Genomic DNA, 144,179 nt, shown 5'->3' on the forward strand with positions numbered 1-144,179 from the left:
CTCTTCTTATGAGGGCTCCCTCTTAGGATCTACTGACCTCCCTGGAGCTCCATCTTTAAATATAACACACTGGAGATTAGAGTTTCAACATGAATTTGGGGGTGGGTGGTGGATAACAAATATTCAGCCCATAATTGAAGTATTTTTTAGCAAAAAAAAAAATGTATATCCAAAATTATTTTTCTATTTCAAATGTTGGGTGTTAATTTATGTTTTTATACTTTTCTTCCCATAATTTCTTATATCAAAAATCTTGGTGACTTGATGTTAGCATAATTGCTTATTTGATTTATCCTATAACCTACACAGGCAGTAATTTCAAAATAACAATGGCAATATCATTAACAATAAAGCTATTGATTGCAGCTTGAAATTTGCTTATGGTGGTTTTTATCCTGAAGATGTATCTCCCTAGCGATGGACAGTAAACATACTGCATTTTAAAGTTATTTGAAGTAATTCTCTGTGTGTTTATGTCAACAATTTGTTACAGAATTAGATTCTTTTTTTTCATTTTTAGAAAGTGCTTAGCTTTGTATTTCTGAAATAATTATACATATGGCTTATGTGACAAATAGATTCAAAGGATTAGACCTGATAGAGTGCCTGGAGCACTATGCATGGAGGTTGGTGACATTGTACAGGAGGCAGTGATCAAGACCATCCCCAAGAAAAAGAAATGCAAAAAGGCTAAATGGTTGTCTGAGTAGGCCTTGCAAATAGCTAAGAAAAGAAGAAAAGTGAAAGGCAAAGGAGAAAAGGAAAGATATATCCACCTGAATGCAGATTTCCAAAGAATAGCAAGGAGAGATAAGAAAGCCTTTCTCAGTGATCAGTGCAAAATAGAGGAAAACAATAGAATGGGAAAGACTAGAAGTCTCTTCAAGAAAATTAGAGATACCAAAGGGAAGATTTCGTGCAAAGATGGGCACAATAAAGGAAAAAATGATATGGATATAACAGAAGCAGAAGATATTAAGAAGAGGTGGCAAGAATACACAGAACTATACAAAAAAGATCTTCATGACCCAGATAACCATGATGGCATGATCACTCACCTAGAACCAGACATCCTGGAATGCGAAGTCAAGTGGGCCTTAAGAAGCATTACTAGGAACAAAGCTAGTGGAGAAGATGGAATTCCAGCTGAGCTATTTCAAATCCTAAAAGATGATGCTGTGAAAGTGCTACACTCAATATGCCAGCAAATTTGGAAAACTCAGCAGTGGCCCCAGGACTGGAAAAGGTCAGTTTTCATTCCAATCCCAAAGAAAGGCAATGCAAAAGAATGTTCAACCTTCTGCACAACTGCACTCGTTTCTCATGCCAGCAATGTCATGCTCAAAATCCTCCAAGCTAGGCTTCAATAGTACGTGAACCAAGAATTTCCAGATGTACAAGCTGGATTTAGAAAAGGCAGAGGAACCAGAGATTAAATTGCCAACATCCACTGGATCATAGAAAAAGCAAGAGAATTCCTGAAAAACATCTACTTCTGCTTCACTGACTATGCTAAATCTTTTGACTGTGTGGATCACAACAAGCTGTGGAAAATTCTTAAAGAGATGGGAATACCAGACCACCTGACCTGCGTCCTGAGAAACCTGTATGCAGGTCAAGAAGCAACAGCTGGAACTGAACATGAAATAGCAGCCTGGTTCAAAATTGGGAAAGGAGTGTATCAATTCTGTATATTGTTGCCTTATTTATTTATTTTATATGCAGAGAACATCATGCAAAATGCCAGGCTGAATGAATCACAAGTAGGAATCAAGATTGCCAGGAGAAATATCAATAAACTCAGATATGCAGATGACACTACTCTTATGGAAGAAAGCAATGAGAAACTAAAGAGCCTCTTGATGAAGGTGAAAGAGGAGAGTGAAAAAGCTGGCTTAAAACTCAACATTTAAAAAACTAAGATCAAGGCATCAAGTCCCATCACTTCACAGCATATAGATGATAAAACAATGGAAACAGTGACAGAATATAGTTTATTTTCTTGGGCTCCAAAATTGCTGCAGATGATGACTGTAGTCATGAAATTAAAAGACACTTGCTCCTTGGAAGAAAAGCTATGACAAACCTACACAATATATGAAAAAGCAGAGACATTACTCTGTCAACCAAGGTCCATCTAATCAAAGCTATGGTTTTCCAGTAGTCATTCATGTATGGATGTGAGCTGGACCATAAAGAAGGCTGAGCTTTGAAGAACTGATGTTTTTGAACTGTCGTGCTGTAGAAGACTCTTGAGAGTCCCTTGGACTGCAAGGAGATGAAACCAGTCAATCCTAAAGGAAATCAACTCTGAATATTCATTGGAAGGACTGATGCTGAAACTGAAGCTTCCATACTTTGGCCATTTGAAGCGAAGAGCTGACTAATTGGAAAAGACCCTGATGCTGGGAAAGATTGAAGGCAGGAGGAGAAGGGGACTACACAGGAGGAGGCATTGGATGGCATCACCGACTCAATGAACTCAATGAGTTTGAGCAAGTTCCAGAAGATGGTGAAGGACAGGGAGCCTGGTGTGCTGCAGTCCATGGGGCCACAGTCAAACAACAACAAAGGCTTTTGCAGGGTTCTCAAGTTTGTACATATACAGACATTCAGTTGCTATTTCAGGTTCTTGCCCCACAGTAACCATTTTTAAATAGCTTTTGGTTTGTCTTTATATTGCTTCACGAGAGTAAATTTATATCTTTATTCCTGATTTGAAAGCATTTTTTTTAAAATTTGAAAAGTAGAAGGACTTTCACACAGAGTCATGTAGTTGTATGTCCTGGTTCTGTAGTGAGACAGCTGTACCATACAGGAGATTGCTTCCTTTTGTGCTAATAGAGACTCAGAGCATAGGACTTCTAGTTAGAAAAATCAATTATTACAAATCTTCAAGGAGACATACTGGAATATTATAATAAAAATAGAATATGATCTCATTCATATAGTGCTTTTCAGAATATATAGCAATTTCACTATGAATTAATTAATTGATTTTCACAATAATCTTTTGACTTTATCTCCATTTTACAAGTCAGAAATTGAAGCCTAGGGACAGAAATGCTTTGTTCAAGGACTTGCATTTACTTGTCAGCTAATTACTGATGGAGATTAGGGAAGAATTCAAGCTATCTGCCTCTAGCTCCACGTTGTAATGATGCTGCTTCTCAAATTACTTGCAAATACACATGAAACCCTTGTGTCTTAAGCCATGTCTTCTGGAGTTGTTTACATCACTCCAAGTAAATTTTTGAAGTAGGAAACCTTCTACTTCCTTTTTGAAGATTCACAGAACAAAATAACATTAAATCAAGTCTTTGAAAATTTCTGCACTTTTTGAAATCTGTGTAATGTTGTATTTTAAATGTTTCCAATTTTATAGACCATAGAATACCCCCCAAGTCCCCTGAATCTGGACTAAGCCTGAAAGGTGTCAAAACTGTAAGGCTTGTTCAAGTGTGGGTGAGTGGATTTCATGGCAGCTTCAATAAGCAACTATTTTTTTGACATAGACCATGCTTGAGAATTACATTTGGTTTAGATGGACGTCTATGATGTGTCATGTCAGAAGCCGAATTTTGAACATCAACTGTGTTGCAATTTGATCCAGTCAATTCTTTAGCAACTTAATCAGGCCCCATTTTTTTTTTTTTAAAGACATTTACTGGTAATGTTTTCCTCATAGAAAACTTCACCCATATTTAGTTAACAGACTAACAGGAGAATCTACAGCAGCTGAGAGGTGCTTCTGTGTGTTCCTAGCAACGGGGAAACCATGACACAGCAGGGCCTCAGCAGGAACTGTCTGCATTTTGTCATCTGTGATGAGGTAAGTTGATCCTGGAGATAAATGAATCTGAGATATAAAGAAGGATTTACCCCTGGAAAATATGCTCTGCACTAAAACAGTGGTAAGTGTGGATGTGAGCAGAACAGAACACATGGTAATAGAAAGTCTTGGGTTTTCAGAAAATTTATGTACAGAGTAATAAAGAATGAATACTACAGTTCTTTTAATCCAATTTTCTGTTGATGGGCAGGACTGTGTTCCCTCCTGGTTGTTTGACCTGAGGCCAAACTATGGTGGAGGTACTGAAGATAATGGGGACCTCCTTCAAAAGGTCCCATGCATACACTGCTGTGCTGAGTGCCCCCGACCCTGCAGCAGGCCACCGCTGACCCGCGCCTCTGCTGGGGACTCCTGGACACTCACAGGCAAGTCTGGGTCAGTCTCTTTTGGGGTCACTGCTCCTTTCTCCTGGGTCGTAGTGTGTAAAAGGAAATTTGTGCACATCAAGAGAAAATTGGATTAAAGATTTACTGAGCAAGGCCCAGCCCATCAGAACAAGACCCAGTTTCCCTCTCAGTCAGTCTCTCCATCAGGAAGCTTCCATAAGCTTTTTATCCTTATCCTTGGCATGACATTGACATTGAAGTCACTCAGTCGTGTCCGACCCTTTGAGACCCCATGGACTGTAGCCTACTAGGCTCCTCCGTCCATGGAATTTTCCAGGCAAGAGTACTGGAGTGGGTTGCCATTTCCTCCTCCAGGATATCTTCCCGACCCAGGGATTAAACCCGGGTCTCCCGCATTGTAGGCAGACGCTTTACCATCTGAGCCACCAGGGAAGTCCTTATCCTTAAGAGGGCCAACAGAACAAAAACCATAATCACAGAAAACTAATCAAACTGATCACATGGACCACAGCCTTGTCTAGCTCAATGAGAAAATGACCATGCTGTGTAGGGCCACCCAAGACAGACGGGTCCTGGTGGAGAGTTCTGACAAAACGTGGTCCACTGGAGAAGGGAATGGCAAACCACTTCAATATTCTTACCTTGAGAACTCCATCAACATTATGAAAAGGCAAAAAGATACTACACTGAAAAATGAACCCCCCAGGTTGGTAGGTGCCCAATATGCTCCTAGATATCAGTGGAAAAATAACTCCAGAAAGAATGAAGAGATGGAGGCAAAGCAAAAACAACACGCAGTTGTGGATGTGACTGGTGATGGAAGTAAAGTCTGATGCTGTAAAGAACAATAATGAATAGGAACCTGGAATGTTAGGTCCATGAATCAAGGCAAATTGGAAGTGGTCAAACAGGAGATAGCAACAGTGAACATCGACATTTTAGCAATCAGTGAGCTAAAATGGACTGGAATGGGTGAATTTAACTCAGATGACCATTATATCTACTACTGTGGGCAAGATTCCCTTTGAAGAAATGGAGTAGCCATCATAGTCAACAAAAGAGTCTGAAATGCAGTACTTGGATGCAATCTCAAAAACAACAGAATGATCTCTCTTCGTTTCCAACGCAAACCATTCAGTATCACAGTAATCCAAGTCTATATCCCAACCAGTAATGCTGAAGAAGCTGAAGTTGAATGGTTCTATGAAGACCTCTGTCCATGGCAAGAATACTGGAGTAGGTTGCCATTTCCTTCTCCAGGGTATCTTCCCAACCCAGGGATGGAGCCTGAGTCTCCTGCATTGGCAGGTGGATTCTTTAGCACGGAGCCACCTGGGAAGCCCAGAGAAACACTGGCACCCTTGTAAACTGAAGTCACAGTTCACCTTACTGTGTAAACCCAAAAACCAGAGAGATTTGATCGGGAGGTGGATACAGACTTCGTCTCTTTAAAACATTCAGAACCCTGATATCCTTTAAATTAGGATGCAGAGAAATACAAAACAAAATGGATTTTGTAAGCAAACCAGAAAACCACAGTTGTGAGGAAAATTTTCACAGAATGGGATTTCAGGAGCTAAGAGGCGGATCAAGTGTTCTGTTGATTGCAAATCATGGGGTAAGCCGACATCGCCTGGCCAAGCTGTGGAGTGTCCCCAAAACTAGAACTGTAGCGAAGGCATCCAGTGTGTTTTGAGATAGGATGGTAGTGGTTTAGTCACTAGGTCATGTCTGACTCTTGTGATCCCATAGATGGTAGCCTACCAGGCTCCTCTGTCAACGAGGCAAGAATACCAGAGTGGGTTGCCATCCGCCTACTTCGGGGGATCTTCCTGAGCCAGGGATCGAACCTGCATCTTCTGCATTGGCAGGCAGATTCTTTATTTCTGACCCACCAGGGGAGCCCTTTTTATCAGATATCACACACCAAAGTGGAGAATAGACATGGAAAGTTAGGAAGGGCAAAGTCTAAGGATTTAGGAAAATGATTTTAATCGACACAATATTTATAAAATTATTAAAGAATTTAATTTTTGAATGAAGATACTGGGAAATCAGGTTGAATAATTAAAACTGATTATTTTCAACTCACTTTCCATATTTATTGGAAATTTACAATGAAACTTATATGCATATATTTTAAAAATCATTCTAGAAACCAAGTCTCCATTTCAATGTTAGATTTTGGAAAAGGAACAGCAAATTAAATCCAAAGATATAAAGGGAGGAAAAGAATATGATACCAAAGAGATTAAACAGAGCAAACACACAGTCAAAAAAAGAGTATTAGTAAAGTGAAACTTGCTAAATTAAAAAGATGAATAAAATTGCTGAACCCTTAGCACATGTGTGTAATGCTGAAAGATAGACAATCTCCTTTCACGCAGAAACAAGGCTAGCATGGCGTCACTACCTTGTCTCCTGATAGTGGAGGCCCCGAGGAACACATTAAGAAAAAGAAAACACTTTAATGCTAGCACAGTAAGAAACTGGCATTCTGTGCATAAGATATAATCATGAAGTGAAAGTGAAAGTGTTAGTATCTCAATCATTTCTGACTCTTTGGGACACCTCGGACTATATAGCCCACCAGGCTCCCCTGTCCATGGAATTCTCCAGGCAAGAATACTGGAGTGGGTTACCATTCCCTTCTCCAGGGGATCTTCCCAACCTAGGGATAAAACCTGAGTCTCCTGCATTGCTGGAGGATTCTTTAGCATCTGAGCCACCAGAGAAGTCCAAGATATAATCATTTATACAGAAAATTCAAGGTTTTACACATAAACAGTATCAACAAAAGAGAGAATGTAGCAAGTTTGCTGACTTTAGCCAGTGTGCAGAAATTGTTGTATTTGCATACACCAGTAACACAGTTAGAAATTAAACTTTAAGAACAAGGTACTATTTAAGAAAACATAAAAATTCCTAATTCCTAATTCTAGGTGCAAGAACTCTATGTAGACCATTTTAAAACATGTTCTACAAGAATTCTATGTAAAACATTGTAAAACATTTTCAAAACAATTCGATATATTGAATTCATGGATCTTAAGACAATTCATCCTTGTAAAGGTGGCAATTTTAAGAAAATTTATTGATACCCTTCAGTCAAAATCCCAGTAAATATTTGTTGTTTGGGGGGTTTGTTTTGTTAATGTGTGTGTGTGTGAAAAAGCGGTTTTTGTTTCAAAGTTGGTAGCCAGTTTTCTTACAAGTCTCATGTATTACCCAATTTTTAAATCCCGAGCACTGCATCAACTGCACTTGGTGGGTCAGAGGGCCCATTCATCGCAGAAGGTGCTGGCACCCGACTCCAGTACTCTTGCCTGGAAAATCCCATGGACGGAGGAGCCTGGTGGGCTGCAGTCCATGGGGTCGCTAAGAGTCGGACACGACTGAGCGACTTCACTTTCACTTTTCACTTTCATGCATTGGAGAAGGAAATGGCAACCCACTCCAGTGTTCTTGCCTGGAGAATCCCAGGGACGGGGGAGCCTGGTGGGCTGCCATCTCTGGGGTCCCACAGAGTCGGACATGACTGAAGCGACTTGGCAGCAGGGCCCATTCACGTGTTCCCAGGCCCCTGTGTGCCAGGCACTACATGTGGTCACTGTGGTACCAAGGTGCGCTTCTGCCTTGTTCTAACGATTCATGGATGGTTTCATTCTTTTCCAAATTAAAACAAATCCATGCATGTGTTGTTACATAGTTTTGCTTTAAAATTTATATAGGTCTGTGGTGGAAAATGTGCTTATCAATTTTATGAAACTAATAAGCTAAAACAAATGCATCATATTTTAGCTAAAATTTGTTCCCTTACATACGAAGAGTCATTGTTCTACTCTTTTCATTGGTGGCTGCCACAGGAAAAACTGAAAAAATGTGACTTCTACCCATGTTCAAAAAGCAGACAGACCAAGAATCTCGTGCCTTGTCTGGTAGGTACTGATTTTCTACTGTATCTGTCTGCCCTCTAGTGGTTGTAGAGCAAAGTCCAAGGAAAAGTTCTGTAGGTCAGAATCAGGTGATTAATTTTTGAGAAACATTATTATTTTAATTTAGCCTGACTTTCTGTGTAATGTATTATACATTTAGAAATCTGGGACACATCAATAGTTTAGACATGGGCACAAACTTGTTCAGTGCTCTTAAACATAGTGTTATCAGGTACACAAGATTTTTGTTATTGTTTAGTTGCTAACTCCGGAGAAGGCAATGGCACCCCACTCCGGTACTCTTGCCTGGAGAATCCCAGGGACGGGGGAGCCTGGTGGGCTGCCGTCTATGGGGTCGCACAGAGTCGGACACGACTGAAGCGACTTAGCAGCAGTAGCAGCAGAAGTTGCTAACTCATGTCTGACTCTTTTGTGACCCCGACTCTTTTGCGACCCGGTGAATTGTAGCCCACCAGGCTCCTCTGTCTATGGGATTTCCCAGGCAAGAATACTGGGAAGAAGAATACTGGGAGAAGAATCCATTTCTTTCTCCAGGGAATCTTCCCAACCAAGGGATCAAACCCATGTATTGATCCATTGGCAAGTGGATTCTTTACCACTGAGCTACTTTTTAGCTAAATCCTAAAAGACTCATGTCAAAATAAAAATTACATTACAATGGAACCAAATCAAAATGATAATTATAGATAAATTGTTCGAGCTCTTACACATTGTGCTAAGCCCTTTGCATATATTTTCTGATTTTATCTGCACAGCAGTCAGGTAGCAGGTCACCATTGTACAGAGGGAAACTTGGGCTTAATGTGACTAAGATCAAGTATGTGATATCACTCATATGTGGAATCTAAAAAATAAAACCAGCTGGTGAATATGACAAAAAGGAAGCAGACTCACAGGAGGGGGAAGGAAATGGGGCAAGATAGGGATAGGTGGTTAAGAGGCACAAACTGCTGTGTATAAAACAAATAACAAGGATGTACTGTATAATACAGGGAATATAGGCAGTATTTTAGAACTACAAATGGAATATACCCTTTAAAATTGTGATACACTATGCTGTACACCCGGAGAAGGCAATGGCACCCCACTCCAGTACTCTTGCCTAGAAAATCCATGGACGGAGGAGCCTGGTGGGCTGCAGTCCATGGGGTCGCTAAGAGTCGGACACGACTGAGCGACTTCACTTTCACTTTTCACTTTCATGCATTGGAGAAGGAAATGGCAACCCACTCCAGTGTTCTTGCCTGGAGAATCCCAGGGATGGGGAAGCCTGGTGGGCTGCCATCTATGGGGTCGCATAGAGTTGGACACAACTGAAGCGACTTAGCAGCAGCAGCATGCTGTACACCTGTAATTTATAATATTGTACATGAACTATATCTCAATTTTAAAAGTTAAAAGAGGTCAAATATAAATAATAATAATAATAATAGCTAACAAGACTCTTGAGAGTCCCTTGGACTGCAAGGAGATCCCACCAGTCCATCCTTAAGCAAATCAGTCCTGAATGTTTATTGGAAGGACTGATGTTGAAGCTGAAACTTCAATACTTTGGCCACCTGATGTGAAGAACTAGCTCATTGGAAAAGACACTGATGCTGAGAAAGATTGAAGGCGGGAGGAGAAGGGGACAACAGAGGACGAGATGGTTGGATGGCATCACCAACTCAAAGGACATGAGTTTGAGTAAACTCCAGGAGTTGGTGATGGATAGGGAAGCCTGGTATGCTGCAGTTCATGGGGCTGCAAAGAGTCAGACATGACTGAGCAACTGAACTGAAATGAACTGAATAGCTAACATCTTTCAAATAATGTTTAAGTGCCCCAAACCCTGTTAAGCGCTTAGTAGGTCTGTATTCAGCAGAAGAGACTCAGCACTCACCTAGGAGGGCTCCCACCTCCGAGGTTCACCCTGATGCCAGACCACTAGCCTCAGATCAGATCAGATGAGGTCAGTCGCTCAGTCGTGTCCGACTCTTTGCAACCCCATGAATCGCAGCACACCAGGCCTCCCTGCCCATCAACAACTCCCGGAGCTCACTCAGACTCACGTCCATCGAGTCAGTGATGCCATACAGCCATCTCATCCTCTGTCGTCCCCTTCTCCTCCTGCCCCCAATCCCTCCCAGCATCAGAGTCTTTTCCAATGAGTCAGCTCTTCGCATGAGGTGGCCAAAGTACTGGAGTTTCAGCTTTAGCATCATTCCTTCCAAAGAAATCCCAGAGCTGATCTCCTTCAGAATGGACTGGTTGGATCTCCTTGCAGTCCAAGGGACTCTCAAGAGTCTTTTCCAACACCACACTTCAAAAGCATCAATTCTTCGGCGCTCAGCTTTCTTCACAGTCCAACTTTCACATCCATACATGACCATAGGAAAAACCATAGCCTTGACTAGACGAACCTTTGTTGGCAAAGTAATGTCTCTGCTTTTGAATGTGCTATCTAGGTTGGTCATAACTTTCCTTCCAAGGTGTAAGCATCTTTTAATTTCATGGCTGCAGTCACCATCTGCAGTGATTTTGGAGCCCAGAAAAATAAAGTCTGGCACTGTTTCCACTGTTTCCCCATCTATTTCCCATGAAGTGGTGGGACCGGGATGCCATGATCTTCGTTTTCTAAATGTTGAGCTTTAAGCCAACTTTTTCACTCTCCACTTTCACTTTCATCAAGAGGCTTTTGAGTTCCTCTTCACTTTCTGCCATAAGGGTGGTATCATCTGCATATCTGAGGTGATTGAGATTTCTCCCAGCAATCTTGATTCCAGCTTGTGTTTCTTCCAGTCCAGCGTTTCTCATGATGTACTCTGCATATAAGTTAAATAAACACGGTGACAATATACAGCCTTGACGAACTCCTTTTCCTATGTGGAACCAGTCTGTTGTTCCATGTCCAGTTCTAAGTGTTGCTTCCTGACCTGCATACAAATTTCTCAAGAGGCAGTTCTAACTGTTGCTTCCTGACCTGCATACAGATTTCTCAAGAGGCAGATCAGGTGTTCTGGTATTCCCATCTCTTTCAGAATTTTCCAGTTTATTGTGATCCACACAGTCAAAGGCTTTTGCATAGTTTTTCTGGATGTTTTTCTGGAACTCTCTTGCTTTTTCCATGATCCAGTGGATGTTGGCAATTTGATCTCTGGTTCCTCTGCCTTTTCTAAAACCAGCTTGAACATCAGGAAGTTTACGGTTCACATATTGCTGAAGCCTGGCTTGGAGAATTTTGAGCATTACTTTACTAGCGTGTGAGATGAGTGCAATTGTGCGGTAGTTTGAGCATTCTGTGGCATTGCCTTTCTTTGGGATTGGAATGAAAACTGACCTTTTCCAGTCCTGTGGCCACTGCTGAGTTTTCCAAATTTGCTGGCATATTGAGTGCAACACTTTCACAGCATCATCTTTCAGGATTTGGAATAGCTCAACTGGAAATCCATCACCTCCACTAGCTTTGTTCGTAGTGATGCTTTCTAAGGCCCACTTGACTTCATAAAGTCCGGACAGCAGACTCAGTCTGCTGCAGGAGACCTCCAGCTCCGACACCTCGCCTCTCAGCAGAGGTGGCTGAGCTGCAGGAACAGGGTGTCTTGCTCCTGGTCCAGTTTCTGGCTCTGGTGGACAGAAGAGGACTCATGCCAGAGGCCTAGGTGCCAGGGGAGCGATTGGGGGAGAGGGGAGGTCAGCTTTCCGGCCTCAGTGGACCAGCAAGGAGCAGAGGGAACAGGTGGGGTGGATGCGGGGAACCGACCACATCACCCACGATGTCCTGTCTGTCCAGGCCCCGCAGAGCTCTGATATTTGTGCTTCTGTATTTTGTAGATGAAGGGGAGAGGCTCCGCAGCTGAAATGATAGCCTGGAGGGTCAGGAGAGTAAACGGTCCCTCCTTTTTTTCAAAGCACGGGCCTGTCCCGCGCTTCCTGATTTGACCGCGTGAGTTAGCGTGCGTTCTAGGTTAGAATAATGTGGGAATGGTGACCTGCAGTGGACACGTTTTTCTTCATCCTTTTCTCAGGAAAAAACCCACAGATTCAAAGAGAAGTGCATTGAAGATGCTGCTCTCCTGTTCCCTCCTTGGGTGAGTTGGCTGCCAGGCTTGGGATAAATAGAGAAAAACACATGCAGCTCTTCTGCTTGGGGTCTTGCAGGAAAAACAAGTATGTTCACTTGCAAGCTTGCCAGGCAGATGGAGCTCCCAGTGTTGCTGGCTCAGCTGGCATTTTTGTAGGAATCAAGGGGTTTCATCTAGAGGGAATCAGAGGTGGTGGGGTGGTGGTGAGGGAAGTGGCAGAGTGGCAGATACCGTTCCCCTCAGTCCAGCCGGGCTCACCTGTGCTCCATGTGCTCAGCGGACGTGGTTCTCAGCTTCACAGGGTGGTGTGGATCCACAGCAGGCCAGTGTGACCTCTCACCTCTGGAATAAGGACCCTGACAGAGGGCCCATCAGGACTGAAAACAGAACTGCAGTATTTTGTGGCAACCTTTGCACAGTCATTTCTTGACTGTGCCTTAAGAAAATGCCCTTGACTCCTGTGGATATTCCTGGGCAGCAAGCGAGAGGTGGGGATCCTGATTGTTGTATCTTTTGAGGCACAGTTGTTTGTGTGTGTGTGTGTGTGTGTGTGTGTGTGTGTTTGTATATATATGTCTGTATGTGTATATATATATATGTTTGTATATACACATATTTTTGCAAGGCTAGTTGAAAGCATTGGCCTTTGTCCTCATCCAAGAGTACATTGGAAGCATTTGGGAGCTTCTAAAAACTTCATAAGCTAATGCTACATCCGTGGTGGCTGTAATTTAATGAATCATAATAGAAAGAAAGAAAAGAAAATGGAGTTGCTCAGCCATGTCCAACTCTTTGCAACCCTATGGACTGTAGCCCACCAGGCTCCTCTGTCCACGGGGGTTCTCCTGGCAAGAATACTGGAGTGGACTCCCATTTCCTTCTCCAGGATATCTTCCCAACCCACAGACCAAACCCAAGTCTCCTACATTGCAGGCGGACTCTCTACCCTCTGAATCACCAGGGAAACCGGAATGGGGCTCAAAAATGCACATTTTGAAAATTCTCTGGCATGAGGGTGAGCTCACCCTCACTGTGAATCATTAGCTTAAAATGGGTAGTACTGTGATATCTTCACAAGGAACTGAAGTCAGATTCGGAGTTGTAACGACAACTTAAATAAGATTCAGTCACAAGTTAGTGAAGTCAGTTTCCTGAATTAGAAATAGGTCGTTTGGATTTTGGACCTGGAGATTTAAAAGTGTCAGAATCAAGGATGTAATATTTGTAGGGAAATTATTTCTTGCCTTTGATAGATACCTGCCATTTTTTAAAAGGGCATGCCTATTAAAGAGCTAAAGTGCCCTCTAGTGGCTCAACTCTAAATTACATTTTAGTGAAAAGATTTATGTGAAAAGGGCGAGGGGAAAGAATTCTTTGGAGTCCAGGGTTTTTAATTCACAATATTAGAAGCTGTGATTTGAAAATGAGATGGGGATGCCATGAGATGCATCTTATATCTGAAATTTCCTGCCAAAATTGGTGTTAAATTATTTCCACTCTCAAACGTCAGGTGCATTAGGGGTGTGTCTCACCTCTGGAGGTCCGTGTTTCACTTATTGTAATCTGGGCTGGCCTCCTTAGACTCACTTCCCACTGAAAGGCACCAGGATTATATCTTCTGAGTTGACACAGAAGAACAGTCACATATTTTTGGAAGTCTTTGTTTGTTGATCATGAGGATCATGCATTAATTTAGCCAACAAATACTAATCCAGGAGCTCTTTCGTGCCAGCGCTGCCCTGGGCCTTGGGATTCCAGAGGTCCACTAGACAGAGGGGCCTCTGTTCTCAGGGATGTGTGTGAGGTGTGTGTGGAGAGAAGACCAACAAGACCCAAGTCACACCCCGCCCAGCTCACAATCACCCCTCGATAGTAAACGCCATCCATGTAGACCATCTGGTGTGCTTTGAGGGGCATAAATGTGGGGGTGCTTTAAGATCTGGTGGACGGGCCGGCAGCAGGATCATCAGGGAGAGACTGAGGTGCCATTGGAGAGGAGCTATGAAGGAAGTCAGCTGAGTGGAAAATAGGAAAAGAACAACCCACAGGGAAAGAGCAGAAGGGGAAGCGTTGAGTGTGTTTCCAAGGAGAGGACAGAAAGCAGAAAAGCCTACGGGCAGTGAGGAATGGGGTGAATGGAACAAGAGGAGACTGCTGCCAGCCGGCCTTGTCTGCGGTGCTTGTTCCAAGCTAATGAGCCCACCATTGAAGGTTTTAATGAGCGAGATGTGGAGTGAGTCAGCCGGATTTGCATATGTCAGTCCTGTGCTATGGGGAGTATTGATTGAATGAGGCAAGAGGAGAAACCCATCAACTAGGAAGCAATAGCAACAGCCCAGGCAAGAGACTGAACTCAGGTGGTAGACTTGCAGATGCAGAAAAGTGGACAGGTTTAAGTGCACAGGTGTTCGGGGGGGAAATAGGCAGGTCTTGTTAATGACTTAGATGTGAGGGCTGAGGGAAGGAGGACAGAGGATGACTCTGCAGTGCCAAGGTCCAGCCCCAGCTGATCCAGGGAGTTCGAAGGGGAGACGGAGTTGGCGAATACATTGGCTTTAATTAGATATTAATTAGAGATATAAAGGGGAGAAGGCAATGGCACCCCACTCCAGTAGTCTTGAGTCAGACACGACTGAGCGACTTCACTTTCACTTTTCACTTTCATGCATTGGAGGAGGAAATGGCAACCCACTCCAGTGTTCTTGCCTGGAGAATCCCAGGGATGGCAGGGCCTGGTGGGCTGCCGTCTATGGGGTCGCATAGAGTTGGACACGACTGAAGCGACTTAGCAGCAGCAGCAGCAGAGATATAAAAAGTAATAGAATGAGGATAGCTCAGTAGGAAAATTCAGTGGAGAAAAGAGGCTGAATAGCTTGGTTTACGTGGAAAGCTAATAATTCCAAGGCAAGGAATTTACGTCACCTACATAGGTCGCAGGCGTCCTCCCGTTCTCCCGAAGGAGAGGAGACACTAAGGCCTCCCTGGTCAGATCTTAGAAGCCCAGGCATAATTAGTAGGCTTGACGAGCCTCCACATTCCAGATAATTCAGCCAGAAGGTGAGAGAACGAGCGACATGGGGAGACCAGTCTTTCGAGGAACTGATCCCATTCTTTATTTTCCAGGGTCTGTTTTTATACACTGAGATGTTATACAAAAGTCACGCGGGGACAGCAGTCCTGACTTTTATTAAAGTCAGGTGCTTCATACAAATGTATACAGAGGTCTTAGGGGTGTTACATCATCTTCTGGCCAGGGGGGCCTGCTGACAATTTATGACCCTCTCCTTGTGACAACGGTCAGTCAACAAGAACACTTATTTCTCCGGGGGTGATTATTTTTTAAACAGACACCACCTTCCGAAGGTACCAGATAAAGTTACATTCCTGTGGGATGAGGGTGTAGTGGGTTTTAATTAAGGAAAGAATTTGCTTAGCCTAAGGTCTAACGTGATTAATATCAAAGGTTAATACTTATTTCTTCTATATATTCATTAATGTGTATACGGGCAGGGGATGTGGAGACTTAGCAGTAAACATTGGCTCAACAAATGAAAAACCCTTCACCAATACAATTTCTAATCAGCCCACTATACTTATGCTAATAGTTTTCTAACTTCTCTAAAGAACCTGTTTTTAGAAGGTTTAAAGCATCTTGTGCCTCTCATGGTTGGGAGGCTGTGAGCAATCACATGTGGCCGGACAAGCCTGTCAGGCAGGCTAGAGAACCTTCAGAGGAGTTTGTAGGTTGAAACAATCCTATCACGCCCAGGAATTATTATTAACTAGAGCTCTAAGTTAACTCCTTCTCCTAAGGAGGTGGTGGGGGACAGCCCCCCGGAAAGTCAGAGGTGTAGGTGAGAGCACAAAGTAGTAAAGTAGGCAAGGGGACTCCTGAGGCTCGATCCCGCCTTTGCGTATGTCGAGCCTCCTTCCTCATGACCTTTGCCGCGGGTGGAGGTCTTCACGCTGGCTCCCGGCACTGTAGTATTTGTCTAGAGTCACTGGGTGGAAGGAAGCATAGATTATTGCAATACCTAACCCAGAAGCAGAAGTTGGGATGAAGTGGGAAAGCTCCTTTTGGGCTTGTGACCTTAGAGATGCACATGGCATATTTGCTAGCATGTCAAGAAGAAGCTGGCTCTAAGAATTCAGAGCTCTGGACAGAATTAGGAACCAGGGCTGTACATCTGGCACTCATAATCTAGTCATTCAGTTCAGTTCAGTTCAGTCACTCAGTTGTATCCAAGTCTTTGTGACTCCATGGACTGCAGCACCCCAGGCCTCCCTGTCCATCACCAACTCCCGGGGTCCACCTAAACCCATGTTCATCGAGTTGGTGATGCCATCCAACCATCTCATCCTCTGTCATTCCCTTCTCCTCCTGCCCTCAATCTTTCCCAGCATCAGGGTTTCTTTTTTCTTTTTTCAAATGAGTCAGTTTTTCACACCAGGTGGCCAAAGTATTGAAGTTTCAGCTTCAACATCAGTCCTTCCAATGAACACCCAGGACTGGTGGGATCTCCTTGCAGTCCAAGGGATTCTCAAGAGTCTTCTCCAACACAACAGTTCAAAAGCATCAATTCTTCGGCCCTCAGCTTTCTCTATAGTCCAACTCTCACATCCATACATGACCACTGGAAAAACCATAGCCTTGACTAGACGGACCTTTGTTGGCAAAGTAATGTCTCTGCTTTTCAATATGCAGTCTAGGTTGGTCACAACTTTCCTTCCAAGGAGTAGGAGTAAGCGTCTTTTAATTTCATGGCTGCAGTCACCATCTGCAGTGATTTTGGAGCCCAAAAAATAGCCCAAATCTAGTCATAGGCATTATTTAAAGCCATGGAAATGAATGAAATTATCAAGTAAGACGTTAGAAAAACAGAAGGTGAACTGAAAGTGGGGAAATCTAAACATTCTAAGGTCAGGTGGCTGCAGTGAAGTCATCTGAGCCGGCTGAGGTGAGACACGGAGAAAAGCAAAAGAGCAGGGAATAAAGGGGAGTGTTTCAAGGTGTGAGTGGCAAAGTAGGTGAAATACTGTTGAGTGTAAAGTAAGAAAAGAACTATAAAAACGTCTACAGAATTTTGCAACATGGAAATTTTTGAGAGCTTGACAACAACAATTCAGCAAGAACAATGTGAGAGGAAGCCAGATTTAAACAGGTTGAAAAATGATTGTGCAACATCATCAAGAAGAGATGTCAAATAAAAACTTCCAAGAATTGTGCTGTAACAGGGGAGCAAAGAAATGGGTGGCAACTCAACATTCTTCAACTAATTTCTTTCCCCAAATGGGATTACAAAAGGATGTTTTCATAATGGATCAATTGATAAAGACAGCAATAGAAAATTGATGACGTATTAATGAAGTCTTTGAGAAAATAGCACGGGATGGCAACTAGGTGTGTATGGACGGGCCAGTCCTTAAATAGGAAGGGGGCACCTTTCCATGGGCAGTAGAGACAGCCCATGGGGGCAGGCAAGACTGTGTTCATCTTGAGCTAAGGCCACTTCACCATCTTAAGATCTTGTGCTTTTGAACTACAAGATCACATTTTTTGCCAAAATTTATTTATGCTTTACACATTTGCATAACATAGGGCTAAAAAAAGCTTTCTTTACTCCGTGACTTTTCAGATTCTTTGATTTGCTCATTTGTATTGTAAATTTCTTAGAAGAGAATTTATAGAATGCAATGTTCTCTAAACCCATTTAACCACAAAAATATTTCCTCCTGAACTACCTTTTGTATCTTGGAGGAAGGTTTTCAAGGAACATACCTTGGGAGATTCTGAATAATCAAAAGAACTAGAGTTTTTTATTAAAATTGATTTTTAAAAGGCATTTTTCTTTATTTTGCTTCTCATAAATCCCATTTTTCTAACAGTCACATAAAATGAAGAAAAATTGTATTATATGGTAACTATGTGAGCAATATGGTAAATATGGTAAAAATGCTATTTTTAGCCAGTTCCTGACTTCTCAGTAAACTGAACACTAATAATGTAAGTACTGCCATGTATCAAATATTGACATAGTTGGATTAATCTCTACCACATTTGTTATTCTTTTTTATTTGCTGTCTTTGTTCTTTGTTCCTGTTTTTGTCTTCCACTATTTTATTGCCTTTTTTGGTTTTAATTGAGCATTCTGAGATCCCACTTTTCTCTCCTTTCTTAGCATATCAGTTATACTTCTTTTTGAACTTTTTTAGTGGTTGCCCTAGAATTCTGCGTATGCATTTATAATTCACTCAAGCCCATGTTGGAAAGGCACCACACCACTTCATAGACAGTGTGAGCACCTTATAGTAACAAAATAACCCTATTTCCTCCCTTCAGTCCTTTGTAGCATTCCTTACTTTCATTTCATTTGTATATAAGCACCCTTAAGCACACATGTATATAAAATATAGACATTAGTGTATGTAATCAAATACATTGTTGCCATTATTTTAAACATACTGTTAGTTGTTAGATCAATTAAGAATATGAGGAATAAAATTTTTTATCTTCTCTGACTCTTCACTGATGTTTTTCCTTTCTTTTGTAGATCCCAGTTTCTGACCTATATTATTTTCCTGCCCTCTAAAGACTTTTTTTTTGTTGACATTTCTTGTAAGACGGGTCTATTTGGCAATAGATTCCCTCAATTTTGGTCTGTCTGTGAAAGTTTTTCTTTCTCTTGCCCTTTTGAAGGATAATTTCAAAGGGTACATAAATCTCAGCTGGAGGTTTTTTTTCCTCTAAGAACTTTGAATATTTCACTCCACTTTCTTGTTTGCAAAGTTTCTGAGATGTTGGATGTAATCCTTATTTTTGTTCCTCTGTAGGGAACGTGTTATTTTTCTCTGGCTTCTTTCAAGATTTCTTCTTTATCTTTGATTTTCTGATAGTTTGAAGATGATATGCCCACCTGTAGATTGTGTTGGCATTTACCCTGATGTTTTCTGAGCTTCCTGGATCTGTGTTTTGGTGTCTGACTTTAATTTGGGGAAATTCTCAGTCACTGTTTTTTTCCATTATTTTCATGTTCCCTTCTCTCTTCCATCTCCTTCTGATGTTCCCGATACACGTATGTTATGTATTTTGTGATTGTCTTACAGTCCTTGGATATTCTGTCCTCTTTTCTTCAGTCTTTGTTCTCTTTACTTTTCTCTTTTGGAGGTTTCTAGTGACATGTCCTCAAGCTTACAGAGTCTTTCCTCATCTGTGCATGGCCTACTAACAAGTCTCTCTAAGACATTCTTTATTTCCGTTACAGTGTCTGCTTATCTCTAGCATTTCTTTTCAGTTCTTTCTTAAAGTTTCCATCTCTCTGCTGACATTGCCAATCTGTTCTTGCCTGCTGTCTACTTTGCCCATTTAGAGCCCTTAGCATATTAGTCACTGCTGCTGCTAAGTCACTTCAGTCCTGTCCGACTCTGTGTGACCCCAAAGACGGCAGCCACCAGGCTCCCCCATCCCTGGGATTCTCCAGGCCAGAACACTGGAGTGGGTTGCCATTTCCTTCTCCAATGCAGGAAAGTGAAAAGTGAAAGTGAAGTCGCTCAGTTGTGTCCGACTCTTAGCGACCCCATGAACTGCAGCCTACCAGGCTCCTCTGTCCATGGGATTTTCCAGGCAAGAGTACTGGAGTGGGGTGCCATTGCCTTCTCCGATATTAGTCACAGTTGTCTTAAATTCCCAGTCTCGTAGTTCCAACATCCTTGCCATATCTGGATCTGATGTGTTCTCCTTCTCTTCAGATTGTAGGTTTCTTTGTTTTTTTGACTTTTGGTTTGCATTGTTTTTATTTTGATGGCGAGACATAATGTGCCAGGTAAAAAGACCTGCAATAAATCAGCCTTAGTAACGTGGTGGTGGGGTGGGAGGGGAAGCGTCCTGTAGCCCTGTGATTAGATCTCAGAATTCAATGAGCTAATGCCTCTGGGCTATGTGAGCCTCACAAGTGATCCTGAGTTTTCTCTCCCCTCTTAGGTGGGACAGGATGGCTAGAGTGGGCTGGAGTTGGGTATTTGTCTTCTCAGCTCAGTTTCGTTCTGACGATCCCCCAGCAGGACAGACTCAGGTTAACTAGTTTCCCCTGAGGGCAGCCCTGTTTAGAACAGAGTACTCTGGTGTACTCCAGATGGTTATTTTCCCCCCCTCTCACTGCTGAAGCCCAAGCAGATTTTTCTCTGATATTTACTGTGGAAGCCTTGTCGAGGTCCTGGAGGTAATGTCACGAAACTGTAGGGAATGCCTGTGACTCTGTTTACCTGGAATGTTTAACTTTCAGCATTGTCCCCACAGTCTCCAGCAATTCATTAGGGACACTGTGGAGTTCCCACCCCAGCGTGGGTCCCATGGCTGTTACGCTCATGCTTTCTGCTTCAGTAAACTATGTCTCCCTGTATGTGACAGACTGCCTTTCTGGTCTTGGGGCAGCGTTTTTGCCTGTGTCTTCATCTCTCTCCAAGAAGAGCTGTTGATTTTTCAGTCTATTCAGTTTTTCACTTGTTCTTGGGAGGGAGTGGCAACTTCCAAACTCCTCGCATATGGAACCAGAAACCAGAAATCTCCCCTTTCCTCTAATATTAAACTGTGAATAAAGCTGCATTCATTTAGAAAGAGAAATTTAAAATATAGCACAGTCAAATATCACCTATACTTTGAGTGCCATATTTAGGATCTTCCAAACTGCCTAATATAATATAGAATCTTCCAAATAGAAGGCATTTTATAAGTACTTATTGAATGAAGAGATAAATGAATGAACTTCCATTTACCATGACCATTTATTATTTATTCTGAAATGAGGAATTAAGTATCTTTTAAAAACTGTTTTAATTGAAATACAGTTGACGTACAATATTACATTAATTTTCAGTGTACTGCATAGTGATTTGATATTTGCATATATGATGAAATTATCACCACAGTAAGTCTAGTAACCATCTGTCTCCATACAAACTCATTACAATGTTCATTTATTATTAAATTTAAAAGAAATTCAGCTCACTTGTACTATTTAAAAGAGTTTGAATTATCTACTGGTTCTGTCTACTATTATATTTGGGGTGGTAGAAATAGTTTTACTGTTAGAATAGATTCTGAAATGCAGTGGTGAGTAGGAAATAGCATTTGCTCTTCCCTAGACCAATGAAGAAACTATTTAAAATTAAGAATTTAATTAAAGAGTGAATATTCAACTACATGAGGTCTTGTTTATATATATTGAAATATAGTTGATTTACAATGTTGCATTTAGTTTCTGTGCAAGCAAAATGGTTCATTCATACATATCCACCTATATTCTTTTTCATATTCTTTTCTATTATGGTTTCGTACAGGGATTGGGTATAGTTCCCTGTGCTCTCTAGTAGGACCTAGTTGTATCTGCTAGAACTCCTAGTTTATCCCCTCCCCACTCCCTTTACCCTTTGATAACCAAACAGTGAGTCTGTTTCTGTTTTGTAAGTTCATTTGTATCGTATTTTAGATTCCACATATAAGTGATATTATATGATATTTGTCTCTCTTTCTGACTTATTTAATTTAATATGAAAATCTCTAGGTCCGTCCATGTTGCTGCAAATGACATTATTTCATTCTTTTTATAGCTGAGTAATATTCCATTATATGTATGTACCACACCTTCTTTATCCATTCATTCTTCTGTTGATGGACATTTAGGCTGCTTTCCTGTCTTGGCTATTGTGAATACTGCTGCTATGAACATTGGGCGTGTGTGTATCTTTCAAATAAAATGAGATCTTTTTTTTTTCCAGTTTTATTTATCTATACAGTATTGTATTGGTTTTACCATACACTGACATGAGATCTTATTTTTACATCCATGATAGACCCAGCAAAGTGATCTGCACATAGTAAGAACTCAACAAATATGTGTTGACTTTTTTTTTTATAGCATCTCTTTATCTTATTTATTTATTTTGGCCGAGCTGTGTGGCATGCAGGATCTTATTTCCAATCAAGGACTGAGCTGGTGCCGCTGCATTGGGAGCATAGAGTCTTAACCTCTGGTCCACCAGAGAAGCCCCATATTTAATTAGACTTTTGAAAAGACCTTTCTTAATTAAATTTAGCACAGAAAACCCCACATGTTTGCATCATGTCAGGAAATCCAAGAAGGCCCAATAAATCATTTTCAGAAAGAAACCAATAGTATGTGAAATGCCACTTTAGAAAAGCCAAAGTTTTGTCTTTCTCTTTCTGACTTACTTCATTTAATATAAAAACCTCTAGATCCATCCATGTTGTTGCAAGTGGCATTATTTCATTCTTTTTATAGCTGAGTAATGTTCCATTACATATATGTACCACAGCTTCTTTATCCATTCATTCTTTAGAAAGACAAAGAACTTCTTTACTCTTCAAGCCTGGCTGGGACACCTAGTAGGCACCAGCCACGCTGCTGGGTGCTGGGAGCTCCAGTCCAGTCTTGTGCAGAGTCAGGCATGCAGACAGCATCACCTGTTTTATTGTCTTTACTTTTTGACGAATGATCTTCATCTGCCTTCTGTGTGGTGTATTCCTCTCTGCATCTGCCTCCTTTCCTATGTGTCTTTCTATTAATCTTAATATTGTTCCTCTTGGAAAGGTGAGCAGAAGAAGAGAACCGTGAAGAGTTGGACCAGATATCAGAAAAAAGGGTGGGCTTGCAGGTTTTGGAATTCAGCCAGCCTTGTCCAAAGTTCCCTCTCTCCCTCCTGTGTTCTGGGGTCACAGGAATGTCCATCAGGGCTCTGTGAAGTCTGGAACATTTCTGACTTGGTGGGGGTGGTGGGTGTGCATACTTAGGTGTGCACGTGCACAAGCTTGTAGGTGGGTGTGCATACATATGTGTGCACATGTGCGAGCCTGTATTGGTCCACACATGCACACACAGGCCCGTCCACATGTGCACACATAGGCGTACTGAGATCTTTTTTCCTTCTCCAGTGGGAATGGTCAGCAGTTGCAGGCTACCTGCTCCCATATTTTATTCTCTGTGCTGTCACTCCCATGGCAGACAGCTTTTAAATATATTTCCTCTTTCAGTTCCACTTTCCTGGCCACTTCTTTGCAACACAGAGGCATCTCAGAGGCTGCCTCTGCCACACCATGTGAACACCTTGCTATTCTAACTGGACCACTGTTTACCTCTTAACTTGGGATGTGGCTCAGCACACTCAGTGCGCTGTACACACTGCCTGGGGTCTGCTGAGACATTGTGTGAACTTCTGGTGCCCTTATATGATTATTATTATATGAGGAATAAGAGGAATTAGATATAAGAGAAATTATAAGAGAAACTCTTCTCTCTGTGTGTGTTTTCATCCAAAGTTATGGACTTTCAAGAGTTTTTATTGAAGAGGAGGTGGTCTTTTCTGTTTTTCTCCTAATTATGTTTTGGTTTGTTTTTAAGGAAGAGAGGAACAGAAGATCTTTCGCTCTGCCTTCTTTTCCTAGAATTCTCTCATAAGGCTTAAAAGATAGTTGCAGTGGGAGTGAAGAAGATAAAGATGTAAGGCTAAAAGCTGCTGGTGATAGAAAATCAGAGTTTAAGACTTAAGGGGTGAAGTGTTCGATAATGATGCGTTCAAATATGCTCTAAGTATCCATGGTTGAATGGAGATGAAAAATAATGAAGATGAGGTAAGAAGCTGTCAGGCTGGGCTCTCAGTTCCATCAACCATGTGAAAACTGATGGATAATTGCAGTAATTGGGGTTAAAGAGGAGGCTGTGGATACCATAGTAAAGTTCTCAGAGAACATGCATCAACTGAAAGCTATGGGTGAGACAGTGAAAATGCAGACTTTTTATGTTGCTTCTTAAATGAAAGAAGCTGCACCCCATGACAGTTTAATAAGAGAGAAATAAAAAAGCACAGGAAGCAAGGGCAGACCTGGAGGGACGTGTCTGCGGGCATCGGCCAGAGCTAGAAGTGCAGGATTTGGGAGTGTTGGCTTGCTGGAGGTGGAGCTCTGTGTTAGGAGAGACGCTTCTGGACCTTCACCCGTGTCAGCACTCATCCCTTTCTGGGCATTTTCCACGAAACACAGGAACTCTGCTAAAATCTGCAGGATTTTCTGATTTCATTAAATTTTCACAGTTGCGTTTTCCCTCCTTCTTGATTAATACAGAGCAGAAAGAGAAATACTATTAGCAGTGTATGGTAGCTGCTGACTCCTAATGGAATTGCTTAAATTACCTCTGCAGTAATTTCACTGATGAAAGTACTAGAATGGACCCTGATGGCATTTTTGCTTGAGAATTGGGATGCTGTGGGTCTGAGTGAGTGGGAGGAAGACAGGCGTGAACTGTTGGACAAGATAAAAGCGAAAAGAATTTTGAGTCACATGGAGTCAGCCAGAGGAGATCATCTAAGTGAAGAGCCAGATGAGGAGGAAAGAGAGCCTTACAGACATGGTGGAAGGCAGGGGACTTGCGGGTGAATATGGACAGTGAAGAATATTTCTGCAGCAGAGGAGTGACCACATATCTAGAAACAGGGATGTCCCACACTGAATCTGCAGTAATTCCTTTCCATTTTTACTTTTATACGGTTACCATCAAATTTTCATCCCAAGTTTTGTGGCTCAAAATAGCCTTGTGTTATTATCATTTGGGGGAAAAAAAAAAGTGTTTCTGTCAGGACTGGGCATGGCTCTGTGTGGCAGAAAATCTAAATATAATGAAAAGTTTGTTTATTTCTCGTGTAAAGAATTGTAGGAGTGGGCCTTCCAGGGCAGGAGTTCTGGCCCCACGGTCATCAGAACCATGGCCTTTCCTGTGCTCTGTTCAGCCACCCCAAGGGAGTGACTCTCAACCAGCAGTTCCCTGTGGTCACTGCAGCAGGTCTCAGACCTGTGCCCGAGGGGGTAGAACAGGGAAAGAGAGGGAGAAGAGCATATTTCCTCTTCTTTGATGAAGCTTCCTGGAAATTCCCCAGAACCCCTCCATCCTGCACGTCAACAGACCTTGGTATGCATCTCGCTCACCAGTACTTAGAGACAAGGGAGGCAGTGAGACCAAGACTTCTGGTTGCCTGCAAGCCATCTAGCTGAAAATCAGGATTCCTTATTTTGAGAGACAAGGTGAGAGTGTGTTCTCACAAGGAGACCAATACCGGTGTTTCTGCCATGGAAACATGAAATCCTGCAGGAAGGGCAGGCAGACCTACTGGGGACCGCAGCTGGGTGAGTCCAGCTGCAGGAAATATTGTTATGTTGAGCTTTGCAGTCTTCCAAATACTCATGAACTTTATTATACAAGACGTTTCATTCACATTGCTACCAAATTTACCAGAAAAGTGTGGAAGTATCGGAAAGTTGTCAAGCTAGTGGAAGCTTTTACTTTAAGCTTAAATTGTGTTATTGGCTATAAATATTGTCAGTTGTTATCCTTAAGTGACAGGCTCACTTTGTTCATTTTTGAGAAAATCTCTGACAGATATTCTTGTCTGAATAATATTTGCCTGCCAGTCGTTCTTTGCAGTAAACATGCTGTTTCATGAAAAGAGTAGAAGGTTCAGCTCACAACTAAACAATTGCACAAATGTTTTTCCTCATGACAACGATCATACTTTTACATACAGAAGTGCCTTGTGTGTGCTTCCCAACTCGCCACCCAGAATGTTAAAAAGGGTCCAGATTTAGTCGTGTTTCTGCTTCATCAAGGACATCCTTCAGTAGAAGTGGATGTGTTGGCATGAAGACAGTAACCAGTTTGGTTACTGTCCAGTTTGGTGCCACCACATCCATTCATTCTAAAGTGACAGTTGTTTAACCCATCTCTGTTCTGCACATTCAGTGCAAAGGTCAACACAGTGAAAATGACAATCTTAGTCTTTTATTAAGATGGCTCTGACCTTGCTCACCACGAGAGGGTTTGGGTGGCCCTCTGCAGACCACATTTTGAGAACTGCTAAATTATTCAGTGATATATTTCAATATAACTCAGCATAAATCCACTAGATTTTAGTGTTCAGTGTTATTTCTGAACACCACAAAGATTAATCATTTTTGTATTCTTAAATTTCAATTAAGTAAGTAGTTTACTGGACAAAATTATATTTGACAATTTAAAAATGCCCAATAGCGATTAAAATGATTGAATACTTTTCCCTTCCCTGCTAATCCATTTCCTTAGAGAATATAATTGGTGAAGCAGCAGGCAGAAGGTGACATCTTAGTGAAGGTTGATGGAATCAAAAAAACCTGTTAATTTAGCATGCTGTTTTAGATTATGGCTTCATATTTATCACATTTTCTTCAATGATTACTGACCTCTTTATTCTTTTTAAAAACGTCTTTCAATCATTCATTGAAATTGTTAACCTCATTATCTAGTGAGACGTATTGTTTCCATACAATGAGTGTATCTTACAGATGGTAGGGATTTTATTTTTGTCTCCAGAGTCACTTGTGTTTCTCTGGCACTAGCCACAAGGTACGATTTTACTGGGGAGCCCACGGGGATCTCTTTCAGCTACTGTTGTTCACCTTCTCTCCTGGAAACTCCATGTGCCATTCATTCTCCTTCAAAGTTGCCAGCTTCTTTCTGACCGTGAGTTTTCTCTCCCCTCAAGTATGTTTGCAGAGCACACTCCAAACATTTGTGTGGTTTTTTTTTTTTTTTTTTTTTACCAATAGAAAATATGCATGCAGACCCCTATTTGTTTTTAGATATTGACTAAAAATCAGTATGGGAGGTATTAAAAATTAAAAATCAATTCAATCATCCAATCTTCCATCTGTTTTATTTCAGCTGAGCGGCTCCTGCTGTAATATGCTGTCACTCCATCAGGCCTCCGTGTTCTCCCTTACAATAAACCCTCTGGTCTTCATTTCCCATTCATTGTAAGCTTTCATGGTCCAGCTTTTGAATATTTTTAAAATCATATGTTTAATTATATTTCTTCTTTATCTACTGTGTACTGAATTGTGTCACCTCCGAATGCCTGTGTTGGTGCCGTAACACCCAGTGTGGTGGTATTTGGAGATGGGGCATCTGGGAATTAATGAGGCCTAGATGAGGTCGCTCTGCAAGGCCACATGGAGGCTTAGTGTCCTTGCTGGGTGAGGAAGGGTGACCCAGTGCTCTCTCTCTTTCTGCCCTGTGAGGATGCGGTGAGAAGGTGGCTATCTGCAGTCCAAAAAGAGAGCCTTCGCTGAGCAGTTGAACTGGCTAGCCCCCTGGATCTTGGATTTCCCAGCCTCCCAGAACTCTGAGAAATATTTGTGGTGGTGGTGGTTCAGTTGTTCCATCATGTCCAACTCTTTGCAGCCCCATGAACTGCGGCATGCCAGGATTCCCTGTCCTTCACCATCTCCTGGAGCATGTTCAAACTCATGTCCATTGAGTCGGTGATGCCATCTAACCATCTCATCCTCTGTTGTCCCCTTCTCCTCTTACCGTCAATCTTTCCCAGCATCAGGGTCTTTTCCAATGAGTCAGCTCTTCGCATCAGGTGGCCAAAAGTATTGGAGCTTCTGTGTCAGCATCAGTCCTTCCAGTGAATATTCAGGGTTGATTTCCTTTAGGATTAACTTGTTTGATCTTGCAGTCCAAGGGACTCTCAAGAGTCTTCTTGAACACCACAGTTCAAAAGCATCAATGCTTCAGTGCTCAGCTTTCTTTATAGTCCAATTCTCACATCCATACATGACTACTGGAAAAACCATAGCTTTGACTAGATGGACCTTTGTCAGCAAAGTAATGTCTCTGCTTTTTAATAAATTGTCTAGGTTTGTCATAGCTTTTCTTCCAAGGAGCAACCGTCTTTTAATTTCACGGCTGCAGTCACCATCTGCAGTGATTTTGAAGCCCAAGAAAATAAAGTTTGTCACTGTTTCCATTGTTTCCCCATCTATTTGCCATGAAGTGATGGGATTGGATGTCATGATCTTTGTTTTTGAATGCTGACTTTTAAGCCAGCTTTTTAATTCTGTTATTCAAGCCACTTGGTCTACAAAATTTTATTATGGCAGCCTGAGCTAAGAAACCATCTATCTGGAAGAATTTCTATCCTAGGTCAATTCTACCGCCTACTTTTTTCATATCCACACTTGATTGAGCTATTGAGCAAATCTTGAGATTTCCAAATGATTGGTGACACAGTCTGTTTCCATTTGCTGCCCTACCTGGGAGCCCTTACAGTTAGAATGGGAAAAAATAGTGAGAATTTTGATCCCTTTCTACTCTCTTCCAAGTTCTGTCTCAATTACCCTCTCACTCTCACAGCAGAGAATTGTGTCTTCTACTTTGTTGGAGGAAACTGGAAATAAACATGTAGTTTAGCGAATCTGAATTCATATCTTTGACACATTTTGATTGTGTGATCTTGGACAAACTATCTTCTTTGAGTTTTTTTTTTTTTGTCTACACATTGGTAATATATTATTGCAGGAAGCTCTGAGTATTAGATGAATTCCAATACTGTGATTGAGATATAAAATGTAATCAATAAATATTGATTATAATATTTGTTCACATAGATATTGGAACCTCTGCATGTGAATTCTTTCAACTTGTTGCCACTGCACCTTTAAATTTGTTTGTATTCTTCTTTATTCTTTCCTCACATTAAAATGTAATGGTCCTTCTTCAAACCCATTCCTCAGCTGCTCTATACCCCCATTAGACCTTCACGAGGTTCTTCTTCCATCAGTTATAAACACTGTCTCTTCTAACTTCATCTTTCTCCACAGTGGATCCTCCCTAATCTTTAGACCAAGACTGGATTCTCTGATATTTTGAAGTAAAGCATTGCTTCTCTCATTATTGCCCTATCTTGCTCCTTTTTTTTTTTCAAACCATCACCTTCCTGCACCTGGTTAAAGGCTTACCACTCAAGATCCAGCTTGGATGTCACTTCATCTATAAAACTGTTCATAACGCCTACAATTTTGTCTAGATGCATTTTTGATTTTGTTTTTAATTTTTAATTAATTTTTATTGGAGCATAGTTGCTTTATAATGTTTTGTTAGTTTCTGCTGAATGGCAAAATGACTCAGCTATATATATATACATATTTCCCCTCCTTTTTTGAATTTCCTTCTGATTTAGGTCACCATGGAGCACTGAGTTTCCTGGGCTTACAGAAGGTTGTTATTAGCCATCTAGTTTATACATAGTATGAATAGTATACATATGTCAATCCCAATCTCCCAATTCCTCTCAGTCCCCTTTCCCCCTTGGTATTAGGTGCCTTTTAAAAATGCCATCCTTTAAGAAACTGCCCCTCCCTATCAAAGCACATATCATACTGGAAATGCCCATTGCTTTTTGGTGCCTCTCTAAATATCGTGAGCTTTTGGGACACAAAACCTTTATTTATATTATTTACTATTATATCTTTCATACTGTGCAAAGTGCTTGGGATTTAGTAGGAATTCAATAACAATTTATTACTTTAATAAAGGGAAACAGATAAAGCTTAAGGTAGAGTAACAAGAGAAGTTGAAAATGTTAGAGATATTTTAAAATCGTTGTCCTGACTACTCACTGACTTATATATTCTCCTGCAGCTCTGTTACAAGTTGTAAGATATATTTAAACAGTTAACAAAGTAGGGACTGTATGCTGTGGAGGCCTAATGTTAATCCTTATGTAGAATATAATTTAAGAGTAATTAAATGGTCAGTGCGCTTTTGAACTTGCTAAATTGCTTTCCCATTCTCTGTCTGCAGTCAAACTTAATTTCTCCCAGGCGTAATAATGGTGAAAGGTCAGAAATTTGTGGAAAGGCTTTCCTTTTCTTTCTCTTTTTAATTCACAAATAGTATTCTTGAACCTCCTCTCCCACACACACATACCCCAAGCAAGCCTTACTTAAAAGGGGCCTAGGGATGTTCTGAGCACAAGACACAATATATTGAAGGTGTTACAAATTTTAAACCACTGAAGGAGGCAATAGATTCTTAGATAAGATGTCAAATTCTCTCCTTCCTTTTGTTTTATTATGGAAATGAGAAGGGCTAGCATCAGGGAGCATCCAGGGAAGAGATGATACTATTTTGGCTCATGAGATTTTATGAAATCTGGGCTCTCTGAGTTAAATTGTATTGCCTGACTCCTAGGGCACAGAGATGCCCTATGGTCAATAAAATATTTTAACATCCTTTCAGTCATGGTCTCTGCTTCCTTTTGGAAATTATGCCAGTCACAAAGGGCTGTGATGACTACAATAAAAAAAGTGGTGGGGTTGATCAGTATATGTAGCCACAAAAAAAGAGCTCTCCTTGCTTTTATTCCTGGGACTGGACCTTAATTATGAAGACTTTTCCATCATATAAATCTTTAGCAACCTCAAGGTCAAGGAAAGCCCCTCTTCCCAGGAAGTAGTATTGAAGCACACATTAGAAAAGACAGAAATGCTACATAGCTAGATCAATACCCATAAAATGCCTTCTTACTCAAGTGAAAGAAAGAAAGTGAAGTCGCTCAGTCGTGTCTGACTCTTTGCTACCCCATGGACTGCAGCCCGCCAGGCTCCTCCATCCATGGAATTCTCCGGGCAAGAGTGCTGGAGTGGGTTGCCATTTCAGTGATCCACATGCCAATGTCATCCCAACCTCCACACCCACCACATACCCTGATAACACCAGGATCCATCTCCAGGACTACAGGTCCTTTGTCTCTCTCCTCTTAAGAATAACTGAAGGAAGAGAGAGATGTGATTCCCTTCACTGTGCTGTGTGTGAAGGCTGCAGAGGCAAAACATGCAAAACAACCAAACTAAAGAAAAACAGTGGGCAGGCTGGGCTTTATGTCTAGACCCATTGTCTTAAGGCACTTCCTCTGGCCTGACTTGAAGATAAAAACAGAGGAAGATTAATGTATCTTATTCTGTTTATTACAATAGCGAAAACGATGATATTTTGTACTGATGCTGAAGCTCAAACTCCAGTACTTTGGCCACCTGATGTGAAGAATTGACTCATTGGAAAAGACCCTGATGCTGGGAAAGATTGAAGGTGGAAGGAGAAGGGGACGACAGAGGATGAGATGGCTGGATGGCATCACTGACTCAATGGACATGAGTTTGAGTAGACTCTGGGAGTTGGTGATGGACAGGGAAGTCTGGCGTGTTGCAGTTAATGGGGTCGAAAAGAATCGGACGCAACTGACTGAGTGAACTGAACTGTGAAAGTGAAGTCACTTAGTCATGTCCGACTCTTTGTGACCCTATGGACTGTAGCCTACCAGGCTCCTCAGTCCATGGGATTTTCCAGACAAAAGTGCTGGAATGGGTTACCATTTCCTTCTCCAGGGATCTTCCCAACCCAGGGATTGAACCCAGTCTCCCTCACTGCAGGCAGACGCTTTACCATCTGAGCCACCAGAGAACTGAATTGTAATACTTCCCTAATATTTTTCTAAACCGAATGCTTTTGCTGACCAATATAAAGGATAGCCAAGGTTCTTAATTGGTGACGTGGAGGTGAATGTGTACCCTGCTGGTAACATTGTTTTTTTGTGTCTGTATACAGTTGCATTTTCCTTGGGTGATCCCAAGGAATTCAAGACCTGAAAAGAATTCAGTTTTGTTTATCTATGTAAAATAGTTGCAGCTACAGATAAAGATGTGGATATAGACCCCTCAAATAGGTATTACATACAGTATATACAGCTATATATATGCATGTATACATGTGTGAATGCATAAAAATACACATAAACATGCATGCTAAGTTGCTTCAGTCGTGTCTGACTCTGTGTGACCCTATGGACTGTAGCCTGCCAGGCTCCTCTGTCCATGGGATTTTCCAGGCAATAATACTGGGGTGGGTTGCCGTGCTCTTCTCCAGATCTTCCCAACCCAGGAATCGAACTCACGTCTCCTGCGTTGGCAGGCAGGTTCTTTACCACTAGCGCTGCCTGGGAAGCCCATACATAAACATGCATGTGCTTGTATTATTTACACATGCATACGTGTAATGCCTCCCAACACATAGACTTGTTGACATTTTCAAATGACCAAAGGTTTTACAAAAAGAAAAACGCTTGAATGCTTTGAACATTTTTTCTCATAAGGAGACATAGATCATAATATATTTATGCAGAGGTCACTAGGATGATAAATTACTTGGGGAAAGAAAGAGATACAGAGGTGGTTTGCAGGAAGGTCAAAGCACCTGAAAGATAGAATGAGATCGACTGTCTGTATAATTTCATCTTTCTTATTCTTTTTATTTTCTTGATTTCTCTTCTTGATTTGCTTTTACCAAGATGAATATCAGCAAATGGCCATGCCAATATTAACAATGAATGAACTAAGCCTAAATTATTAATTTCATTAATGTCTTCCTATCTCTCACCAAAAGCATGTGTATCACTTCAGAACTGAGTCAGGGCTAAAACAAGTTAGCTGTAATGTCATTTCTAGATTTAATGCTTATACTGGAGTGGATAGCCATTCCCTTCTCCAGGGCATCTTCCCAACCCAGGGATCAAACCTGGGTGTCCTGCATGGTAGGCAGGTTTTTTTTACCATCTGAGCCACCAGGGAAGCCTGATACATAAAACAGTGAGAGTATACTCTTTGTTCAAAGGGCCAGAGAAAACTCCAGCATTTTTATCATGAAACCTTTACTGGTAACTTTCACAATTGGAGTGCCTAAAATGTGTCGCTGGAATTCTCCAAGTCTTTCAGATACTATCTCTGACCCTTTATCATTTCTGTGGCTGGCAGCACAGATGTGTCTCAGGCATTCCCTCGTTTTGCTCCGTGCATGGTTGGGCAAAGGTAGTGTTGAACAAGGCAGAGACGATGTTCTTTGAAAGGGTCTCTAACCACCGTTTTGTTCATAGTCAGTCATGCACTTTAACCAGCAAGTGTTTAATTTCTAACTTAATAAAAGTACCAAAATGTGGATCTTAAAATAGGTGTCTAAGAAATGTCTCTTTGGGGAGGGATTACCACCAGCCACACAGAAAGCAGGATTGGAGACTGCGATAGTACGTACTGTAAAAAAGCATCTGCTCCTGGGCCTATTAATCCTCTTGCTTATAAAAACGTTCCAGCCCTAAGCACAAACAGCAAAGGAAGTGGGTAGAGAGGGCGGCAGAGTGCCTGGCTGGCGGTCTCTGGTGGGGAGGGCCCGGCCCATGAGCCCATCCCTGAAAACCACTTCCAGGCACTAATGTCCAGCATCTGCTGGCCCCTGCTGTTTTATCACTCTGCTCGGCCACGTCCAGTTTATTCAATCTAATGTAGGTAATGAACATGAACTCTTTAGGGTCGCTAAGGACATTTCCTAATGAATATCAGAAACTCGAGAAGGGAAATGATGGCAATGGATGCAGCAGTGTTCTCTGAATCACTAGACCAAATAAATTGGACGAGACATAATAGCTTCTTGTTTTTGCCAGAGACAGACTCTGGTTCCTTAGAGAGGAATTCAATCATTTTTGTTTCGGTCAACTCTTTATCAGCTGTTTGAATTCTTTGATGAATAGCTCCAGTGAATATCCTGGGGCCTGGGATTTTTATGAATCACTTAGGGTGCTTGTCTGTATAATAGAAGAATTCAGAATATTTCAGTCGAGCATGTTTTTCTTGCCAAATCTTGTATCTGAAGTTAAGTGTAATGAAGAGATGTGCCCACTTGGCATTTTTGAGAGTTGCTTTCATTTTCACCTTTATATTCCAGTGGAGTGATACCAGTGAGAGCACTCTGAGGGTCACAGAGGCCACCAGCTCCTCTGAGATTAATCATCCTTTTAAACGTAGATGATGCTGTTTTAAAATTGAAATACACTCTTCTAGTGTTCAAATTATTTTCTCATTTAGTAATAATAATAACATTTAACAGTACCTTCTCATACAGTGCTTATTATTAGCAGAAATTCTAGATCCTCTACCTGTTGTTTTGTTTTTCAGTAGCTATGTTGTGTCCAGTTCTTTGTAACCCCATGGACTGCTGCTGCGACATGGATAGCAGTATGTCAGGCTTCTCTGTCCTTTACTGTCTCCCAGAGTTTGTTCAAACTCATGTCTATTGAGTCCATGATGTCATCCAACCATCTCATCTTCCATTGCCCCCTTCTCCTTTTGCCTTCAATCTTCCCAGCATCAGGGTCTTTTCCAGTGAGTCGGCTCTTCACATCAGGTGGCCAAAGTATTGGAACTTCACCTGTATAATCCATTTTTAGTTTTCACAAAGCCTACATGAGGTGAATACAATTAATATCTGTTTTACAGAGAAGGAGACCAAAGCCCAGAGGAGTTTAGAGACATGCCCAAGGTCACAGAGTTGTTAGGTAGCAGAGTTGAGATTGAACCAATGCCACAGAGACTGTGTTCTTCCCCATGGTGCTATACTACCTTTTAAATATTTATAACACAAGTTAGAGTTATTTAGTGCTCCTGGTCAACTATTTGGTATTAATAACATAGAGGAAAATGTGAACTCTACTCATGTCATTGCAAAAAAGAGCAATTAGCCCTGAAATCCATAGATTTTTTTTTTTTTTTTTTTTACCTTATTGATCATGCTCAATTAAAGGTGTTTAAGGCACATAGCCTTATGGATTTTTGAGGCTGCAGGGAACAGAGATGTGTTTGGTTACGGGAGATAATAGGGCTTTTGATTAAGGAAGAGCAGGAAATAGCCTGAAAGGGTACACTTCCAGGCCCCACGTTGAGAATAAAACTGTAATTCAGTATGAGTCATGCCTCAGGGAGACACGGAGCTTTGCTTGGCATTCACTCCGCATTGCTCTAGCCCTAACCTGGTTCCCTGTGCCGCCTCCAGAGACGTGGGCCCATCTTCTTTACTGCAGAGTTTGGCTGTTTTATACCCCAGCCCATCTCTGTCTCATCTGCTTTTGCTGCTATTAACTGACTCTGTCTTCACAAGTTTCCCCAAGAGAGAGAAGTTATTTTGTCTGAGTTGTCATCACCCAGCATAAGGGCATTTCTTGTGGGCAGGATGGCTGCCTTGGGCACGACAGCCACGCCTGCTCCAAGCAGCTGTGCCCAAGACCGACATCCTGTGCCCATTAAAGTCTCTTCTCTTCCCTCAGAAGAGAGCCGAGGACATTCAGCACTCCGTGTCCAAATCGCACCTCCATGTGCGTCCCGTAAACTACCTAAATGCCAGTCGCCTAAAAACTTCCCTGAGCTAAGCTAGATAGCAGTTATTGTCCATGAATTTCTTATTTAAAGTGAAGAAAGCAGTATTTTCTAAATACATAATTAAGGGAAAAGTATTATCTGTCTAAATATTGGAATGCATGTTAGACAATATGTTTAAATATACATGTGTGTGTATGTGCGTGCTCAATTGCATCCAACTCTTTGCGACCCTGTGAACTGTAGCCCACCAGACTCTTCTGTCCGTGGGAAGTGGGTAGCCACTTCCTTCTCCAGGGGATCTTCCCCACCCAGGAATCCAACCAGAGTCTCTTGCGTCTCCTGCATTGGCAGGAGAAATTTTTTTTTCTCCCACTAGCGCCACCTAGGAAGAGTCCATCTTCCAAATCCTTGCATGTCTTTTCTTACAAAGATTTAAGAACTGAAAGTAGATGTGTCTTTAAACGAAGAACTCCAAGTTTAATATCGAAGTACATTCTTTTAAATTAAGACTTCAATTATTCAGTTCTATTGCTATTGGTTTCTTTCTATTTGGCTTTTAATAAAAAAAGCAATTACTCTGTAATTTCTAGGGCATGGTGTGCCTTTCAAACTTTAAAGATGGTTGGCACAAGTAATAAGATATATTAACCTGAAAGGCTTCAGTCCCTGCGGATGGATATGTGTCCTCCTGAGTGTATTATTACCCTGAGTGAGTGGCGGCACCTCCTGATGGATTGTCCACATGAGCTTGCTCACTGTGGGGAATCTTTTATCCCCTGTGTTCTTGTGACAGTTTAATATGGAGACCTCTGTGCTCATCCTCATATAGTAAGGAAAATGATCTCATGGAAAAAAAAAAGTGGGAATAAAAATTAGTTTTGGTGAGCAGAGCTTTCTCAGAAAACTGAGACACCTATGCCAGAATATTTTTAAAGTGTTCTTCCTTTTGTTACAGTTTGATCTGTTTTGAAATAACAGATTTTCCTTATTGATTTATTTCTTCTTTAATCTTTCCTTGATCACTGTGGAATTCAAGCTCAAATGATACTTTTTTTTTTTTTGTTCCAAAGAATTTTACTTTGTATTTGTCATTGAGCAAAAAATAGAAGACTGTCTCCAGTACATTTTACCTTATGTGAATGCAAATCTGTCTTGTGTCTTTTTCCTCTCTGCTGATCTCTGGAAATGTGTTGGGATTGGTCTATAATACTAAATTCTGGCTCAACCTTGTTTCCAAGTTAGCTTAGAGACAGCTCTGTGCTACTCATTAGTGGAAATGTTTTTAAGCCCATGGTGGCAGGTAAAGGAGAGGCCCATAAAATATTTATAAAAAATAGAATAAACTGGATTAGGAGTGAGGAGTCTGGTGCTAAATTGCACCACAATTCGAGTTGAGTCACTTAACCCCTTGACCCTCAGTTTCTTCATGCAGAGCTTACTTGGTGTTAGTACTCAGAAGTGGTTGTGAGTTTGAAATATTAACACCAGCTGTTTGGTACATGGTCCCTTTTCTAGGTCACTTGAAAATGCTATTTTTTATTGGCTAAATATGATTACCTAGGAAACAGACATTCTGTTAGTTAAATGACACATTGCTGGGAGAGACGTGGTGTGATAATAGAGCTAATGTACGGATAGTTTGTCTTTAACTTAGCCATGGTACCATGAACTCTCTGACTCTTACAGACAGAACAGGATGATGTGGCACAGTATATTCAGGGTTTGATCTTGGGTGCTTTAGAGGTGCATGTCATTCCCTGGGGGACCCTAGAGTTGTAATGAGGGAAAGCAGCGACTTAGTGGAATCTGACATTCCCTTCCTCAACTTCCATAAAAGAAGTTCAACTTTCTTTTGCACATATTTTTTGGTGTGTCTCCAAATAGTTTCAAAGTATTCTGCCAAGCATTTTTGAATATTACTGATCATACTCAACATCTTCACTTACACTTAAAAATCTACTTCAAAGTCACACACTAGTTGCAAAAAGAGCTACAGCGTTAGTCCAAAAAAGTGTTAAGACCTTGGAGCCATTTTCCAACCTCGGCTCTACACTGGAGCCACCTCGAGAGATCTACAAATTGTGATATTCAGGAACTCCCCAGACCAATTTTATGGAGTCTCCATTGGTGGGTCTGATGAGTAGCCAAGTCGGAAACCACTGGCTTGGTGGGAGGGAGAGGTGATTGTGACTTAAGCTGGTGGGGAGTGGGGTTATGGAGAGAATGGACTGAGCAGAATTTCACAGATGGGCTGAATTCTGATGGAAAATAAATGGAGGCATTTTAGGACATGTATTAACATTCATTTCAGAGACTAGAGAAGGAGGAATAAAGATAGAGAAAAACAGAAAGAGAGAAACAGAGTAGGGGGAGTGAGGGAGGAAGAAGAGAGGTGGAGGAGAAAATTAGAAGTATAGCATGGCATTAAGACTTAGAAATAACTTCATATATCAAATTCTGACTCTATCATTTACTACAAGTGAAAAAATGTGGCCAAGTTATTCAATCTATAAATCTCCATTTCTTTATCTGCAAAATGGGGAATGAAAGGGCCTACTGATGAGGTTTGTTGTTGCTCAGTTGGTAAGTTGTGTTGACTCTTTGCGATCCCAGGGACTGCAGCACACCAGGCTACCCTGTCCTTTACTATCTCCCAGGGTTTGCCAAATTCATGTCCAATGAGTCAGTGATGCTACTGAACCATTTTATCCTCTGCTGCCCTCTTCTTTTGCCTTCAATCTTTCCCAGCATCAGGGTCTTCTCCAGTGAAAGCTCTTCATATCAGGTGGCCAAAATATTGGAGTTTCAGTTTCAGCATCAGTCCTTCCAGTGAATATTCAGGGTTGATTTCCTTTAGGATTAACTTTTTTGATCTTCTTGGAGCCCAAAGGACTCTCAAGAGTCTTCTCCAGCACCACAATTCAAAAGCATCAGTACTTTGGCACTCAGCCTTCTTTATGATCCAACTCTCACATCCATACATGACTGCTAGAAAAACCATAGTTTTGACTATACAGACTCTGTTGGTGGTGCTATTGGTAAAGAACTTGCCCACCAATGCAGAAGACATAAGAGATGATATCTGCATCAGGAAGATCCCCCGGAGAAGGAAATGGATCCCCTGGAGAAGGAAATGGCAACCCAGATCACTATTCTTGGTTGGAGAATCTCATGGAGAGAGGAGCCTGGAGGGCTGCAGTTCATAGGGTCAAAAAGTGTTGGATGTGACTGAAATGACTTAGCACACACATGCTGTGTGTGATTAGTTGCTGAATCATGTCTGACTATTTGTGACCCCATGGACCATAGCCCACCAGGCTCCTCTGTCCATGGCGTTTCTCCAGGCAAGAGTACTAGAGTGGGTTGCCATGCCTACCTCCAGGGGATGTTCTGAATCAGGGATCGAACCCAGGTCTCCCACATTGCATGTGGATTCTTTACCATCTGAGCCTCTAGTGAAGCCCAAGAATATTGGAGTGGGTAGCCTATCCCTTCTCCAAGGGAACTTCCCGACCCAGGAATTAAACCGGAGTCTCCTGAATTGCAGGCAGATTCTTTACTAGCTGAGCTACCCAGGAAACCCCAGCATGCACGTATGTACACCTTAGTCAGCAAAGTGATGTCTCTGCTTTTTAATGTGCTGTCTAGGTTTGTCATAGCTTTCCTTCAGAGGGGTAAGCGTCTTTTAATTTCATGCCTGCAGTCACCATCTGCAGTGACTTTGGAGCCCAAGAAAATAAATTCCATCACTGTTACCCCATCTATTTGTCTTGAAGTGATTGGATCGGATGCCATGATCTTAGTTTTTTGAATGTTGAGTTTTAAGCCAGCTTTTTAAATAACAAAATAAAAAAGTGATTATCTGTGGGATGTCATATTGAAAACAGACCACAAGGTGGCATCAGAGTATTTGAAGTAAGTGCATTTAGCTCTGCTTACTGCAAAAAGATTGGATGGAATGCTTCTAAAAATATTTTTTTATGTAAATGACTTATATGTAAACGACTTAATAAAAATATGATTGAAATTTTGAATTTCAAGTATTTTTCTTGGTACTGTTTTGCTCTCAAATATGAGTGCGCACTGAGTAAGCATTTTTTAAAAATAAAACTGTGGATCTAGTCAGAAATGGAGGGTCAAAGATGGGAAGTGTAGAAAAGAGCATTCCACAGGCTGGCCAAAATGACTCCTTTTCTCAAAAGAATGCAGAATACACATATGTATCTATTTACATATGTTTATGTATACACATTCACTTATTACATATTCATGTATTATATATAAATACCTATTTTGCATATATGTTATATAATTATATAACATATAACAGAACATCTCTATCCGTTTCTCTGTATCTATTCCTTTTTATCTGTCTATTAAATCTGAACATATTCTTCAAAGGAAGCAGGCTGGACTGTTTTGTGCCTTCGAGCTTCTGAAGCGGCCCTGTCTCACATTCCTTTCCAGACTCCACTCAGAAACCCTTTTCTTTGTGAAGCCCTTCCTGATATCTCTCCCAGGTAAAAACCTTACTGTTTGCTTCGTTGTTCGTGGCCCCTTATTTCCTTATATAAGTTTTCCTCTGTCTTGAGACCTATTCAGTGCGCTTACTTACTTTCCTACCTGCCCTCTTTTGCTTAACTCTGAGTTCTTTGAGAAAAGAATTGTATCTTGCTTGGGTTTGACTCCCAGAGCTGGCACATAATAGGAGCCTATGAAATGCTTTGTGAATGAATGTCAGGCCTTCCATGCTGAGAGAACACTATGGGGAAAAAAATGGCAAAAAATAGAGAATGTACTTAAATTGTGGTCCACAATCTCAGCATTTTCTGACCAATGTTGATGTCAGTCATATTTAATTGATAATAATGTTCATGAATTTATGAATTCATTATGATATTTGACTAATATTATAAATTTGAAAATTGTCATTAAATGGTTACTATGTTCTTGCCTGGAGAATCCCAGGCAAGTGGTGGGCTGCCGTCTATGGGGTTGCACAGAGTTGGACACGACTGAAGCGACTTAGCAGCAGCAGCAGCATCCTTCTCATTTCTTAGAGCATGGGGTGGAAGAAACTAATTTTAATAGATATGAAGAATAAATAGAGAACTGTTGCCATTGCCATTTTGCACATTAACTTGTACTGTGTAACTATCCCACCTCCCCATTCACTACATCTACGAAGCAAAGCAGGTCAATTAAAAGTAGACTCAGCATTGATCCTTCCATATGCTGATTGCTACTCCTTCATCAGCTAAGAGTTTAGATCTCTAGTTTTTTTAAACCCCATGTTTATAAACCTTCTGCTTATTTTCAAATAATGCACCAATGCTAAAACTCTGAGCCAATAACACTCAATTTTCAAGAACCAAATGTTCAGCTAGAGAGGCAGTCTCTTGGAGATGTGGACTAATGAATACCTTTGTGAGTGGTTTAGTTTCTTTAAAGAAAATAATTAAGTTTGCATTATGTAAAATTGGAACAGTATTTTCAGTGGCAATATTGTAAAACAAACCCAGTAATGTCTTAAATTTTTTAAAAAATTTTTCAAAGGTTGCACTCCATTTACAGTTATTATAAAATACTGGTTGTACTTCCCATGTTTTAAAATACATTCTTGTGGCCTAACTTATACCCAATACAATCATAGGATGTTAATTTTCCTTTTTAAGGGTGGAAAATGGAGTTGACCAAGATCTCATTTCTGCTACAGACCGTTACACTGAAGAAACCACACACTCACACACACTCATAGGATACACATACCCTCTGTTCTGTCTCCACTAAAGGTCTTTAGTGACTTGAGATTGTAGGCAGGTGATGATCATGCATTCCAACCAAACCCAGACATCTCTCCTGATGTTGGCCGGGCAAGCTGAGAGCGAATGTAGAATCTGTCTTAGTGCACCAACCCTGTATTTCCTTAGATTTTTCTTAGGTTCCTCAGAGTAAAAAGAATAAATATCTATGTGACGCAGGAAGTCTAGAAGAAACGGAGACATTTTCTGTCCCTTACACAGCCATCCTTGCTTCTCCTGGCAGTATGGATTAAACTCCTTTTTATTCCTCAGAACACTTTATGTGGAATTTGTAAATGAAATTTGGAAAATATACAGCAGAATCTTAAGACTATGTATGTAAATAATTCCCCTAATTGTGAATAACTCTGAATGCCACATATTTCATGTCAATCTCAATTTATTCTTCCCAGAAATGATCCTATGCAAGCTCCCCATCCCAGTACCTCCCTGCCTCCACTTTCCACCGGGAACATATGTGCCTATTTTAGTCATTTCTTCCATGCTTTATGTAATCTTTCAGAACCTGTTTCTCTGTGTGTGAGTTATGTACCACTTTGATGAACCATTTTCTCAACCTTCAATCCTACTCTTTTCCCGTTTATTAGCAAGATGTTTTAGAAATCTTACTCCTAGAATAGAACACATGTGGTTGATTTATAAAGGCACCCTCTCCTTCATTTTCTCTCCTGATCAATATCATGTTAGCACCCAGTGACCACTTACTGAATGCATGATTAATGAGTGAATGCGCTGTTTGCAAGGCTACTGAGTTAAAGAATTTGAGAAGAAAGTGATTGCCACATATGAATATCTTGATTCCTTATTTTGCTTATGTAAGTATCAAAGATGAGTTATTTCATATATTTATTTCCTATTTTCCCAGTACCTAGCATAGTTTCTTGGAGAAGGCAATTGCACCCCACACCAGTACTCTTGCCTGGAAAATCCCATGGATGGAGGAGCCTGATAGGCTGCAATCCATGGGGTCGCTAAGAGTCGGACACGGCTGAGCGACTTTACTTTCACTTTTCACTTTCATGCATTGGATAAGGAAATGGGAACCCACTCCAGTGTTCTTGCCTGGAGAATCCCAGGGACAACGGAGCCTGGTGGGCTGCCGTCTATGGGGTCGCACAGAGTCGGACACAACAAGCAACTAACAGCAGCAGCAGCAGCAGCATAGTTTCTTGCCCACACTGTGTATCATAACATTCTTTACCATTTCTGGGTCTGTAACTCTGTTTGTATCTTGGTTCTACCATTTTTTAGCTGTGTTAACCATTCTTAAAGCTCAGTTCCCATTGTAAAATGCAGAGAATAATATCCAGTTAATATATTCCTTTTGAAGATTAAATGAGTTAGATGATGAAAACATGATTGATACCATCATCCGTCGCTGCTTAATAATTCACACCCAAATCTTAGTGGTACAAAATGGAAACTATTGTGTTACGCTCAGAAACTCAGATAGGGGTCCTTGGAATCTGGGCCTCAGCTTGGAAGATTCAGATAGCTGTTGTTGCTGTTTTTATTGTCCAGTCACTCAGTTGTGTCTGACTCTTTGCGACCCCATGGACTGAAGCACACCAGGCTTCCCTGTCCTTCACCATCTCCTGGAGTTTGCTCAAACTCATGTCCATTGAGTCAGTGATGCCATCCAATCATCTCATCCTCTGTCACTCCCTTCTCCTCTTGCCTTCAATCTTTCCTATCATCAGGGTCTTTAGCAATGATTCACTTCTGCACATCAGGTAGCCAAAGTACTGGAGCTTCAGCATCCGTCCTTCCAATGGATATTCAGGGTTGATTCCCTTTAGGATTGACTGGTTTGATCTTCTTGCAGTCCCAGGGACTCTCAAGAGGCTTCTCCAGCATTACAGTGAGGGTGTATCAAATGCTGGGGCAGAATCTTAAGAAAGGCTCTTAATGCCTGATGGGTGATGACTTAAGTGTGGCTAGGCACTGCAGCCTCTCTGTCTTGTTTGTGCTTCTGAGAGTGTGGTGACTGGCTTCCAGGAGCACCAGTCCTAAGAGCAGTGTCTGGAAAGCACATGTTTCAAGAGAACCAGGTGGAAATGCTGCAGCGTTTCTGACCTAGCCTCAGCTGTCACATAGAGTCACTTCCTATATGTTCTCTTGGTTACACATTGGTCACTAAGTCCAACCTGGAACGTAAGAAAAGGGGGACTAGACTCTGCCTAGGAATGGGCAAGATCACATTGCAGGGAAGCCCACAAATGGAGAATATTGTCGCTGTCATCTTTGTTTAATGCGCTCCATCTACACAGAACTTGGCAATACTGACCAAAAAGAAAAACATTTTCCTGTTATTGTAAATGGTGATGTATCATTAAAATGTATATATATGTATATATATATTCGGTAGGCTCTGAACTTATTGTGCCCACCGGGGACAGTGGCTCACTCAGTTGGCTCTGCTCACTATTAGCTGAATGAATGTAAATGATTTGGTGACTGAGCTAGTTCTGTCTCCTGATCACACTTTGGAATCTTGATCTCCGATACTACCTGATATCTTTTCCTGGAGGGAGCTACAAGTTGACCCTGTAGATTCATGGTTCTGTGTGACCGTGAATGGTACACAGTTCTAGGCTGTGTCTCCCCTTCACATGGCAACATTGTGTGTAATGCTTCGGCCTCTTGGATCTGGGAAGAACAGAATGTCCAGGTTTACACAAGTTTTTAATATACATGTGTGATGAAATTGTCCTGGTCTCCTTTGCTGGTCCCTGGTCTTCTTAACTTCTAACTGGAATGCTCCAGGACTCAGTCCTTGCACCTATTTTGTTTTCTACCCAAACTCCATGACTTTGTGATGCCATCCAGTTCCATGGCCTTAAAAACCTATCTACTATTTATCACTGACACAATGGACGTGAGTTTGAGTAAACGCCGGGAGTTGGTGATGGACAGGGAGGCCTGGCGTGCTGCAGTCCATGGGGTCGCAAAGAGTCGGACACGACTGAGCGACTGAACTGAACTGAAATTTATCTATCCATCCATCTGTGTATCTATCCATTCATCTCCATCAAAAACTTTCACATACACATAATTTCTGGCTCAGATCACCTACTGTTCACCTCCACATGGCTGACTGATAATAATTTCAAACTTAACATGTTGAATCATATCACCTTCTGACCTGCAAGCCTGCACCCAGAAAGCTCCTTCTCCTTCTGTCTTCCCCATTTTTTCGGTTTCTTGGGTTAAAAATAATTGGATCACTTTTGTCTCCTCTTTTCCTCCCATCATCTAATCCGATGCGGAAGGTAATTCTCTTGGCTCTGCCCTCATATTGTCACCGCTTCTTACCTCCGTGGCTATGGCCCTGGTTCCATCCTTGCCTCTCTCCTGCGTGAGAGTCTCAGAGCCGCCTCCCTGGTCTTGATGCTTATGCATTTGCCGCCTTCTAGTCGATTTTCAACAAAACTATCAGAATAAGTTTTTAAAAATATAAACTAGTTCTTTTTACTTATTTGTTCACAACCTTGTTATCTTAGTCTATTTCCTGTCTTACTTGGATGAAAGTAAAGTTCTTATAGTGGCGTAAGAGGCCCTATAAACACACACACACACACACACACACATTTCCACCTTGCCTCCTCTCCAGTTTCTCCCCAGTTGCTGCTGCTGCTGCTAAGTCGCTTCAGTCGTGTCCGACTCTGTGCGACCCCATAGACAGCAGCCCACCAGGCTCCCCCGTCCCTGAGATTCTCCAGGCAAGAACACTGGAGTGGGTTGCCATTTCCTTCTCCAGTGCATGAAAGTGGAAAGTGAAAGTGAAGTCGCTCAGTCGTGTCTGACTCTTAGCGACCCCATGGACTGCAGCTCACCAAGCTCCTCCGTCCATGGGATTTTCCAGGCAAGAGTGCTGGAGTGGGGTGCCGTTGCCTTCTCCGTCTCCCCAGTTACTTGTCACCATATCTATACTGTTCTCCTACCAAGCATACTGACATCAGGGCCTTTGCAATTGTTGTTCTTTTGTACTGGATTTCTCGTTCTCTAGAAAGCTACGAGACCGGCTCACCCATCTCCAGGCTGTTGGGCTCATGTCACTTTTCCCTGAGGTCTTCCATCCTGTTTCCATCATAAGCGCTCCATATGTCCCCAGCATCCTGCTCTGCTTTATTCCTCCCCCTAGCACTTTCCCCACCTGACGTATGATTTATCCCCTTATTTTGTTTATTGTTTATTGCTTCACTGGAAAGCCAGTGCTATGAAGGCAAGACTTTTTGTCTGATATTTAGCTTATTTTCTCACGACTCCAGTCACCATGTCTCTCCTGGACACTCAGGAAATATTTGTTGAATCAGTCAATAAATTAATGTATAAAATATTATAATATGTTCGTATTCAAATTAAATAAAATAATTTACCATCTATCATATGTTTATCAAAAATAATACCCATCTCAAAACACTGAATGTATGTATGTATTTTATTTATTGGTTGGTCTTTCTGAGTATCCTAAGTTTATTTCAGGTTATTTTGTTTCTCTAAGAGCCTCAGTGGGCAGCAAGTTCTGTATTAACTGCTCTGTGCACACTGGTGAAGTTGCTCTAGTGAAGTAGCTTATACATTAGGAGTCATTTTAGATGCTAGGAGAACCTGACTCAATTTGTATCTTCAACTTTAAATATATCATTAAAAATAAAAATTCCCTGTGTCATTTTGGGAGATATTACCATGAATTTTTAAAACACTATTTTGTAAATTATTTTTAACAAGTAGGGGTACCTGTAGAGATTTCAATTGTAAGCTAAATGCAGAATAAGTCAGGTCAAAGCTTTAGTCAATATTATCAAATTATACATGTTCTGGTCTTACAAATATGTGTAGTGTATGACTACATAGCCAAGTGTAAATTGATTCTTCTTATATACATATAAGATCAAGGATATAATTTAGCAATCTTCAAGACCTAGGATGGTAGCAGTGAATTATGGACATCATAAAATTTAGATGTGTAATCTGGCCATGTGCTCCGTTTTTTCAAAGCTTATATGAAGAACTGTGTAAACACTACTGTTGTTTACTGAGCTCTCCTACAGATGACTTATTTTATCTCTGTAGATTCCTCTTCAAAGCCAGAGAAAATATGAGAAAAAAAAAGAAAATGGAAAACCAAAGCCATATGTTTTATTTTAAAGGTGAACTCTTTTACTATATTTAAAAGACATTTCATACTATCTCTTTTCTTTAAACTTCAGTTCAGTTGTTAATTTGGTGATATGTTATTTGAAAAATATAAATTTAAATTTGAGTTGTTAGACATGATTGGTTAAAAATTTAGGAATATTGAGAACTGAGTAAATGTTTATGAACTGATTTATTTATCATTACAAAGCTTGCATTATAGAATATGTTTGCATGTATATTTATATAGTATAAGTAATGTTCTGTGATGTTAGGAAGGTTTCTTAGCGAGATATATTTAATAGAGTGAATGCAGGTGACCAAACCCTAATTCAGAAGGGATTGTGCTTGTGGGAGTGGTGTCCTCTGGCAGATGAGGGGCTCGTAATGGAATCCTTGATGTTATCGGACTCACACAGTCTAAAAAACTGGATTTGGATTGTGCAAACATACTGGGAAGAGGGATGAGGCTGGATGGTTCCCTAGAGATCTCCCTGAGCAGGGTTGGGAAGGCCCCTGGGACCTGGCCCGTAACAAGCAGACGTAAAGCTAGACATGGTGTGCTGCCCTCAGCCACAGAGCCTTGACGACCGTAGGCAAGTGGCGGTCCTGACTTCAGTGTGGGGTTGGCACATGCCTCCATTCAGGGTCAAGGGCTCATGCCTGGGGCTGAAAGAAGGGTAAGCAAAGACTGAACCATTTGCGCTAAAGCATTTTCAAGTGTGGATGGACAGGCATCGTTCCTTAGCATTCCCTACTCAAAAGAAACTGAGAGCTGTTGAGCCCTCCCCAGACAGAACCGCACATTTCTGCGTGGCATCATCTGGAGAGCCCCGGTGAGATAGTGCTGTCCCGTGACAACGTGCAGAGCAGCATCTCAGAGCTGCTCCCAGAGCAACATCCTTGGGACTCTCGGAAGTTGTCTGAATAGGTGGCCTTTGCCAGCGTTTGGGATCCTCTGAGGGAAACGTAGCAAGAGCCGTGAGAGTTTGGGTTGATGTCATTCACATGGCCCTGCATGTCCTCGTAGGTTGGTCAGTCCTATGGAGACTCGCATGACATTAAAATCACAATGACACTTCCGCCTCATGGGATTACACACGAGGATTAGATGGCTGGCCACGTCTGGCATATGAGTTGCTCAACAAAAGTTCACTAAATGGATGAATATTTAAGTATAATAGGAATGCTCCAGACAGACTCCACTTCTTTAGAATGTGGGTTTCTGTCCTAGGGTCTCAGTCTGAACTGAGCTCTGAGACTGGTTTTATGGTCTTGGAGGAATCACCTCTCCACTCCATGCTGAATTTTCCTCAGGGAATTCTTAAGTGGAGGTTTTGTGATGACCCTGCTGGATGATCATTTTACATGATGCAGAACAGCAGGAAACGCTGGCACCATGCCCCCTTCCTGATTTTTCTTTAGCCCCTTCGTGCTCATTCTCTCAAATACACATGCTTGGTGACTCTATTCCCTTTCCTTCAAGTACATTATCAATCATTTTATATTAATATGTTCATACTATTCATATTTAGCAGTAATATGCACCCCATTCTTTCTTATCCTTTAAAAATAATTTTATTGAGATATAATTTACATACTATGAAATTCACATTGTAAATGTGTGATCCAATATTTTAGTAAATTTATAGAATTTCTCAACCTTGATCAAAGTCGAGTTTTAAAGTGTTTCCATTTCTCCCAGAAGTCCCCTTCTGCCTGTTTGCAGTTAATTCCTGTTTTCACTCTGCAATGTACACTCAAGCACATATATCCTTCACAGATAATTGCATTTATTTTCAGTCTTAATAAAGTTTCAGCTATTAAAGAAGAAATATTGGGAGAATAAGTTGTTATTAACCAAAGAAGCTGAAATCAGGTAGCACAGTGACTACTCACACTTTTTAAGTGTTCCCATAGCACTACAGCCATAAGTATCTGAATCTGTTTTATTCTGATGAAATCTGGCAGGTGCCTTTAGCTCTCTGCCTCTCTGCCTAAGATCGTATTCTAAGGCACATGTGGTGCTGGGGAGGAAGCAACCTACCTAGTAAGAATACCACAGCAGGGTGCTGAGACAGCATCATGGCTCTGGGTCTATCCCTGTCTTTGCCATTTAGTGACTTCGTGATAGTGGATAAACTGTTTGATGTCACTGGACTTGTTTTCTCTTTTGTAAAGTGGGGAATAATACTTATTTTTCTTTGATTGCTGCATATACAAGAGACATGGGTTCAATCCCTGGGTCGGGAAGATCCCCTGGAGTAGGATATGGCAACCCACTCCAGTATTCTTGCCTGAGAAATTCCATGGAGACAGAAGCCTGGTAGGCTACAGTTCATGGGGTCACAAAAAAGTCAGATACGACTTCGCCACTAAACCACAACAGCAACACATAGGTTAGTTTTCTCCTTGTCATCATTAACAAGGTTAAGACCAACTCTGTCTTCAGAGAACTCCTTTTTACCAAAGGTCTAAAGCTGTTAATAAATAAATAAGGTAAAGTATTTTTCATCTGCTTAAACTCTAAGGCTCATTAGATACATGGGTCGAAAATAATTAGTATCCATTTGAGTTACATTTTTGCATCAGTTGAATGACTAAAATCTTAATATTAGTAGTGCGTGTAGAGAATTTATCGAAATTTTAACATCATTCTACTTTTAAGTCCCAGAGATCTAATGTTTGACTCTCCCTGATAAAATGTGCCGAGAACTTTCATCTTTCCACTTGAGAAAGAATGTTAGGTTGCTCGTGGCACTCAGCAGGCAGCCTCCTACACAATGATACTGCAGTTTTCCTCTCTGTCAAGGTTAAAAGCTTAATGCTAGCTTGTCTTATAGGGTAGAAGCAAGCAATTTGAATTGTCTTTAAGTGGAAAGAAGTAGAAAGAGGAATTTATGAAATTCTTCAAATCCCACTTCTCAAACATTTTTGCTGTCAGCTTCCTCTGCTTTTGAAAGGAACCATTGTTGGTAAAGCTATCTGAGCCCTGTATCCCTGAGCGCTCTTCGTCTTGGGCGTGACAGCGAAAAGACTGCTTCTTTGCAGCAATACATTGCACAGCTTGAGAGAATTGAACAGTAAAGATTTCAGGTTCTATGTAAGCATTATTTCCTGTTAGGGTGCCATATTTAGTGGGTCAGCTGTCTTGGTATTGTTTGCAAAGAATATGTCCATTCGAAAGAGCTGAAATTTAAAAGTATGTGGAGACATCAATAAGCATTTCTCAAATACGGGTTTATCACAACCACAGGCTCCATTGTTTCTATTAAAACCAAATCAGAGATGATAACTGATGATAAATAACTTAATTCTACCTCTTGTTTGTCCATTGCATTGGTCAGAGAAACTTGCATCTTTTCCCTTTCCAGGGTTTCATCTGTTATCAAGTGTATCTATTCATCTATTCTCTTATTCTCTATTCTCTTACTATTTTCTATTATTTGCATATTTTATATTGACATTGAATTGGTTTTTATTGATCTAAAAACTTTTCATTTTTAAGTACAATATAAATGTACTTGTATTGTATTGTATTGTGTTGATGGAGATATATATTATATCTCCATCACACTGAAAAATCAAACCTCCGTATCCTGGCTTACACAGCCTTGTGTGATCTAACACTGACCTAATTTTCTGACCTCAAGTTGAGCCATTCTTTTGAACAGTTACACTCTAACCTCAGTCACTTTTTTTTTTGGCCTGCCCTTCCTACTTGAAAAGCCTTAGCACTCGCAGTCTCCTCTTTCTGGAATGTTTATCACTCTAATCATTCTATCACTACTGCTGCAGGTTCCGTTTCCCAGGAAACAGACTCTGCAGTAGAAAGTAGGATATGAGAACTTCATTAGGGAATGCTCTTGGGGTCAACATTGTGCAAAGGGGGGAAGCAAGTGTGCAGGCAGAGAAAGGGGGCTGCGTCACAGCCTTATTAAACCCATAGCTGACCCCGAGAGGACTTGAGGCTGGGTTGGCCCCTCACAGTTGTCCGGGGTTGAGTCGAGGGGCCAGGCCTTCACTCTTCATCATTACTGGGAGTTATGGAAGGAAACCCCTTCATGGATCACAGCCTTGTCATGGTGAAGGGGCTTGCGTACCTCAATGAAGCGATGAGCCATGCTGTGCAGGGCCACCCAGGACGGATGGGTCATAGTGGAGAGTTCTGACAAAATGTCATTAGAGGAGAGAATGGAAAACCACTTCAGCATTCTTGCCTGGAGAACTCCATGGACAGTATGAAAAGGCAAAAATCAATGGACATGAATTTGAGCAAACTCCGAGAGATAGTGGAGGACAGAGGAGCCTGGCGTGCTGCAGTCCATGAGGGTGCAGAGGGTCAGACATGACTTAGCTACTGAACAACAACAAATTGAAGGAAAACTAATAAATTGAACTTGGCAGTGCCGTACCTGAAGAGGTTAGCCGTGTCCCACCAAAGGGAACTGGGGAGAAACCTTTGTAGATGAAAGGCCAAAGCAAAGTGAGAAAATTATTGATTGGCTACAGCTCAGTCCTAGTTGTCTATCTGTGGTTGGTTGTCCTTAGGTTTCAGTTTTGGAACCTTGAGGCATTTACAGGATGAGATTTTGATTTGCTTTCTTAGACCGCCACCACATTAGAGACGCCTCTGTCTGATGGTAAACTCATTTAATTTCATGCAACTGGACACTCCCAGGTGCCAACACTTTCAGCAGCTGGGGAATACCCACCAGTGCTTGAGGAATACCTGCCAGGGCTCCCGAAATACCTGTCAGTGCTGGGAGAATACCGTGTCAGTGCTGGAGGGATACTCATCAGTGCTCAGGGAATACCTGGCAGTGCTTGGGAACTCTGGGTAGTCCATCACTGGGTAGAGACCAGCTGTCTCCTTCTGATTATTCAGATCTCAGCCTGAATGTCCACCCATCTAGAGGGGCTTTCTTGGTCACTGTGGCAGAAACACCCCAGGGCAACCCCAGTGAGTCACTCTTGATTCATCCCCTCCTGGAATGTGGGTGTCACCTGGGACTTGCGTTTGATGATGGAACATAGCTCAGAGGATGGGATGTCACACCCACAGTTAACGTTATGTTGTACATGGTTCTATCCTGGCAGATGGAACCGAGAGAGATTCTCACTGCCTTGCTGTGAGCTGTCTGTGAAGACGGTCTCCACACGTAGATGGTGGACCTGGGGCTGCTTCCAGCTGATAACCAGTAAGAAGCAGGTCTCCCAGTGGGATAACCCTGAGAAAAGTTTTGCCAGCTCACCTAGTAAGCCTGGAGCCGGGCCAGACCTCCAGAAAGAAGACATCCTGGCCACCACGTTGACTGCAGCCTTGTAAGACCTGCGAGAGGACCCCAAAATCTGACTCATGGAGCCTGAGATAATAAGTAGATGTTGTTTAAAGTCGCTAAATTAGAGGCAGTAGAAACCCCAAACAATCATGCTGTCTAAAGTCTACACTGAGTTATTCCCATCATATCTCTCCGTTGTACTTCGCACTGTGCGATATTTCATGATCTACATGTTACCTATTTTCCATCACTAGAACGGAAGTGACCTGGAGAGAATTTCTTGTTTGTCTCCTAGTTTTCTTTCCAGTATGTAGAGCAGGGTTGAGGGACATGTCTTTCCACAAGTGGAAAGACACATGGAAGTTGTCCTTCCTTATTCTCTCTGCCCTCACTCCTTTCCCCGGAGTTCATTTCTGTTACCACCTTCAGTTCCAGTTGTATTCAATCATGCATATACATATTCACATATGTAACATTAAAGCACTCTAATGTGGTTTTACTTTATGTTTCATTCTTTGGCTTGCTGTTTCCAGTTAGCATTTCAGAAATAGCTCCATTATCACTTCCCATTCCTTTAATTCTCTTTTCATTACTGCATAGGATCACATAGTATGCTTCCCTGGTGGCTCAGTTGGTAAAGAATCAGCCTGCAATACAGAGGAGACGTGGGTTTGATCCCTGGGTCGGGAAGATCCCCTGGTGAAGGAAATGGAAATTCACTCCAGTATTGTTGCCTGGAAAATCCCATGGCCAGAGGAGCCTGGTGGGCAAAGTCCATGGGGTTGGGAGAGTCAAGCACAAATTAGTGACTAAACCACCACCCATCACATAGTATAGATGCGTTGCTGTTTAGTTAACGTTTCCTTGGTAACATTTAGGTTTTTCCATTTTTAAACAATATCACTGTTATTTAAGTCATACAATTTCTTCTTTACGTACACTTTCACGTAGATTTGTTCATGTAAATATATTGGTGTATAATAGATCCTAAAAATGGAATTGCTAGAATATAAGTGGTGCATGTTAGATTTCTACCAGTTTTTCTTACCTGAGCTGTTTCAATAATTTATTAGGAGATCACGTTACCTCCTGGTCTTCCTCACTCCTGCGTCCCGCAAACTTTTAGTGTGTCACTAACATGTCTCTACAGTCCATGGGGTCGCTAAGAGTCAGACATGGTTAAGCAACTTCACTTTCACTTTTCACTTTCATGCATTGGAGAAGGAAATGGCAACCCACTCCAGTGTTCTTGCCTGGAGAATCCCAGGGACGGAGGAGCCTGTTGGGCTGCCATCTATGGGGTCGCACAGAGTCGGACACGACTGATGCGACTTAGCAGCAGCAGCAGTATATCTCTGATAATGCAACAAAGAACCTTAAACCTTTCAGTGTTTCCTTATAGTCTAAGAAATAAAGTCTCACCTTCTTAATTGGGCATTCACAGCTGCTTTTGTATTTTCTGAAACTTCTAGCCTCACGCAGAACTGTCTGCATCCCATGCTTTATTAATGAGTTTACAGGGAGATCCGTTCTCCAAGCATTTCTGGCAGTCTGTCTTCTGCCTGTCTCTTACTTCTTCCCTCCCCAAAAAGGCTAACCTCTGCCTGCCCCTGACCTTGCATGTAGCTCCAATGCTGTCTTTTCTAATTAAATATTTCTTTAGTTTCCTAGTCATTGACAATGCTTTTATATTGTAGAGTTTTTTAATGGTTCACAGATACTTTACGTAGTTTTACATTCTTTAATTCTTAAAAAAATTCTTTAATTTTTATATTCTTTAATTCTGGTAATAGTATAAGTTTTGCAGATGAGCAGACTGAAGTTAGAGAATTTAAATGATTGACTAAAGCCTGCTGCTTTTTAAGGGGCAGAACTGTGGTGTAGAAACTTCTAATTCTAAGTCCAGTGCACAGACTTCTATGCCTTGGCTGTCTTTCTTCCAAGTCTCTGCTGTGCTGCTTCTGGGCTAGTCTAGTCTTTGCTGCTTATCCAAAAATGTAAAATGATGTACATTTTGCATTTTCCTTTGTTATCATGTATTCCCTTCTAGAGCATAAGTTCCTTAAAGTCAGGAGCTTCACTTAACTTAATTTTTGAAAAAATTCCCACCACTTCTTATTATGTCAGCAATGTTTAGTCAGTGAGCAAAGATGAAGGAATCAATTACATATCCATCACATTCAATAGGGGAAAGCAAGCTGTATTTGGACAGAGAAAAGCCTGGTTGAGGCTGGCCAAGACAACCTCCTCTTTGTGGTCTGTGCTTGGGTTTGCATCTTACCAGTGTCTAAGATGAGCTGCCCTCCCTGTGCAGGGTCTGTGCACACGTGGTTGGTCCCCAGGCACCCAAGCACATGACTCAGCCAGTATTTTCACAAACCAGCTTATAAAAGGTGTATATAGCACACTTTCTAATACCACCTGACTGTTAGTCATCAGTCTAAGGAACTGGGCAGAGATTTTAGCCACTTTGAGTCACTTAGACTTTGAGTCACTTAGACTGAGTCACCTCCAGCAGACTGAAGGTCAAATTCGCTCTCCCTCCCAGGACCAGAGGCTTTCCTGGGGCCAGGTCAGGGCAAGGCTGCTCCTACTGCATCACATGAGAACAAGCAACTCTAGTTTACAGAGAAATCTGTAAAGCCATCACGCATGCTCAGAGACTAACCCTCAGACCCAAGTGGAAATTGAAGATGCTCGCACAAATATGGGTTGGCCAAAAAGTTTGGGTTTTTCCGCATCATCTTATGGAAAAACCCAAATGAACTTTCTGGCCAACCCAATATTTTAAACATTGATTTTCTTCGTTCTTTTAAGAATTCTTGACATATCATGAGTGATTCTTGACATATATCATTAATTCCCGCTAAGAACCATATTATCAAAGATTATTCACCTTGATAAGAAAACTGATTCTCAGTGAAATCAAGATGAAGTCATGAATTCATTACTGCTTATAATTAGACCAGCGTCTTTTCCATTTTTCCAGCCCCCAGTGGTCTGCCTGACAACTGGATAAAAGAAGTTGCTGGAGGTTATAAGCAGGTCTTAAAGGCTGGGGTGTATTAAAAATTTGTGAACAGGGCTCTCATTTTTCCTCAGTAGAAGTATACAATTCTAAGCCTTCCTCATATTTTAGTTTGTTGTTAAATTACATAAGGGCTTCCCTGGGTGGCTTAGGTGGTAAAGAATTTGCCTGCAGTGTGGAAGACCCGGGTTCCACCCCTGGGTTGGGAAGATCCCCTAGAGACACAAATGGTAACCCACCCCAGTATTCTTACCTGGAGAATTCCATGGACAGAGGAGCCTGGAGGGCCGCAGTCCGTGGGGTTGCAAAGAGTAGAACACAACTGAGTGACTAACACACAAATTACACAAGTAGTGTTTGTGAAAAATAGATATATTTCCAACAGCACTGAAGCATATAAACAGTGGAAGCCTCCATTGTCCCCCTGCTTTTATTTCCATGAGTAGGAACTGTTAGCATTTTGGGTTATATATTTCCAGGTGTGGGAGGGCAAGAGTGTATAAGATATATTCTCATTAGTGCACTATTCAGCAAGCTCTTATTTTCTTTCCAGAATATATCACACATCCCTTCCATGTTAATACATAACTTCCATCTTCCAGTTCCCTCTGCCTAGAGGCTGACTTTTACACAACTTCCTCTATAAGATGGGCCTTGTTTATATTCATGTATTTGCTTGTCCAACCATCTGGGAAAGATTGTAGTCAGAAGTGAGGCAGTGTGGATGGCAGGGTCTGCATTACTCTGTGACTCTAGGCAAGGTGGGGGGAGGTGGGAGGTGATGAGGGCTTCTTGGCCTTTGACCCCACCTTGTTTGAGTTCAAAATGATCTTTCCTCTCAACAGAAGGATCACTCTTAATATTTGAGAGGAAGCTGTAAAACAAAGTAGAACATTTTTCTTTTTAATTATTGATTACTGAGTCATACCATCCTCTGGATACTTCTCTGGAGATTTGGAAGAAAAAGTCTTTAGCTTGTCAATTGCATTTTCATTTCATAGCATTGACTCGGGGTTTCTAATGGCCTGTGTATTTTTAAACAGGCTATTTTTAGAACAGTTTTAGATTCATGACAAAAATAAGAAAGTGCAGAGATTTTCCCTATGCACCCTGTGTTCTCATACGCATACCCTTGTCTGTTATCTATGTCTGGCATCAGAGTGGTGTATTTGTTAAATCTCTCAACTTAAATTGATACTTTATTCTCACCCAAAGTCCATTGTTAACATGAGAGTTCACTCCTGGTGATGTGCAGGCTATGGATTTGGAAATATTTAATGATACACATGGACTTCCCAGGTGGCACAAGTGGTAAAGAACTCGCCTGCCAACACAAAGATTTAAAAGATGCAAGTTCAATCCCTGGGTTGGGAAGATCCCCTGGAGGAGGGCATGGCAACCCAGTCTAGTATTCTTGCATGGTGAATCCCATGGACAGAGGAGCCTAACAGGCTACAGTCCATAGGGTTGCCAAGAGTTGACACGACTGAGCAGCTGAGCATGCACTTGCATGCACACACACACACACATATCATTCTAGTATTATTTAGAGTAGTTTCACTGCCCTAAAAATCTTTTGTACTCCATCTATTCATCTCTCTCTCCCTCCAGTCTCTGGCAACTACCAATCATTTTAAGGTTTTCATAGCTGAATAATATTACTTTTGCCAGATGTAGCATGATTTATCCATTTCCCTCCTGAAGGACCACTTGTTTGCTTCCAAGTTTTAGTAGTTATGAGTCAAGATGCTATAAACATGCATGTGCAGGTTTTTTGTGTGGACATAAGCTTTGAACTTCTTTGGGTAAAGACCAAGGAATGCTATTGCTGGATCATAGAGTCCCTTGGACTGCAAGGAGATCCAACCAGTCCATTCTAAAGGAGATCAGTCCTGGGATTTCTTTGGAAGGAATGATGCTAAAGCTGAAACTCCAGTACTTTGGCCACCTCATGCGAAGAGTTGACTCATTGGAAAAGACTCTGATGCTGGTAGGGATTGGGGGCAGGAGGAGAAGGGGACGACGGAGGATGAGATGGCTGGATGGCATCAGTGACTTGATGGACATGAGTCTGAGTGAACTCCAGGAGTTGGTGATGGACAGGGAGGCCTGGTGTGCTTCGATTCATGGGGTTGCAAAGAGTTGAACATGACTGAGCGACTGAACTGAACTGAACTGATGATAAGAATAGTTTTATAAGAAACTAAGGAACTGCCTTCCCAAGTGTCTGTACCATTCCGCACCCTCACCAGAGATGACTGAGCTTTCCTGCTTCTCCACATGCTCATCAGCACTTGCTGTGGTCAGTGTTCTGAATCTGGGCTATTGTAATGGGCATGTCGCAGGATCTTGTTTTAATATGTTTCCTTGATGATGTATAATGTGGAGTATCTTTCCGTATGTTTATTTGCCATTTACTTATCCTCTTTTGTGACGTGTCTGTTAAAGTATTTGGGCCATTTTGTAAGAGGGTTGTTTGTTTTCTTATTGTGGAGTTTAAATAGGTTTTTGGGTGTATTTTGGACAATAATTCTTTATAAATTACATCTTTTACAAGTATTTACTCCTAGTCTATGACTTGTCTTTTCATTCTTTTGACAAAATTTTGGGCAGAAGAGAAAATTTTAATTTTAACCAAGTCCAGCTTATCAATTTCATGATTTGTGCATTTTGTGTTGTATCTAAAATGCTATACACAATATCTATCTAGATTTCCTCCTCTGTTATCTTCTAGGACTTTATAATTTTGCATTTTACACTTAAGTTTGTGATCCATTTTGAGTTCAGTTTTGTGAAGGATGTAAGGTCTGTGTCTAGAGTTTTTATTTATTTATTTGGGTGTGGATGTCTAGTTGTTCCAGCACCATTTGTTGGAAAGACTATCTTCGCTGCATTGTATTGCCTTTGCCCCTTGTCGAATATCAGTTGAATGTATTTATGGGCCCATTACTGGGCTTTGCATTCCGTGCTTTTGATCTGTCTGTTATTTTGCCAGTACCACACTGTCTTGATTACTGTAGCTTTACTGCTAAGTCGCTTCAGTCGTGTCCGACTCTGTGCGACCCCATAGATGGCGGCCCACCAGGCTCCCCCGTCCCTGGGATTCTCCAGGCAAGAACACTGGAGTGGGTTGCCATTTCCTTCTCCAATGCATGAAAGGGAAAAGTGAAAGTGAAGTCGCTCAGTTGTGTCCGACTCTTCGCGACCCCATGGTCTGCAGCCTACCAGGCTCCTCCGTCTATGGGATTTTCCAAGCAAGAGTACTGGAGTGGGGTGCCATTGCCTTTTCCAACTGTAGCTTTACAGTAACTCTTAAACTTGGGTAGTTCTCCTCTATATCAGTCCCTGAAAACTTTGCAATTTGTAATGCGATTACATCTATTTTTTCCAACATAGCAATATTTTTTTCTGCTACTTATTTTGTTGTTATTGTTGGAAATACGGCTCAAATAAAAGTCAAAAAACAGAAATTGTGTTGAAGATCACTTTCCCTAGGAGTTGTGAGTTACTGCGTCAGCACTGATGAACTATCTCGCCTCATTCCCTTTATTTCCTTGATTCATGAAATATTCATGAATTTTGTCTTTAAGGACAACAAAATTTTTATAGTAGATTCTTCATTAAAGGACAATTTGGGGGTGATCATTTTGAATTTAAAAAGTATTTTATTGATGTGTACTTGATTTACTATACATATATATATTTTTTTCATATTCTTTTCCATTATGTTTTATTATACGATACTGAATTTAGTTCCTTGTGCTATATAGTAGGGCCTTGTTATTTATCCATCCTATATGTAATAGTTTACATCTGCTAATCCCAAGCTCCCAATCCATCCTTCTCACATACCCCTGCCCCCTTGGCAATGACAAATCTGTTCTCTAAGTTTGTGAGTCTGTTTAGCAGATAGATTCATTTGTGCCATATTTTAGATTCCACATGTAAGTGATATCATATGGTATTTGTCTTTGTCTCTCTGACTTACTTTACTTAGTATGATAATCTCTAGATCCACCCTGCAAATGGCATTATTTGATTCTTTTTTATGGCAGAGTATTATTACATTGTTTGTGTATTACTTTTAACTTTTTATGTCAAATAGTAGTAATAGGAATGATATTTGGAGAAATCCTATGCACATTTACCAACTGATTTTTTTATTCATATCAAAAGCATAGGGTTAAAATGTTATGATACACTGCTATAGTAAATACTCAAGAAAGTGTTTCCCTTCATTTTTAGGGGAGGGTTGAGGAATAGATATATAATATTTGCATGACTTTGCATTCCAGCACTTACAATTGAAGACTGATACTGTAGATGTATTTGCAGTTTGCCCAATATTCAAACAATACAAGACACACCATTTTAAGTGTGTGCAATTAGGAGATTATGTTCTTTCCTTCTTCATCCTTATCTATACATGGTGGAATTTCCCCTTTCTCAAAATTTGAACTATTGGATGTTTTTCTGTTCTGTGTAATCTTTCTCAAATTAAACACTTACAGCTTTAAAATGGTTATATGCATTGGACATTCAATTTTGAATATTTGTCTCCAATTTTTTTAACCTACCAAATGACAGTTTAATATTAACTAAATGGCTTACATGTCAAATCTGTCACCATCTTACATTTTTTTTGTTTTACCAGTTGTGATTAGCAGAAAATTTGTGGGTGTTGTGACCATTCATTACTGCAAACAAATAATGTTATGACATGTATTGTACTTCTACTCGTATTTTAAAGTAACTTCTCAGTATTCAAAATGCATTGAGTTTCTTCTCTGGGCAATACAGCACCTTCTCCTTCTTCCACAAAACACCCGGAATAGGATGCAAGTCTTGGGCTTCATGTGGATTTTCGAGATGTGAAAGAAACCGTCTCAAAAGATAAAGCGTGGATTGGTAGAACCATATATTCATTTCCTCATTAAGCATTTATTGGGCCATTATTCAGTGTTCAGAATTTCTGTTTAAAGCACCTAAAGATAACAATTCAGTTTGATAGGACTTCATAAATATACTTCATAATTTAGATTTAGGTTTCCACGGTTTTTATCAATTTAGTCACATACAAGTGGGGCTGTTTGATCATATTCTATTTCCTGGCTTCAACATTTCAAGCCTCTCCAGGGCAGAAATGAAAGATTATGAGTATGCTACATTTCTATAGCTCTTTCATTTTTTTCCCCAACCCTAGCTTACTTTCATGTCTGCAATAAAAATTTTGATCCAGGTCGGATTTATGTGAACATTATTTTTTTTTTCAGATTGACCTACCCTGTGACTGAATTTTGCAATGAATCCTTATCAGGTTGTTATACACCATTGCAACTGGGCACCTTAAAATTAGATGGAAAGAACAGAGGATGTTGCCAGAGGATGTGCTGACTGGATAAAAAGTAGGTTCTACCTTGTTTCATTTTTTTTTTCTGAGCATAGAAGCCACTTTAAAAGTTTGCAAGTCTTTAAAACATTAGCTCCAGATGTTTTGAATGTGCTAAGGTGAGCAAGTGCAGTGAAAACCATAAAACACTGTGTGAAGGCGATTCTGATGTGCTATTACATTAAAGAAAGTAGATGGAAGTTCAGGAACATACTGGCAAGAAACCCAAAAAGCCAAGTTTTCTACCGACTGGTTCTGAAAGGCTGGATAAGTCATGATCTTCCTTGCGTCTAAAGATGCCTACAGACTTCGGATCAAAATTTGTTATCAATTAGTGTTACCACTCTGAATTGACATAATTTTGACCGGTGTCAAAAGAACAGTGTTTTATTTAGTTCATCCAAAATAGATAAATGGGCAATGTCTATAAGACATATGGGGATTGAAAATAGTTCATAGCCTTCCCATGACTACCTTGGAAGGTGGCATGTATAGTGATTAAAATATCTAGGTTGCTTGGGTTCAAATCAATCAGTGATTTACTAATGGAATGACCCTGTAAAAGCTTCCTCATATCTCTCTGCATTTATCTCCTCCTCATTTTAGAATGAAGAATCCCAAAGCTCATAGTTTTATTGTAAAGGATTAAAAATTTTGTGCATGTAACATATATGGAATTTCTGAAGACAGTAAGCACATAATAAATGTTTGTTATTATTTTATCCATATTATTATTAGCATCATTATTGTTATTTTAGAGTCCATTTGGCATGAATCCTGGAGTCCAGGATTCTGGATTGAAAACCACTGGTCTAACCTCATAAACTCATTGAGTTGAATTTTAATTTAGAGAGATAAAAATTAATCAAGCAAGCATTTATAAAAATTATTCTGATTGTTTATTTACAAACTATTAAGTATTATGTTGTGTGGTCTCAATAGTTAATTAGGAATAGTTTACCCCTTTGTATTTTGACTATCTATGTTGAGTTGACAGAGATTAGTTAGTATATGACTCTTGCTGCTACTACTGCTGCTCAGTTACTTCAGTCGTATCTGACTCTGTGACCCCACAGATGGCAGCCCACCAGGCTCCACCGTCCCTGGGATTCTCCAGGCAAGAACACTGCAGTGGGTTGCCATTTCCTTCTCCAATGCATTAAAGTGAAAAGTGAAAGTGAAGTCGCTTAGACTCTTGTTGACAAATACACAGGAGAGTTTTCCATCCAAGGGCGTCCACAAGCTGAAAAACAGGTCATTCTTTTGGGGTTGACCTTATTTTAATATGGAAATCACTTTTGTTTTTAAATTCAAGCAGGCTTTTATTCCCTTTCTCCCCTCCTTTCTTCCTCTTATACTGAAACAATAAGGTAAGTTTTCTGTGCTACAGCCTGGGTATGCCACATTCAGACCATATATCCAAATGTATAAAAGAGTAGAAAGTTTTATTAATGATTTGTAGTCATACATACTGTATTCAAGACTCGGGGTAAAAATTTATATATAAAAAAGCTCATAGTCGAATATATACCATATTATGATGAATGAAGACATACCAAATTTCTTTTCCATCTCTTCTAAAATATAGACTGCATTGTGTGATGATATACTCCCACAAAATACCATTCTAGTAACACACACTTTTGGTTTATTATTTCACCTGGGCAGCTTGATTTTGCCTGGGCAGTTCTCTGTTAAAAGTAGAACAGTTTGTATCTAGTGAGGCATCTTATTGAATGTTGCTTGAAAAACTCTTCTTTCTATAGTAATGTGCACAAAAAAAACATAAATTTAAACAGATCCTGGTCTGGTTTTATTACATTTAGTTCCGGGCTATGTAGACACATTATCTGAATCCTTTTGGCACCACATAATAATATATCATTGATATAAGAAATAGTTTGTATGTGAACAGCATTACTGTACTTTTATTTAAATGTATAGATTTACCCTAGAGCCATGCTGTCACTTCTGTTTGTTATAATATTTTCCCCTAAAGAACACTGGCATAATATGTCTCCTTAAGATCCTGTAGAAATGTTGGATTTTAATATTTTATATTATAATTATATTCTGATATTTCCTTCCAATAATAAAATAACCCTAGTTTCTCATAAGGAATAACACTTTTGCAGAACCTCATACGAATTCTAATTTTTAAACTGGGAAATTTGTGGTACTAGGAAATATTATCAGAACTATTTTCATTCCTATTTGTTTTAAAAGAAATGGTCTAAATGAGGTTTTAAACTTTCTTTTTTAAAGTCTGTCTTATTTTCCCTTTCTACAGTTATAAAAAATTTTTAGCTCTTTTATATCATTAACAAGAAAAGATACCAAATGTAAGCATGAAAAATAGACTATTTAAGTTACTAGTTGAAATATACTTAATTTTAATAGGACATAATTAAATTCTCAAGTATGTGTGATACAGTTTGGTGTATAATGGTAGATTCATTTGGAAAACCTAGAATGTTACATTTTTTCTTTTGTAACAGTAATTTTTATTCATTTGCAATTAGTTTCAATTAAAGTTAAAAATATAATTCATATCATAAGGCAAATGGCTAATTTCTATAGATTAGAGGTTTTGTATTAAATTTGTTTAATATAGATCTGAGACTCATTTATTGGGTTTTGATTATTGAATATGATACTTTGTTCATGAAATGGTCATCTTATGTCATGTTTAGCCATATTTGTATATATGTAACTTTTTAAATAATCAAATAATGTTGGATAAACTTATATAGAAGCATCTTTATAAGAATTCAATAAATCTAATTCTCACAATTTTATTGTTATAATTGAATTTTGCACTCAATCTTTTTATCCATGTCCGAGGCAAAATCACAGAGGTCACTAATCGTCCATGTTTGTTTTTAAACAATACTTGAAATGACATAGGAATTTATCAACTTACTTATAATATTAACAAAATTTATACTAATAACTATTTGCCTCTAGCCAAAATAGTTAAGTACTCATCCTGTTAGGAAGATAAGGTAGTCAAAATGTGACTCTAATGTATTTTAAAGATGATGTCGTGATACTGCCACAGTAAACTTCTGAAATAAAACTACTAGTTTATATTTTAATATAGTGAGTTCCTTATGTACAAACCAACTTTCAAGGATGCAAATGTGCCCCTACATGCCAGCTATTGTGCTACTGTACTTTTCAAGGTACTGTACCATAAATTAAAACTATTTTCTTCATTTTTTGTGTTTGTTAGTTTTTTATGTATCATTTGTGTGAAAAGTATTATAAAGCAGTTACGGTACAGGACTATATAGCCAGTTGTGTTAGTTTTATATTTGGGCTAGCTTTGTTGGACTTAAAAACAAGCTGGACTTACATTCTTGGGACAGAACTTACTCATATGTAGGGAACTTAACTGTATTGGATTATGTGTTTTTACTATTGCTGCCATCCTTACTCTTCTCACCATTTAAGCATCAGCAAGTCTTTTATACACACTGAATTAAGTATACAATAGTCAGAAATATCCCTCCTTTTATTGGTAAAGAGCAGTACTTTAAAGAAAAAATCATTTAGTAAATTTTATAATCTTATTTTTTAATATCAACAGCTCAACTTTTGATGACTCAGAACAGGGCTTAAACCCAGTGAGAGAGAACTGGAGATGAGTAGAGACAGCACAAAGGGCTGGATTGTCAAAGCAGACTGATTCACATGAGAAATCTTTCCCAATAACAAGCTTAGCCAATGACTTCAAGAAGACATACAATCACGAGGCACAGGTGAAACAGGGAGAGAATCGGCCCTTCAGTGCAGTTACTCAGATTACTTCTTGCCAGGCAGGATGTGCTCTGGCTCAGGTTATGCAGAGAGCCTCTGTGTGATATTTGTGCCTGCATAAATGACACAAAAGAGGGCCATTTTGCTGTGACACATTATCATTTCATTTCCAGGTGGTTGTATAGCTTATGTGACATTTTCCAGGAAGCCATGCACTATAAATTTGTAGATTCCAGATTTGTTTAGTACAAACAGTTGTAGACAAATGAAGTATATTCTGCTAAAATATTTTCATAGATGAGGACCCTCTTGAGAGGGAGGTGATTAGTGTGTATACCAGGAGACCTGTTGTCTGCTTGACTGCAAGGAGATTTGGTAAATTATGTTCTTTGTTTCCAAGGGTGTCTCCCCATCTCCCTCCTGCTACAAGAGAGATTGTGGACTGTAGACATTCTGCTTAATGATTTTCTTCCCAGGAGCCATTCTTGAAGAAGACAGGGTGAGCAGGGAGTTCATCCACAGGGCAGGAAAGAGATCGGGAGAAAATGTATGTAGTTTACTGGTTGCTGGGTCTTTGGAAAGAATCTCAATCTTTGCTATAATCTTCTCAGCTGAGTCCAGGGAGAAGGCATGACTCTGGAGATACTCTGTAAGTTTGGAGATATTTCAGAGCTGAATATACTCTCTGAGATATCTCCATGACTTAACGTGTCTCAGGGCACAGCTTAACAAGATGGCTAATGTCTTGGAATATAGGAGTTGTGATTGTCAGTGGTTGACTGTAGTACCTTGTGGACCAACCTGAGTCATAGCCATGTTATGGAGTTTTGCACATCCAGGCCAGGTGTGTTGAGGGAAGATTTATAAATTTACTGTTGTTTACAAGAAAGGCATGGAGATAAATGTGACTGCTTCACCACCAGAAGAAGGGATATATAGAGTGTGGACCCATCACTGAATGTCATGGAGGATCACAGAAATGAACAGCAGATGTGATAGAGAAGATGATACCTAGACAAGGCAGGATCAGCTGGGCTCAGGGGAGGCCAGAGATAGTACACGCCATTACATGGACAAGCTGCCCTAGATTCAGTTCCGGGAAAACATGTAAGGCCGCTGGAAATCACATAACTTTGGGGAGGGAAGGGAAAAGAAGGGGTGGTAGAGAGCAATAGAAATAGGACTTGATTTGATTTAATTTTACATTGGAAAGGACTGTATTACCATAAATTGGCAAGATAAATTCTTCTGATGGGAAAACATGTTGTAAGCCAAATTCCACTCAGACATAGAACAATAAATATTATATATATTTTTTAAAATATTGAATTCATGACAGTGGAATTTCCAACATGCTCTATTACTTTTGTGTGTGTGCTTAGTCACTCAGTTATGTCCAACTCTTTGTGACCCGTGCACCGTAGCCCACCAGGCTCCTCTGTCCATGGGGATTCTCCAGGCAAGGATACTGGAGTGGGTTCCCATGCCCTACTCCAGGGGATCTTCCCAACCCAGGGATCAAACCCATGTCTCCCACATTGCAGGTGGATTCTTTACCATCATAGCCACAAGGAAGTTCAAGAATATTGCAGTGAGTAGCCTATCCCTTCTCCAGAGAATCCTTCCATCCCGGAAATCAAGTCGCAGTCTCTTGCATTGCAGGTGAATTCTTTACCAGCTGAGCTACCAGGAAAGCTCCTATTACCTCTGCTGAAGAACAAATAATAGAGGAATTAAAAAAAAAAAAGAAAACACCTCTGTCTTTACCTGTTGTGTTACCTCGATCATGTTATTAGTCTCCTGAACTCTCAGTTTCTTTTCAAAGTAGGTATAGCTATGCCTATTCACACAGTTGCTGTGAAGAGTAAATAAGATGTAAATGAACGCATTTAGCATGTGGTCTGGTATACCTACTGGTAGGTTTCCAATAAGTGTTTGAAAAAGCCTGATCTGAAGCAATGTAATTGATGTGATACTATTCCTTATCATTTTGCAAATTATTTAGTTTCTGTTTCCATATTAAGACAATTCTTCCCTGACCCTTTGAGATTTGAACTTACCTCTTTTGTTCTTCTGTTTCTAGGACCAAACATTTCTGTGACCCAAAGATTGTTTGTGGGCCACCAAGTGTTCTACTGTTACTGGAAGAAGGAGTTATCGCTGCGAATGGATGAAGAAATGTAGCAGGTACCACAAAGTCCCTTGGTGGTAGTGTGGCCATCGGGTCATAGGTCATTGAAGGTCATAGGTTGATCAAAGAATCCTTACAAATGTGGATCTGAATTATGCCTTACACATTTCTAGATGTAGTCCTCTTATTACCGAACCAAATTTGGGTCTACCTGCCCATGTTCAACTCAATCTACTGACAGTAGGTGGTGGTGAAGAAAAGAGCAGCATTTATTGCAGGGTGTAAGCAAGAAGTCCAGTAGTTTTAGTGCTCAAAATATCTGAACTCCCTAAAGACCTTAAGGGAAAGGTTTTTAAAGACAGGGTGAGGGAGAGGGGTTGTGGGGTTCATGATTCACTCATGGACACTTTTTCTCCTGGGTTGGTGGTGAGGTAACCAGGAGTCAACATCATCAACCTCTGGTTCTAAGGAACTGGGGTCCACATGCTTGTGGGCAGCGTATAGTTAACTTTTTCCACCTGGTGGGGGTTTTAGTATCTACAAAACAGTTCAAGGGACATGGCTCAGAATGTTATCTATATCCCTTGAAAGTGAAAAGAAAGTGAAGTCGCTCAGTCCTGTCCAACTCTTTGCGACCCCTTGGACTGTAGCCCACCAGGCTCCTCCGTCCATGGGATTCTCCAGGCAAGAATTCTAGAGTGGGCTGCCATTTCCTTCTCCAGGGGATCTTCCTGACCCAGGCATCGAACCCAGGTCTCCTACATTGCAGGCAGACGCTTTAACCTCTGAGCCACCAGGGAAGCTCCTGAGGAGGAACTAAATGTCCTTGACCGTGTTTAATGGCTAAACTGTTACTATTTTGTCTTGCTTGACTGTTTTCCTTTTTTCCTGCATTTTCTGACTTCTCTGATTAAATATACTCTTTGAAACTCTGGGAAAGACTAGGAGGCTAAAGTTTTTCTATGGACAAGGGGCAGAGAGTGGACACTGGACTGAGGGGTTGGGGGTTCTGTTCTGGGGAGGGCCAATAGGTTCCTGCTCAGTTACACTCTAGAAGCCATTTTTTTTTGTTTGTTTGTTTTGGTAACACTGATGTTTAATTATTTGAATTCACTGTGGGGTTTTTTGTCATCCCATCATAATTTTTGTGTGTGTGTGGGAATTTTTTTTTAATTTAATTTTTAAACTTTCCATAATTGTATTAGTTTTGCCAAATATCAAAATGAATCTGCCACGGGTATACATGTGTTCCCCATCCTGAACCCTCCTCCCTCCTCCCTCCCCATACCATCCCTCTGGGTCGTCCCAGTGCTCTAGCCCCAAGCATCCAGTATCGTGCATCGAACCTGGACTGGCATCTCGTTTCATACATGATATTTTACATGTTTCAGTGCCATTCTCCCAAATCTTCCCACCCTCTCCCTCTCCCATAATTTATATGAGAGGGCAAGGCAAACACAATTTCTGATATTTCATTTATTTATTCATTTTCATTTTATAGCTATCAGTGGAAGTACTGATATTATGGGCCTGTGTACATTTTCAAGAGTTTCTGTTCTCTTTAAAAGTAATAAATAATACCTGTAAGCTATTGGGAACACTCGTTCTCTTATGAGGTCAGGAATGTACAGGTGTAAAAGATGCAATATTTCCTCAGGATGTTTTTTAAAGCACCAATCAAAACTCAACCAGTATCTTCATTTTCAAAAGAAATCCACTGAGCTTCTTTTGTGCTCAGATGCTGTAACAACAGGCATGAAACTAATTAGAGACCAAAGCCTACAATGCCATGTTGTCCCTTTGAATGCAGCCCTGGAGATGGAAGTAAGCTGGAGGGGAACATGGCTGAGTGTATCACCCTTTAACAACAAGTTAGCCCAAAACAAAGCACATTTCTGCCTGCAGATTCTTGAATTTTACAATTGTTTCCAGGGAAACAAACGTATAATTTAAGCTTTTACAATTTCCAAATTTTCTACTATATATCCCAAGATACATAAACTTAGGGTTACTTCTCCAGATCATTACTTTATCAACTACGTTTTCCTTCTTTACAACTACCAGTTCCAAATAGTTTGTGTGTTAATGTGGGATTTTGAAACCTGTATTAGCTATTTTGAAAAAATAATCCAACTAATGTATTTATTACCTTACTAAAAGTTACTGCAATGATCTTTTTAAAAATTCTGTTTAGAATATTTTAAAACTTCTTCTTGTTCCTCCAGTCTATTTTATTCATTAAAAAAAATATTTGGAATTTGTAGTTTAAATTATTTATTTGTTTCCCTGGAAATTCACTGAAAGAAGGTTGAAAATATCAGAATGAAAGTAAGGAGACTTGGTTTTTGTTCTCAGTTCTGTCACTGACTAGCTTTTTGACCCTGGGCTCTTGATTTTTTCCCTGAATCTTTGTTTTCTTTCAGGTAAAATTAAGACATGGTGTTAAAAGATTCTTAATTTCTTTTGTTGTTCTAACATCTTTTGAAATTGCTTTATGCTTTTTTTGATGACTTCTGACTTTCTCAGCACTAATCACAAATGTATGATGGTTTTCCTTTCATAACGCTGCTGTTGAGACTAACTCTTGTGGCAATGTGGATGGTCATGAGATCCATTGGGATAATATACCAAAATGGACATTATTTAAATAGCAAATAAAACATATTTACATCACGTGGAACCTGGAAGTCCCAGGTTCAGCGAGAAGCATGATATTTCCTATATGCCTTTAGAGATATGTTAGGAATCCAGGGATAAAATGTATTTTTTATTACATGCTCATCACTTTCCTTGAAGTCAGCAGTAACTCAATACACCCAATGTGCTTAGACATGGCCTTTGTAACAGGTGTCATTGCTTGCTGTCTGTAGCTTGCGTTCTTATTCTGTATAACTCCCAAAGAATGTTTGTCAAGTTCAATTTCAAGTCTGAGAAGCCAGTGTAATGATTTGCTTCCACATCGTGGGCTGAAGTTAGAAATGGAGCAACTGACATGCAGGATGAATTTACTGGCCTGGAGCCACTAATTACAGAGGCTGTGTTGGCAGAACCTGAAATGTTTAGATGAAAAACCCGAAGCTCTGAAGAAGATTGGAAGGAACATTTTCATCTAAAAAAGGTGGAATTTTAAATTAAACACGATTGGAAGATGATTGTGTACTAGTTTAAAGTCATCCCAGGCGTTGCATTATTATAGACTTTAAATCAGTCATTTTGTGCAAAAATAATACTTAAGCCTGGTTTTATTACCCTCTTCTTCAGAAATCTTGAGATGAAAGAAGAAATCTTCATTATAATAACTGAGATAAAACTGGAATTATAGACGCGAATAAAGTTAAGAAAGAAAGAATAGGCCTGTATCTACAATTACCTGGAATATAGCTGTATTTGCTGTGTATATCAGATAGAGTCTCCAAAATTATTTTTTGAATTGGATTGATGTGACCAGTTCATATGAAGTTTTTAAGCCAGTCTAACAATCAAAACAGACAAAGTGACATATCTGGATAGTATATGTTTGATAAATTTGAAGGAATCCAAAGAGACAATTGGGATTTTTATAAGACAAAATTTATATATAAAAAGATTTAATGGCATATTTCTAACTTGTTTCTCAATTTAGTTCCATGTAAGGAAGTATGTTGAATTAGTCTCACCTCCACAGTGTTTAAACTACAGACATTTACAAACAGGAGAAAAATAAAAAGACTCTGAATACTTAACAAAATGACAAATAAGAAAAAAAATAGATTATGTGATATTTTTTTCATGCTTCCAGTGGTAAATCATGCTAATTCAAGTTATACTATTACAGAAGGACCCACTTTATATAATCCACTTGAATTTCTAAACAGTATCATTGAGGTTCCACAAAGAACTAGGGTTTACTATATTACATCAGTGTAACATAGTTATTTTTCCAAGAAAACGACTTAAGGCTAGAAAATAAAGGGCAAGAGCATGGTTATTTCTGTGCTAGAGACGTGCCAACATTTGCATCAGTAGAAGGTTATCAGATTAGTTTTGTATTTATTAAAAAGTAAAACTACAGAGTATTTTAATCAGTTAAATGTGTAATAGTTATTGACATTGGTAGCAGAAAAGCATCTTAAGTTTCAGAGATGGTATCCTAAGGTATTAATTTATGGTAATGCAGTAACCAACCAAAGCTAGTGTAATTAACAACAAAAATTTACACTGAACTTTTTTTTTTTTTCCAAAATCTAAAGCTGCATGATAGAAGTGGGTATAAACTTTTTGTCTTAGAAGTCTAAAAAATAGACTAAATAGGAATTAAATCTAAATATATAATATCATTAATGACATGAATGAAGCAGTTTTTTCTACAAAAATCTTGAAGTGCTAGAATAAATGTACAATTTTCAAAATCTTAGCAATGAATAAAAGTAGAAAAATTTACTTGATATAATGAATAATAGAATTTAAGAAATCTAAAGGTTAATGAGAGAAATGTTAATAAAGAACAATCTTTAATGAAAAAGATTAAAGATTTCTTCTTTTATCAAAAAGCCACATATAACATTATATGTGTTCACAATAAGCTAAGTAATTCCAATATCAAAGTATTGTTAGAATTTGTTCACCCCATTAATGCATTTTAATATTATATATAATTGATCAAATGTTGTAGTATTTATTTATTATAGAGGCATATAACTATGTAGAAAAATGTATTTTAGTTTTTAGAAAACTTCAAATATTTTTTGCAGGATTTATTTACATATGCACATCTGACTTTATGAATCATTCTTAGCTAACATTAATAGGTTTCCCACATAGTACACTGGTAAAGAATCTGCCTGCCAGTGCAGGAGATGTGGGAGACTCAGGTTGGATCCCTGAGTTAGGAAGATCCTCTGGAGTAGGAAATGGCAACCCACTCCAGTATTCTTGTCTGAAAAACCACATGGACAGAGGAACTTGGTGGACTACAGCCCATAGTGTCACAAAGAGATGGACATGACTGAAAGTGACTCAACACGCCTAGAAAAAACCAGGAATTACTCTAGATCCATAACATTGCAACTGAGAATATAATTAAAATTAAATAATAATTCTAAAAATACATTATAATTATCACATAGTTACATATTTTAATAAAATTTAAGGAAAAGTTTAAATCAATGAGCATTTACTCATTGTAGGTGTTGTGGAATGTATGCAGAAAGAATTAGTTTCTACCTCAAGAAGTAATAAACAAAATATCAAGAAATAACAGAAAATTTTGTTAGAAAAATTTAAAAATACCACAGTGATGCATGAGTATTGTGATATGCATGCTATAAACAATGAGACAGGAATATTATTTCATGTTTACTTTATAACTCAAACACATCACAGTTTTGGTATGTGAAGAACAGCTATTAATTTCTAGGTATGGTATTCACATGTGAATTAGTATTGCTATTAATATCACATGAAATGCATTAAATATAAAATATAAAACAGCTGTAAAAAAATTTGACTCCATCAATTGGTTAAATTTCTTTTATTCACGTTTCATTAATGTTTTCTTCACATTTCATTAATGTTTTCTTCTTCCCAGATTAAGGATGAATTTCAGTTCATTCTCTATCTAGGTTTCCATAAATTTTGAATTAAGAGAGCCTATGTTGAAAAGGTTTTATAAGTCTTTCAGGAATCTGAATAAATATGCACATTTTTTCTTTCTCCACATATCTGCAATTAAAATTTGTATCTTTCTGAGAAACCTGCAGACTTATAAAGAAAGAATAGCCAAGCTAGTAAAATTAAAATTAGTATCTCTCTAAGGAAACTACACACTCTTGAAGAATGGCCTGGCTCATTACCATGAGGAGTACTTAAGATCCAAGGAGTGATTTACTGTTGTACAGTTGCTCTGTTTTTCCCTCTGGTTTTATGAAATGAACTATTGAGCAACAACTTTGTTTATGTCATTAAGATTAAATCTCTGTCAAAATTGTCCTGGAGGAATTCTAAAAGGTCTGGGAAAATGGTTTTAGTATTAACAAGGATGCTGGTTTTTCACATTAAAAAATATTGTGTTTTCTGACATCCTAATTTGTGTATTTGCATGTGTGTGTTTGGAGGGTAGCATGAAAAATAACTTAAGAGTGGTAGATAGATATTTCATTAATTACATCTTGTTTCTTTTTTGTATATGCAGGTATGAAAAATTTTGGTGTGTCTGAGGGGGAATCGGTATGACTTGTTAGAGTTGAATACATTTATAGATGACTCATTTTTCCATCATATGCTACTCAAAGTCTGAAGGCTAAGAGACAGTAATATTCTAAACTGTTTAAAATAAAATAGGTATTAGAATGAAAGATATGATGACTTGGGAAGTTATATGCTACTTTAATTTCCAAAATTAGTTTTAAATGACTGCTTATTAAGTGTTGAATTCTGAATGTGATCATGCTTGAAAGACAAGTACCTTTTTTGATATATCTTTTTATTTTTTAATTGAATAAAAGATAATTTAAATTCTGTAGTGCTTTACAATTTTCAAAAGCATCACACACATGATTCACATAATCTCATAACAACCTCTCTTTCGTCTCTACCTCTTCCTTCTCCCTACTGGTAACGACTAATTTGTTCTCTGTATCTGTGAGTCTGCTTCTTTTTTGTTTTATTCACTAATCTATTGTTTTTTTTTTAGATTCTATATGTAAGTGATATTATATAGTATTAGTATTTCTCTGTCAACTTATTTCAGTTAGCATAATGCTCTCCGAGTTTATCCAGGTTGCCACAATTGGCAAAATACCATTATTTTTTATGGCTGAGCAGTATTCCATTGTTTATCTGTTGCTGTATACTTAGGTTGCTTCCATATTTTAGCAATTGCAAATAATGCGGCTATTAACATTGTATCTTTTTGAGTTAGTGGGTTGTTTTTTTATGATATATACCCAGAAGTAGAATTGCTGTCATATGGTAGTTCTTATTTTTAGTCTTTTGAAAAATCCCCATACTGTTTTCCAGAGTGACTGTACTGATTTACATTCCCACCAACAGCATATGAATGTTTCTTTTTCACCATATCCTCATCAGCATTTGTTTATTTGTATTCTTTTTGATACTAGCCATTCTGACAAGTGTGAGGTGATAACTCATTGTGGTTTTGATTTGCATTTCCCTGATGATTAGCATGTTGAGCATCTTTTCATGTGTCTTTGGCCATCTGTGAAAGATGACAACTTTTAAAAAAAATTTTTATTTTATATTGGAGTTGATTGCGATGTGTTAGTTGCAGGCCTACAGCAAAGTGATTCAGTTATTACCTATTCATGTATACATTCTTTTTCACATTCTTTCCCCATTTAGATTACTATAGAATACTGAGCAGAGTTCCCTGTGCTGTAAAGTAGGTCCTCGTTGGTTATCTGTTTTAAATAAGCAGGGTATACATGGATCATGGATGATCGTGGATGTTCTGTGCTTACACACTGTGATGAAGCCTTACATTAATAAACTGCTACTGAAAAATTTATTTTCTTTCAAGTTCAGATTTGTTGTTACGGTTCTTTAGCTTAAAGAAAGAGAGAGAGAATTTTAAAAATATAATTCTGAATTTCCCCTTGAAGGATTTTTATATTACAGGAAAAACCTCTTGATCTCAATTTCCTTGCAGCTCATGGTCTTACGGTGCAGCATTCTCCTTAGTCAACTTCCTTAGTAGTAACACCTGATCGTGTGAAGAATGTGTGTGTCTCAAATGTTAAATTATTTAACAAGTCTCACAACTTTATGTAGTGATCTCACTTTATTCTTAGAATACATTCTAATGAAATGTGAGGTAAAGGAAATTTGTGGGAATTCAGCACACTGATCACAGGAGCAGGATCTATTCCTTGAAGCCTTGGTGGCCTAAACTCCCCGTTGACTGAGTTTTCTATACTTCATTCATTGACCCCTATGCTCAGCAACTCATCCTGGCTGGAAAGAGATGGTCACCCAGATATGAGTGCTCGTTTGTGCTACATCTTCCTCTTGTGTGTCATTTGTGATCATTGTTTATGTTGTTGTCATAATTTAATGTGTTGTCATAATAATATAATGTGTGTACGAGTTGCTTGAGATGATTACTGAAAACCAAATGGAGGCTGTCACTGTGTAGGTACTATAGGAGCTTTCTGTTGTAAAGACTCTGTTCAGAGTGGTATTTGACAGTCTTATACAAACAGACCAGAACTCATCTGATGAGTAAATTATTAGACAATTGATAGAGTTTGTAATAGCAGTAGTAGTAGAAGTCAGAGTAATAATTATTGTTCTTTTATTTGTATTCACAGTTTTATAGAAACATTTATATGTATCACTTCACAGATATGACTAACTTCATGATAATTTATTCCATGTTTACTGATGACTCAGGTGCTCAGCTGGAGATGAAGCTCAGAAGACTAGGGAGTTGTACTGAGAGCTACCATGAGGCTAATTTCCAGTCTTAACTCTGAAAGTACTTGCTTACTTTAATATTCTTATTCATATCTTTTATTTCTCCCCAAATTAAAAATTTCCCCACAAATTTCTTGAGAGATTATATAATACAGTAATAGACTACACACTGTTGAGAATAATATTTATATGAAACAAAGAAAGCAAAAAAATTCAAGCTTTTCCATAAGGTCAAAATAACAGTGACATACAACCCACTCCAGTACTCTTGCCTGGAAAATCTCATGGACAGAGGAGCCTGGTGGGCTACAGTCCATGGGGTCGCTAGGAGTCGGACACGACGGAGTGACTTCACTTTCACTTTTCATGCATTGGAGAAGGAAATGGCAACCCACTCCAGTACTCTTGCCTGGAGAATCCCAGGGACGGAAGAGCCTGGTAGGCTGCCATCTATGGGGTCGCACAGAGTCGGACACGACTGAAGCGACTTAGCAGCAGCAGCAGCATTAAAGTTTTAACACCGTATTCTAATTATTTCTTTGAAAGGCACAGTAATAGTCAATAAAAAAGGCATTGTGAAAAATAAGAGCCCACATCAGGATTTTCAGATTTTAAAATGGAACGATAAGACAAAGCATCTTAGCAGCTTCACTAGGGAGGAGATAATTCCTCATGATGTCAACATTCCAATTTAGATTTTTAATTGCCTTGTACTTCCAGTTATTTAAGCAAGTCTGATAAAGGAAAGAGGGAGATTTCATGTAGTTTTTCCTTGATGCGACTTCATATTTTAAACTAATTTTTTTTTAACTGTGCTGTTTTCTTCTTGCTTGGACTAGAAAAAAAAAAAAAAGAACAAAATGAATGGAGTTTGAAGTGATATAAGAGCCTGTCTTGAGTCAAATAAGAAATTCTGAGTTCATAATCTGAAACTTTTTCTTAGTTTCAGGTCACATAGTAAAAAACTGAAACCCAAAGCATGCTCTGTCTCTAGGCTGTTTTTTTTTTAACATTCATTTGTTTACTTATTTTTGGCTGGGCAGGATACTTGATGCTGTGTGCCTTTTCTCTAGTTGTGGCAAGTGGGGGCTACTCCCTAGTTTCAATGTGCAGGCTTCTCGTTGCAGTGTCTTCTCCTGGTGCGGAGCATAGGCTCCAGGCACGCAGGCTTCAGTAGTGGTTGTACATGACGTGTGGGATCTTCCCCAGCCAGGGATCAACCTGTGTCCCCTGCATTGGCAGGCTGATTCTTAACCACTGGCCCACCAGGGAAGTCCTGTCTCTAGATTCTTTAAGACTATTTTGGAATTGATATAATTGGGGAGTTACTTTTTACTCTGAATATGGGAGGAAAAAAAAAAAACAAATAAATTCACCCTTATCTTGTGAAACCAAGCAGGTAAACATAATTTTTTTTTTTTTTACTGGATTCCTGTTTTTGCAATTATTGTATGTTAAAATAGTTACGGTTTGGGGTATAAGTCTTTTCAGTATTCAAACCTCTTTAGAACACCATAATGCTGAGAGTTTGTTTTGAAGTTAAGAAAGCTCTGGATACAGGTAAGATGCCTGAAAAATACTGAAAGTGTTAAATCAGAATAGCAGTGACAGAAAAAGGTGAAGTAATATTAGGGAATATTCATTTTGTTTTGAAAGGTGCCTAGACAGTTGTGGCAGGATAGGTAATATGCGGTTGGGTTTTTATCCAGGCTGTTCAATTACATGAGGGATCAGGGGCAAGTCCCAGTGGCTCTGCCACACTTCTCTCTCCTATTATTTCTTATTTTAGACTTTGATTTTGCTTTAACAAAATGCATGAAATGCTTACCTCAGGCCAAACTATTCACCTATATGTCTTCTCTTGAAATAGCTGCAATTTGCAGCTTCTAGAGATAAAGAGGTCAATTTGTTTTATATAATGTGAAATTACTCAGGAAGTAGTCTTGATGTTTAGACTTGGGAACTGAGGTTTCAAATATTTGCTCTGTCCCCAAGAGTGTCCGTGGATGGAATGGCCACCTGTTCCTGGAGCAGCGATGCCCCTGGGTCCCCTGCTCACCCTTACCCATCTCCAGTTCCCATCTTCTTCCTGAAATCTCAGTCCCGCTGCTCCTGCACACCACTTTGCACTTGGAGTGCAAGGGGCATCGGGCCTTCTCAGAAATGTAGAGATTTACACCCTTCATAGGGCAAAGCTAAAGGTAGATTGCGTGCATGCTGGGTCGCTTCGGTAGTGTCTGACTCTGCCATCCCAGGGATTGTAGCCTGCAGTCTCCTCTGTCCATGGGATTCTCCAGGCAAAAATACTGGAGTGGGTTGCCATGCCCTTCTCCAGAGGATCTTCCTGACCCTGGGATCAAACTTGTGGAAGCCATAAAGGTAGATTAGCACCTAGATTAGAGCAAGATGTTTGCATCTGGAATAAATGTTTGCAATTTTGTGCTCTTGCCTCAGGAATCTCTTTGTCACTGGGGTGAATATTCATATGAATGTTTTGTTTGAATAAGCCAGTACATTTATTTATTTACTTAGTATTATTTTACAAAAACTTTAACAGGCTTACAGGAAATTACAACAAATGTGAAGATGTAGGTAGAGTTTATGACACACTATCTGTTCTCAGTTGAGCTTCTAGACCTTTCTATGTGTGTCCTTTGTGTTTAATGGTACTCTTTAGGTAACTATTTGATCCCTGGGTCGGGAGGATCCCCTGGAGAGGGGAATGGCACCCCACTTCAGTATTCTTGCTTGGAGAATTCCACCAATCAGGGGAGCCTGGCAGGCTACAACCCGTGGGGTCGCAAAGATTCAGACATGACTAATACTTTCGCTTTTCACAAAGTCTCACTAGTAACTACTAAACAGTTAATGATGGGATCATTCATGTACAGTGGTCCAGTTGTTTCTCTGAAGGTTGTAAATTCCTCGAGCTCACTGGAAGCTCCATGTCGTTGCTGTACTGTTGCCCTGAGGAGGGTGGGATTCACCACCCCACCCAAAGTCTGGTCTGAATGTCGAGACTGATGAGACCGCACATACACTGCAAGGTGTGAAGAGGTGCACCACTCATATAAAGAGGATCTCTAGGGGATGCAGGGCAGGCTGCCAAGGGGATCTGCAAGTGGCTTGGGTGCTGGGGGAGGCACATGGCTTTGATTTTTCTTGAGGTTAGAGGGTAGGTGAGGTGAGAGTTCCTAGGTAGGGTGGGGGCTCGCATGTTTGGACACTAAACTGAGGGAGACCTAAATGATGGAGAGCACAGGCTTTCTTATTGGTTGCCCAGATATGGGGTAGGGTGAAGAGGGGGAGAACCAGGGCCTAACCACCATCCGTGATGAGTCATCAAAGGTGGAGTCAAACTTTTTACTTAATAGCAGTGAGCCTCACCTTTGTAAACCAGGCCCTCTTCTCCACCTGCACTGTCACCTGTCGGTCACTATCACCTTTTACTTTGCTTGCTTCCTTCTTTATTTTCATGGAACTGTTCACCAGCTAACAGATGAGTGTCTTCGCTCATTGTTTGCATCATCTAGCTGCAGTTGTGAGTTCCTGAGAGTTAAGATTACATCTGTCTACTGCTATATCCTCAGCACCTAAACAGTGCAGGAAGCATAATAGGTACACAGGTTTTTAAAAAATAAGTGTATGTCCATCAGCTTTAAAAGACTATATGTGCCAGACTGTGGCTGCTTCTAACAAAGTTGAATCCAGGGATTTACAGGACTGCTTTGTGCTTCAGTAAATATTAGTGGAAAGAATTCATCCTTTTAGTTACTTTAATGAGCACTTTTATTTTTGGATTTTTTTGTTTTTATTTATTTATATTTTTATTGAAGTGTAGTTCATTTACAGTGTTGTATTAGTTTCAGGTGTGCAGCAAAGTGACTCAGTTATATATATATATATATTCTTTTCACATTCTTTCCATTATAAGTTATTATAGAATACTGAATAGGGTTAGTTCCCTGTGCTCTACAGCAGGTCTTTGTTATTTTTCAGTTTTATATATAGTACTGCTGCTGCTGCTGCTAAGTCACTTCACTCATGTCCGACTCTGTGCGACCCCATAGACGGCAGCCCACCAGGCTCCTCCGTCCCCGGGATTCTCCAGGCAAGAAAACTGGAGTGAGTTGCCATTTCCTTCTCCAGTGCATGAAAGTGAAAAGTGAAAGTGAAGTCGCTCAGTCATGCCCGACTCTTAGCGACCCCACGGACTTCAGCCCACCAGGCTCCTCCGTCCATGGGATTTTCCGGGCAAGAGTACTGGAGTGGGGTGCCATTGCCTTCTCCATATATAGTAGTATGTATCTGTAAATCCCAAACTCCTAATATATCCCTCCACCCCTTTGTTAACCATAATTTGTTTTGTATGTCTGTGAGTCTGTTTCTATTTTTGTAAATAAGTTAATTTGGATGATTTTTTTAGGATTCCACATATAAGCGATATGTCATATGATAGTTACCTGTCTTCTGTTCACTTCACTTAGCATGATGATTTCTAGGTCCATCCATGTGGCTGCAAAGGGCATTATTTGGGGGAAATGTATAGCACTTTTGCAAGGTTCTCATAACTTTTTAAAACATTATTGATGTTTAGCTGATTTAAGGTTTTCCTCAGAGTTTTTACTTTCAATAAAGAGACTAAACATATCTTTTATGAAATTGTGCCTCATTTTAGTCCTGAAATAGAGCACAAATCAAGTTTATTGAGTCTTATTGATTTGCTTAAAAGTTTGGACAGAGCAGCAAATTTACTGAAGATTTGGGAACTCACGTCTGATGACAAAAAATATGCTGAAATTTTAAACGATTTAGAGATTATGCAGACTTGGCCACTCTTGTTCACAGAAAGCACCAAGAAATATCTTAATTTCTGGAACACTAAGTGAATTTTCAATTTAAAATCAACTGTGTAAATACAGGACGGTACAGTTGAAGTCAGGGAAAAATCTAATGAATATCCTTTAGGTGAAATTAATTACATGTATTTATTAATATGTCAAATATCCCATCCAACATAAATAAGTTAGACAGACTCATAGATAGATTAATAAGTAAATAAATTGCATAAATAAGATATTGCTCTGCTTTCTAATCTAACCCACATGAGAAAACAGAAGTTATTGTCTTGAAACTAAACAGTACTTTTTGATTTATTACATGTTCTGAGACTTAGGCCGGTTATTTTTAGTACTTAAACATTTAGTTCACTCTAATTTAGTAACTTCTTACAAAGGAATTTGATATTTTGCAGCTGTGCAATTATATGGCTGCTGGACTCCGCAACTGACTACAATGCTGTCATTGCTGGGGAAAGGAGACCCGACCCAATCCCCTTCCTGGTGTCCACGCCTTGGTTAGGTTAGCTTTGCACTGCCTGCCTTTTACCAAGTGAAGGAGGTGGAATGCTGTGTGCTCTTCAGAGTAGTCTGTTGCTCGGCAACCACGTCTCCCCTCTTAGGAAACAGGTCAGGAGAAAGGAACAGAGGTGAGGGGGTGGTGAAATGTTTGTCTGCCATCTCTGATAAAGCAGAAATCCTCCGAAAAGATATCATTCTGGATAGATTTGAAACCCAAGAGAAACAAATTAATCTCATTAGGTAAAGGGTTAATATCTGTTGACTAGAAATGCTATTTCTCCTATCACCTGGAGGAAAGTTTTCGTGATTTTAAATGGTGTCTAAGACCAATAGCATTCTACTTGATAAAGTTCGAAAATTTGATATGACTGTCACCTCAAGGTCAAACCAAAAAAAATTCAGTTTGAAAGAACAGATGTTTTACTTCATATAGGTCATTTATTTAGTTATTCAGAGACACTTAAATGTCATTACAAACTCTAGCTTTTTTTATAAAATAAAAATTCCATTTTTTTCTCCTCTTACTTCGGAATTTGGATTAATGGTGTTTGTCAAAAAAAAAAAAAAAAAGAAAAGAGAAGAAAAACCGCGTTGTAGAATCTTGACTCTTTCTAATTGGAAAATTTGAAACAGAAAGTACTCTTTTTTAATGAAAATTTTCTTTCATGTATTAAATGATGTGAACTTGTGATAACTGTATACCATTTGGTGAATTTACAGTCTAAAAAAATTAAAATTAAGATCTGCAAACATATGGTAAAACAGACATTTGGGCTAGGAATAGTAGTCAGAAAAAAAGAGTCCATGATTATTTAAAAGTCCTCTTTTACTTCCCCTGTTAAGTCAGATTTTCTTTTAAAAAATATTTTGTCTCAGCTGATATAATTATACATGCTAAACTATCACACACTTTTTTTCTATATGACATATGCTATTTAAAAGGGATGCTGTGCCACTTCAGTTCTTTGTGGTTAAGACCTATTCTCAGGAGTAGCACTTCTCAGTTTTAAGATGTGAGTCACTTAGGAGAATGTGGTGTCACTCTCCCCACAGCCCCCAGAGGGAATAGCTAAGGGTTGACCCAGGACACCGTGGGTGCTTCTGTGTGTGTGTTGACTCCACCAGAACCTCAAACTGGATCCAAGTAATAATTTATGCATCTATTTGTTTACAGTTCATTCTTTCATTCATTCATTGATGACTCAGTTTTTACAAGGCCAAGGATAAATACAAATAAATTAATTTGGCAACGATTTACTGCTTCCCAGCTGGTTTTCTCAGTAGAGAATATATTGGCTTTGAGAATTGTAGACAACTTAAATATATTTAGAATCCACAGGAAAATATGGAAGAAGAGTTAGCCCTTTTTTTATTCATGATTTGCTCACTAAATTACAAATTCAAAAATCTATCTCTACTTTGTCTTCTGTAAAAGGGTGTTTAAATTTCCTTGTATATCTGTGAAGAGGTATCATTTTGGAGATCTTATTTTTAAATGTATTTTAGATCTTAGTTATAGTTAATAATGTTATAAGTAAGAATAATGCTGCTATATAACCAATAATAAACAATTCTAGCCTATATAAAATACACACATTTATATTCTCATTTATATATATATATAGAATTTAATTCATGTAAATGGTTTTAATTTTCAATAAGATGTATTATTATGATTTGTTTAATATTGCTATATGATGAATAATGGAAAATTATCACATGCACACATATTTGTATTTTATGGTGACCCTGGAGACTTAGTTCAGCAGATCATAGCTGTAATTTATATCTTTATATCTGTCCTTAGAGCTGGAACATTTTCCATCCATAACTTTCTCACTCCCTCTTTAAAGTTCTCATGCTGGCAGTTAAACCTCAGAAGCATCCAACCACTTTCAAAATCATGTCCTAACCCCTGTGTTATGATTCAGCCCCCTTTTCTCAAACATGAGGAGGTCACATTCTGAGGTACTATTGTTGTTGTTAAGTCCTAAGTCGTGTCTGACTCTCTGCGACCCTAAGGACTGTAGCCCAAGAGGTTCCTCAGACCATGGGATTTCTCAGGCAAGAATTTTGGAATGGGTTGCCATTTCCTTCTCCAGGGAATTTTCCTGACCCAGAGATAGAACTCCTGTCTTCTGTTTGGCAGCAAATCCTTTACCACTGAGCTACCTGGGAAGCCCCATGCATGGGATAACTTTCCTCAAAATCCATGATATGTAAGGTGAATTCCCCAAAAGCATCTACTTCTGCTTCATTGACTATGCTGGAGCCTTTGACTGTCTGGATTACAACAAACTGTGGGAAATTCCTAAAGAAATGGGAATACCAGACAACCTTATCAGCCTCCTGAGAAACCTGTGTGCAGATCAAGAAGCAACAGAACTAGACCTGGAGGAACGTACTGATTCAAAATTGGAAAAGGAGTATGTCAGGGCTGTATGTTGTCACCCTGCTTATTTAACTTATATGAAATGTGAAATGCCAGGCTGGATGAATCACAAGCTGGAATCAAGACTAAAAGTGAAAGTCGCTCAGTCATGTCCAATTCTTTGCAACCCCATGGACTGTATAGTCCATGGAATTCTCCAGGCCAGAATAATGGAGTGGGTAACCTTTCCCTTCTCCATGGGATCTTCCCAACCCAAGGATCGAACCCAGGTCTCCCACATTCCAGGCGGATTCTTTACCAGCTGAACCACAAGGGAAACCTGGAATCAAGATTGCCAGGAGAAACATCAATAACCTCAGGTATGCAGATGTTACCACTCTAATGACAGACAGTGAAGAGGAATTAAAGAGACTCTTGATGAGGATGAAAGAAGAGAGTGAAAATGCTGGGTTAAAACTCAACATTCAAAAAAAATAAGATCATGGCATCTGGTCCCATCACTTCATGATAAAGAGAAGGAGAAAAAGTGGAATCAGTGGCAGATTTTATTTTCTTGGGCTCCAAAACCAGTGCAAATGGTGGCTGCAGCCATTAAATTAAAAGATGCTTGCTCCTTGGAAGGAAAGCTATGACAAATCTAGACAACGTATTTAAAAGCAGAGACAGAACATTGCCAACAGATGTCAATATAGTCAAAACTATAGTTTTCCCAGTAGTCATGTATGGATGTGAGAATCGAACCATAAAGAAGGCTGAGCACCAAACAACTGATGTTTTGGAACTGTGGTGTTGGAGAAGACTCTGGAGAGTCCCTTGGACAGCAAGGAGATCAGACCAGTCAATCCTAAAGGAAATCAACCCTGGGACTGATGCTGAAGCTGAAGCTCCAATACTTTGGCCACCTGATGTGAAGAGCCGACTTATTGGAAAAGCCCCTGATGCTGGGAAAGGTTGAGGGCAGGAGGAGAAGGGGATGACAGAAGATCAAATGATTGGATGGCATCACTGACTCAATGGACATGAATTTGAGCAGACTCTGGGAGATTGTGAATAACAGGGAAGCCAGGCGTGCTGCAGTCCATGGGGGTCCTAAAGAGCAGGACACAGCAACAGAATAACAACAGCAACATTTCTATTTTAACGTGGCCTGGTTGGGTTTTGCTTTGGGGGAAAATTTGCCAAAATATGCTTCTGATATTTTGTCACAATGTGCCTTTTTAATAAGAAAATAACACAGCCTCATATAACTTTGGCAGGTATAGCTAACCTCTGGACTCTCTTGCTTTATAAGATTGCTTCACAACTGTGCAGACTCGCAGTGTGTCAAACAATTTGCATTTAAACGTGATAATCAGGAAAAAGAGGTTTTTTAAAACATAAAGCTCAGATTAAGAATATATTGTATATGCAAATATGCTGATTTAGATGCAGAGGATGAATTCTAACAGTGGGCAAATCTAGAAATTAAGGCTAACACTTTTCCTGAGTGCCCAGTAATGTCAAATTACAATTGAACACCTATAGAAATAAATGTGACATCCAAATGGTTACCAAATGAATATATTACGCTCTGTGATGTTTCACTGAATCCTAAATGAGTACAGAATGATGACATACCAAGAGGTGCTGAAGTACTTCAGACACACTCAGTCAAATGCGTGTGGTTAAATAAAAATCCATGGAATGTTCCTTATATAAAATGAGTTTTTCCTGTTCAGAGGCAAAGTAGAGCAATTTATTTTTTCTTTTACAGACTCATCACAAGTATGAGTTCACTTTAATGAACTTGCTTCGGCTTTTAAAGAAACTCTTGCAGTTTGAAAGTTACATTGCCCTGTTTTTGAACTCTAATGTGATGTTACAATCTTGCCTTTATTGTGTCCTGTGGCACTTCAGTTCAGTCGCTCAGTTGGACTCCTGTCCACCCCATGGACTGCAGGACCCTGTGATGCTTACCCTGTGACCCTGTGACACTTACATTTTCTGTGTTTATTCAGTGAAGCAGTTGTGAGTTGGTTAAGTGGACTAATTGAAAAGCAGAGACATTACTTTGCCAACAAAGGTCCATCTAGTCAAGGCTATGGTTTTTCCTGTGGTCTTGTATGGATGTGAGAGTTGGACTGTGAAGAAGGCTGAGCGCCAAAGAATTGATGCTTTTGAACTGTGGTGTTGGAGAAGACTCTTGAGAGTCCCTTGGACTGCAAGGAGATCCAACCTGTCCATTTTGAAGGAGATCAGCCCTGGGATTTCTTTGGAAGGAATGATGCTAAAGCTGAAACTCCAGTACTTTGGCCACCTCATGCAAAGAGTTGACTCATTGGAAAAGACTCTGATGCTGGGAGGGATTGGGGGCAGGAGGAGAAGGGGACGACAGAGGATGAGATGGCTGGATGACATTACTGACTCGATGGACGTGAGTCTGAGTGAACTCCGGGAGTTGGTGATGGACAGGGAGGCCTGGTGTACTGCGATTCATGGGGTCGCAAAGAGTCGGACACGACTGAGCGACTGAACTGAAATGAACTGAACTGAACTAAGTGGACTAATGGGCAGAATATGTTAATGCAACTGAAAGGCTTTCCAATAAACTAGGGAGTTGGGATGTTTTAATTGTCCTAGTTAATATGCACTTTTTACTATATATATAAGAAATCTTAAATGTGCTACCTTTAGGTGATGCTAAAAATGCACCTATATTCCAAGTGCCTACTCCCTTTGATAGCTGTAGATTAATGATTGTTGTTGTTCAGTTGCTAAGTCATGTCTGACTCTTTGAAACCCTTTGGACTGCAGCACGCCAGGCTCCTCTGTCCTCCATGATCCCCCGGCGTTGGCTCAAATTTATGTCCATGGAGTCATTGATGCTATCTCACTACCTCATCTCAGTCACATATTGGACACCTTCTGACCTGGGGGGTTCATCTTCCAGTGTCATAGTTTTTTGCCTTTTCATATTGTTCATGGGGTTCTTGCAGCAAGAATACTGGAGTGGGTTCCCAGTTTCCTCCTCCAGTGGGCCACAATTTGTCAGAACTTCACTATGACCCATCCGTCTTGGGTGGCCCTGCCCAGCATGGTTCACAGCTTCTTTGAGTTAATGCAAATTCCTCTGTCAGGACAAGGCTGTGATCCATGAGGGATTAATGGTTAGGGAGTGAATTTCAAAGTAAGCTGGTCAACAATGGCCCCTCTGAGGACGGCTCTCTGGGGTGGGATCTACTCCAACAACTGGAGGCGCAGACAACACCCATTGAGTTTCAGGTCCACGTGTGATGAGGACATCCTGGGACAGAGTTGGGTCAGAGAGGAGGGCAGAGGGGAGCCCGGGTGGGAGCTCCTCTCCAGGGGCTGTGGACAGAGGGAGCAGAGAGAACTAAGGAAGCAGGAAACACCACCGCAGCCCAGCTCACGTCTCCTCTGCCGTTCACCATGGAATCCAGCCTAGGAAAGTCATAAAATGTTGCAAACCCCAAGTCTGCCAGTGACTTGCTATGAGGCGTTGGTGAGCCCTCTCTGTTTCCGTTTTCACACTAAAATGGGAGTAGGTGTAGATTGCTGGGTCATTGCAGGTTTGGCAGCCTCACTTGTATTATACAGCACGAAGTTCACCTGACCAATTAATAGCCGTGGTTACCATTATTTCTCTGGATCTGCCAAGGACCCAGCACCGCAGGAGCTGGCTGTCCAGACCTGGTCCACAGTAACCCTTGCACCAAGACCCCTTCCATCCCTGAGGCCCTTCCATGCCCCTGCCCCCCTCACCCCGATCTTCTTCTACCCCCTGCTTCATCCCTGGCACATTAGCCCACAGGTGTGTTCATTCCTCCTACAGTCAAATCCTTTGCCTTAGGGGTTTTCATCCCTGATGCTCTCTTGATCTTCAAATAAATGGGTGCCCGTTTCTTGTGGTCTTAGCTTAAATATCTCCACCTCTGTTAGATCTTCTCTGAGCATCAAATCTGCTAATAAAATTATTTTTAAAAATCTGAAAATAAAAATAAAAAAATTTATTATGTAAAAATTATATAAATTTTTTCAAACCATCCTACTTAACTTTCCCCTAGCCAGTATTACTGTCCCATATTTTCTTGTTGTATTTATCGATGGACTGTTTTTGCCCCACTAGAATGCAAACTACTTGTGAGCAGAGTTTGGTTAATCTGTTCTGTGTCTTCTCTACCTAGTCTGGTGTTTAAATAAATAAAGGTGCTCAGTAAATATTCACTGGATGAATAAGCGTGTAGCGCAAGGAAATGGCAAGCCACTCCAGTGTTCTTGCCTGGAGAATCCCAGGGACGGGAAGCCTGGTGGGCTGCCGTCTATGGGTCGCACAGAGTCGGACACGACTGAAGAGACTTAGCAGCAGCAGCAGCAGCAGCAGCAAGATGGCTTGGGGGTTGCGTTTGCATTTTCTAAGTGTGGGGAAGCCCCTCCTGGGTGCAGGCCTTAATCTCTCAGTGTGTAGTTGGGGGGCGGGCGGTTCTTATTTCCTCAGGGTATTCTGAAGTCTCTTTCTCTCAGATGCGGGCTGACGACTGCTCACTGCTTCTCCTTTTCTTCCTCTTCCTGTCCCTCCTCCTCCTCCTCCACTTCGTTCTCCTTCTTTGTCTTCTGTTCCTTCTTTTGCTCCTCCTCGTCCTTCTGGCTCAGTTTGCCTTAGCCTGTCCAGAGACCCAATGCAAGTGTTCCCCACTCAGGAGCAGTCAGTGTGGAATGAAAGCAGCCTGAGGTTACAGTCAATAAGGAGCAAATTAAGAACATAAACTTGTGAATTCAGGTTTCCCTATAGGGCTCTTAACCAGAGTGTGGAGCTATAAATTGCCTCATGTCCACTGAGAAGACAGTAAGTGAAAGTGAAGTGAAGTCGCTCAGTTGTGTCCGACTCTTTGAGACCCGTGGACTGTAGCCCACCAAGCTCCTCCATCCATGGGATTCTCCAGGCAAGAATACTGGAGTGGGTTGCCATTTCCTTCTCCAGTACAGCTGGATAAAACGAGAATAATAGTGTGATGACCTCTTTCTTTTCCAAAAGACACATGGAAGCTGCCCAGAGAAGCTATAGGTCCCTCACGGGGCCCAAGACACACTCGCTGACAGTTGCTGGAAGTCCAGTGGAAATCTGCTGCGGTCCTGAAATGGAGCAAGGCTTGAGGAGAGCTGTTTACCTGGAGTGAGTGTCTTTCTTTATTCTCTAAAGTTTCAACTCTTTGACTTCCAAGAACATCTGATTCAAATAATCATATCTTATTAATTCTGTATATTGCTGCTGTTGTTCAGTCAATAAGTTGTGTCCGACTCTTTGCGACCCCATGGACTACAGCATGCCAGGCTTCCCTGTCCTTTACTGTCTCCCAGAGTTTGCTCAAACTCACGTCCATCGAGTCGGTGATGCCATCCAACCATCTCATGCTCTGTTGTCCCCTTCTCCTCCTGCCTTCAATCTTTCCCAACATCAGGGTCTTTTCCGGTGAGTTGGCTGTTCGCATCAGGTGGCCAAAGTATCACATAATCATATCTTATTAATTCTGAATATAGAAGATAAGAAACATCCAGTATTCACTACCTCCTGGTAGTTTAAATCCCTCTCATGGGGCATTTGTTCTGGGTTTCCTTTGGCCAGTCATCTTGCTTTGCCTGGTTCTGAGTCTGTATTTGGTTTATCTGGGGGTACTTCTGTGTGTGCATGCCTATCTCTTAGGCAAGTGAAGAGGTCTGTGTGTAGCTTGACACCACCTTTCTTCTGACCTCCAATGCACTTTATAGTCAGGAAGGTCTCCTCAATCTCGAGAATGAGAAATATGTCGCTTATCTTTAATCATGGCAGGGCTCAGCTTCTATCGTGCTCCTGCTTTCTTCACATTGGAGTATCGGTCCACAGGGATCCTGTGTGCTAACCCTGAGCCCTTCTAGCTCCTGCCTCAGGGGGACTGTATATTTATTTTTAAAAGTCCCCATATAAGTGGACCAGGGCAGTTCAAACCAATGTTGTTCAAGGGTCAACTGTAATTTTGCCAGCTTTGCAATTTTGTCATTACTAATTGAACCTTAAAATTATTCAAAGTTCTATTATTTTAAACTTTCTCATGAAATGGGTTACCAGTATTAATCTATAGGCATGCATAGACCTGTACTTTAATCTTCAAGTGGCACACTTGTACTTTAGTTACAGATGGCCTCAATCCTAGCCAGTTACACTTTCAAAGAGCAGAACATGTTTCTAAATGCTTAGGGTCAAGTACACGAATGCTTAACAGTATATACTCTCAATGGTTTATGGCAATTATCTGAGCCATCTTTGCAAATATCCAAGTGGTAATAATGCTCATATTTGAGCATTAGCTGGGAATGTTATTGTCTTCACTTACCTGCCAAATGTGCAATAAAAAAGCTTATCCTTTAGATGGCTATTAAATCTTTAATGTTCAATTATTTCCAAGTCTGTGACCACTATTTTATTTCATATGGTTATTTTAATTAAATTATTGAATTACAGTTATGAGGTATTTGTCGCATGGCTAATATTTAGTGAATATCTGACTAGAATGATTTCTGCATTGTTGAATTGATCAATCAGATCTCCTCAGCACAGGAATAATTTTGATATTATACTCTTCAATAATAGCAGTTACAGTAAAGAATTGGGCCTTGGACTTGATAAGATGTACATACAGGAAGTGCAAAGTTTGGTGGTGGAATGATAGTGCTATGGCAACTGTATGGAATGGATGTGGTTTTTTTGTTTTTGTTTTTGTTTTTGATAAAGAGAAGATTGTTTCACACTTTTAATTTCAATTAACATGAAATTGTAGAATATAAAATTCTATAATTATGGAAATTAGGAAGCAAGTGTATTGACATTTAGTATAGTTCAAAATAATGAGCAGAAACTAAAGAAAATGAGACTCAGAAACTATTACCAGCTTAATGTTTAGAAAGTTTTAGATCTTGGTGGAGATTTAATCTGAGAGCAATCCAATTTCTTGTTATCAAAAATGGTTTTGTTCTTTGTAGTTCCCATTTACAATAAAGTTCATTAAAATGTAAATTTCTTACTATTTTTCAGAAACATGTAAGAATTCACCAAAGGTTACAGTCAGGGTAAGTGTTGACTATGGGGTGCTAGCACCCCGTATTTCTCTTTTTCCTGGTAATCTGGCATTTGAAGGGACAGCTAAATGGTGTTGAAAGCTGTACTCTTTCATGTGTGTGTGTGTGTGTGTGTTCGTCACTAGGTCACGTCTGACTCTTTGCAACCCCATGGACTGTAGCCTACCAGGCTACTCTGTCTATGCGATTCTCCAGGCAAGTATACTGCAGTGGGTAGCCATTCCCTTCACCAGGTGATCTCCCCAACCCAGGGATTGAACCTGTGTCTCCTGCATTGTGGGCAGATTCTTTACTGTCTGAACCACCAGGGAAGCCCACTCTTTCATGCATGAGGTCTAAATTAATCACATACGCTGGGTTTCTCAAATTATGGTATGAAAATGCCCCCTTCTATGTCCTCCACACTCCCCTGTCCCAACTCCCCCATTCTGGACATATCCTAGGAAAGACTCTGTCTCCTCATAAGGAGAGTTTACTTTTTTTAAATTTCATTTACAAAGACACCTAAAAAATAATGTGAACACATTCTGGATCACCTGAATTATTGTTTAGTCACTAAGTTGTGTCTGAATCATCTGAATAACTGTGCTATAACTGAGTTCAGTTAGGCCATTTCAGGGCTCCTCTCTGCTTTATTATTATTGTCAGAAACACATAAAATTTGCCGTCTTAACCATTTTTAAGTGTGCAGATTAACCAAATGTGCATTGTTGTGTTACATACCTCTAGGACTTCTTTCTCTTATACAACTGAAACTGTCCATTGACCACTCCCCTCCTCCACCTCCCCCCAGCTCCTGGAAGCCATCATCTACTTTCTGTCTCTGAGCATTTGACCATTTTGGACTTCTCATATCCTCAAGCTTCATCCGTGTTGTAGCATGTCGACTTGCCTTCAAGTTCACGAATTCATCTGCTTGATTGACTCTCCTGTTAAATCTTTTTAGTGAATTTTTCAATCCATTTACTGAATTCTTAAGCTCTGGTATGTCTGTTTAGTTCTTTTTCAGAGTGTCTTATCTCCTAATGTTCTCATTTTTTACATGGATTATTTTCCTGATTTCATTCAGTTGTCTATCTGTGTTGTCGTGAAGTACTTGACTTCCATAAGATGATTACTTTGAATTCTTTGTCAGGTAATTCATAGATCTCCATCTCTTTAGTGTCATTTTCTGGAGAAGTTGTTCCTTCAGTTTGGCCCGAGTTTCCCTGTTTCTTCATATAGCTTATTATTATTATTATTTGTCATGATAGAAAACAACCCAGACACTTTCACCAGTCGTTATATAGCCTGGCCTCATACAGGGGAAGGCCTTCACCAATCAATTTGGGTAGAGACTCTGGGGACCTCTCAAGCCTTAGCAGCAGCAGCGTCTCTGGAATTGTGTGTGCCATTTCCCCAATGAGAGGTATTTGATGGTTTCCTTTTCAGGAGTTTGTGATTTCTTGCTCCCTCTGGTGTTTCTCTGTGGTACTACAGGTGCTGCTCTCTCCGGCCCCCAAACATCCAAGATGAGCTGGGTTGCCTTGTTGCTGTTGTCGTTGCTGTGGTTTTTTCTTTTTTATTGGAGTATAGTGGCTTTACAATGTGCTATTTCCTGCTGCACAGCAAAGTGAAACAGCCATACGTATATATACGTCCTCTTTTTTGGATTTCCTTCCCATTTAGGTTACCACAGAGCCTTGAATAGAGAAAACTAGGGGGTGATGGAATCACTCATGACCCATATTGAAATTCAAAAAATACTGTAGCTGCCAAAAGTACTTTCACATTCTAAATACGATTTGACTGCAACAAAATGACATTTCTGTCATGATAATTTAAAAAGTGAATAAATAACAAAAAATGTTAATTTAAATTCTTATTATTTGTATATAATTTTAAATTGCTTGCTTAACGTTATATGAATTATAAGAAATATGTGCCTTTTGTTACTCAACCAGGTAACATCAAAATAAAAATAGTCAATGTGGGCTATCTGCTAGTGTATTTTTCTCTTTAAAAGAGGTTCCTACCCCTTATAAGTTGTGTTATGTGCTGACCAAATTTCCTGGGTTGAAGTCCTAACCCCAAGTACCTCAGAATGTGATCTTTTTTGGAAACAGGATCATTGCAGATATGATTAGTTAAGATAAAATCATAATGGAGTAGGGTGGGTTCCTGATCCAATAGACTTGTGTCTTTATGAAAAAGGGGAAATTTAGATACAGGGCACATATACAGGAGCGCTTCCCAGGTGGCCCTAGTGGTAAAGAACCCACCTGCCAATTCAGGAGATATAAGAGACTTGGGTTCAATCCTTGTGTTGGGAAGATTCTCTGGAGGAAAAAAATGGCAACCCACTCCAGTATTCTTGCCTGGAGAATCCCATGGACAGAGAAGCCTGGTGGGCTACAGGCCTTAGGGTTGCAAAGAGTCGTACACAATTAAAGTGACTTAGCACGCACACTTTCCTGCATTGGAGAAGGAAATGGCAACTCACTCCAGTGTTCTTGCCTGGAGAATCCCAGGGACAGGCGAGCCTGGTGGGCTGCCGTCTATGGGATCGCACAGAGTTGGACACGACTGAAGTGACTTAGCAGTAGCAGCAGCAGCATGCACATATCCAGGAAGAATGCCACAAGAACATGAAGATGGCCATCTTCGAGCCAGTGATAGATACCTGGAACAGTGTTCCTCTTGGATCTAAAAAGAACTAACACTCTCATGTCTTAATTTCAAAATTCTAGGCTCCAGACCCATAAGACAATCAATTTGTATGATTTAAGCCATCCAATTTATGATACTTTGTTACAGCAACCCCAGCAAATTAACACATCTGACTGAGGTTCTGAAAAATACTTAGCTTTCTTCTCCTCTGTAAATTTGCTCAATATTCTTGAAGCTTTCTCACATGACTCATTTTGGCAAAAATTATATTTATATATATATATATCTGTTTTTAAATCTCTTTTCCCAATTGTCCCATGAATTTACTTGTAATATTATTTATTCAATTAAACTGGAGCTTACAAGATCTGTTTTAAAATAGTTTCAATGATGTCACTTCCTTTTTTGCTGACCTTTCTTTTTTTACACAGTTTTGGAGAGTCAGAAACCCTAGGACCAATTGACCATCATCGAGAAAACTGCCAAGGTACAGCGTATGTGAGTGTGACATGTAACTAGACTGTGATGGCGCTGTATCAAAAGCACGCACAGTAAACTCCACTGCATTCTTTATAGTCATCATTGGTATAGTATTTAATACTTACATAATTGCCCTGCACTTTTCTGGCCTCTTCCTTTTTTCATTCTTCCTACCTGTCTGGGCATTACTGCTTGTCCTTTTTCTTTATTTCTCTTGATTACATATATCTTAGTTACATATTACATATTCTTGTCCCAATTCACATGCAATATTTTTCTTGAAAGATGATAATTATTTAATTATGTTTTAGAGAATTTCTTGCCTACTATTTATGTTCCTAGAGCTAAAGAAAAAGGATTTCAAAAAATCACCTGAGAGAAAAAGAAAATAGTCTCCAGATTCCATCATTTCCCATAAACCCTCTTTGCTTTTTCTCTGACTAATGAATGCAGAGTGGAAATTACTCACACTCCAGCAGCAACTTGGGTGCAGAGATGCTTGCAGAAGGCCTGGAATGTCGTTCAGGATTCATTCATTTTCTATGCAGATCATGGCATCTGAGTTAGGACAGGAGTGTCAGAGGGAAAGGGTGTGTTCTAGGCACTGCAGAAACTGCCAAGGTGACTAGGTGGCATAGCAACTCAATTATAAAAATAAATCTGAAAAGAGAGTGTATCAGGCACGAATTTTCTATTTCACTCCTGTCAATGTCAGATGGAGAGTATACATTGAAAATCTTAGTTACCGGGATCCCAGAAAAAGCATTAGAGAAGGAATAGTAGCAGAAAATCCAACCCTACAAAGACGGGAATATAAAATACACTCATCTTCAGGTTATTTGAGATTGCTATAATTGACAACTTTTGAGATATTTTCTGAATTTAGAGGTAGGGAGTAACTTTTCTATAAAATTAAAATATGTATATATATATATATATGTAGTACATTCTGAATTTATGGAATTGTGTGTTTTGAGTTTTTTAATGAAAATTTTGCACTTACTTTTACCCGTAGGTGTGTTTTTCTCCAGCATTAATCTTATCATAAACCAAATAAGTAGCAAAGACCAGGGAATACTTAACATTCAGGAAAGAAATTTAATTGAAAATCAATCCTAAATAATACAGCCACATTCTAAAGATGGGTCTGCCCTTTTTCGGCTTGAGTGTATAGGGGTAAAGTGTCATGGAGGTCAGTTTGGGGCTGAAACACTGCTCTCGGAGACATCCCTTCAGCTACAGCTGTGAACTCTGGAGGAGCCAGACTCCACGCCTGGTGCTCAGCAATTAAACTTAATTGGCCACCCCCCTTCCCTGGGGGGGGATTGTGGAGACGCTAATTAGCAGAAAGCCTTGATTTTTCCACCAGGTGCTCTTTCACTTCTTCCCATATTTAGATATTTAAAGTGAAATTTTAGAGGTAAAAATTCCCCCCTAATGATATGAATTTGGATGTGGAGAGCCAGGGAGGAAGTTGCTCTCATTCTAAAATACATATGTGGGTCCCACAGGGAGTTCCACCTGAAGATGAGAGGTTATTGTAAATTTAATCTATGAGAAAAGCGTTAGTTGATTTCCTATCCATGAACCCACCCTCCTCTGGTGCAAACCAAGGAAATAGGCAGAGAGGGAAGTTGGGTGATATTTTTAAAGAACTGATTACAGAATTTTAGTCAAACTTTGACATAATTTTTTTTATTTCATGGCATATGAAACATGAAAGTCTTACAAAATCAATGTGCTTATAATCATGTCAATCATATTTGTAGCCACTTTTAGGGTTTATGATGAAATTATTTATTGCTCACAGAAGGCACACAGACACAGTTTCAGTGTGTTTATTTTCTGGGTTTGGATTAGACATTACAAGCATTGAAAATATGTTTACTGTGTATGTCCCACTACTCTGTGAAAGGAAACCTTCTTGCCCTATGCTTATAATTTATATGTGGAAAGGAGATAGATGATATAGAATATTTGGGTGAACATTGCTACATTTATCAGAGCATACATAAACACTTAACCTTTAAAAGTGGAAGTTTTGTTCATTTCCAAGGTATTTCAACACTTCAGACATCTTTCTAGAGGAAAATTTTAATTTTGTTACTTTGTTGCTTAAACTTTCCAGTAGCCTCCTGCCCACTTGAGTTCTCCATCATATCCTTCTATGAACCCCATCATTTCCCTTTAATAGAGTGTCATTGGCCTTGTTTGGTTGTCTCTCCACTGCTAAGCTGTATTTTCCAAAGAGGCAGGTGTTCTGTCCTCCCTGTTTATTTTTGTCTCCCTAGAAACTAGTGCCTTGAATACTTCATAGCAAGTATTCAGTACTCCAAAAATGACTGGAACGGGTGACTATTAATATCTCTAACTTGAGGTACATCAGCAGGCAACAAAGCAAAGCTGAAAGGAGAAGTTCTCTGCTGTGTGGGCCTCTGCAGCCTTGGCTTAATAGGTATTGGCTGGGGAGAGGAGTGGTAGAATTTCTAGGGTGCTGTGTGTCTCCACTGTCAGATTCAGACTCAGAGATGAGGAGACCAGTGAATGTGAACAGAGATAGGATGAGACTGTAAACCACTCACTCAAGGTTGGAGCTGGCCGGGCACTGAGGTTTCCTAACCTCATAGTGCTTTCACTCTCTTTCCTTCCCCAACACCTTTAATATCTTATCACCCTATCTGCTAGGGTTTTAGGATTGGTTTGCTGCTGCTGTGGCTGCTAAGTCGCGTCAGTCATGTCCGACTCTGTGCGACCCCATAGATGGCAGCCCACAAGGCTTCCCGGTCCCTGGGATTCTCCAGGCAAGAACATTGGAGTGGGTTGCCATTTCCTTCTCCAATGCATGAAAGTGAAAAGTGAAAGTGAAGACGCTCAGTCGTATCTGACTCTTAGCGACCCCATGGACTGCAGCCTACCAGGCTCCTCCGTCCATGGGATTTTCTAGGCAAGAGTACTGGAGTGGGTTGCCATTGCCTTCTCCATTAGGATTGGTTTAAGCCTAACTTATTCCTTCAATTTTTTTCTTTTGAATCTACTCATGTTCCAAACACACACACACACACGCGCACTCACACACACACATCTTTCTCATTTTCTTAAACTTTCTGCTCTATCCCAGCTGACTTATACAAGGCCTTCTATCATGCATTCCTGTAACAATTTCTCTATTGTGTGATCAGTGAAAGTAACATGTTATTTAACCCATCAAGAGAGGTCCCTACTCACTTTTCTATGAACCACAGTTATGAAGCAACCCAACAGTTAATTATTTGCTGGATTAATTAATCATTGAAAGGATTATATAGATAACTGGGAAAATGGGTGGGTGGATGAATGAATGAATGGATGGATGGTGAATGGATGGAAGGATGGTGAAGGAATGGACGGATGGTGGATGAAATGCAGCAGTAACTTCTTTTTTACATTATCTTATCAACTGGGATAATTCTTATACTCCAACAATGGATTAGGTGTTAATAGATGAGACTAAAACCTCTGTAGGAAGGAATTAATAGCAAAATAATAAGTAAAATAAAACAGTCTTATTGCAAGTAGTCTCATGCACAGTCTTAAACATTTATATTATACAACATATATCAAGTTACTTAAAATATTTTCCTATTTTGTGGAGATTTTTGTTAGGTTTAGAGTGGAGGTAGTACACATTTTTTTAAATGAGACCAAAAAAAAAAAATCATTGATTTTAGTTCATTGTTTTGATCGTGGTTTTCCTTAAAACTTCTTCCTATGCCGTTTATTTAGTGTGTGCATAAATTATTTCTGTGTACTTGATGAATTAGTAGATTCATAAGGATGTGTCCTATGCCTCTTATAGTGGAAAACATATTTATTTTAAAAATTTGTATAGCACCACTATTTAGTATTATTCCCAATAGACACACATTGATTAAGTAGAAATGGAGCAATTGCTTTGATGTCTACTCAGAGGGTTCTCAGAACTATAGCAACACAGTAAATGAAGCTGTTGTTCAAGTAGGCAAAATTGTTCCACTGCAATATTGCATAACTGAAATGTGGAGCCACAAGGAATGCGACACAACTGAAACCAGATTTGGTACACTTAAGATCTGAAATGATGACTTCTTTTTAGATGACAGCAAACAGCAGATCCAGGAGCAGCGAAGTTTCAGTTGAGTCATCTCACTTGAGACACTTATTTTGAATGCAATCTGTTTAACTCCAAGTTTTACCATGTTTGGAAAATAAAGGCCTCTTTTCCAGGGCACTTCTCATATCCATTTGCAGGCAGCTTGTTGAAGAGCATCCAAAGAGAAAAATCCCATCTCATGCAAAGTAGTATACTTTGACATTTTTGTGGAGTGTATCTTCTCTAATGAAAAATGACTATTAAACCTTTTCACTGTTGATTACTACCTCCTGCTCTCAGGGCATGACTTCCTGCAAGTTCAGTGCAGGTCTGCCTTCATGGTCCACAGAGCAAAGATGTCTGAGCATTTTCCCTGTGATCCCTGTAATAAGACTACTTATTTTATAGGCTTTAGGTAGTTGTTTGGAGACCATTCTGATGAACCTCTCACATTTCTGCCCATCTTGTAAGCAGAGACGCTATTTTTGCAAACAGCCTTGAAAAATAGTGTGTCTCTCTCCAGAGCCAAGGCTGGAGCCAAGTCACTGGCCTCAGATAGAGTTCCTCTCCTCTGGAGGCCAAGAATCCCAGTGTCGTTTGCGGCTCAGCAGCAACCTTTCATAACCCAATCCATTGGGTATGCAGGTGTCACCCAGCTCTCTGCTCATTACATTGTGGGAGCGGGAACTCAAAGATCCTGAAACTTTGGCTGCTGCTTTTACTCTGAGTGATAGCATCATTAGTTTCAGATTCAGGAGTCTTGTGTCTTCTGCTAGCATCTGTGGGATTACAGTAGGCCAACTTGTTAGCCTGAAAATAGGATAACATCTCATACCCTTCCAGTAAGGCAGAACAGGGAGGTAAGATGTTATTTTCATCATTCTGATGTAGAATTAATTAATGAAAGCTTTGGTTTTAACAATTACTTGTACTTTTAGTATATTAAATAATGTTTTACTGATCGCTGAGTTGTATGGTAAGTCTAAAATAGTGCTAAGAAGAAATGCTTCATTATGACACAGTATGTGCATTTATTCAGTGTTACAGCAAGGGCAGAATTAAATTTGCATATGTATAGCATAGCTCTTCACAGCCAGCACTTTGCATGTTTTGTTGAAATGTTGCTACTTTCCTAAGCTTAACATTTTAAACTTGGGAGAAAAGTAAACTTAAAAGAGTTGTACAATTAAAAATTTTCAGGTACTTTCTACCATAAAGTTCCTCAATTATTTTCTTATATTTCATGTACCCCCCTAATTTCTATTTTTTCTAAGGCATGTTTCTGAAATGTGCCTGGTTAATAAAACTTGCTATGTTTGTTCACACTCAAATATGGTTATACTTTAAAACTTGTAGAGTTTAATTACTGCTGAATATTATTTCGGAGAAGGCAATGGCACCCCACTCCGGTACTTTTGCCTGGAAAATCCCATGGATGGAGGAGCCTGGTAGGCTGCAGTCCATGGGGTCGCTAAGAGTCGGACACAACTGAGCAACTTCACTTTCACTTTTCACTTCATGTATTGGAGAAGGAAATGCCAACCCACTCCAGTGTTCTTGCCTGGAGAATCCCAGGGACGGGGGAGCCTGGTGGGCTGCCTTATATGGAGTTGCACAGAGTCGGACACAACTGAAGTGACTTAGCATAGCATAGCATAAATATTATTTTGAATTTATGAAACATTATGATTATATGTTTATAGGTTTGGGAACATTCTTTTAAAATATTTAAGAAGCCTAATTTAAACAACAATTTTAAATAACTCAAATATAGTTTCATAATAGTTGCATTTCATAAAATAAGAATTTTCATTAAGTACTTTACTTGAATTTAAATAACTTTTAATTTCATATTGTAGGTTTAATAAAAGTAATTCAGCCTAATAATTTGCTATTATATTTCTGATTTAGAATTACTTGAAAATGCAAATACAGGGATATATAATGGCATTCTTTTTCATTATGCAAATCTAGATTTTTAATAGTGTCTGATAATTATGTTAATGGTGATAGATATGTTTGACATTAGTTGGTTATGTATATTTTATAGTATTTTATCTTTCTTGTTAACACACTGTCTTTCATAGATCAATTTGGGTGGTTTATTTGTCGTTCAGTCACTAAGTTGTGTTTGACTCTTTGTGACCCCATAAAGTGTAGCATGCCAGGCTTTTCTGTCCTTCACTATCTACTGAAGTTTACTCAAACTCATGTCCATTGAGTCGGTGATGCCATCCAACCATCTCATCCTCTGTCATCCTCTTCTTCTCTTGCCCTCAATCTTTCCCAGCATCAAGGTCTTTTCCAATGAGTTGGCTCTTCATATCAGGTGGCCAAATATGGGAGCTCAGCTTCAGCATCAGTTCTTCCAATGAATATTCAGGGTTGATTTCCTTTAGGATTGACTGGTTTGATCTCCTTGCTGTCCAAGGGACTCTCAATAGTTTTCTCCAACACCACAATTTGAAAGCATCAATTCTTTGGTGCTCAGCTTTCTTTACATCCAACTCTCACATCAGTACATAACTATTAGAAAAACCATAGCTTTGACTATATGGATCTTTGTTGGCAAAGTGATGTCTCTGCTTTTCAATACACTCTCCAGGTTTGTCATAACATTTTTTCTAAGGAGCAAGAGTCTTAATTTCATGGCTGCAGTCACCGTCCATAGTGATTTTGAGGCCCAAGAAAATAAAATCTGTCACTGTTTCCACATTTTCCCCATCTATTTGCCATGAAGTAATGGGACCAGATGCCATGATCTAAGTTTTTGAATGTTGATTTTTTTAAGTCAATTTTGTCACTTTCCTCTTTAACCCTCATCAAGAGGCTCTTTAGCTGCTCTTTGCTTTCTGCCATTACAGTGGTATCATCTACATATCTGAGGTTGTTGCTATTTCTCCCATCATTCTTAATTGCAGCTTGTGATTCTTCCAGCCCAGCATTTCGCATGGTGAACTCTGCATATAAGTAAAATAAGCAGGGTGACAAGATACAGTCTTGACATACTCCTTTCCTGATTTTGAACCAGTCCATTGTTCAATGTCCAGTTTTTTTTTTTTTAATTTTTAAATTTTATTTTATTTTTAAACTTTACATAATTGTATTAGTTTTGCCAAATATCAAAATGAATGTCCAGTTTTTAACTGTTGCTTCTTGACCTGCATACAGGTTTTTTCAGGAGACAGGTAAGATCATCGGGTATTCCCATCTCTTTAAGAATTTTCCAGTTTGTTGTGATCCACACAGTCAAAGGTGTTAGCATAGTCAATGAAACAGACTAGATGTTTTTGAAATTTCCTTGGTTTTTCAATGATCCAAAGGATGTTAGTGATTTAATCTCTGGTTCATCTGCCTTTTCTAAATCCAGCTTGTATATCTGAATTGTTGAAGCCTAGCTTGAAGGATTTTGAACATTACCTTGCTAGCAAGTGAAATATGTGCAATTGTATGTTAGGGACTGGCAACTTCTGTTGTGCAGAAATGAAAGCTTACCTTCGAGAAGCATGTTTTATTGTGCATCCTGCTTTTTTCCTGTCTTAATTTCTCTTAATTTCTTGTTTTTTCCCTAGTTCTACCCCTTCCTTCCTCCTTTTTTTTTTATTAAATACACTTAGAGGGTCGGAGAAGGCAATGGCAACCCACTCCAGTACTCTTGCCTGGAAAATCCCATGGACAGAAGAGCCTGGTAGGCTGCTGTCTATGGGGTTGCATAGAGTCGGACACGACTGAGCGACTTCACTTTCACTTTTCACTTTTCATGCATTGGAGAAGGAAATGGCAACCCACTCCAGTGTTCTTGCCTGGAAAATCCCAGGGAGGGCGGAGCCTGGTGGGCTGCCGTCTCTGGGGTCACACAGAGTCGGACACGACTGAAGCGCCTTAGCAGCAGAGGGTTGGCAAATGGGAGGTGCAGACAGGGGTGGATTGGGGAAAAGCGGGGAGACTCCAGAGTATTTCCCTGTCTCTCTGCCTTGAGTGGTGTCTCCATCAGGGACTGTATCTTCTCCATGTCTCCACCTTAGCCTTTCTTCTGTGGTTCTGACTTCTGCCAGGCAACCTCACATGGTATTCTGGCCTCAGCGGACCCCTCTGACTCTGGAGGTCTGTTCACACACCTCCTCTCGTGTGCCTCTAGCCCTAAGACAATATTGCTTCCTGATGAGGCTAATGTCTGTGTTTCATCACTGTCCTTTGCTTAGCTTTTCAGCTCACCCTCACTTTTATAACTAGTTTGTGTATTCAATTTCCTCTTTTTAACATACCCAGAATGGTTTCTGTTTGCCTTCTTGGACTCTGGCAGCTCTCTTGAAAGGATAAAATATCTTTATTTCTCATCCTAGTCAGAGCTTCTTCCTTTCCTTTTATTCCTCCTTCTAGATTCTTCTGTCTTCTCTTTTAGCTCTTGACTCTTCAACTGGCTTTGACTTTTTTTTGCATGTAAAATAGATGATGATTACAACCACCTAATATAGAAATATGGAAAATGATGCCAACTGAATTTCTTATTAAACATCTTATGTATACATTATTGAATGAGTAAGTGAAATAGTCTTTAAAAAATAGTTTATCAAAACTCATTCGCATGTGTGTTTGTGTGTGTGTGTGTGTATTGTATGCATATATGTGATTAAGAGAGATGAGAGGGCAGGACACCGAGGTCACATTCCAGTCCCAGTCGTGGATTCTGCTTTAGAGCTGTGTGCCCATCAAGTCTTTATGCCTCTGCCACCTCCTTTCTGTGATGAGCAAATTATCCAGATCTTGGAAGAAAGGCAAGGGAAGATGAAAGGTTTTTTCAGTGTCACACTAGAACCTGTGTAACAGGCATATTCGAGGATTATTTGATTGTCTAAGGCAGGGATTTAGTGAATTACAGCCCACAAGTAAGGTCCAGACTGAGACCTGTTTGTTCAGCCCACAAGTAAGGTCCAGACCAAGGCCTGTTTTTTCTGCCCCTGAACTAAGTGTGGATTTTTTACATTTATGTAAAGTAAAAAAAAAAAAGAAAAGGAAAGGAAACCAATATGAGACAGATTTTATATGGCATGCAAATACTAAAATATTTATTATAGGCCTAAAAAGGTATTTATATCTCTATGTATATAGATATTTATATCTTTCTGTATATGTAAATATCAGGCACTTTACAGAAAACGTATGCCAGTCCCTGCTCTGGGAGAATGAGCTATTTTTGATTTACTACTTACTATTAATCAGAATTTAGACTCAATATGGGTTTATGATAACATGGATAAGTTGCCAATGAATTTTGTCCATTGGAGAAGCAATGGATTTGTGTCTGGTAGAAGAGAATATGGCTATAGGGTATTAGTTAGTTTCACATATAGCTTTGTAATTACCTTTTAGCATCTTCAATTGATTGTGAGTAGTTTAAGATCTCTCATTTGAAAAGACTTAACCATCCTCCATGTTCTCTTATTAAGAAGTCAAATGATCTTGTCAGTATGTATTTATTTTATATTTGCATTTAAATGCTATGTTCAACTCTTAGAAAGTTATGCTTTGATGATAAATGGGCCACCTCCATCTTTCCTATTTGGCTCTCAGTTCTTTCAGAATTTTAATACAACTTCAGTCAGTCTGTCAGTTTAGTGTCTCAGTCATGTTGACTCTTTGTGACCCCATGGATTGCAGCATGCCAGGCTTCCCTATGTATCATTAACTCCCAGAGTTTGCTCAAATTCATGTCATCAAGTCACTGATGTCATCTAATCATCTCATCCTCTATTGTCCCCTTCTCCTCCTACCTTCAATCTTTCCTAGCATCAGGGTCTTTTCTAACGAGTCCATTCTTTGCATTGGTGGCCAAAGTACGAGAGTCTCAGCTTTAACATCAGTCCTTCCAATGAATATTCAGGACTGACTTTCTTTAGGATTGACTGGTTTGATCTTCTTTAAGTCCAAGGGACTGTCCAGAGTCTTCTCCAACACCACAGTTCAAAAGCATCAATTCTTTGGTGCTCAGCTTTCTTTATGGTCCAACTCTCGCATCCATACATGACTACTGGAAAAACCATAGCTTTGACCAGACAGACCTTTGCTGGTAAAGTAATATCTCTGCTTTTTAATATGCTGTCTAGGTTGGTCATAGCTTTTCTTCCAAGGAGCAAGCGTCTTTTAATTTCATGGCTGCACTCACCATCTGCCCTGATTTTGGAGCCCAGGAAAATACAGTCTGTAACTGTTCTGTTTCCCCATCTATTTGCCATGAAATGATGGGACCAAATGCCATGGTCTCTGCTTTTTGAATGATGATTTTTAAGCCAGCTTTTTCACTCTCCTCTTTCACTTTCATCAAGAGGCTCCTTAGTTCCTCTTGGCTTTCTGCCATAAGGGTGGTGTCATCTGCATATCTGAGGTTATTGATATTTCTCCCAGCAATCTTGATTCCAGCTTGTGCTTCATCCAGCCCAACATTCCGTATGATGTACGGTGCATTTAAATTGAATAGCAGGGTGACACAGCCTTGACATACTTCTTTCCCAATTTAGAACCAGAAGGTTTTTCCATGTCTGGTTCTAACTGTTGCTTCTTGACCTACATACAGATTTCTCAGGAGGCAGATAAGATGATCTGGTATTTTCATCTCTTTAAGAATTTCTCCCAGTTTGTTGTGATCCACACAAAGTATTTGACATAATACAACTTGATGTTGGACAACTACGTGTGGATTTTCTCTATCTTAAAACTCAGTCTGGGTGTTCTTTTAACAAAAATCCTATCAAAGGCCTCTCTGAATTGTTCCACTTTCTCTACTTTTTTTAATGCACCATCTGATTTCCACAGTATTGAATCATAGTTGCTAGTGCTCATCTCCTTGCTCAGATATGTTTGACTCTTTGGGATTCTCCAGGCAAGAATACTGGAGTGAGTAGCCATTCTCTTCTCCAGGGTATCAACCCCAGTTCTCCCCCAGTGCAGGCAGATTCTTTACTATCTGAGCCACTAGGGTAGCTCTTATCAAGAGACAGTGATTTTTTTTTAATGTAAGTTTTACTTATTATTGTTAATGCATTATTTGATTAAATAATACAGAAACAAAGTTGGTGCAGGAAGACAGAGTTGACTTAATCGAGACCACACTGAAAGTTCGTGACATTGTACAGGAGGCAGTGATCAGGACCATCCCCAAGAAAAACAAATGTAAAAAGGCAAAATGTTTGTCTGAGGAGGCCTTATAAATAGCTGAGAAAAAAAGAGAAGTGAAAGGCAAAGGAGAAAAGGAAAGATATACTCATCTGAATGCAGAGTTCCAAAGAATAGCAAGGAGAGATAAGAAAGCCTTCCTAAGTGATCAATGCAAAGAAATAGAGGAAAGCAATAGAATGAGAAAGACTAGAGATCTCTTCAAGAAAACTAGAGATACCAAGGGAACATTTCATGCAAAGATGGACACAATAAAGGACAGAAATGGTATGGACTTAATAGAAGCAGAAGATATTAAGAAGAGGTGGCAAGAATACACAGAAGTACTATACAAAAAAGATCTTCATGACCCCAAAAACCATGATGGTGTGGTCACTCACCTAGAGCCAGACATCCTGGAATGCGAAATCAAGTGGGCCTTAGGAAGTATCACTAAAAACAAAGCTAGTGGAGGTGATGGAATTCCAGTTGAGCTATTTCAAATCCTAAAAGATGATGCTGAGAAAGTGCTGCACTTAATGTACTAGCAAATTTGGAAAACTCAGCAGTGACCACAGGACTGGAAACGGTCAGTTTTAATTCCAGTCACAAAGAAAGGCAACGCCAAAGAATGTTCAAACTACTCACAATTGCACTCATTTCATATGCTAGCAAAGTAATGCTCAAAATTCTCCAAGCGAGGCTTCAACATTTCATTTACCAAGAAATTCCAGATGTTCAAGCTGAATTTAGAAAAGGCAGAGGAACCAGAGATGAAATTGCCAACATCTGCTGGATCATAAAAAAAAGCAAGAAAATTCCAGAAAAAAATCTACTTCTGCTTTTTTGACTATGCCAAAGCCTTTGTGGATCACAACAATCTGTGGAAAGTTCTTAAAGAGACTGGAATACCAGACCACCTTACCTGCCTCCAGAGAAATCTGTATGCAGATCAAGAAGCAACAGTTAGAACCAGACATGGAACAACAAGACTGGTTCCAAATTGAGAAAGGAGTACATCAAGGCTGTATATTGTCACCCTGTTTATTTAACTTATATGTAGAGTACATCATGTTAAATGCCAGGATAAATATAGCACAAGCTGGAATCAAGATTGCTGGGAGAAATATCAATAAACTTGGATATGCAGATGATACCACTTATGGCAGAAAGCAAAGAGGAACTAAAGAGCCTCTGGATGAAAGTGAAAGAGGAGAGTGAAAAAGTCCTAAAACTCAACATTCAAAAAACTAAGATCATGGCATCTGGTCCCATCACTGATGGGAAAATAGATGGGGAAACAATGGAAACAGTGACAGGCATTAGTTTCTGTCTGTCAGCAGATGGTGAGTGCAGCCATGAAATTAAAAGACGCTTGCTCCTTGGAAGAAAAACTATGACCAACTTAGACAGCATATTAAAAAGCTGAGACGTTACTTTGCCAACAAAGGCCTGTGTGGCAAACTATGGTTTTCCCAGTAGTCATGTTTGGATGCGAGAGTTGAATCATAAACAAGGCTGAGCCCTGAAGAATTGATACTTTTGAACTGTGGTGTTGGAGAAGACTTTTGAGAGTCCTTGGACTGCAAGGAGATCAAACCAGTCAATGCTTAAGGAAATCGGTCCTAATATTCATTGGAAAGACTGATGCTCAAGCTGAAGCTCCAATCCTTTTTCCACCTGGTGCAAAAAACTGTCTCATTGGAAAATACCCTGATGTTGGGAAAGATTGAAGGCAGGAGGAGAAGTGGATGACTGAGGAGGAGATGGTTGGATGGCATCACTGACTCGATGGACCTGAATTTGAGTAAGCTCTGTGAGTTGGTGATGGACAAGGAAGACTGGCATGCTGAACTCCATGAGGTCGCAATGAGTGACTCAACTGATGTTGACACTGAAAACTTTGAGAAGACTCAACAAAAATGAATTGCTAATTAATTGCTGTGCAGTTAAGTCTGGTTGAAACAGTAGCCAGAGGCTGGCATGCTTGGCTGTCCCAGGCCTCTGCTTAGAATTGCCCGGTTCTGAAAGCACTGTGCTGCTTGTCAATCACCTCTGTTAAACGTGGACAACTTTATGCTTTCTGGCTCATAATGACTAGAAAGCTTTTTACCTTTTGCACAGTGACATTTTCTTCTGAGGTGTAAGTTTGGGCTAACAGGAGGGCTAATTGGGGTTATATAGCTCAGGCACCAGGAAACTATTCTCTCTTAACCCACAGCCCACAGGTGCAGAGTCACCACGGAGGCACTGGTAAGGGGGGCAGCACAGGGAAGCTGGTGTGCCTGTTGCTTTAAATAGCTGGCCTCGTCTGTACCCAAGGTCAGAAAATGTAGGGAATCACTGTGAATATTCTGAGTGATGACTGCACTAGATTGGGCTCCCAAACTTGGAAAGTTAAAAATCAGGAAGAATTCCTATACTTGGACTATTTCTTGAGGTTCTCATTCACTTTCAAGAAACTAGAACTGTAATTTGGAGACCTTTTATGGTGGGTATGAATTCAAAAGACAGAGGTGATAAGCTGAAGTTAAAAATCATAGATTCATACTCAGAGAAAAATGTTTTAATATTACTTATTTACTTGTTTATTTTTATGTCTCCCCACTTTAACTGGTTCTGATCTTGTTGAACAAGATGACTTGCAGTCAAATAAGGAGCTTAAAAAGCATAAAGGTATCTGAGCAGGTATTTTGATAATCTCTGAGATTTTAAACAAAAAAAAAAAGATCTGAGTTTATGAAAATTACATAGCTTCTGCCTTCATGAGAGATTTTGGACTATTATCAACTCTCATGGAATATTTAACAAGATATCAATATGTTGTTATATGACAAACCTAAAACCATCATGTGCCCTCCAGGTATCAGTGTCTTGCTCACAAAAGCTGGATATACTAGTGGATTTTTTCTAATATGAATATGGATATAAATAATAATACATGACTCATACCCTAATAAAGGCACAGATTAGATTCATCTAGTGAGTCTGGATTCAGGTTAAAAGGATAGAGTGGCATCAAGCGTCACAAAAGGCCTCTTGGAGCTGAGTCAAAAGACCAGGGCATTTTAACCAGGTTGTCCAGGGGGTGATATTTCTGACAGAGGGAGCAATGGATATAAATACTTGAACATGGTGTAATCGATTGTAATGATTTAGTATTACCAGAATGTAGGCTAGTATAGAGAAGAGGGGTACATAGTACAAGAGAGATTAGGCTCAAAAATCAGGAACGATGAAGATTGAAGACATTTACCTGCCAGACCAAGAAGTTTGGAGATTATCCTATGTGTGAATGTCATTAAACGTTTAGGCAAGAGGGTGACTTGATAGGATTTTTCATTCAGAAGACTCTCTGCAGAACACAAAAGTGAGTCCCAGTGAAGTAAGACTGGCAAAGTGGGTGCCAGTTAGGTGGCTGTTGGAAAGGCAGAAAAAATGATGTGGCTCTAATTTATAGCAATGACAGTGCTGATGAAAATAAATTAAATAGGCAGCACATGTCAATTAATTGGATCTGAGATCAAAAGAAAAATGTCAAAATGACTCCTTAATTTTAGACTCATGAATATACTGTTATGGTCTTTCAGCATTGACTCAAGAAATGTTCATTTATGTTTCAGGGCAAATGATTCCATTTTAATTACAGAATGAGAAAGTAAATATATTTTGCTTACAGTTAGGCTCTTTTTTCAGTTATTAATTTAATATAATTATATTAATATTTACTTGCATTTTATCTTTTTTCTGAGGCTTTACTCCTATTTGAAATGGAGGTATTATGAAATACAGTTTATTTGAGCTTAAAAATAACCAATTGAAATAAATAATGAATTCTTGCAAAAGGTAGAAACAGAGTTTCATAATTGGGTATATGTATGTGTTTGTAGATACATACAGCCTTAGAGTTTTCAATGAAGTTCTAAATTTACTTCAAGCCATTATGCAATGATACTTTTTACTCTTCATTGACTTCTACCACTTAATATAAAAACTACATTTGGGAGAATGGCTTTTATCTGGCTTAAAACATATTGAGTTTTCAATCAATCTTTAACCTTCTATTGTTGGGGCCTATTTACTCTTTATAAAAGACCACTTCTAGCAAAAAATAAAATCCTATAAAAGAATTTATAGAATTGTTTGACAATAAACATGCTTTTAAAGCAAATTTTTAATAGTTCAATCATAAACTCAACATTTAAATCTCCCTCAATGTGCTCTTGGTTTTTAATAATGGATTTTGGTATGATCCCCAAAAAGATTCATGTTCAGGTATTAAACAAATACAGCTTTGAAATATGAATTTTAAAATATATTTTTCCCTAGTACATAATAGGAATTTCCTCTGTCTTTTCTGTTTATAAGCAGTAATGAAAACCAGTTTTGTGGTTTTGATTCCTGATTATGTCTTTGTGGTAAACACAATGTATTTGGAAAGTAGAACAAAAATAATAATTCAGAGGCATCACTCAAAAATATTAACTTTTTAAAACCTAATCTGATATTTTAAAATAAGATAGTTTAATTAAAATAGATGAAACAATTATAAGAATATTTAATATAACCTACATTATGAAACACTTAATTTTTTATCAGTTTTTAAAAAGCACCAGATATTTATAATATTTTATATCCAAGCCAACTGTTGAGGAGGACATGGCAACCCTCTCCAGTATTCTCACCTGGAGAATCCCCATGGACAGAGGGGGCTGCAGCCCATGGGGTCGCAGAGTTGGACATGACTGAGCAGCTAAGCACCGCACAGCACATCATCATTTATAAAATTAATTTACAACTTATTTTCCCTAATGCACAAAATGAGTAAAAGTATAAGAATAAGGAAACTATACCATATTTGTTAAAAATTTACTACTTCAAAATTCTTATTGTAAAAATATAAGTTGATGAAATGTTTTATGTGAGATATCCAGGAATAACTAAACAATCATCACCTCAGGGAAAAATGTAAACTTAAGAAGACAGGTTTCTTTTTCCAGAAATCTTCATTGCTGACTTCAATCTGGATATAACACAAGGCATAAATATTCAATGGCTAAACAATAACCCAATTAAACTTTTTTGTTCTCTACTAGACATCCAGTATTATTTTTGTATCTTAAATAAGGAGAGAAAAATTATGTTTCTTAGAGAAATGAGGTTATTGTTAGAAATGTTATTTTTCCCACCTTCTGTTTGTTATACTTGGAAACACACTAATATCTATCCATGTATTATTATAATTAATTATGCATATATATTTTACATTCAAATGTACACTATAAATAGTAATTTTAATAAAACATATAAAATTCCTCTGAAGTGGCATAGCTAAAGTAAGTAGTTTTTCTTTAAAATTCATTCTCCATGCTTCCCAATTAAAATGCAAAGACAAATCTGACAAAAAACGAAGAGGAACACAGAGCGAGTGCCCTTTATTCATATAATAATTGATTACTGCTGTGACAACATCCCACCTTTTCCACACAGTTGTGAAAAGAGTTCATTTTAAATTAATTGGCATCACCATGAAATAAATTATAAAACTGTGTAGTTGGGAAGAAAACCAGGCCCACATAAGATATAATTGGGTGAAACTGATACAAGGATTGTGTGGGCGAATGTTAGAAATGGAGTTTTTGCATAAGAAATAAATGTATGAAGCCTATGATACTGAGACCAGCCTGTTTTTGTTTTTAAGGGGAATTTCCTCTCTTTAAAAAAATGAATGTCTTTGGACCGTACAGTCCACGGGGTCACAAAGAGTTGGACACGACTGAGCGACTTTCACTTAGTTATCTAACAATGATTATTATTGATTACTTATTTTAGGACGTGGCTTGTATAATTCAGAAGATTAGCTAATCAGCTTCCATTTAAATGAAAGGGGAGGTCTGTTTAATTTAAACTTCAAGTCTAGATAATAGATTTGAACGTTCCTTGAAATATTGGAAAATAAATCTAGACTATTCTCCAAAATTGGAGAAGGCAATGGCACCCCACTCCAGTACTCTTGCCTGGAAAATCCCATGGATGGAGGAGCCTGGTAGGCTGCAGTCCATGGGGTCGTGATGAGTTGGACACGACTGAGTGACTTTGTTTTCACTTTTCACTTTCATGCATTGGAGAAGGAAATGGCAACCCACTCCAGTGTTCTTGCCTAGAGAATCCCAGGGATGATGGAGCCTGGTGAGCTGCCGTCTATGGGGTCGCACAGAGTCGGACACGACTGAAGCGACTTAGCAGCAGCAGCAGCATTCTCCAAAGTTATGGGCCAGGATGCTACTGTTTGTTTAAAAGCCAAGATGATATTAAACTCATTAGAAAAGATATTGGAAAGGAAACAGAAAAAAAACATTTTTCTCTGCTTTTATTATATCAACATATATGCTTATTGGGAATATTATGGATACATACATAATGACTACACCACACAAAATTTGAAACACTATATAAAAAAGTAAAACAATGAAGGTGAATAGAATGAGTTCTATATAAACACAGAATGAAAAAAATGTTTGGGGAAAGAAATTTGACACTAGCTCATGTTTGTAATGCCCCAAAGATTTTAGTTGTTTATAATATAGGATTAGTATAAAAAAAGTTGATTATATTTTGAGGTTGAAATAGATACTTCCTAAGCAAGTATCTGCATAAACTTATAGTCTTCCCAGGTGGCGCAGTGGCAAAGAATCTGCCTGCCAATGCAGGAAACTCAAGAGGTGTGGGTTTGATCTCTATGTCGGGAAGAGCCCCTAGAGAAGGGAATGGCTACTCACTCCAGTGTTCTTGCCTGGAGAATTCATGGACTCAGGAGCTGGTGGGCCACAGTCCATGGGTGAGACAGTGTCGAACATAACTGAGCAACTTTAACACACATAGTAAAAACTATCAGAAAATGGAAAACACTAGGCTTGGGAAAACTCTTCTTATAATTTGAAGATTATATCTATGTCACTATTTTATTACTGCTTTACTGCTTAGCTTAGTTTTTAATATAAGTAATTCATTTCTTAAAGCTGATGTAAATATTTTTAGAAAATGGCATTAAACAATTGTTGAATATTTAAGAATGTTACTGGGAATGTTAATGATGTTATTCATTTTTGGGGGAAATTAACCTTTTATTTAAAAATCCCATCCATAAAATCACTCATCAGTGATAACTGATGAATAAAGTAGCATATGGAGTAAAAGAGACCTACAGAGAACAACGTATCAAAGATAAAGATCTGATATTTTACCAAAATTCATCATTACCAAGTGTTCCAAATACTGATTTTATTCCCCAAACTGGCAGTTTTATTTTCTAAGTCAGAAAACCTATAATTATAGTTGAGGAGATAAGGGGAAAGGATTGCTATTGAGGGCCTTTGCCTGGAATCTGCGAGAGGTGATTCAACATCCAGTTTTTTAACAGATCTCATTGACACTTACTGTATTTTTAGCCACTACCCACCATCTGCTTCTGGGTGGTGAAAGTCTGACTTGTGACTGCCTGTGCATTCTTAGAGAAAACCTGAGGCAGTCACTGAACAGGAAGTCTTGCTCTAAGGTAACCAGAAGGAATTTGCAAACTGACTGTAAAAGGACAATTTGCATGTTCAACGAAAGGAAAGGGCGCCTAAGTATTTGAGGTTGAGTAGGATAGTAGATTTCTGGCCTTGGTAAGGTCCTAATGGGAAGGACGTTGCTCTGCTCTTGTGGAAAAAGGTGCTGGTGTGGCCCGTGTGGAAAGCACTGCTCCTACCAGCTCTGCCTCTTACCAGCATGTGACCTAGGAAATAACCAAGATCATGGTTTTTTATGTCTAAAAGGACCGATGTGATTTTAATTTTTATTTTGAAGTTTTCTTTTTCTGTCTCTAGGAATAATTTTTAAATTTCCTCTTTAAATACAGGATAAATTAAGGTTGGGACCTTCCAAATAAATGTTGCAGAGTATATCTCTTTTCCATTAAGTGCTGCTTAAGGAACACTGAATATTCACAATCAGTGTTCATTATGTTTTCCTTTAAAGAATTTGCAAGTATCCAGGGAACACTCCATTTGCATGTGTTTAAATGTTTATTTTTAAAGATAAAGAGTAGACAGAATTTTGTTTATCAAATGAATAGCCTGTGGAAACATAAAACAAATCCTGCTATTTTTCCTCCATTTTCTAATGTTCAAATAATCTGTAAAATAGACATATCAACAAAGTTAAGTAAACCCGTGAAAACATGGAAGTGGAAACATGGAAGATCTATTGAATCTTTATAGCTTCTCATATTGACATTAAATTATTCAAAATTATCATGGAATGTTTACACGTAGTGGAGTAGGAAATGGCAATCCACTCCAGTATTCTTGCCTGGAAAATCCCATGGACAGAGGAGCCTGGTGGACCACAGTCCATGGGTTGCAGAGTTAGTCAAAAACTGAGGACATTTACATGTAGAAAGAGTATGATGTAGGAACATCTCAAAAGAAATGCATTTTGAAAATCTCTTTGAGTTCTATAAACAAATTACAGTGCTGAAGGAGAGAATGCTTAACTCCATACTTATTTGAGTAGATAATGTTGCAGTAATTTTTTGTTTTATGGGATAGGTACTGCTGTGCAGCTCATCATATATGCACTTATCCATCCTCTTTATTCCTCCTCTTTTCTTTATATTTTTATTGAGCTAAGAAAATCAATCCTTCTTACCCACAAGGCCCATTTCATATATGCCTGTGTGATGCCGCAGAATTAAACCAAGTGATCTATTTTGATGGTTTAATCAATGGCATATATATATGTGCCATTTTTTCTTTGTCATTAATCTGAGGGCCATAGCAGTTTAGATAACCACTGCATCATTATGTAGCAGATCCTGGTTGCAAAGAAATAGTTGATATACTAAACGAAGGGTTGTGTTTCGGTTCAGAATTTCTCTTTTTACAAAAGTGAAGTTTTGAATAATGCAAATTGTATTTAAAATTATCTGTATGATGCTAAACAGTCTCCCATGCAGCAACATGAAGATATATAGTTTCCTGAATTTATAATGTCATGAGAATATCCACTTATGGTTTAAGAGTGTATTATATCTCCATAAACTTTCTTTGTACTCTCCCAGTAAGAGATTTTTAAGTACCTGATAAAATAAACACATTCTAAACAAGTCACTTAAACATTCAGGCTTCAGATATAACATATTTTTCTACTGAAGTAAAGCATGTTTTCTAAATCCTAAAAAAACTTACATTGTGTTTGTATATTTAAAACATTTTAGCCTTGAAGTTTATCGATTGAGCTGATCTATCCTATCACTTCTTCCCTCCAAATTATAATCTGATTGTTAGCTTATCATTTACCTTCTTTACAAGAAAGGGAGCCATTTTTTATGATTTCCAATCTCTTTGCTATTTACCAGTTTCTTATAAATCTCTGACTTTAGAAATCGAGGAAAAGAATCATTGGCCATCAGACTATAGATTAACTTCTGAGCTTCATCAAAACATTTGAGAGTTGGTTCTGCAATATTCTTTGAGATGAGGTCCCTGGTACTGAAGTCAATGTTAATCTGTGGAAATAAATTGCATCACATTAGACTAGTTTCATAAAGACTGCATGGTCTATACAGATGGGAGATTCACATATGATCTGAATTTTTTTAAGCATCAAGTTAATCTTATGCAAAACAACAGAAAGGTCACACATTCATTTTCTGAAATGCAGAACACATGCTTTGTTTAATTACTTTACCTAGGTTGAGAGGGTTGGCGTTGACAGCAAACAGAGGTCAAACCTTATTTTCAGATTATAAAAAATGACAAAGGAGATGCATAAAAGAATTTTTATGACCTCACATTCTTTTTGCTTACCATCTTTTATTTCTTTCTAGTACTTTGGCATTAATACCTAAAATGTTCTTCTATAGGCAGAGCAGTAATTAGAATTTACTAAACTGGCCTTCACCAGCACATTCCCTTTCTCCATAACTCCCGGTGTTGTTTCTCATAATGTTGCTTTTTATCCTAAATTGTGTTTCTTTTTGTTTGCCAAAATGGACCACCTAACACTCTACCCCTGTTCACAGAACACCACGCCTCCCATGGGATGTACATACACCCGCGCAGATGTGCGTATGTACGTTCTTGCCCCCTTAGCACTACCACAAGTAAGCATTCTCAGCAAGGTCTAATAGAGATCTATTATACTGCAACACAACACACCTGCAAATACACAAATGCCGCAAACCTCATGGAAATTCTTGTCCAGTTCTACCCATTTCCAGGATGCTTTCTGAGAAGCAGAAAATTTCTATTCCAAGTTTTTTCACTTAAACTGAAAATATTCGTGAATTATCAAAGAGATGTGAATCTTAAAACTCAAAGCTCACCAAAGGCAGGTGCTGCTGCTGCTATAATAGGCAGTCAAAATTATTTGTTGCATAGAATTATGTCTCTTGGCAAAATAAGGGAGACTGTAAAATGCTAAAAATTGGGGGTCTGGTGAAAAACTATAAGTTACAATTTATATTCATTGAAGTTAAAAGATAGGCAGACAGACCTTCAATCAAATTTCTTAGCTACCTACTTGCTGTTCACATGAGTAAAGCAAGTTTTACAGTTTCCTTCAACTTTCTATTTCCATAGTGTAAAAAAGGATAATAATAATGTCTTGAAGTCTTTTAAGGGCTAAATGAGATAAGTGATATCAAATTATTTCAATATTATTATTCTAGTAAAAAGAAAAAAATATTTTGAAAAGAATCATCAAAGGCTGCTATTTGCTCACTGATATTTTCTTTCTTAGGGATTTCAGCTACTTGGGGATTCAGATTACACCTTGTTTTTATTTCTTTGATCATCCTCTCAGTTCCTGCATCAAAGTTCCAGATGAAATTCTGCAAAGTCCTCCAAGGCTTCAAAATCTATAATCAGTTTCTGCTTCTTTACACAGAAAGATGGTGTGGAGTAGTAGTAAGATTATAGGATAGTTTTCCAATCTGTACTCTGACGCTTATGACCTTAGTAACCTGGGTTACCAAGCTATTTTTCATCTTTAAGCCCAGTCATTCTTGACTGAGTTGTTATAAAAATTAAAATGAGATGATCCATATAATCATTGATTACAAGATGCTTTCTATATTTGGAGAAAGTACTATATATTTTCTCTACAGTGTTATTTTAGATTTACACTTGAAGAATGAGAAGGAACCAGTTCTCTAAGAATCTGAGGAAGAAGGTTTCTGGCCAAAAAAAAAAAAAATTCAGAGTCCCCAAGGCAAGAACAAATTGGTGATGTTCTGAAGAGCCTCTGTGTTTGCGTGGTGGGGGTGCAGGGGGTGATAGAGTTCCTGTGGGGAGACTGGGAGAGGAGGTACAGGTCAAGTCTTGTAGGATTTATCTGCTGTGGTAAAGGGTTCCTATCTTTCTACTAGAAGCAGTGGGAAGACACTGAAGGGTTTTTGAACAGGGAGATGACATGATATCATGCCATGAATCTGGTATAGTTCCTGATTTCCATAGTGGGAATAAAGAGTAGTGGGTATTTTCAAGATTCTGTAGGAGTTTCTCAACATATAGTGGAATCTTTTTCATATCCTATCTTGTGTTGCTAGGGTATGAGAATATAGATTGCCCATTTCCTCTTTGAATGCGCTATTAATTCTTCAATGGTGTCATCTGCAATTTGTTTAACTTTATATTCCCCATAATGGTAAATATACCAAGATAACTCCTTTAGGCATTCATTCATTGGCTGAGTTTTCATTGATAGCAGGGACAGTGTGTGCAGAGTGCTGCCTTATTATTTTATTCAGAATGGAACGCCTGCAATAGCTCCTTATTCCCTATTTAAAATGCCCAAAGCCCTGAACTTGGCATTCATGACCAATACAATATGGTCCAAACCTATATACTTTTTCTCCTCTCTGTGTGCCCTGTGTCACCACCAAGGTAGACTCTTACCCTCAAATTTCTTATATTTTGTTGCTGTTGTTGTTCAGTCGCTAAGTAGTATCTGAATCCTTATAACTCCCTGGACTGCAGTATGCCAGGCTTCTCTGTCTTCTACTATCTCCCAGACTTGGCTCAAATTCATGTACATTGTTACCAATGAATATTTTCCCTGACCATCCCAGGCTAGCTGAAACCCACTCCTCATCTAAGTCTTTCACAGTCTTTTATGTCCTTAAAGTGAAAGTTACTCTGTTGCGTCCGACTCTTTGTGACCCCGTGGACTGCCACCTCTGTCCATGGAATTCTCCAGGCAAGAATACTGGAGTGGGTAGCCATTCTCTTCTCCAGGGGATCTTCCCAACTGAGGGATGGAATCTGTGTTTCTTACACTGGAGAATACTCTATCATCTGAGCTACCAGGGAAGCTCTTATGTCCTTAAAGTGAAAAAGTGAAGTCACTCAGTGGTGTCCGACTCTTTGAGACCCTGTGGACTGAAGCCTACCAGGCTCCTCCATCCATGGGATTTTCCAGGCAAGAGTACTGGAGTGGATTGCCATTTCCTTCTCCAGGGGATCTTCCTGACCCAGGGATTGAACCCAGGTCCCCTGCATTATAAGCAGACGCTTTTACCGTCTGAGCCACCAGGGAAGTCCTTAAAGTTACATTCAAATAATATCTACCTTGTAAAGTTCACCTTTTCTGACCTGTGAAGGGACTTTGTGTTACTTACATTATATTTACATTTTGCCTATCCCTCACTATGCCTTGAACAGTGTAAGGATTCAATACATGTGTGTTGTATAAATAAAGTGAAAAAGGCTTCTACATTTGTTAAAAATCACGGTAGCATTTTAAGCAGAAATGTTCATTTCAATATATCACTGGTAATTAATATTATTTGTTCAAATATACTAAGTTTGTACGTCTGACTTGCCCTTCTCACTTTTCTGATTTGCCTGTTTTCCTACCAATAAGCTGCCAACATCAGCTATAGATATCTAAGTGATGAGCAGAGACACTGTTCCCAGGAGGTAATCAGTAATCTTAGGAAGATGTGTCTTGGCAATTCATTTTAATGTCAGTGACAAAATATCACACCCACATGTTTTTATAAATGTCATTATTTTTCTCGAAGTTGTTCAAGCTGGAAACTTAAGAATCATCTCTGACAAATCTTTTTTCCCTCTGATCTCTCTCTTTCTCTATCTATATATAGAACTTTCCTTATCCACCTTTTCTTGGTAATTTCACAATGCTCTTTTTATTTATCAGTCCTTCAGTTTAGTCCTCAGTCGTGTCCAACTCTTTGCGACTCCATGGACTGCAGCACCCCAGGCTTCCCTGTCCTTCACCAACTCCCAGAGCTCGCCCAAACTCATGTCCATAGAGTCGGTGATGCCCTCCAACCATCTCATCCTCTGTCGTCGCCTTCTCCTCCTGCCTTCAGTCTTTCCCAGCATAAGGGTCTTTTCAAATGAGTCAGTTCTTTACACCAGGTGGTCAAAGAATTGGAGCTTCAGCTTCAGCATCAGTCCTTCCAATCAATATTTAGGGTTGATTTCCTTTAGGATTGACTTGGTTGGATCTCCTTGCAGTCCAAGGGACTCTCAAGAGTCTTCTCCAATACCACAGTTCAAAAGCATCAGTTCTTTGGTGCTCAGCTTTCTTTATATTCCAACTCTCACAACCATACGTGACTACTGGAAAAACCATAGTTTTGACTAGACGGACCTTTGCTGGCAAAGTAAATGTCTCTGCTTTTTAATATGCTGTCTAGGTTGGTCATAGCTTTTCTTCCAAGGAGCAAACATCTTTTAATTTCATGGCTGCAGTCACCATCTGCAGTGATTTTGGAGCCCAAGAAAATAAATCTGTCACTGTTTCCCTTGTTTCCACATCTATTTGCTATGAAGTGATGGGACTGGATGCCATAATCTTAGTTTTTTGAATGCTGAGTTTTAAGACAACTTTTTCACTCTCCTCTTTCAGTTTCATCAAGGTGCTCTTTAGTTCTTCTTTGCTTTCTGCCATAAGGTTTGTGTCATCTGCATATCTGAAGTTATTGATATTTCTCCCAGCAATTTTGATTCCAGCTTGTGCTTCGTTGAGCCCAGTATTTTACATGATGTACTCTGCATCTAAGTTAAATAGCAGGGTGACAATATACAGCCTTGATGTACTCCTTTTCTGATTTGGAAACAGTCTGTTGTTCCATGTCCATTTCTAACTGTTCTTGATCTGTGTACAAATTTCTCAAGAGGCAGGTCAGGTGGTCTGGTATTCCCAACTCTTTAAGAATTTTCCAGTTTGTTGTGAGCCACACAGTCCAAGGCTTTGGCATTTTCAATAAAGCAGAAATAGATGTTTTTCTGGAACTCTATTGTTTTTTCTATGACCCAGTAGATGTTATCAATTTGATCTCTGGTTCTTCTGCCTTTTCTAAATCCACTCCTATCTCTTCCGTTTATTTTGTTTTATTTTTTTTTTAGTGTAAACATTCACATATTTAATAGTACCTTTAAAATAAGCATTACTACATTTAAAATGGTTCCAAACAAATCTATAAATGGTAATATAAATTAAAAAATACAAACTTAAAGTAAATAAATTTAACTTTAGCTATGGTATAAATAATGGTAAATGTAAGTGTACCTTTGAGTCATTAAAATGTCTTTTTTAAAAAAGGACAGCATATTACCAGAACATTAGAAACCACAGCCATGATTCTCAAACTTCACCAATTGCCATTTGATATTATTTTGGCCACTGCATTCTTCCTTGAGTAAATTAATGCTATAATTTCCAGAATTAAGTCCCAAGTCTTTTTCAATAGCTCTTAAATTCTTTTCACACTCAGTGTTGAATACATGGCTTTTTTCAAATGAATAAAACAAGTGCATTTAAATTAGAGATCCATTTTGCGCAGACTCATTCGACTGAAGGAATCTCTGTGGCAGGTAACAGGTAATACTGCCTTGTATAACTGAGGGATCTTTCGGTTTATCAGAGGCTGTAGGGCCTCTTTAAGGCGATGGTAATTTCTCTCCAGTTCCCTTTGATACCAGTTTATCTTTCTCACTCCAACTCTCCAGTTTAATCTTGTATAACATAATATTTTTCTTAAACCGTGGAATTTTTCTCTTAGTTGATCCCTCCCCTTGTACACACAGTGGACAGCATTCAGTTCAGTTCAGTTCAGTTCAGTCACTCAGTCGTGTCCAACTCTTTGTGACCCCATGAATCGCAGCTCCCCGGGCCTCCCTGTCCATCACCAACTCCCGGAGTTCACTCAGACTCACGTCCATCGAGTCAGTAATGCCATCTAGTCATCTCATCCTCTGTCGTCCCCTTCCCCTCCTGCCCCCAATCCCTCCCAGCATCAGAGTCTTTTCCAATGAGTCAACTCTTTGCATGAGGTGGCCAAAGTATTGGAGTTTCAGCTTTAGCATCATTCGTTCCACAGAAATCCCAGGGCTGATCTCCTTCAGAATGGACTGGTTGGATCTCCTTGCAATCCAAGGGACTCTCAAGAGTCTTCCCCAACACCACAGTTCAAAAGCATCAATTCTTCAGCACTCAGCTTTCTTCACAGTCCAACTCTCACATCCATACATGACCACTGGAAAAACCATAGCCTTGACTAGACAGACCTTTGTTGGCAAAGTAATGTCTCTGCTTTTCAATATGCTATCTAGGTTGGTCATAACTTTTCTTCTGAGGAGTAAGCATCTTTTAATTTCATGGCTGCAGTCACCATCTGCAGTGATTTTGGAGCCCAAAAAATAAAGTTGGACACTGTTTCCACTGTTTTATTTTTTTTTTGCCATGAAGTGATGGGACCAGATGCCATGATCTTCGTTTTCTGAATGTTGAGCTTTAAGCCAACTTTTTCACTCTCCTCTTTCACTTTCATCAAGAGGCTCTTTAGTTCTTCTTCACTTTCTTCCATAAGGGTGGTGTCATCTGCATATCTAAGTTTGTTAATATTTCTCCTGGCAATCTTGATTCCAGCTTGTGCTTCTTCCAGCCCAGCATTTCTCATGATGTACTCTGCATATAAGTTAAATAAGCAGGGTGACAATATTCAGCCTTGACATACTCCTTTTCCTATTTGGAAGCAGTCTGTTGTTCCATGTCCAATTCTAACTGTTGCTTCCTGACCTTCATACAAATTTCTCAAGAGGCAGGTCAGGTTGTCTGGTATTCCCATCTCCTTTAGAATTTTCCACAGTTTATTGTGATCCATACTGTCAAAGGCTTTGGCATAGTCAATAAAGCAGAAATAGATGTTTTTCTGGAACTCTCTTGCTTTTTTGATAATCCAGCGGATGTTGACAATTTGATCTCTGGTTCCTCTGCCTTTTCTAAAACCAGCTTGAACAACTGGAAATTCATGGTTCACATATTGCTGAAGCCTGGCTTGGAGAATTTTGAGCATTACTTTACTAGCATGTGAGATGAGTGCAATTGTCTGGTAGTTTGAACATTCTTTGGCATTGCCTTTCTTTGGGAATGGAATGAAAACTGACCTTTTCCAGTCCTGTGGCCATGGCTGAGTTTTCTAAATTTGCTGGCATATTGAGTGCAGCACTTTCACAACATCATCTTTCAATTTCACCAAAACATCACTTTCATTGTATGAATGTTCAGTCGACAACCATTAGTTTCTATAATATAAAATTTAAACATCTTACCCTTGTATTTGAGCTTCCTCATACCTGGGCTTCAAATGTTGTTTTGAAATTACCTCCTGCTTATCTTTGGTGACATCCAGAGATGAACAGAAGTTCATCTACTTTCTGTTCCCAGAGTAAATTTTCTTTCTAAAGCTCTTGTTTATGCTGCTTTACCATCTAAAGTCCCTCTCTCCTCCACAACTTTATTCTGTACAGATTATCCTCAACCCTTTATGATTTAGCTGAAGTTGAATATCCTCCAAGAATCCTTCCTTGATCACAGAAAGAGTGTCACTATGATTTCCTTATCATCATACATTATTTTGATTTCAAAAATTTAAGAAATTTGATTTCTTATTTAAACAGGTTTGGACACAGTGGCTTCTGTCAATATTAAGTATTCAGTCTGATAATCAGAGGAGAAAATTTGTCACTATAAAGGGAATTCAGTAGTTTGTGGCATGGAATTAACCTGTCTTCTATCTGCTATCTTTCCCTATTTCTTCCCTGATTCTTTTTTCTCTACCTGTACCTCAACATATGAGCAGAGGAGTCAGACATCGTCTAAGTTCCGTGCCCAGTCTTCTCTCCCTGGATTATTTTCCTTGGTGACTTTGTCATCTCCTGTTTAAAAATATTTAAGCAATGACATTATCTCTAAAATAATCCTAAGGATATTTAAAGAAGATTATTTTAACTGTAAATATTAATAGTTAATATTCATCAAATATTACTACTGTTGTGCTAAGTCTTTATATGGCTACTGTATGTCACACACACATACCTATAAGATGGATAGTATTATTGTCCCTATTTTTCTTTAATAAAAAAAGACCTCATCTGAAAAAGTGGTTGTTTTATAGTAAATTTCTATAATTTATTCATTTAAATTATTTCATTGAATGGTTACTTAGGAATTGTGCTAAGATCTGACCATATAAAAATAATTGAGAGTCAATCAAGAAGACAGATTTTGAGAAAATAATCCAAAGGGAAGAAGCTACCTTCTTAAAAAAAAAAAAAAAAAAAAGTCTTTCTAAAGGAAATGAGGTTGTAAACTGATCATCAAGGTATTATCATGAGTATAGAAGATTATGGAAGGCACTTGGCCATGGAGGGAAAACTGGAAAAAGCCCAGTAGGTTTTCAGAGTGAAAGGAGCAACAGCTTGAAAAGGCATGAAGGTCTATATCACATAGACTTTTATAGGTCTTCTTAAATAATTTTTAATTAACTTGAAAGCAACAAGAAGATTTTTAAGTAATGTAAACACATGTGCTTGAAAAAACATATTACTGGCTGCTATGGGATATAATGACTAGTTGTGGATAAAGGGCAGAAAAATTAGTAAGTCATACCAGAAATTCAGGTGGTTAGTCATGGAGGATTAGGCTGGGTCATTTCACAGAGAATGGAGGGAAATGTATAGATTTCAGAGATACTTAGAATGTAGAATAGATGAAGCCTGCAACTGAATATTTATGAACTGGGATAAGCAACAACATTTTTTGGAATGACTGGATTTTAGAAATATTCTGAAGAATGAGATGACAAAGTGTCAATGGATTGGATATAGTGCTGAAGAGAAGAACCAAGAATGAGTATCAATTATTCAGCCAGAGCAAAAAGAATGGAATTGCCATTCACTGAGACAGAGAGACTCAGAGAAAAGTTTGAGGAGAAAATAAGGACTCAGATTTGTAGTGAAGTGTGAGATGCCCTTTTAGAGCCAGAGACTGGAAGAAATCCCCTGGGGAGTAAATGCAGGCAGAAAATAGATGACAACCACCTCCCCTCAAGATAGTATGTGCTGGGCTATAGGTAGGAACAGTAAAAGAAATTGGCAAAGAATTGTCAGTAAGAGAGGAAGAAATTAAGTACAGGAAGCCAACTGAAGTTAATGTTTCAGTTAAGAGAGCATGATACGTGTCATTAAATGGTCCCAAGGAGTCAGTCTGAATAAGGTTTGAGTGCACTCTACCCACAACGCCCTGTCTTTTCTTCTTGAGTCCCCTGAAATTTTAGTATCAAGACAAAAGTGAAAATATTCAGCCTAGCACATATTTTGATACATACATTCCTTTAATATGATCACTTTGAGGTTCATGTCTGCCAACTGCACCTCCAATTGTGCACTCATCTCAAGTTTGATTTTTGGGGAAGTTGTTGTATCGATTTCCATCTCAAAAAGTAAGCACAGAGGAGATATTGAGATTGGAGTAGATTGAAAGCAGGCACCCTGACAGGAGGTAACCCTCTAGAGATGCAGGCCTCTCAACTGTGTGGACCTGAGGCCGTCCTGAGCTGCTTGGACCTTGGGTGAAGCTTAGACTCAGCTGAGCAGCTCAGATTAGTAGGTCCAGAGCAGGGGCTGAATGGCATATCGATTGATGAAATAAAGAGAGTTATATCTATATTATTTACTCATGGGAATAGTCACTGCATTTTGTTTCTATGGATACACTCAAGTTTCAAGGATGCTGAGAAAGACATTTAATTTGCTTATTTTTTCAAAGGTCACGAATTATCTTAGCTCTCTGAGACTGCTGCACTGCCAATCTCAGAAAACAAGACATAGGCTTATGATTCTCACAGAATGACAGCTGAGATGTCATTGCAACTGTTTAGCGACTTTTAAATCCTGTCATTTTTGAAAAGGCCTTGACACAGCTGACATTGACAACAATCCATTGCATTAAAATGAGTGCCTCTGGTTTGCATTGTTGTTTAAAAAATGATTTTATTATAATGAGCTAGGGATAGTTTAATGCTCAGGTGATTTTGATAACTCCAAGTTATGCAAGCCAATTCCTCTTTTCTATGACAACAGTTTTAACTTCTTTTGGCTTCCAACAAATTATTTTAGCAGGAAGAATGCATTTGAAACTGTACCTTTTGGCTTTCCCGTGACCCTAGACTGTGCTTTATATATTTTTACATAATTTGAATGAGAAGTTTTCAGTCGAACTCTCACATTCAAATGAGATTGCCTTTCCCTCATTTAGTATGTATAGTGTAGCAGGAGATGGTCATTATGCAAAGAGTGTGTGCATGCATATGGAAAGCGCCTTACTCAAATGGGGCAGGCAGCCTCCTCAACCTCATTCACAGCAGTGCTTAAAAATTACTATTCAAATTAAAGTTGCCTATAATCATGTTTTTGGCTACATAATTCTGTTTAATCACCGTTAACACCTCTAGTATTACTTCATTTTTGGCATCATTAAAGGCACATGAATATCCTGAGGTATAGTCTCAAGGGTTACTATGAAAGTTGAGAATAGCCAAGTTTATAACATCGAGAGGGAATCCATTCTGCACAGGAGTGTATCCTTTGTCACAGTTGGTATTAAGGACAGAAATAAATGACATGAGTTGGGAGGCAGCATTGACACTCTAAATTGGACAAGAGAAATGAAAAAAAAGAAATCAAACGTATGCAATCAATGTATAAAAGCTTGACGGATACGGATTGCTAAAAATAGATGTACGCAGCAAGTGCTATCTGGAGCAGGCGACAGAGAATAAGATGGACAGGTTTCCGTGAGGAACCCCGGCACGCTAATCCAAGATTAAGTGGGACAGGGATATGCGCAAATTCAAAGAGCGTTTTGTTTTAGAGTTGAAAGGCAGTAGTCATTTTTTCAGAGGGCCAAAATGATACCACAGGCTATTAAATGAGATGCGCCTGTGACTTTTTTTTTTTGCTTTACAAGTTTAAGAAGTTATACAAAATAGAGAGAATATGAGAAGAGAAATACAGCTTCTGACAGAAAGGAAGATAGACTCTATGTGACGAGATAGTTTTCTGCTTTTACCTTTAGTGCAAACATCGAGGTTCCCAGGCTGTGCCATGAACATTTAAAATAAGTAGAACATTTAAAAGAAGATCTAGAGGAAGGAAATTAAAATGTAAAAGCAAGGGCAGAAGACCTCCCTCCTTACGATCTGTGAATCTTAATGACTGCAGGACTCATCATTTTTCCTGTCTAAGCCTCAGTTCATTTTTCACCTGTACGAGGTGGGTGATTGCAGTGCCTAAGACAGAGTGCATGGTGATCGAGTCAGATAGTCCACATAAAAGCCCTGGGCAAGTGTGCGGCTTAGAGTTTCTTTATCTCTGCTTTTCTTCCTTTCTTCCTCCTCCTCCCCGTCCTCTTCTTTCTTTTTCTCTGTCTGTCTCTGTCACTCTCTCTCTTCCTTTTTAAGAGATCCCTTGAGCTGAAGAGGAAATAAACAAAGATGCAGAAATCACTAGGAATCAGAACATGCCCTTGGCTCCACTTATGCTTGGAGGCACCCAGAACTAGGCTTCTTCCTCTACTGGGCCAGCCTTCTAGGCACCAGCTGGTGCCCTGCTAGACTCTTCTTCCGTTTCCTCTCCTATCATCCTTCCATCCTTCCGTGTTGTCTTATTTCCTTCTGTATTCACATCTCTGATCAAAGCTCACTAATTACTTCCTTTGAGACATGTTTCCTGATCCCTTAGACTTGGACTTTTCCAGTTACAGTGACCACATCACCTGTATTTCCCTATCACAACATCCATGAACGTTTATTCTAATTTTTTTTTTTTTTAAAACTAGAGTCTTCCCACCAATATGGTTAGCTTGATTTATTCAGAGACTCGGTCTTTTTTCATAGCTGCATCAGCATGGTGCTTGGTATGTAACAGACCACTAACTATTGATTAGTGTACAAAAACTTAGGAAATTAATAAATAAGCAAACTTTATATCTGGCGGTGATTCTATAGTTTGGGGGCACTGTTGACAAGCAGCAACTTGTGGGTCAGGACCAAGACTCAACATAGCATCAGCTCATTGTGGAAGTAACACTTAAAAATGCAAAGAGAAAAGTGTTAGTCGCCCGGTCGTGTGCAGCTCTTTGCGACCCCATGGACTGTAGCTCACCAGGCTCCTCTGTCCATGGGATTTTCTGGGCAAGAATGCTAGAGTGGGTTGCCTTTCCCTTCTCCGAGAGATCCTCCCAACCCAGGGATTGAACCCAGGCTTCCCACATTGCAGGCAGATTCTTTACCGTTTTGAGAAAATAGGAATTAAAATGGAGGATACAAAACTGCCATTTTGAGAATATCAAGAAATGCCTATAGTGCCATGGGTTTCTCTCTGCCAAGAATTCAGAGGTCTATCTTTTCCCTCAGGATTATAAAACTAACCTTATTTTTGTGTGTGTGGGGTGTACCGTGTGGCTTGTGGGATTTTAGTTCCCTGATCAGAGCTCCAACCCCAAGCCCTCGGCAGTGAGAGTGCAGAGTCCTAAACGCTGGACCGCCAAGGAATCCTCAAAATTAACCTTATTTAAAATAAAGGCATGGTTTCTCTGGTGGCTCGGAGGTAAATAATCCTCCTGCCAATGCAGGAGACAGGTTTGATCCATGATCTGGGGAGATTCTTCATGCCTCAGAGAAACTAAGCCCCTGCACAACAAGTACTGAAACCCACGTGACATCCAGCCTGTGCTCTGCAGCAAGAGAAGCCACCACAGTGAGAAGCCCACACACCACACCCAGAGAGTAATCCCCATCATGCCAAAACTAGAGAAGAGCCTGTACAGAAGTGAAGACCCAGCATAGCCAAAAATAAATGAAGAAGGCCTTATCTCAATATTCTTCCTCAGTACTATTCAATCATTATCAACTTTTAGATATAATACAAGGACTTCCCTGACCATTTAGGACCTTTACAATGTCCCTTTAGAACCAGACATGGAACAATGCACTGGTTCAAAATTGGGAAAGGAGTACATCAAGGCTTTATACTGTCACCCTGCTTATTTAACTTATGTGCAGAGCACATCATGCGAAATGCCAGACTGGATGAAGCACAAACTGGAATCAAGATTGCTGGGAGAACTATCAATAACCTCAGATATGCAGATGATACCACCCTTATGGCAGAAAGCGAAGAGGAACTGAAGAGCCTCTTGATGAGAGTGAAAGAGGAGAGTGAAAAAGCTGGCTTAAACTCAACATTCCAAAAATGAAGATCATGGCATCTGATCCCATCACTTCATGGCAAATAGATGAGAAACTGGAAACAATGACAGACTTTATTTTCTTGGGCTCCAAAACCACTGCAGATGGTGACAGCAGCCATAAAATTAAAAGACGCTTGCTCCTTGGAAGAAAAGCTATAACAAACCTAGACAGCATATTAAAAAACAGAGACATCACTTTGCTGACAAAGGTCCATCTAGTCAAAGCTATGGTTTTTCCAGTAGTCACGTATGGATGAGAAAGTTAGACCATAAAGAAGACTGAGCACCAAAGAATTGATGCTTTTGAACTGTGGTGTTAGAGAAAACTCTTGAGAGTCCCTTAGACAGCAAGGAGATTAGACCAGTCAATCCTGAAAGACATCAACCCTGAATATTCATTGGAAGGACTGATGCTGAAGCTGAAGTTCCAATACTTGGGCCACCAATTGTGAAGATCTGACTCATTGGAAAAGTCCCTGATGGTGGGAAAGATTGAAGGCAGAAGGAGAAGGGAATGACAGAGAATGAGATGGTTGGATGGCATCCCTGACTCAATAGACGTGAATTTTAGCAGACTCCAGGAGATAATGAAGGACAGGGGAGCCTGACATGCTGCAGTCCATTGGGTTGCAAAAACTGGGACACGACTGAGTAACCGAACAACAAAGACTTCCCTGGTGGTCCAGTGGTTAAGCCTCTACACGCCCAGTGCACAGGGCACAGATTTGATACCTGGTCAGGGAACTAAGATCCTGCATGCTGCATTATGTGCCCTCCACCAAAAGAAACAGAAAAGAAAAATAAAAATCCTAAAAATAGATATAATGTAAACAATTTCATCTGTTTTTAAAATTTTTCCACTTAATCATTTGTTGCTTTGCTGTTTTTTCCTGGTTCTAGAAATCTAATTTTTTAACCCAACTAGACTGACTGTTTCTTTTGAGCCAAACCATGCTGCTGCTGCTGCTAAGTCGCTTCAGTCGTGTCCGACTCTGTGCAGCCCCATAGACGGCAGCCCACCAGGCTCTGCTGTCCCTGGGATTCTCCAGGCAAGAACACTGGAGTGGGTTGCCATTGCCTTCTCCATTGTGTGAAAGTGAAAAGTGAAAGTGAAGTCGCTCAGTCGCGACCGACTCGTAGCAACCCCATGGACTTCAGCCTACCAGGCTCCTCCGTCCATGGGATTTTCTAGGCAAGAGTACTGGAGTGGCTTGCCATTGCCTTCTCCAGAGCCAAACCATAGTTTCAATCTATTCTATTTTCTTGCATTTCCTTATCAAGCTACCTCATTTCCACAACACACTGCATTGTACTTCTGTGTTTATTATGTGTTCTCTTGCTTAGACCCAACTTCCCTTCCATGGAAGGAATTTATCTTATGGTGGTTAATTGTAGGCACAGAATAAGCATTTATTGATATGAAATAAGAGTCACCAAATAACACTGTGCTACAATAAAAATTAAAAGCAAAACATCCAGACACAGATATTTTAAAAGTGTCCTGCATAACGCATTAAGATTCTTTTCCTTTATGATGATAGTTTCTTCCCTTTAATGGGTTATGATGTCTTCACAGTTAATAAATACATTTAAGAATTAAATTTTTTGTATTTTTTTTTTTTTTTACTTAAAAGACTGCCAATGTATTTGCTCCCAGATTGGTCATAATTTGAATTTGAATTTATATAATTTTTAAACATCACAGTGTGGTATAATTGGGAACATTTTCTAATCTCACAGAATGACAATCAACATAAACAGTTTTCTCTTTAATCATATATTTTCCATCCTTACTAATTTTCTTATTAATATAAGAGATGATACAAACATAATTCATAAATGACAGAAATAAAACATAAATATTTAAAATATGTCAGTATCTTGGGTTTCCTGGATGGCTCATACTATTTTAATTTTTTTTAAGATTTACATTCTTCTGAAACCAAATATTGTTTGAAATTTTTAAAATATTATGAAATTAATGGTCCAAATTGAAGGAAGAATAAATACAATGTTAAGAATTTTTTTTTTCTTTGCCACATTCGAGTTCTTACTGTGTGTGGAGTAGGGACACTTTAAAATATATATTGCTTATCTAATAATTTTCTCATTTTCAGACTACTTGGTCAGAAATATCTGACTCACACTTTTATTTCCCCTTGCAATATCTTCTGAAAATATCTAGGTATAATCCATGCAATTAGTAGATATTTCTACCTGAAACTCATGATTTGCTAATGTGTTTTTCTAATTTGTGTTCATATATATATATATAAAACATTTGTGTGTGTGTGTGTGTGTGTTTATATATATACACACACATACACATATATATACATTTAGGGGCTTACTTGGTGGTTCAGACAATAAAGAATCTGCCTTTAGTGTAGGAGACCCAGGTTCAATCCCTGGGTCAGGAAGATCCCCCAGAGAAGGGAATGGCTACCCACTCCAGTACTCTTGCTTGGAGAATTCCATGGACAGAGAAGCCTGGCGGGCTATAGTTCCTGGGGTTGCAAAGAGTCGGATACAACTGAGTGACTAACACTTTCACTTTCATGTATACATTTATCAAGTCATTCAAAGTGGCTTGTCCTCAGATGGTCTTAGAAGTTAGTTAATATTTTGGGGTAGAGTCAGTAGCACTTATAGTGACTTGTGTAAAGAAAAAAAGGAATTAAAACTTCTTAAAGACTATTCTGCCTGTTGCAAACCCTAGATATGCTATCTCATTCACCATTTTCATCTAACCTATATGATTGCTGTGTCCTTTTTCACAGTTACGTTTTTAGATGAGGAAAGTGTGGCTTAGAGGGATGAAATAGGTCAACACAAGATTACAAGATTTGAGTCTGTGTTTCTAACCTTTAGATTTTCTACTACATCACACAATTAGTGTAGAAGACCAAAGAGATGATAAAACTCTGAGGGAGAGGGCATAAAGTTTCCTGCAATTATCATCTCTCATAGAGACCTGAAAGTTGTTTTTCTGTGCAGTTTTGCCTATTAGAATAGGAAACGAAGAACCATTAGTAACATCCATTTATAGACAGGGATTGTTAGTAAATAGTCTGATGGTAAACTGTCTAATTGCATCAATTAAAAACTATTGTCACGCTAGCAATTTTACAGATGAAGAAATAAAGACATGAAAAGTTGAAAAGAAAGTAAATGGGACTTAATAGACATCTGGATGGTGTGACCTTGTCATTGTTCTCTATTTTAGGGTTTTCTACCAAGGAAATTGGTTATAATTTTGATTTCTTTATGCGAGACAGTTTTACAACTGTAATTGAATATTGAAAAATGAAGAATGCTTTCATATGAATCTCATTCTTGCATTAATTTTCTACTTATGAAAATGGTATTTTCCAACCTGCATATCAGATATATCACGTTGTCTTGTGAAGTCTGCCTACTAGATAAATCTAGGTTACTTCCCACCCTCTCTTTATCTTTATCACTGCCTGTCCAGCCTTAAACCACTGCTTCTCATTAGTGATATCAAAATGCTTGTGATTTCTGGAAAACTCTAGGGAGTTCTGTACATTTACACTGTACACTGTGCCCTCAGTCTGAAATACTTTCTTCATTTGCTCTCTTGATAAATATGACATAGTTTTCATATGTGAACCACCCTACAAATCCATCCTATAAATCTCTGGATAGACTTCATGGCTCTTCCGCACACTGCTAATAACAAGCTTTAAATGATTCAACTTATTAGTTGCCTATTGTGTATTTGACTGGTTTTATCACATGTCAATCTCCCCTTCTACTGTGTGACTTCATTGTGGGAACAGACTCTCAAAAAATTTCCATTTAATGACTCATACTAATACTTGTAATATATAATATATAATTGATGGGCTATAGCAAGATATGCTGAAGGCTGAAATTGGTATGTAAGAGACAAATGTCCTTTAGTTAATTTGAATTGGAAATAATTAATGGCAAATAATAGGAAAGATGATGGCTGTTTCAATTGTATATATACACTTCATCTTCAATGAGAATTTTGTCATATCCAATAATAATATTTTTAGACGGTTTGAGACAATATAATCCGTGATTTGTAAAACAACTATAAAATTAACTCGATGGACAAATTATAAAATAAGTATGAAAGCTTTGTATCCTAAAACAATAACTGTACTATTCTTTTAAATTATTACCATATTAATTTATTTTGGCAGGAAAGATTAGGAAAATAAAACTATTTTATCCAAATTGATAATTTATTATATAACTTTGAGTTCAGCTGTAATTAAAAGATTACATTTCTTTAGTATTAATGTAAGATTTTTCATATATAATATTTGAAAAACTTAAAATAATCATTAAGCAGATTCATGAAGAAAAATAAATCTGGCTTTCAAACCAATAATAAATAGATTACCTTTAGAGTTGATTTCAAAGCCTTTTAGGGAATGACACATTAATCAACTTGACAAATCTTACACACTACATTTAAATTTTTCTGGACTCATTTATTGATTCTTAGATAGTGACTGGGAAATGAATGCTGAAATAGCTCCACAGGAGTTAAGTTACTTTTTCTTTCCCCCTTTGAATTCCACTCTAAGCTTCAGTGGTTCATATGTCAGCAAAATTGTACTGTACCAACATATGCTTCAGTAATTAATGTCCATCTAAAACTTGAACTATTGATACAGCAACTTTATGCCGTAGATTAAAAAAAAAAGTTTGCATTTCATCTTTGCTGTCCTCTGTCCTCATTAGTACACTAACTTCTCATACCGTGAATTTTAATTTTGGATTAGAACATATAGTAGCTGTCACTTGGGAGGGTATCAGTATTTCAACTCTGTAGGGAGAGATGACGTAGGTGGTTTATGTTTGGTGCTAGTGACTTAAGATAGATTCCCGTTTGCTGCTTAGGCATTAAAACTCTCTGCTTAGATGTTATAATCAGTGAGGGATTACAGCAGTTTTAAAATGTAAATAGTTTAAACTTTAAAGTTAAACATTAAGGGGATGCAGCAGAGATGATCATTATTTGGTTCTGGAAATTAAATCAATTATAAATGAGATGGTATACACATAAAACATTTTTGAGGGGCTCTTCTCAAAGTCCTTCCAGGTTTTCCTGTAAGGCCTTCTCTATTTTCCTGATCTTAATGCAGCACAGGTGGAATCTGACAACTTGAGACATACCCGTGGCTCATTTTTACTGTTGTAGGACCAGGCCACCCGCACACCTGTGGCTCATTTTCACCACGCTTATCTGCCCACGCAGGATGGCTGGCTGCTCACTCCCTGTCCACTCCCTGCTCCTGGAGCAGTTCCTGGTTCCCTACAGCCCACTCACAGGATGGACCTTAGTCAGTAAACATCTGTATGTTTGCCCCTCAGGCCCAGATAATGACTCTTTAGGACAAAATGATGCCCTTTGATAGTTGAATAAGGGAAGACCTCTGCCCCAAGAAGGTGCTCAGAGGGCCCTGACCCTCTGCTGGTTTCCCTGGTAACCCAAGAGCCAATCGGATGTCAGTCATTTCCCCTAACTAGTAGCCTTCCCATTCTTCCCCATCCCCCACGGCGAAGTCTGCTTCCATGTTCCTTCCACCGTCCACCCCAAACCATGGTGTGTGGCTCCAGGACCCTACTTAAGACGTGTAAGCTCCCGCATTCAGTGGATGTCTCTGCAAGCCTGCGGGGTGCAGCCCAACAGCCATGAAGGAAATAAAGTCAAGCAACCCCCTCTTTGAGAAGGTAAGGCATTATTATATGCCGTGATGTGGGCCTCCAGAACATTAAATATTATGAATTTGTACTGTTGGTTAGTAGGTTTTACCTTCACATATGTATCTTTTTTTATTTAAAAAATTGTATTCAAGAGTTCTATTCCAAATCGACCCCTGTGCTTACAAAAGGAAAAATGAAGCTGAATTTGAAATCCAGAAGCACGCTTAAGTAGGATTTCTGTAGAGCTGTTTAATTGGGAACATTAGACTGTTTTTTTAAGAGCCTGCTTGTTGTGCTCAGAAAATAGAAACACTGAAGCACATAGAGAGCGCTGGAAACTATTTAGTGAATCAGTGCCAGAGGATCACCGTAAGGAACTTCTGTTCAAATTTACGGATATCTTCTGTTTGAAGACATGGTGACAATTTAATTTCCCTTGAGGTGGCCTTAGTGTCCTTCAATTGGGAGCAGATGTGTTAGTGGATAAGTGGATAAATATTCACTGTTGTGGAATATTTCACTCACCTCTTTGGGGGCATCAGCTTCAATGAATTCAGAATAAATCATCCTGGCTTTGGAAGCAATTTTTTCTGCACTTTCTGTTTTCTTAAAGTCTTCACAGGCAAGCCAGAACTCAACATTTTCTTCACTAAACTCTGATTTTAGGAATGTTCGAAAAGCATCTAGACCAGCTGTAAAATACACGAGGAAAAGGTTTGTGTATCACACAGCTCAGTCATGTGACCAATTGTATACATTGTTTAGTGAAAGCATTTGAGGATTCAGTGGCAAATATTTATCATCCCTCAAATATAGCATTTATACATTTTAGTTTTTAACTTTAGAAAGCTTGATTTTGGATCAGTAGTCATCGATGTAAAATATTCAATCTATTTTTCTAATATTAGCACTTTAAAAAAATTGAACAACAACCAGAAATGCTAGGATTCCTGTACGTTCCAGCTCTTTTCACTGTCTTATTTTCAGCCACATTTAAACATTTATTATTCCTGTTCATAAATGTTTAAGTTTCTGACCACCTGTTTAGCCTCTTTTCTCTAGTTTCCTCATGTAAAATGTGCCCCAGAATCTTCTTTGGCACACACAGAACTCTTTTGAGAAGGCAATGTTTCTAAATCTTTTACAGCCAAGGATAGTTACGAGAGGGCCTCTACTGAGGTATGAGGTACCAGGTTAGAAAGATTATTATCAAATTCCTGCAGTTGCCTGAACTAAGCAGGCCTTTCAGTTTGTGTTAGTTTCAGTCCGTACCTTCCTATGGCAGCGTCTGCGCGTCAGTGAGACTGTGCGTCTTGGAGGAGGAATCACCCATTGGCACGCTTGTCCTTCAGAGGATTTGCCTTCTGAAAATTGGTGGTTTTCTCCTACACCTGCCAAGGGGGCCCCTCAGCCTGGCTCAAAGCCACTCCTCCCTAACTATGTGCTAGAGGGCTGACTCTTCAGGTTGCAAAGTAGGGAGAAATTGACTAGCAAAAAAGTAAGTATCAGAGAAACATGTATGGAAAGGGGCCTAAGTTAGTTGTTTATTGGTTGCTGCAGGTTGGAAGGAAAGTGAAGGTTAGTATAGAAAATAGAAAAGGTCTTCATGGAAGAAGGTGATTATCTAGAAGCCCTGGATTAAAACTAAGCATAACAATTTTATTTTTAATGATTCGAAGTACAGTTGAAATAACAGGTCGTTGCAAAAGATTTTCAGATACCAATTAAAATTCTCAGTATAAATATTGCAGAGTGTGAAAGTTGTTAATATGTAATCACTATAAAAATTCAATTGCACATGTCTTGTGTTTAGAAAATACATTAGAGAAGCTTCTGTGACACAAATTTGGTTTATAAAAATCCTCTTAGTAACACAATTAAAATTTTCCATGAGTTTGATCCAAACAATGATGAATTTGAGAGGTCTAAATAGAATTTATACTAAAAAATCTATTTTATAAAGTAAAGTATATACTTTAATAATACTGAAAGAATATTGAGGAAGCATGTCTGGCACTATTTTATACGTGTGTCGTTAAAGCATACGAAACTATTTTGCAATATGGGTTATCTAAATACATCCCAGAGAGATGGGAAGTTAAAGATCTAAAAAAATATCATTATTCTCTCCCCTCCTGCCATATTCATAGAGAGAGACATTGAACTAACAGTCACTCCTCCTTTTTTCCTCCCATTGCCCTGTTTGGACACATAGGAACAGAATAAGCAGGTAACACTGGGGCTAGTTATCTCTTCCTTGCATAGACAATCATTGAATCACTCATCTATTATATACATACAATTTGAAAGTTCACAGGTCGTCAAGTGACTTTAGAATAGCCACAGCCACAGCCATATATTATCTGAGGGTCCCTCTGTGTGAGGGAATAGTTATGGGTAAGTGTGACAGGGGCTGAGGAGTGGAATATGTCAGGAGCAGGTGGCAGAAGGCACATTAATATCTCTGCTCAGTATGTGCAAGGCGTATCATCAAGTTACCAAACAAGCAGGTAATATGGTGGGTCATCTGTTTAAAGCATTGAAAAGCATGGGAGATATTTTTCTGGTTTTAGAAAAGCAAAATCCAGACAGCTTTGCAGATGAATCTATGACTTTTGTACTTTCTGTGGGCATGAGGTACAAAATCCCAGGATATCTGCAGGGTGGTGTGTCTGCCTTCATCTATAACCTTCATGCCTCTGTCTGCACTGCTGCAGCGGCCAATCCCCCACCTGCAGAGACACCTTCCCTAGGGTGTTAGCAAACCTGATCTGTCCCGCTTGTCATGTATTTAAGGAAAAAAGAAACATGCTCTTGAAACTTACAGAAATGAAATTCCATATGGCTTTCATATATGTTTTTAGTTGGATTCTAGGGTTTTGATGGGTTATTTTATGTCTGTGCTTTGTGTGTGTGTGTAGTGTCTGACTCTTTGTGACCCCATGGACTGTAGCCTGCCAGGTTCCTCTGATCACGGACTTTGTCATTTCTTACTCCAGGGGATCTTCCCTACCCAGGGATCGAACCTGAGACTCTTGTTTCTCCTGCATTGGCAGACAGATTCCTTACCACTGTGTCTCCTGGGAAGCCCAAAGTATGTGTGCATGCGTGCTTGGTCATGTCAGACTCTGCAGCCCCATGGACTGTAGCCCACCAGGATCTTCCGTCTATACTTTAGGAATTAGTTATTTAAGAATCATAAAATGATAGTGTAATTTCATCTGAATCAAATTGTTTTTATGAAAAAAAAAAAAAAAACAGCCATGAAGAACATATTCAGATTTATCATGTTTCAAGCATTTCTAATATTCTGATATTTACTTTATAAATTTAAAGTGGAAATGCCATTTGATTAGAACAAACACTACGTTTAAATATTTTCTATGTATGTCTCTTGTAGCATCATTTCTATCCTGTATGAGACAGAAATGCTGTAAAGCAGGTTTGTACAGCAAACGCAGAATTCTAGATATCTTTGTATATGACTGTTTTATATTAAATTCTGGGATGTTTTATTTATAATTGACCAAACGCACTTTATTGAGCCATCATTTTAATTACAAGTATATATCCACAGTGTACATATTTATATATATATACAAATATATTCAAATATGTTTTTGTATTCTCTAAAGTAAGAATAACTTAGTTGGAATAAATACTTTATTTTAGCCTGAAGAAGCAAACAATTTATTTAAATTTTCAACTTTTCAATAGTTTGTATGTTTTAATTTGCAACAATAATAGTCATGCTGCTGCTGCTGCTGCTAAGTCTCATGAGTCGTGTCCGACTCTGTGCAGCCCACCAGGCCCCGCCCTCCCTGGGATTCTCCAAGCAAGAACACTGGAGTGGGTTTCCATTTCCTTCTCCAATGCATGAAAGTGAAAAGTGAAAGTGAAGTCGCTCAGTCGTGTCTGACTCTTAGCGACCCCATGGACTGCAGCCTACCAGGCTTCTCTGTCCATGGGATTTTCCAGGCAAGAATAGTGGAGTGGGGTGCCATTGCCTTCTCCGAATAATAGTCATGATATATATCAAATGATAATGAGACTGGCTTCCCTGGTAGCTCAGCTGGTAAAGAATCTGCCTACAATGCAGCAGACCCTGATTCTACTCCTGCTTTGGGAAGATCCCCTGGAGAAGGGATAGGCTACCCACTCCAGTATTCTTGGGCTTCTTCAGGCTAAAATAAAGTATTTATTCCAACTAAGTTATTCTTACTTTAGAGAATACAAAAACATATTTGAATATATTTGTATATATATATATAAATATGTACATTGTGGATATATACTTGTAATTAAAATGATGGCTTAATAAAGTGAGTTTGGTCAATTATAAATAAAACATCCCAGAATTTAATATAAAAGTCATATACAAAGGTATCTAGAATTCTGCGTTTGCTGTACAAACCTGCTTTACAGCATTTCTGTCTCATACAGGATAGAAATGATGCTACAAGAGACATATATAGAAAATATTTAAATGTAGTGTTTGTTCTAATCAAATGGCGTTTTCACCATTTCTGTGGTGGCTCAGATGGTAAAGAATTCACTTGCAATGTGGGAGACCTGGGTTTGATCCCTGGGTTGGGAAGATTCCCTGGAGAAGGGGATAGCTATGCACTCCAGTATTTGATATACATCAAATGATAATGAGACTAAGACAACTTTATCACTTCCTTTCTATTTGGAATTTTCTTGTTCTTTTAATGTCTGTAATTTCTATAATCTTGTATTCATTTATTTATTTATTTTTAAATTTTTAAATTTAAATTTATGTATTTTAATTGGAGCCTAATTACTTTACAATATTGTATTGGTTTTGCCATACCATTTAGACTCAATCTAATTCCATTTAAACTTTGGGCCTGTATAAGTTTGTAAGACTTTGGGGAATCTTATACTTCACATATTGATCAATCTCATTGTTTATAACATGTCTACAACTTTCAGAATTTATTTATTTAATTTTAATCCTTGCATTTTTAGGCCTGTTATCATTTGGATCTTACCTTGATTGGTTAAAAGTGTGTCCATATTTTCAGACCACGCCACTGTTTCTGTAGTTGGTGACCTGTGGAAACAACATCTACCCTTGACCATAGCATTGTGATCTTTTTCTTCTGTAATCTATAGTAATATTTGAGTTATGTGTATTTGTTGAATTATATCATTTAAATGAGCTTTGTATCACTAATTAAGCTACAAAAGGTCAACAAGGATTATATAATATTTTCCACAGTGGAAAGCAATAGCAAAGAAAAGGGAATGTGATTTGACACCAGCAAATTATTTACTATTCTAACCAACAGTATTGATCATACTTGCAAATTCTTGATTTCTAATGAAGGTATAAGAGAGATTGCTCCTTGCTCTGTAGAGCCTAGTGAATTTAATCTCAACTGTATTAATTGTTTTTATGTTGGTTACACTAGTCTGTTCCTGAAGAGTTATCATGATAGCAATGAACTGTTTTCTAAGTTTTCACAGTCTACAAAATTGTCCATTTCATAATTATGCATCTTAAGTTTCTTTATAGTTTTAAAGATTTTTTAATGTGGGATGATCTTGAAAATGTTTATTTATAGTATTTTAAGGAGTCTTCACCCCATTTTGAGACAGCCTTCATTTCTCTTTAAAGGTATGCTTCCATCTGGGTTGATTTATTTAAATCTAGGTATCTGTCAGGACAGAGTAATATCTTTTCCAAAGCAGTCAAAAAATTTATTGACTTAAGTCTTCTGAAGAAGGTATACTTTGGGAGATGTGATGTAGAAATAATAAATCAAGTTTCTGATATAAACTTTCTGAGATGTAAATATATCATGCATTATTCCCCTTAATAAACAAAGATCCTAATGAAATAAGTCCCCATCCATAGAAAACATCTGCTACCCAGAAGAAAAATCTTGGATGATGTAGCTGTGATGTGCAAATTACTTATTAGCTATGGAAAGGAATGATCTAATTGAAGGTTTCTATTAAAAAGATTGATAGTCTCACATCCAGTCATTCTTATAAAATTTATATTTGCATATCAAGGTGACTAATCTTAAATATGCTCGTGTGATGCAGTCCCTATGTTTTTACATTCTATTACTTTGTGTGATTTGCTCCAGTTTGCATTGCTCTCCTCTCTCCTGCTGTTGTAGTTATATTCTCAGCTGGTAATATCTGTACTCAGAGGCCACACAGAGGGGCTGGGTGACAGGGAGCACATGCTGATATCTCCCAGTACTTGGATTTCCTATCTGCCATTTCTTTTACTTTTTCCTCAATGACAGGCAACTGATTTTCCTTTCTCCCTTGATCTACTAAATCTTGGGAACACAAGGTTTCCTGTGAAGCCATTTTGAAATGGTGTTCTTTCATTCAAATGAACTGAAAGGCATTTTCATTTCTCACCTTTTATAAATGGAGAATGGGACCCTATATACGATCTAATTTTACGTAGAAGAGCTTGTGTGCACTGTAAAGACTGTTATTCTAAAATGATCATGTTGTATTTCATATGAGTCCAACATTAGTTCTTCTATCAAATTTTAGGAATTCTATCAGTTCAGTTCATTCTCTCAGTCGTGTCCGACTTTTTGCGACCGCATGGACTGCAGCACGCCAGGCTTCCCTGGTGTTAAAATTATCCTAGGATCACTTAAAATGCACATGTTTAAAATGTTGTCTGTATTTGTAGATTGAAACTTGGTGGTTAGCCTGGTACTCAAAATTCTCCTTAGTGCCTGTGGAATGTGTGTTAATGAAGAGGGCAGAGAGGAGATTTGATCTCCAGTCTGGCTGTAAAGTACATTCATTTTAAATAAGGAACAGTCATCAAAGAAAACCCTGAGAAGTAGACTCTAGGCAGAATCATTCAGGGATGAATATGTACTCCCCCATTTGTTTGTAAACTGTACAATGACAGGAAAAAAAAAGTCATTGTCCAGCAATGGAGAGCAGTGTGTCTGGTTCGAGAAATATGTCTTGGATGTATAAAAAATAATGACTGAATGGCCAAGCCCCAAACAGTGGCAGGCGTTAAAGCCTTCAGTGGAAGAAGTACAGTGACTTTTAAGATGCTAGTAGATGACGGTGATGAGAAGGTTAGTAAAGGTGTAGCTGAATTTTATTAGCTTCAAAGTGTGTTTTGGGTGAGGAAAGCAGAGAAGTGATGCAAAAGCATCACTGGGCAGCAACAAACCAGGGACCTCTCTGTCAACCCCGAGTGAGTGAAACTATAGGGAGTGGACAACATCCATTCTGAAGGCATCAAAGCAAACCATGGCCTTTAGGGAGAGCCAGAGTTTGCTTAAGCCAAAAGCAAAAGGAATATTCAGTGAAGTGCTGGTTGGAATGTAAAAGAGTCTTTTTTAGAATGGAATTATTCAAATAAGTGTTAGCTATTCTTATTATCATCATAAAGGTAGGGAAACAGTAAAAACAGGAAAAAGAGAGCGAAGTCTTGGAGCTGGTGTAGAACCGAGAACAAAAGAAAATTCCTTATGTGTTGAATTAGAGAGATTATACTAAAATATTATAGGTATTCTATAGGTATAGAATATTAGTGACAGTAGAATTAGAGATACTAGGATGTTATAAAGGAAAAAAGTTGTCCTTCAGCTCTCTGAATAAATACCTGCTGCTGTGTGTGATTGTGCCTGGAATGCCTTTAGCTCACTATTTTCTAAGAGTTCAAATTTGACTTAAAGGTTCAGTTTCAAGCCTGATAGAATGGAAGGGTTGGTTGTAAGGCAGTGCTTTTCAGATTCTTTATTTAAAGAAACAATGTTAATTTGCTGTCCAAATAAAAAATTGGGGGTTGATTATATGTAATTCTGTGAAGAGTAATTTATTGCTATATGTGAATAAACTGAAAGACAATTTTTATAATAGCACGAAAATGCATAACAATGCACCAGATGTTTACAGTCTATATCATATTGTGCTAAACACGTTGCATACTTTACCTTATTTAATCTTGAAAATGACAGTCTGTTTTAATTCCATGTTATCGATGAGTAAGAAGAAGGGATGTGAATAACTGGTGTAATATCACACATATATTAATGGGCAGTTAGAGTTCAAACACAGGTGTATTTTTGTGTTTCAAATACACAAACTCTTTTCACAATTCTTCTTGGCATAGATGAGTCAATATACATATGGTTATATACTTTGTTCACATTTTGGAACACATATAATATGTCAAATAAATTTTAGAGTGCTTTTCCTATAATAGGATTTATTACCTGTCACAGCAAATATTTTCTCTACATAGTTAAATTTTAATTTCTGCTCAATAGAAAGTTTTTCAGAAGACAGTGATCCTTCAGGTTTGTATGCTGTCAAACCAAAATAAGACCTTTCTTATTTTAGATGTGACTGACACATAGGTTTTAAATTTTTAGAAATGTAACTATACAAATGTTAAGAAAAATCTATTGAATTAAAATTGGGAGATAAAGAGGGTGGCTGGCTTCAGGACACACTGACTGGGTAGAACTGAACTTGACATGCGGTACTGTACATAAATGGACATTGTACATTTCCCTCCCTCCCTCTTTCCTTTCTGACCCTCTTGGTTTCCTTTTTTTCTCTTTTATTTGTGTTTTAGTTGCAACTTTACAAAGCTTTTGTCCAGCTCTTCTCCTTTGTGTGTGTGCATATATTTCCTGTAAAATTGTGATGCATGGTCAGGGTAACTTGTGTGTGTGTATGACTTGCCATGAAAATTTCACTTGTGTATCTGGAACCAGAATCACACTTGGCATTTCATGGGGTTTGGGCTGATTTCCTTCCTTATGTGAGTGCCATCAAGGCCGGCAGTCCTCATATTACGTGTCCAGAGTAGAGTCAGGCCAGATGGGAACTGTGTGAAGCTACCAGTTATCTTGCTAATGGTGCCCGTTAGAACCTGTTGTATTCCATTAAAAAAAATGTGAGCTCCAGCAACTGAGCGGTCCACACTCAATTAGCAAGCGGGAGATTCACACAAGGAGCCGGGTGCTTCAGGAAGTGACAGCTGCTGCCTTACCAACAGATATATCTGTGTTCAAGTTTCTCAGTCCATGTTGCAACAGCGAATAATTTTTGCTAGGATTGTGTATATCTTAGGTCTCTAACCTGAAGATCGAATAATTTGGGAGAGCCTCACATAAAGACAGTGGGTTTTCTCCACTTTCTAAGCTTGCCTTATCTTAGTAAATGTAAAGAATTAACTGTAAACACATGCACTGTGGGCAGATTTCAGAAAAGAAGGAAAACTCAGTTGAGAAAGGAGAAAAAGTATAAATCAGGAGGGAAGACAGCAATTAACATATTTATAATAAATGAAAGAAACGCAACATCGAGATTCATGGAGACTCAAGTGTTTTCATCTGTACATCGTCTGAGATAAGAAGAACTTTAAAAAGCAACTCACTTCACCGGCATTTTTCGTTCCACTGTCTGTCGCAGATGATGCCAAATTTCTCTTTCTGACAGATCTTCCAGCTTAAGGGAATGCGACAGCAGGAACAGTACAATTAGTATGCAAATAGCTATCCCCTGGGTCACAAACTGGCATTCTTTAAATCAAGCTGTCCTCAGCTTTGTTTCCTTTTGTTGTTAACTTTTCACTGGTCAGAACACTTAAACTTCTAAGTAACAAATAACTCTCTGAATAAGCATGGCATTTCCTCCAGTCTGTAGTATAACTGGAACAAATTCCATTTGGAAGTTTGGTTTCTAAAGTTCATATACATTCATTTCCAAGACAACTATTGTTCACATGAGGTTAAATCAACTCAGGAAAAAACATATAGATGACTTCACTTTCACTTTTCACTTTCATATATTGGAGAAGGAAATGGCAACCCACTCCAGTGTTCTTGCCTGGAGAATCCCAGGGATGGGGGAGCCTGGTGGGTTGCCCTCTATGGGATCCTACAGCCTCAGACATGACTGAAGTGACTTAGCAGCATAGTTCTGTATACCTTTAGGTCTTTAGTCTGACTAAAAAGTCATTTTGTTTCTCTTCTTTGGTTCTCAAAGTCTGAGAAAGACTTTTTTTTTAATACTCTTATTTTAAGTATATGTGTTTAAGGATTTTTTATTCTAGCACAAGGCATCACACTTTTGAAAAAATTGTGCATGTTATAGTTTAATAACATACATTTGTCAATTTATTTTACCATGAAACTCAAGGCATTCTGTGCCAATATTTCTTTATGCAATGCTGATGTTTGAGATAATAATAGCTGAATATATTTATCAAGGTAAAGGACTTATATTGGTATTTTTATTTGTAGTTGAAATTTTATACCTATAACCCCATGTTTCATCAAGCTTTTATGCCAATATGACAGAGTTCTTTGGTAGTAAAATTCTACCAGTGTATATTTATGACCTTTAATGTAAATTAAACACTCCTGAAAGATTGACAGTTTTCAGGGTGGAAGAAATAGGAGTCAGAAGATGGCAGAAAAGTTGCTTGTGCCTGAGTTAGCATGGAAACATCCCCGTTTCATTGATCTACAGAAATGCCAGAGGACACTCCCTAGGCAAGTGGCCCTGGGCTAATGAGACCAAGAAAAGCAGAAGCAATGACCTAAAAAGTCAGTATCATTAAGAAAGGAAGCCATCAGTTAGTTCCATTCATTTGGTTAATTCAAGCACCATTAAGTAATGTTCTTATGAGATGCAAAAACAGAATCATTAAACATATTTAGGCTTGTTGTTTTGCTGAAGGGGGATAATGAAGTACTAACTTATAAAGTATATAAACATATGCCTTGAATGTAGTACATTTTAGAAAAATAAGCTGTCCAAATTTAAAGATCCTCATGGTAAAAGCCATGTTAAGTCTACAAGAAATAAGAGGCAGGAATAGACTAATTTTACAGTAAAACTTAAAAAAAATGAAATTTGTTTTGAGTTCAATGCAATTGCAAGTATATTCCTTCTTATAACTCCTCCCCCACACATAAATTGTTATTTAATGTGTACTTCCTATGCTTTTTAAACTTCTTTTAATTGCTCAGGAAGAACAGAATTGAATTTTATTTACCAACCTGAAAGTTCATAATAAAATGAGCAGGTGAGTAAATAAACTTGTCTTCTTAAGCTAAATGATTCTTAACTGTGTTCAATTCGCCTAAAGAGAAGATTGTCATGTTCGTGTTGCTAGGACACCTAATTATCAACAGCTCTTAGTTTCAGGGGACTTAGACTCTGTCATCAGAGCTCATGCCCAGTGTGCCAGGCTGAATGATGGCCCCCAAAGAGGTTCATGTCCCTGTAGCCTGAAACCTGTGGGTGTGTTACCCTACATGGCAAACGGAGGTTGATGTTTCCAGGTTAGTGAGATGGGCCCAGTGTAATATAAGGGTCCTTACAAGAGAGGGCCAGGAGGGTTCAGACCAATCATAAAATACATGAGGACAGAAGCCAGAGGCTGGTGTGGTGTATGGATGGGCCAAGGAATGCAGGTGGCCTCTAGAAGCTGAAAAAGGCAGAAAAAGAGGTTTTCCTCTCAGAGCCTGCAGAAGCAACCAGCACTGTCCAGTAAAGCTGATTTGGGGTTTCTGACCTCCTGGTCTCTAAGATAACAAATAACAAATTTGTATTGTTCTGAGCTTCTCAATTTGGGACCATTTGTTACAGAAGCAGTAGCAAAGTAATGCATCCATGGAACTCTAATCTTTAAAAAATGCTGCTTAAAAGAAGACAGGAATGAAATAAAATGGGCATGAATTTTGAGACCAGAGTACTGAGTTCACATAAAATGTGGATCCTTCCTACCGAGCATTAATCTTGACATCTCTGAGGCTCTTTGCTACTGAAATGGAGATAGGGTCTCTTTCACGGGTTATTGTGTGAAACCAAATGAAAATATGCTAAGCCAAGACACCTTACATATAGTACTTGTATGTTTGTTTTTTATTCTTTTCCCTTATTTGGCATTCACAGAGCAGTGAATGTCAAATAATGGTGGTTAAGATGTAGTATGGGGCTTGTATGGGCAATACTACCATCATGCAATCAATGGAGGTTTCTGTGTAAGGAGTTGAGATTTATTCTATGAATTTTTGAATGTTTACTTTGTATAATGAGTTATGATAGGTGTACTAAATGACGTGCATGAGAGGAATATAAAACTTTAATCAGGCAATCTGAGATTGATGATTCTGGAAAATTAGCATGATGAACTTGTATGTGGAATGAATTGAAAGAATGTGATAATAAAGTGGTCCACATATGAGATGCCAGGGGTTTGGATAAGGACAATTATAGAAGAGTAGAAGAGTAGCCATCAGTATTCTGGTGGCTGTGTAGAAGGGATGGAAGAGAGAAGGTCAGAGGACCAGATTTCAAACCTGAT

At 39.1% G+C, this 144,179-nt stretch overlaps 1 protein-coding gene and 1 long non-coding RNA gene across 4 annotated transcripts; one reads left to right on the forward strand and one right to left on the reverse strand.

Annotated features, from left to right (window-relative positions):
* The first annotated feature begins 6,282 nt into the window (after positions 1–6,282).
* Positions 6,283–94,992, forward strand: LOC109570802 (uncharacterized). Of its 3 annotated transcripts, XR_002182555.2 has the most exons (6): positions 6,283–8,138; positions 59,839–59,970; positions 65,800–65,903; positions 87,044–87,181; positions 89,075–89,109; positions 92,199–94,992. It is a non-coding gene; the product is annotated as an uncharacterized lncRNA (long non-coding RNA). The 3 variants fall into 3 exon arrangements; XR_011560732.1 differs by lacking the exons at positions 6,283–8,138; positions 59,839–59,970 and adding an exon at positions 59,987–65,378; XR_011560733.1 differs by lacking the exons at positions 6,283–8,138; positions 59,839–59,970 and adding an exon at positions 59,987–63,139 and having other exon boundaries at positions 65,261–65,903.
* Positions 94,993–112,507: 17,515 nt separating this feature from the next.
* RGS21 (regulator of G protein signaling 21) lies at positions 112,508–138,175 on the reverse strand. Its single transcript, XM_070768840.1, has 4 exons — positions 138,092–138,175; positions 136,837–136,954; positions 132,347–132,513; positions 112,508–113,054 (listed from the first exon to the last, which is right to left on the reverse strand). Exons 1-4 carry the CDS (start codon positions 138,173–138,175, stop codon positions 112,851–112,853), a joined length of 573 nt encoding a protein of 190 aa, XP_070624941.1. The 3' UTR covers positions 112,508–112,850.
* Between the last annotated feature and the right edge of the window lie 6,004 nt (positions 138,176–144,179).

This window comes from Bos indicus, chromosome 16 (assembly GCF_029378745.1).
Source record: "Bos indicus isolate NIAB-ARS_2022 breed Sahiwal x Tharparkar chromosome 16, NIAB-ARS_B.indTharparkar_mat_pri_1.0, whole genome shotgun sequence".
NCBI lineage: Eukaryota > Metazoa > Chordata > Mammalia > Artiodactyla > Bovidae > Bos > Bos indicus.

Excerpts from the sequence above, each read along its gene's own strand:
- RGS21 (XM_070768840.1), bottom strand. The coding sequence starts at position 138,175 with ATGGCTTCACAGGAAACCTTGTGTTCCCAAGATTTAGTAGATCAAGGG. Across the intron at positions 136,955-138,091 it reads TGCCTGTCATTGAGGAAAAA|ATTACAGAAGAAAAAGATCA; the intron begins GTAAAAGAAATG and ends ATATTACTATAG. Across the intron at positions 132,514-136,836 it reads CACACTTTTAACCAATCAAG|CTGGTCTAGATGCTTTTCGA; the intron begins GTAAGATCCAAA and ends TGTATTTTACAG.